The 124779-nt window shown below is 40.9% G+C and overlaps 3 protein-coding genes across 8 annotated transcripts; 1 reads left to right on the top strand and 2 right to left on the bottom strand.

The window, feature by feature from the left end:
* Positions 1–40547: 40547 nt before the first annotated feature.
* On the bottom strand, positions 40548–44926 carry SMIM20 (small integral membrane protein 20). The gene is made up of 3 exons (XM_062575421.1): positions 44674–44926; positions 42234–42290; positions 40548–40937 (listed from the first exon to the last, which is right to left on the bottom strand). The coding sequence occupies exons 1-3, from the start codon at positions 44780–44782 to the stop codon at positions 40900–40902; spliced, it is 204 nt and encodes a 67-aa protein (XP_062431405.1). The 5' UTR covers positions 44783–44926; the 3' UTR covers positions 40548–40899.
* A 1109-nt stretch (positions 44927–46035) lies between these two features.
* SEL1L3 (SEL1L family member 3) lies at positions 46036–85180 on the top strand. 6 transcript variants are annotated; one of them, XM_062575416.1, is made up of 26 exons: positions 46086–46119; positions 48508–48546; positions 48625–48697; positions 50431–50998; positions 52924–53050; positions 56015–56136; positions 57436–57551; positions 59906–59961; positions 63036–63168; positions 63794–63926; positions 64680–64826; positions 65255–65466; positions 66626–66805; positions 68400–68519; positions 69146–69286; positions 70443–70505; positions 71335–71511; positions 73291–73418; positions 74069–74152; positions 76299–76389; positions 76500–76584; positions 78989–79098; positions 80382–80509; positions 82253–82355; positions 82450–82522; positions 83803–85180. In XM_062575416.1, the coding sequence occupies exons 4-26, from the start codon at positions 50500–50502 to the stop codon at positions 83964–83966; spliced, it is 3192 nt and encodes a 1063-aa protein (XP_062431400.1). In that variant the 5' UTR covers positions 46086–46119; positions 48508–48546; positions 48625–48697; positions 50431–50499; the 3' UTR covers positions 83967–85180. The 6 variants fall into 6 exon arrangements, with proteins under 6 accessions (XP_062431398.1, XP_062431399.1, XP_062431401.1 ...); XM_062575417.1 differs by lacking the exon at positions 48508–48546 and having other exon boundaries at positions 46061–46119; XM_062575419.1 differs by lacking the exon at positions 46086–46119 and adding an exon at positions 49259–49357 and having other exon boundaries at positions 46379–48697.
* Positions 85181–105795: 20615 nt separating this feature from the next.
* Positions 105796–124546, bottom strand: SLC34A2 (solute carrier family 34 member 2). Its single transcript, XM_062574624.1, has 13 exons — positions 124499–124546; positions 118471–118585; positions 118236–118373; positions 117563–117691; positions 116497–116640; positions 115785–115896; positions 113963–114158; positions 113235–113330; positions 110713–110833; positions 109791–109958; positions 108305–108421; positions 108089–108213; positions 105796–106371 (listed from the first exon to the last, which is right to left on the bottom strand). Exons 2-13 carry the CDS (start codon positions 118574–118576, stop codon positions 105796–105798), a joined length of 2028 nt encoding a protein of 675 aa, XP_062430608.1. The 5' UTR covers positions 118577–118585; positions 124499–124546.
* Between the last annotated feature and the right edge of the window lie 233 nt (positions 124547–124779).

Genomic DNA, 124779 nt, shown 5'->3' with positions numbered 1-124779 from the left:
ACTCACCAGAGAGACACACGAGCCAAGAAGGAAGGAAAGGGAATCAGCTAATAAAAACAGGCAATTCCCCTCTTTAGTGTCTACACTTAGTCATTAAATAAAAAATAGAAGCAAAATTCAAACTTTTCTATTTTTCCAAATGGGTCACTGCCTCAGTGAGGATTGAATCAGGTTTATTTGTATCTTGGTTTTGATCAGAAGTTTTTGCAATTAGCTGCTTTGTCAAAAGAGTACTACTGCACTTCATATTGTAGCAGGGCTGTTGTGCCTATGAGATACTCTGAATCCTTCCAAAGAAATCCAGTCTCCTAAGTATATCTTTTTACACTTCTTCAAATGACTAATGAACTATATTACCCAATAAGCAAGGGGTTTGGGGGTATTTTTGCCAGATACTAATTTTACTTGGAAAAAATTAAGTCAAGGCCAAGGCACAAAGTTCAGACTGAAATCAAATTCACTTTCCCCTAAAGTCTGAGCAGGTTGCAGCCTGAGGTTTTCAACTGACGTTTCCTATTTCGCAAATTTTCAGTGTTCAACTTGCTTGGGGTTCCAGGCAATTCATCGATTGGGAGTTGTAAAATGAGATTTTACAAGCCATATGTAATGCAGGAACACAAGCATAGCTGATCATAATGTCCTTTCTAGCCTTAAGAACATAGCAGTCAAGTAGAAGTGGAATTTTTCAAAGGAAAATGTCGGTTGATACATGATGCAATGGTAATTTCTGTTTACTTCACACTAAAATGTATTCAAACCACAGGAGTGATAGTCAAATCTTACTTTCTACAAGGCAGTAGCATACTTAGCAATGCACTAAATAGTATGAATTGTAACTCAGGAATCCCCACTGCAAGTTTTCAAGAGGTGAAGTAAGAATATAGGAAGCAGCAAAAGCCAACCATCTAATTTTATTTTCTTCAGTTATTCTCTGAAATCTTTCTCCACAAGATCACTAGAAAGATTTTAGGGGGTACCTCCTAATATGCTTGCTACATCAAAGTGGCCACAACATGGACATCCATAAACTAATCAATGTTACATAGTCAAGGAAGCAATCTTTCCATGCATCCTGGCCAGAGAAAATTCTGAAAGGCTTTTTGGTGCCAAAGCAGTTGAATTAAATTATAAATTGGCTATATTTAGCCATTCCGCAAGATTTCAGTTTCTGAATGTCATTTGACTGCAGATGAAGATGCAAAATGACTCACACTCACAGGTCAAGTTAACATACATCAGCTGAGTCCCAGGAAATACCTGCTCGTACTCTTCCAATCTGGCCAAACACAGGGCAGTATGGCTTAGTTTAGCCATCTTTCCCCACAGGCAAAGCTATGTCAAATTGTCCTGCATTTTCCACGGGCTAAAAGCATTCATACCGGAATTACCACGTGTCAGCTGACAGATGGTAACTTATTAAACAAATCCAGTGTGTTGAATAAGAGTTCAACCCCTCAAGACCTCCGAGGCTTTGAAAAGAAAGAATTTATATTGTATGCCATACATCTTCCACCTACACTGCTAGGTATACATTTGCAAGTGCTCTTTGGATATAAGATGCCATATTTGCAAAGTAAAGTAGACGTGGCACTTCAGCTCCTCTCCTCCCTCCCTCCCTCCTGCTCTCAGGAATTATCATCCTATTGAAACAAGCAGCTATTTGGCACAGCTGTAAGTGTGGTTACATAACAAAGCCAAAGAAAGCAGCTCCCACAAATCCAAGCCACAGATTAAGACCAGTTTTAGAAGATAATATGTATGATAATGACAATGAGAATTATTCTATAAGAAGGAACAACTCTCTGGCTCCATATGCTCACAGTAATTATATGTTTAAAAGGCTTGTATGTGAATATTCCAAAATACAATAAAAAGCAAATATTGTAGTCAGGATGCCATTTTCCATTCATACTTGTTACCCGCACCTACAAGCCTGTGCTGGAGGTGAGCAAACTAGTCTGTGTGGGGCATTCCTTGACTAACCTAAGAGCTGTCTCTAGAAGCAATACTAACAGTATTCTGTACCTGTATACACAGGAAGGTGATGGAAGGAGAAAAGGAAGAAAGGAGGTAGACTTAAGAACTGAAGAGACTTGAACTTCTTCTGGAATTCTGAAATGCACCTAAAGATTCTTAAAAATTCTTCACTGACCTAGAATACGGTGTGACTCCTTCATAAGGCAAACATATTTTAGCAGCAGATGCACAGCCACGTTTTTCTGTTTGCAGGTACTCAGTATCAAGTCTCTGGAGATTCCTGGTACATGAAACATTATTTTTCTCACATCATTTGTGAAATATGTCTCATTGCCACCGTTTCTAGCAATTTAAAATGAGTCATAAAAGAACGAGTTGCTTGTCAGATATGCTACCTACATGTTCTGCGGTTCATGAAGCATGTGTTCTCCAGCAGAACTTGACAATCAGCTAGAGGTTCTTCAGTGTTTATATTCACTTTATGACTTTTTATTATTGTCATTAACGAGGACAAGAATGAAAATGAAAAGCTATATGCTTCATTAATAGGAACTAGAATACAAATGGCATGATTTTGGCTAAACTCAAGTAGAGCAGTAGCTGGGGGGCAATCAGTGAAAAGAACAAGAACTTTCAGATACTGCAGTTCACAATATTCACAAGTTTAAGTGTTACATGTGGCTTGGTGTTCTAGTCCTATTATTTGCATTTATCTTTCAGTCCCAAGAGCGATGTAGGAAAAAATGCTAGGCTACAATTTCATAAAATATTTCATAGAACTGCAGTTGTTTATGAATGACAAGAAACATAAGTGAATTTCAGACATCCCAGAACTAGAGTCACAGCTGTCATAAAGCAGGACAAAAAACAAATAAGCAAAAACCTCACCCCAGTCCTAAAGCTAAGTTGTAACATACAAAGCACAAGAACTGATTCATCATTATAGCATGAACAGTTTTCTCAGATATGTTGGCTTGTTGAGTGCTGAGAGAGGACCAGCCAGTTTGCCTAGGACAAAATTCCTCATGTTTCTTCAGTCCACAGATCTCCTTGTCTGTGTCTCCTTGTCACAAAATGGAGAAACAGAAAATAGAGGATAGCAGCATTGCCTCTGCTTAGCCATTTGAGACCAGAATCTTCTACTGGAGAGACGACCAATAGAGAAGAAAAAAAATGTAAGCTTTTCACTGAAAGTGGTCACAGTGAAAGCACACCGGCCGAACAAGGTACATGCTCTACAGGTCTTATGCATAGGACTGAACGCTTAGGAATGGCCGATGTAGTGAAACTAGTTTTCTGGTTTGATCAGGACATTATCAAGCCCAGCTTCCTTCTTTTACCACTGATTTTCCAAGTGCTCTGGAGCTTTCTCACCAAACAGGTCTGCTCCAAGAATTAACTGGCTCTCCAGAAAGTTTACTCCAGAAATATTCATTTATCAAGGCTTTAACCAGCAGCACAGTTACCTTATGTTAATTATCATCAAAATGTAAATTCCAAACTACAACCAACGATAGGAAATTCGGGGATAGCTCAAATCAATGACTCAGACAGACTGAAATCACTCTTAAAAAAAAAATGTAGCACAATAACCAGAATGCGTAGTTCATTATGTAAAACAGCTATCAAGCTAGATGACTTAATTGAAATGTTAGACTGAAGCACTGGGTTCTGTGAAGAATGTGGGACTGGTAAGATCAAGTGAACTTGCATAGGAAAAAATGTTCCACTCTTCAACAGATTCTATTACCTGTTTCACAACTGCTGGATGATCCCATCCCATATATGTACATCAAAGCTCAAGAAAAGTGGAGAAAAATTAGAAGCATAAGCTATGAAACAGTTTTGTGGCTTTCTTTTTTGGTAACAGTTAGAGAAGAACAAGTTTGCCTGCTAGAAAGATAGATATAGCCAGCACCTCATTCAGAGAGACTACCAAGCTCCTTGAAAAATAAAGTTTTTCCACTCTTCAGGAAGGAAACACTAAACCCTGAAGATTTCTGCAATTGTCATCTCATTCCTGGGCAAAACTATTAAAAAAGCAGTAACCATAAAGTGTCAACAGCCTGCAACTGCCAGCATCTGGAGGCCTCACAGTCGGGGTTCAGATCAGGACACAGAATAGAGACTATCTTTATTGACACTCAGATTACCACTAACAAAAGTAAAAGCCTGATACTCCCTTATATAGCCATAGGCAAGGATGCAATAAGCCATCAAAGAATGGATACAGAATGGTACCTGCAATGTCTTGTTTGAAGCAGAGCTCAAACTAACATTAATTACATCTTCTGTCCAGGCCTTCCCCTACAGGATCACACTACTACTCTTCTTCTTTAATAGAAGATAGAAATACACAAGATTGTTGGTGGATATTCTACGCTGGTAGACGCATAGTGGATAATTCTGGAAGACACACTTATTCTCAACAGAATTTGACAAAGCATGGCTTTGACAAAGTATGGCTAGCTTAAGCTGGACCTAGTCAATTTTGGTCAGACTGGGTAAAAAGCCTGAAAATACACCAGAAGCCTTCAGATCCTAAGTATCGCAGTTATGTGGTGCATCAGAACCTTGACTGACACCCTACTAGGTTGGGTAGCCAGATACTATCACTTCCCTTTTCTACTCTGAGAGAAAGCTTGTCACTTACTTCTTAATACAGATCAACCCATGCCGTGGTCAGCTCCAGCCTTAGGTAGCCTGATTTGCTGTAGCTAAGCATCTCTAAGCACTAATAAGATTTCATCCGTCCTCTTTCTCATAGACTCAGACCACAGTCTGTGTATGGCCATTCATAAGCTTTGGAAAGTAGTTTAAATATTCGTTCCTAATTTCTTAAGTACTTAATGGGCCAAACCCCAGAAACTAAAATGAAGCAAGCCTCTGCAGCTCCTTTATCCTCTGAGATAACGCAGTCACAATATAGCAAAGTGTGTTACAAAAACCTTCCATCACAAGGCTAACAGAACCACCACAGCTCTTGTCTCCAATAAACCCCAAACCACCTTCCTGCCCTGCAAAGCACTCTACCTGAAGCACGTTTTTAAATGAATAAGAGAAAAGTACCAGAAACAACATGAACTCTATTAAGGATTTAGCTAATTTTTGGAGAAAGCTTTTGCACACCACAGTGATACCAATCCCAAAAATAGATTAGTTCAGCACTGAGGAGGGAGAAATAAAAACAGGAATACAGACAGAAGAGAGTTATAGTAACCAGAAATGGAAAATAAACAAAAGGGAAAAAATAAAGGAAAAGGAATACTTCTTTTAATCTTGTGCGAAGAAGGTGGTGAAGGAAAGAAGGGCAGAAGCACAAGATGATGAGGTGGATTTCTCCGTTGAGTACCCAAGATACTACTCAGTTGTATGGTGGATATAATGAAATGTAAAGCTTCCCCGTTTTAGGTGATACCCTATCTTTCTCAGAAAAACATGAACCACCCTCAGTTCTGAATAAAAATACGTGACTAACGTATATCCGGGCAAGACTGAATGGGACATTTCTGTGCCATTCTGGTGATATTGAACAGCTGGGATGGACCTTCAATATGTTTCCATGTTTTGACAACAAAGAACTAGTTTCTCCCCTTTCCTCTTGTATTTTCTTTTAGACAATCCCCCCCTGGCAATTATGGAGAGGTACTCCTCTTGCATACTGTACAGTAATGTACATTTTCGTGCTCCTTGGAATTAAGCACTGACTTCATTGTGTGGAGAGTCTTAAAAAAATGTGGAGGTGTGTTGGGGGGAAATCATTTCCAAGTGACATTCCAAGCTCCTCCCTCTTGTTGGCTCCGAGGAGTAATTACTCAGCTGGAAAATGAAACAACGCTGCTATTTTAGTGTGGCTTAGGACCTTGGGCCTGGTTTCATGTTTCAGATTAATGCTTTCTGTGCCTTCTGGAAATTCAGAAGAGCAGAAAAGCCACTCTTCAGATAGAGTTGCATCCTGTAGTTGCAAAGCATTCTGAAGAAATGTATAACTTGCTGCCTCTTTTCTATTTTGCTATGTCCCACTGAGACAGAAATAGTTATTTTACCTCCCACTTGAATGAACTTCTAACCTGCATCTACAAAGTCACATCTGTTCTTCCTGACCCTCTATCCTGGGTCTCTGCTTGCTCTGTGATGAACACTTATTATACTTTGTTGCAACAAACCAATAAAGCCAAACAAACTAAAACAAACCATCTAAGTACGAACCAACATAAGCCACATATTGGCATCTGAAAAAATCTAATCTTCTGATCCCACATAATTCTAGTCCTAGCAGAAAGTGACTGGCTAGAATCCCAAAATCTTTAAATAAAGAGCTGAAATTATTTCTTCAGCATATTCTTTAATATTTCAGTAAACAAAGCAAAAATATTCCAGCTACAGTTCTACTATTTCTTTTATTCCAGCATGGTGGTTACTCCAAGAATACAGACACACCGGGACAGTGGTGAAATGCCACACAAGGGAACTTTGACATAACATACCAGTTTGAGGAACAAATAAAAGCAAGGTACCACTTTGCAGAGACAAGACAGACTAAGACCAAACTCTGGAAACAGAGAACTTTTTCCAGATTGTGAGAGTAAAGAATAAGAACTTCCAAAGGCAACACAATCAAGGGATAATCAACAGCTAAGGAAAAAATAACTAGAGCATTGACTTGGTAACTTGCCCTTACAATATAATCATAAATCAGAATGGAATAAACTATGGACTCTGTGAATATCTGTAGCTTCCTTGGATCCGCACTTTTAAAGGAGCATGGTAGGAAACACATTGTTTTAATAGCATTCAATAATCCACTTGTTCCATTATTTGTATAGTCTAGTAATGTCATAGCTTTTAACACAGGAGTTGCCATGCCTGCTCAGATACAAGGTCCATCTAGACCATGATACTTTCTTTTAAAATGGTCAGCAGCAAATGTTCCCAGAAAGGGCACCCACAAAAAAGCCAAATGTGGTATACTCTACAGTCTTACTTTTTACCCCAGCTCTCCATACACTATCTTCTTCATCATTTAATAAAAGAGCAGAGACCTTTTCAAAAGTCTGCATGTGCTTCAATGTACCTACAATAACAATCTATACTTCTATAAATTCTATCAAAAAGACAGTTTATGAGCAGAGCAGAACGAGAAGAATAAATTCTCAAAGCTGTATGAGATGCACCTATACATCCCACGTACAGAGTTGCCAGCAGTAACAGCTATTAGCAACTATACTGGGCAATGTCAGATGCCTTGGTCTGTCCTCCCCTGACAGGGTGATCCTCTGTGTTTGCAAAGCCTGGGAATGTTTTCACTAGACAGTGCAAAAGCAGACACACAGTCACACCTCAGATCTACCACACGTGTAAAGATGGAACTAATACCTGGATGATTCTGTAAAGTTTAGAGCTCTTAAAAATTCTGGCAACATGTACTTTGCTTAAGCTTTACCAAGATAAGCATACATTTAATGGAGTGAGTGCAAAAGTAAAATCTCACTACTTCAAACGATTTCTTCAGCCTTTGGGAAACCTGCTCTCTTAAAACGATTCACTGATTTCTAGCATGATGCCTAGAGATCATCAGACTCCTACAAAGCTTTGCATATTGTCACATTATTTCTCCTGGTGATAACATACACAAAGTTGGAAATTGCCATCCCTTAGCTCTAACACTGAACAGAAATCACTCACCAGAAAACAAACTTTAATTCTCTTTTCCGTAAGAAAATCCATAATTCACTCTGTCAAATCAGTAAAAGGACTAGTCTACCACATGCCTCACATCCAAGTTACTCTTTGAAATCCATAAAGTAATTCAGCCCTATTTGATAGCAGTCATAAGAGAAAGCAACAGAACTGTGCTCCATCAGGTGAGCTTTTCTTTTTTCTCTTCTCTGAAGTGCCCTCTGAGTACTCTTATTCTGCAAATGGGATAGGACATGCCACCAAAGCAGTGCCATCACTTCCTTCTGTGTGTTGCTGAGTCCCCACAAGCACAAAATGTCTTTTAATCACAGCTATCTTGCAAAAGTGTCAACAGGAACTGCTTTTGTCAGAACTGAACATGGGTTTTGGCCTTTATTTAGTGAAAAAAATTAGGAAATGTTATTGCACTCTGTCTCTCTCCAGAAAACTGTGGAACTTTGAACTTTAATCTGTTTTCTGAAGTTTTCCAGTATCTGCCATAAGCTGCTGCTTCAGGGAGCTGTTGCAAGAACTGTGAAGCAGGTTTGCAGGGGACAATGCAAACTAGTGGCGAAGTGTCTGGTGCAAGGACGCAAGGTGGTGACATATGAATAAAGACGACTGCTGTTCACTCTTGTACCAATATTATGAGTTCATTTCTCTAGGCAAAGCCACAATGGTCAAGATGTCTCTTTTTTCATCAAAGATAAATTGATTTCGAGAGAAAATCAATACATACACACACATACATATACATCTACATGTATGCTATCAAGCACAGAACTTTACTCCAGAAAAAAACTTCCTTTGTTGAAGCCCAAGAGATTTCGTGAGATATTCCAGTCCCATGCCCTCGGCTAGCAAGCTAGGAAACACACAGATCCTTAGAGCAAATAAAACAAGAGGCACCAAGTTGCCTAATTATTTAATAAAACACTTAAATAAAAGTTCAGAATCTTCAGGACAATTTCGTAATAACCCAATCAGTTAATACAGCTTTGGACTGAACATCTGTTACTTCATATTTTCCTGTTTTTCACATCATGCCAGTAAAGTGATTTTTATTCAAGATTACTGAAATTAGAGACAATTTATGATGCAATATATGGAAAAAAAACCAAAATAAATTCTGTCCTTCAGTTTCTGAATGACAAGGCAGCATTTTAAGAGTTCTTCTAGGGAACTGGAAGGGGTTCTGCAAGCCCAGTTGTTTCACTGGCATTATGGCTGACATACGTGAGCCAAACCTTCTGAAGAAACCAAGACTGAATTTCTCTAATACCAACCAAACATTATGGCCAACACAAGGTCTGGATTCTGAAAACTGAGCTTCATCTAAAATAAATTTAGAGATTAAACAAAACCTTTCCACAGAAAGTTTTGAAATAAAATCCAACAAAAGATTTCAAATTTAATTTTGCAGGTTCTTTTGCCCTCTTCTCCCTGCTATGGAATGTAACAAGTTCAGTGGAGTCTAGTGGATTTTCCTTCCTTTACTATTGTCATGTCTGTTGTTTCACTTACTCTACAAGCTTCCTTTGAATTGGGAAACTTAGGGAGCAACAAAGCGTCATGACTGTGGTGCCCTTACAAATTCTGAAATTACAGGGCAGGAAAAAAGCTTATTTTTGCATGTGGATACGGAATACAGCTGGACATTATAAAATTTGGCGGCACTCACTCTTAAAAGGAGGGGAAAATTAAGAATATAAAAATAACAATTTTCCCCTTGTTTTTAACTGAAAATTCATTTCACTTCAAACCCAGTGGTGAAATGCCAACAGCAACATTCTGACATTCATTGTAATTGATTTTTCATTTTTTCACTTGCTGTATCCACTGCTGTAATAGAGCTAGTGTGCAGGAACTGTAACCGTTTTTATTGATAATCACAGCACTTACAAGAACTTGGATATTGTGACAAAAGACATCTAAGAATCAGGACAGACTTTACCTTTTAGAAGTGAAATAGCAGAAGCTGGGAGGTAGTTATCTAAGCAGAGTAGAGCCCGTTCACGTGGGAAACCCTGACAGACTTTTAATGTTGGGGTTATCCCCAGATATGTTCTCTAACAATTGCTTTATCTGCTTTTCTCCCACATTTGCATCACTTCTCCTGTCATCTGTGTCTCGTTCCTCTTTCTGATCGTTCTTCTTTATCTCTCTTCACCATGTCCCAAGCCTACAGATGTGCACTGCTCCCTCTTTATTGGTGCGCTTACTTCAAAGTAAGGAGCTTTACTGGGGCCAGCATTAGTTATCTGCACTGAAAACACCTTACAGAAAAGGAGTTTCTCCTCCTCTGCTGACTGTGAAGCACAAAATATTCCTCCTGAGGAACGTAGCCCTGGGTCTCAGCACTACCGCTTTTTCATTTCTATTTCAATTTCTTGCTGCAGGAGTTCCACCTAGAAATTTATTAATCCCTTGCTTGTGTCTACTTATTTCTCTCCAAAAAAGGAAATAACCTATTTCTGGAGACCAAAGATTCCTCATCGCCCAGGAGTCATGACAAATTCAGCCCTGGGGAGCAGTGGTGGCTCCACATTAGCCAAAGTATACACTGAAATGCTGTTCTGGTGCTTACGGTCTCCAAAGAAGTGTCATGTGGCAAGGATGTCACTTGGTACTTGATAGTTTAATCAAACCCTCGGGGTTAGCAGACATTAATTATCTCGTAGTCCAAAAGCATTAATTCCTTCCCAAAGTGACATCATTTAAGTATGACAAATGCATGTCCTTTCACTTCCCTGACTGGAAAGTGAACACAAAATAATTCATCAACAGTATCGTTTTATCAGCATTGCCACTTGGGCAGAAAGCATTACATGAGCAGCAAATATTGCTGTGCCCCCGGGGGCAAAAGCCCGGCCTCCGAAGCAGACTGAATCCTCTCCCATCGTTCCATCTTCTCCCTAAGGCTTGTTAAGCCACAGGTTAGTCTTGGTGACTATCTATTTATAAGTAACCGGCTTGCAGGTGTTTGGCCCCCCGCGAGGTAAGTGAGGTTACTCAGGGCTTGGCTTTGCAGATGCCGAGGATTTGGAGGGCGCCTGGTGCACAGCGTCCCCTCTCCCCGATCCCCGGGACCAGCGTGGAGAGCCCCGGGGCCAGCTGGTCCCTCACCTTCAATCCCTATCCAGAGCTGCGGCCGTTGGCTCTTCCTGACGTCTCCTTAGCAAATACAATTTTCCATTTAAAAGCACTCTCCTGAGGCTTAAACTCATCCCAGTCTGCAAGGAGAATTTCACTCAAATGGATATAAACACTTTGATTTTAAAGCTAATTAAGCGCCAAGTGTCAAATCAAGTGCCAAGCTGGCGCTTATGTTTTGCACTCACCTTTAACAAATGGTTTTGTTTGCTGTCTGGCCAGAAGATAATTTTGTCTGACTACACCCAAGAGACATCGGCATTTCTAAAGCATCTTTAGCTATCAGGGAAAACAGCCAGGCCACAGCGATCACCATCTTCTGGCAGAAGCATCAAAACCTGGTGTTTGATCAAGCGTCAGGTTTACGCGTTAGAGGAAGCACGGGGGAACGCTTCAGCTCCGAGCGGACGGGCGCCGAGCGGACGGGCGCCCGGACAAGCCCGTCCGCAGCGTGGTGCCCCGCCGCGCAGCCCCCAGGATGGAGCGGAGTCCTCACCAGCACCCCGTGAGGCTGCGCGGCCGCCCCGGCGCCGCCCCGGCTGAGCGGAGCGGGGACCTCGCGGAGCTACGCCGACGCGGGGACGGCTGCCGGCGCCGCTTTCCTTTATTTCTGTGCGTGTCCGTAGCTGCAGCGGTCACTGCGCAAGTGGGACGCTTCAGGGCGCTCGGCTCGGGTTTTCCTTTCAGCCTGACGTTTGGTTGAAGGCGAGTGGCCGGCAAACCTCGTTTTGCCAGGTGGCCAGTCGGAAGCCCCGGCGCGAGGCGCCCGGGCCAGCACCCCGCGCACAGGCAGCGGGCGTCATCCCGCGGGGGACGACGCAGCGCGGACACGCAGCGAGACTGTGAGAGCCTGTCGGACTCCCAGGAGTAGCGCAAAATGGTCACGCAAGCTCCCCTGGAGAAGCAGGCCCTTAGCAAACGCGCAGGCGTTCCCGGCCGACGCGAGAGGGGAGTTAGATGGTATTTCCAGATGGCTGTTCGTAGAGCAGCCAGGCGAGAGAGGCACAGGAATCAGGGCTAGCTCCGAGCCGCTGCTTCCGACACCAGCCCCTCTCCACCCACAGCATCCACTCCCAGGGGATGCTGCCGTTGCTGATGCAAGTTTGGAAACTCTGTAAGATTCCCGAGCAATGCATTTGGGAATGAAGTACGAGACAGAGGAAGCAGGAGACAGAGCAGAGAGAAACTCTTAGACACAAAGTTAGCAAGGGGTGAATGAAAGCAGGGTGATTTTTGTCTTAACACAGGGATTTCCCCCTTTCCTCTGGGAGCGAGAGCTCAGCCATGCATGCACATTGGCATGTAGTTTTGCATCTCCCAGACTGACTTCCACATCAGAGCAGGCTTTGCACCACAGACCTCTGCTCCTCTCCAGTGTGCTGGCTTTTCTCCACGTGGCCAGCAGATAATGCGATATCATGGGCGCCGCTTCCTTTCACTGTACTGTAGTTCCCCTCCGCCTTTCTGAATCTGAGTGACGACACACAGCCACGGACAGAAGGGCAAATACCATGAACTGCAGCATCCTCCAGCAATTCTGCTTTTCCCATCAGCTCAGGAGCTTAGTGAGAGTATCTCCTCTCCCACACTGTGTCATTTTCTCCTCATCCATACCTGAAGGTTTGTCCCAACTTTCAATCCTACAGCCTCACAACATGCAGATTTACCTTCACTTACACCTTACTGTTCAGTATGTCAAACAAGATCCTGTTCACTTTGCCTGCATACACAACTTATTGACCTTATGTCATATAATTCTACAGGATTTCTAACTCCAGCCTCTACTATCCATGGCATAAACAGGCTATTTCCATGTGCTACTTAATTACATGCTAATAATCTTCCATCTAGGAAGCTACTACATTGACTCATGCAGAGTTTATTTACAAGGTACATTGCAGACAGATGTCCCAGCACTCCAGGCTGCCTGGAAGCTCTGTAGCCATGTTAAAGAAGCATTAAGCCACAGCTCCAGATTTATTAGTTGGGCTCTGCACCGTGCTCTGCACAGCTCAGAGCACAAGCAGAGGGAGCTCAGATCTGCTGGTGAGCTACCATGTAGCCATGCACGAAGCAATAGGGAAATAATAAAAGAAAAAGCCACATACACAAAAATTGCGGGAATTAAGATGTCCAATATGTTTTACTCTGTGGAATTGTATAAAGTTCAAAGATGGTAAGCATAACTTTACAAAATCCAGCAATGAGGAAGTTAAGATTTATCACCATAACAAGTTCATTAATCATAGCTGGATCAAAGGTCCTGTTAAAATGAATAAGCTAAGCTAATAAGGACTATCTGTGGAAACTGAAACATCACAAAGAAGCAAAGAAATGAGTTATCAAAATGAGTGATTTTGGGATGATGACTTGACTTGATCTGCAATCACAAAAAAAATCTTTTGATGGTAGAACCTAGCCAACACAGGCTGAAGTTTATCCTCAGTTTTATGAAAATGAGTCAAATTACATGTAACAAGCCTCAGCATGGAGGAAAATCTAGTGTCTGAGAATACCAGAGCAAGGTATCCTCTAAGTCCTCAGGCTCTCACTGGCTACTGCCATGATCAGAAGTTCTCAGAGCAACACCAGTGCTTCATCTCTCTCCATCCCTCTCCCTACTCATGCTTCCCCAAAGTCCCAGGAGGGTTATACCTTGCTTAGACACTTCGCTTCAGGATTTACCATCAAGCTTTGCCTCTGTCATTACTGATTATGGTATGTTTACTGTTCAAGTGACCTAACTTACCCCTCCAGGGCTGGTAGCCACCTCCTCCACACCTGCAGCTAAGATGCAATAGTTTACAACAGATATGTTGTTCAATATTTTAAACAAGATATTCACCTCACCTGCATACATGACTTATTGACATCATACACCATTTAGTTCTGATGGATTTCTAACACAAGCACAGTGTGCACAGAGTGTCATGAGTTATCTGGGCTATGAGGTTTAATCACACCTCTCCAAAGGTGTTTCAGAGTGAGCTATTTACCTTGCAGTCAGGAGCATGCATGTGTTTAGACACAGAGTTTTTCTATTCCTTCTCAGGGAAATGAAGAACAGAGGGATAGGATAACAGAAGACTAATGTGTGCTACATCTTATCTGTGCTGGACATTGCCTTAAGATTTAGCTAGTCCTAAACTTTTCCAAGCTTCTCATCACCTGGGAAAGGAGTGTGGTCTACCTTCTTCCATGTCCTGCCTCTGCATTGCAGCTTCAAGGCTGATGCTTTTAAATCTTAAAGTTTTTGGCACCTAGTTTTCTTCCCCAGGGTGTCCTTTCGCTTGCAGGCTCACCTGTAATGCACAGCAGGAAGTAGTGGTAAGCCCACAAGTCTTGATACCTGAATTACTTGCCAGGCATTATGAGTAGCTGCCCAAACAACTATACATCTGCAGGAAGGAAGAGGTAAAACCCTCTCAGACTGAAATCACCACCTGTCCAGCTGCAGCTCACAGTGGATAAATTAAAAGGCAAAACATAAAAGGCAAAAGGTAATTGTAACACTTAAAAAGAAAAAAAAATCTCTTACCACTTAGTTGTACATGGCAACTAAGAGAGTCCAAACATGATAAAAAGAAGCTCAGTGTAGGGAGTCTCTTATGTGAGTAGGGAGCTCTAAGGTAAAGCACTATCTTAAAATTTTCCTATGAATTCGAAGCACATGTGTCTAGAATGGTTCCATATTTTCAGGGTGTAAAAATTTCATTGCTTATCAACAGAAGCCAAATAACTCAGTGTCCTGGATCAACAACTTGAAAATCAAATCGTGTATGTAGTAGTGCACAGAATATGAGCTCTGACAGGTCCTGATCCAGTCTCCTGTGCAGTCCACAGCCTCATGCAGCTTTGGACCAGACTTCAGGAACTGCATACAGTGAAACGGTATCTGCAGAGAGAGGCAGGAGAGCTGCACCTATGTAAGGATTTTGCAGGCACACACTGAAATGCCCTGAAGGCGTTATAAAGTGATACTGCATTAAGTAAAGCTTCTAACTAGGTATCACCCAGTTTAACAGTCTCCTCCGTTCTCCATGGCTAGAGGGAGGGACACAAAGAATCATAGGCCTGGAAGAGAACTCTAGACACCATCTAGGCTATTCGACCACCTCATGTCAGGATTGTCTAGATTTACATCTTTTCTTCTAGACATTTCTCTAGCCTGTTCTTAGAGGCTTTCAGTGATGCACTCCACGTTCTCCATCTCTTTTCAGCCCTCTCTCTGTGTTCCATTTTCCTTATCATTAGACATCTCTTTATATTAAATATAATTCCTTGTTGCTATTAATTCCTTCTTGTTCTATCTAACACATGCTTGGAAACTTGATTGTTCCTCTCCTCTTTAGTGTATTTGAGGACTTATATCCCTCATCAGTCTGTTTACCTTTAAATATCTTCAATTTTGCCATCTGTCACAGGTATATTCTGGACTCTTATCTTCTTAAAAGCAAAACAAAACTACAAATCACATATCCTAAGCACGGTTCAGTCCCTTCTGAGGTCAAACAGTCTTGTAGAGCAAGCAATTGCACAGGGAGGACTACGTGATATGCAGACTCCATCTGCCCCTGAAGTGTGCAGCCCTGGGCCAGCAGCATGCTGGGCTACGGCTCTGGTCAACAGAGACGTTTTCCACATTTATTGTGCCTGATTAGAAAAACATTCCAAATTTTGGGACTGACATTTAAGACTGAATGAAGTTCTAATTTGGTCTGATCAAGGCAAACTTTAAAATAGATTGTCTATTGCCTGTGTTACCATATTTCTTTTATGAGTGTGAGTGGGAAGAGCATTAAGGAAGGCCATAAATCAGATGCAAACTTCTGGTGAGTGCAGGAAATCCTTTAGCATTTATGTTTCATAGAAATTGGAATAAATGCAGATTTATTCACATTGTCTACATTTTCCGAAACATCACCCAAGGAGGCTTTTACAGAAGCAAAATGATCAGAAGAGAAAAAACAACCAAAAATCCATTGGTGCCTAAAGCGCCAGTTACTAATCATTGCCTCTCACTCATTTAAGAGAGGAGGAGAGAAAAACCTTGCATATTTATCTTCATTTATTTATTATTGGGGGAGGGGAGAAAAAAGGAAAAATAAACCACACTGTAGTACTGAGACATGAGACATTTCTCTTAACAGCAATAGCGTGCAAGCATGTCCATTGGAAAATAATCTGCCTTTAGTGACTAACTCCCAGCAGAAAACTTGGCTACCTTCCAAAATGTAAATATCCCTGTGTGTATGCAGGAAATCATTTTCAGCAAACCCAGAGCTGCTCTAGCAGGATGGGAGATTCTGAGTAGCGCGCCATGCATATATTCTTATTGGAATGGGTTAAAAGGAGCTCACAGCAGCACGTTATGGATGACACCAGCGAGTATTTAAGCATGTAGCTTAATGGTAAAGCAATTAATAAGAGCAGTTGCTAGCAGTTGCACAACAGAGTGTTTTAAAATTCCTGCGCTCTTTAACAATAATGTGGAGAGACGCTGCGAAGGAGGAAAAAAAAAGCCTGGCATGGAAGGGACATTCCTTCAGTTCCTCTCAAAAGTTTGAAAAATCTCTGGATAGGAAAATACTATTGAGCAGCCAATTCTTTCCACATTTGGCTAAGCCCAATGCCCAAAATACACAGAACACTACTTCACTTTGAAAGGATTGCAATACTCCTATCTGAGTCATCTGAAAGCAAATAAAATGAGACCTAAACAAATAAACCTAATTGTGCATGGAAACAAATCCAACTCTCCAGCTTGGCCATGGCTTTGTTTTTGTTAGTTTAAAGCCTACATATGCAGTTTTAGTGGCATCAGGAGTTATACAAATATTGACAACAAATTGCCAAATGTTGTTTTTTTCCCTTCAGTGCACAGTGTGAAGAAGCGGGAGAATGCTTCTAGGAACCTTCCCCAGCACACTGAACCAAATCACAGCTTGATGGGACCTGCTCCAGCCTCCTCTCTAAAGGGCAGGCACTAACAAGGTTGAGCTTGTTGATTGTTATCCTCAAACACTTTTATTTTTCGCTCATGAACTTTGCTGAACACAAACGCAGGCTTTCGAAACGTAACTCAAATGTTTGCACCATAGCCAGAGCGTTGTCACATGCTCTGTCCTCCACCCCGTGATTTGTTGCTAGTCTGTGTCATCCTTAACCTGCTTCTGGTGGTTCGGCCAGGAGAGAAACAAATAACGATGACAAGTGAGAAAACCAAGCTGCGCTCTGACAATCGGACATCCTTCATTTAAAATGCTATTGCCAGTTGGTGGTTGTGGAAAAGGAGCACTCACCATGAAACAGAAATCATACTTATGACATTCTGGTGATATCTGTCAAAGAAAATCGTAGATTTTGATCGAGTTGGTCTGAATCTTTGGCAAATCCCACAGGGAAAGAAGAGTATGTCAAATCTTGATCTACTGTGAGCCAAAGTTAGCCAAAACACATTTTAGGTTTGATTTTTAAATCAAGCACACACTTTCCTCTCATACAGAGGTAATGAAACAACACATTTTCTTTCTCTTTGCCTCACGTTCACAGGATACCTACAATTCTTATTATTCTAGCTAGCTGCAAAAAGAGATTACCATTTTGAAAAACATAAACTTTAAATCACCGTGAAGAACTAAACAAAGACCGTTTTCACATGAAGAAACCACAGAAATCAGACACATGAACCTTCCTGAATAGTCAAAGCCTAACTTAAGACACTTACCTACAACACTGGAGAGATGAATTCGTATCTTTATGCCTTCTAATTCATCCTGAGAACTTAGAATTTGGCCTTACATATCTCAAAGAACATCCTAAATAGCAGATTATTGAATACCCTGCAGTGAACCGCTCTTTCAATCCCAGTCTTTTTTTTTTATCAGAAAATGCATATTACATGTAAGAATGAAAGTCCCATTAGAGTTTCATTGCAACTGCTGAATTTCCAAGAAAAGTTGAAATATATTAGTTCTAACATCTTTCAGCAAAAGTGTTCACATCTTAGCTTTCACTATTATAACATCTACTCTTCAGTTATTATATATTCAGTATATTAAGGCATTGATGAAGCAGCATATACTTAGGCCTTCTGTATTGCATTTCTTATCATGGTGTAAGTGCTCCTAAGCAATTGCACAGTAAAGGAGGAATCACTAAATCAGTAGAAAGCATATTGGAAAACCATGAGAACTTGTGAGTTTGTGAGAAAGTGGAGGGAAAAGAAATCCTCTCTATTTCACTAATTCTGAATCTTCATAAAAAACTCAGAATGCTTGGGAGTGTTCATGCTGTGAGCAAATACTGAAATACGACAAGGCATCAAGGCACGTTGTGTTACATGATATTCAGACAGCTGCTGTGATGGCAGTTTCAATCCACCAACTGGTGCAATGAAACAAATCTGAAATGCAAAAGCTAGATTTCCACCAAAATATTTCATTAATATTACATACACATAAGTCAGGGAACTCAGACTTCTAATCCCCACAGCTACTCTAAGTCAGTCCTGGAGGACAAAGCAATAGCGCAGCTGCACAGATAGGGACTCAGAAGGTATTCTAGGTTTCAGTTTGCTGACTGGAGCATGCAAAATTTCTGTAACAATGTTTTGTTATTGTATTTTCTTTGAAATTTCTTGAAGGAGGAAAATACCCATTGCTTTTCTGTGGAATGCAAGTATGAAATGACTGCACACCAACATATATGAAGATATAGACAAATTTGTATGAACACCTACTTAGTGGAAATTCCCACTCTGTGCAACAGAGCTCAGCAACATGCGCCAGGTCAGAGGAGTAGAAGAAAGCTGCATCGTCCTAGATTGTGAGCTGGGGACCAACTACAGCATGCAGAATCACACCAAATTTCAGAATGGTTGAGGTTGGAAGGGACCTCTGGAGATCATCTAGCCCAACCTACCTGCTCAAGCAGGGTCACCTAGAGCATGTTAGACAGCGTTGCATCCAGGCAGGCTTTGAATATGTCAAGAGAAGGAGACTCCACAACCTCTCTGGACAACCTGTTCCAGTGCTCTGCCACCCCCACAGCAAAGAAGTTCTTCCTCAAATTCAGGTGGAACTTCCTGTGTTTCAGTTTGTGCCCATTGCCTCTTGTCCTGTCACTGGGCACCACTGCAAAGAGTCTGACCCATCCTCTTGTCACCCTCCCTTAAGGTATTTGTAGACATTGACAAGATCCCCCCTCAGTCTTCTCTTCCCCAGGATAAACAGGCCCAGCTCTCGCAGCTGTTCCTCATAGGGCAGATGCTCCAGCCCTCTGATCATCTTCGTAGCCTCTCTCCAGTAGCTCCATGCCTCTCCTGTCCTGGGGAGCCCAGAACTGGACACAGTACTCCAGACGTGGCCTCAACAGGGCTGAGTAGAGGGGCAGGATCACCTCCCTCAACCTGCTGGCAACACTCTTCCTAATGCACCCCAGGATACCATCAGCCTTCTTGGCTACAATGTGCCATTGCATGTTGCTGGCTCATGGTTAACTTGTTGACCACCAGAGCTCCCGGGTCCTTCTCTGCAGAGCTGCTTTCCAGAGGTCAGTCCCCAGCCTGTACTGGTGCATGGGGTTATTCTTCCCTAGGTGCCTGCACTTGCCTGTGTTGAACTTCCTGAGGTTCCTCTCTGCCCAGCTCTCCAGCCTGTCTAGGTCTCTCTGAATGGCAGCACAGCCTTCAGGTGTATCAGCCCCCCCCCCCCCCCCCCCCCAGTTTGGTATCATCAGCAGTGCTGAAGAGGCACTCTGTCCCCTCATCCAGGTCACTGATGAAAAAGTTGAACAAGACCAGACCCAGCACTGACCCCTGCAGGATACCACTAGCCACAGACCTCCAACTAGACTCTGTGCCACTGAGGACAACCCTCTGAGCTCTGCCTTTCACCCAGTTCTCAATCCACCTCACTGTCCACTCATGTGACCTGCACTTCCTGAGGTTATCTAGGAGAATGTTATGGGAGACAGCGTCAAAAGCCTTGCTGAAGTCAAGGCACACAACGTCCACTGCTCTCCTCTGATGTACCCAGCCAGTCATTCCATCAGGGAAGGCTACCAGGTTGGTTAAGCAGGATTTCCCCTTGGTGAATCCAAGCTGACTACTGATCACCTTCTTTTCCTCCACATGCTTAGAGATGAGCCGTTTCATAACCTTTCCAGGGACACAGGTGAGTCTGACTGGCCTATAGTTGCCTGAGTCCTCCTTCTTGCCCTTTTTGAAGACTGGAGTGACACTGGCTTTCTTCCAGTCCTCAGGTACCTCTCCAATTCTCCATGACCTTTCAAAGATGATGGAGAGTGGCCTAGCAATAACATTTGCCAGCTCCCTCAGCACTCACGGGTGCATCCTATAAAGGCCCATGGATTTGTGGATGTCAAGTTTGCTTAGAATCATAGAATCAGTAAGGTTGGAAGGGACCTCTGGAGATCATCTAGTCCAACCTCCCTGCTCAGCACAGTCACCTAGAGCATAGTAGACAGGGTTACATCCAGGCGGGCCTTGAAGATCTCCAGAGAAGGAGACTCCACAGCCTCTCTGGGCAACCTGTTCCAGTGCTCTGCCACTCTCACAGTGAAGAGAGTGACAGTGCTTAAATGATCTTTAACTTGATCCTCCTCAATCAAGGGAAAGTCTTCCTTCCTCCAGACTTTCTTGTCTCCAGGCTCTGGGATTCCTGAGGGCTGCCCTTAGCAGTGAAAACTGACTCAAAGAAGGCATTCAGTAACTCTGCCTTCTCTGTGTCCTTCATCACCAGGGAATGCATACCATTCAGTAGCAGGCCCACATTTTCCCTAGTCTTCCTTTTGCTAGTGATGTATTTGAAGAGGCCCTTCTTGTTGTCCTTGACATCCCTTGCCAGCCTCAATTCTAAATGGGCCTTAGCCTTCCTCGTTGCATCCCTGCATACTCTAACAGTGCTCCTACGTTACTCCCAAGTGGCGTGTCCCATCTTGCACATTCTGTGTACTTCCTTCTTCTATTTGAGTTTTGCCAGGAGCTCCTTGTTCATCCACACGAGTTTCCTGTCTCTTTGGCTGGACTCTTACTCACTGGGATACACTGCTTTTGAGCTTGGAGAAAGTGATGCTTGAATACTAGCCAGCTCTCCTGGATACCCCCTTCCTTCTAGGGCCCTAACCCATGGGATTTCTCCAAGCAGGTCCCTGAAATGGCCAAAGTCTGCTCTCCTGAAGCCCAGGGTTGCAAACCTACATATTGCCTTGCTTCCTCCATGCAGGATCCTGAACTCCACCATCTCATGGTCACTGAAGCCACGCCTGCCCCCAACCTTCACATCTCCAACCAAACCTTCTTTGTTTATTAGCACAAGGTCCAGTTGCACACTTCTCCTTGTAGGCACCTCCACCCCTGTGTCAAAAAGTTATCACGAGTGCTCTGCAGGAGCCTCCTGGACTGTTTGGGCCTAGCTGTGTTGTCCTTCCAGCAGATACAGTGGTGGTTGAAGTCCCCCATGAGAACCAGGGCCTGTGATCCTGGGGCTATTTCCAGCTGCCTGTAGAAGGCCTCATCAACTTCCTCTTCCTGATCAGGTGGCCTGTAGTAGACATCTACAGCAGTGTCACCCATGTTAGTCTGCCCTTTAATCCTTACCCATAAGCTCTTGATTTGCTCTTCATCCACCCCCAGGCAGAGCTCAATACATTCCAGTTGCTCTCTCACATAAAGAGCATCTCCACCACCTTGCCACCCTTGAAATCTGGCCTGCTCTAAAAGCAGTCGCTTCCTTCTCTAATGCCCCAACACCCAGCCTGTCAGCACAGGATGTTGGTTGCCATAAGCCCTCCCAAGAAGTGCAGACCCTCTACACACAGAAGCAGAGCCTGCCTTGTCCCTTCTAAGCTGAAATAACCTGCAGTCTCAAACCACAAGGGAGGGAGAAAGACTTCTTACTAAGACCCACAACCAAGACTCAGGAATTACATACTCTTCTGCCTCCTTTCTTATTTCACTAAGAAGTCAAGTTTTGTCTGATTTAGCAAAGCACCTCTTCTTCATGGAGAGATCCATTAAATCCACTCTTAAACTTCCAAAGATTAAAATAATGGGGAGAGAGAAGTAGAAAAGAGCATTTAAAGTTGTCCATAAAATAGGGCACTATGTATGTGGATAATGGATTACTGACCACAGGGTACCTCACCAGCCTGCTTTATCCCCACTTCTCTTCTCTCTCTCTCATTCTTTTTCTCACACACACAGTCTTCCTTGGGCTGGACAGCTTCATGAGCTTTGAAGCAGGTCAATTAAAATGAAATAAAAATCAGTAAATATCACACATAGGAAGGAGACTACCCTCCCAATGTTAAGAGTGCTCCTGCCACACCCCTCTGCTAAGGGGCAGACAGTTGTCCCTCCTAACCCTTGGCAGCACTTCCTTCCTCAGCCCCCTCACCCCACGGCTCATGGGGCCGAGCTCAGCTTTCTGACGTTGTCAGTGTCCTACTGCAATGTGCAGGCTTGCTCCGAGTGTAACAAGGTGAACCGTCATTTTCTGCCCTTGCTGCCATGGTGGGTGGCCATATCAGTGTCTGCTCTCATCTGTGCAGCAGTGTACACTTTGGAGTGTACAAAATGTTCCATACAGCACATGGAGGAAAACACCCCATGCAGAGCTCTGTGCTCGCAATACGTTACAAAGCTGTATTTAGGAGCAATGTTACCATAAAGAGCAACTGGCCTGTATTTGACTTGGAACTTCTGAATTATTATAAGGATTAATGAGAAAATATATGCTTCTCAGTTCATGAAAATGCAGGAAGTGGACACTAGCAAATCTGTGTACTTCATCCAGGGAATTCTACCCATCATGTTTCTACTTGGTACGTACTACATGTTTAACTGTTTCTTATAATTTTCCTTGTGCTATGTATTTATTATCTATTTATATATTGAAATAGCTTTTATTTTTTTTTTCTTTTAACTTTCTAGGCCATCTAAGTCTATAATATCAGATCTTCCTGTGCTAATTCTTTGTGACTACTATTTCTGAGATACTTCACCAAGTTATTTACATTGCTAAAATGACAAAAGTTCTTTTTTCCCCCCACTCTCCCATCCGCCCCCTGTCTGTCTGGTTTCCCCCTTCTAGTCTGGCTGAAGTGACAAACTCTCTCCCCTAGCCAAACATTTGTTTTTACAAGGTATTTTTATACCATCACCTCTTCCCTGCATCTCCCCCGCCTACCCACCACAAACATATGCTGTGGTAGGACGACATTCTGGTTTCACATCATTTGCAATGTTGAGGTGACAAATTTCCCCTCCTTCAAGATATTTTTTTCAAGACCTGGTTTGTAAAATGCAAATGCCAAAGGGCTAGTTTGTCTTTTTTACCCTACACATGGAGATGTCTTTCTTTACTTGGAAGAATTCAATGGAAGAGAAAGCAAAACCTATTTGATTTATTATGTTATCTAAAACTTGTTTATGCTGTAGAAAGATTACAGAGAGAAAATTGTCCAGAACAGTAGAGTCCTTTTATTCCATCCTGAAGAAGATGGAGATGATGGAGATTTCCAAGAAAGCAGGCAAACACAGCCACCCTACTGATTTTGTTAGTTTATCACAGTCTATTTTTCCCCATACAAAAATGCACATGCTGTTACAGCCACACATAAAAAACAACCTCAAGTGCTCTAAGCATCAGGCTTGGAATCCTGAAAAACATGACTGTGGTCTTCATCATACCAAATTAGGGGTACGTGTACTCAGCAGTCATTTGGTGTGGGGGAGAAATGCCTAAGCCAGTTTTAAATTAGCAGGAACAATCTAGTTAAAACAGCACAGAGCCCAGTTTGGGCTTGGCCACTCTAAATATTTACCCTTCTCTGAGCTAGACGTTGCAGTGGCATGCATACTACCACAATTAGAGAACTTCCAGTACCTGAATTCACCACTGAAAAACTAGGTTGGATATGCTAAACATCCTGGTAATTCAACAGCATACACGTGTGGGGTGGGCCAAATTCAGATTATTTATAATGAGACTGAGTTTGGCCTTCTTAGCAGCATGGCAAGATGGCTGAAAAAGTGCTTTCCATGCAGGGACTGTATCTATTCAGCACGATCCATTAGACTTTCTGAAGTAGGATAAAATCTCATTCCCTGTCTAAGGACCAAATTTAATATTGTTTCAGGAGGGCCACTGCATTTTAATTCTCCTTTTATGCAGAATTTCAAATGCAACAGAAGACAACCAAAAAAGAATGCTCCAAAAATGCAACTTTGTGATTTTGTCATATAAGGAGGGCCAAGAAAAAAGTTTGAAAAACAAAACAGGGTGGGTTAACTCACTGCCAGCAGCTAAACAACAAAATGTGAAAGCACTGAACAGTGAAATGTATTTATACTGTGCTGCAACCAGCTCCAGAGAGCAAATTATTAGCAGAAGGAGTCAGTCATAGCACACGCAAGGCTTCCCTCAAATCAAAGAGATACGGCTGTCACTGTGGGCGGCCAGAGAGCACAGAGAATGAAAGAGACAGGAAAAAACCCTCTCCACAGGCTGAAAACATCTTGTAGTTAAGGGAGTCGGAGCAGAAAGTGGGTAGGGCGCTTTGTTTCACTTTGGTTCAAGCAAGGTCATTTTGGGGAAATGTCCGCAGAAAACGAGCAGGAATGAGCTGAGCAAAGAAGAAGGAGGGAACATGAGTTTCTCACTGAAAAAAATACACAACTTGGAAGCTTGTGAGCTATTTTTCCACCACAAGAGCTTTTCAAAAATTGATTTCTTTTGTATGCTGTGGAAAGATGTTACTAGAGGACCACCAGACCACTGCAAAGGAGCCATCCACCAGAAATACCTAGCAGTACATCAGAGAGAAAAAGCCATTCCCCATCATCTCAGAGCTATCAGTCTTCAGGACTCTGTTGGAAAACATTCAGGAAATCTCAGTTCTGCTGGCTCCTAACTCATCACCCAATCCTGGTACTATAGTCAGAACAAGGTGATATTATTTGGCAGCAAATTTACTAGGAAAAAACAATTTAAAATCTCTGCATTAACACTCAGCTGCTGGCTAAAGATACTGTTCTCTTCTGCATGACACTGAAGACTAACAAAACGACCTCTGAATCTCAGAGTAAGCATCCAAAGAAGCACCTGTTGGCCCATGAGGAAAATATGTGAGCAAGCCCAAAACTTCTAACATATGAAGAGATTACATCTCTCCCTGCTGGATCACTGGACATTTCCCTGCATTAGGCTTATTCTGAACATTTGTGCAGAAGGTAAACATGGCACAATGTAGCCTAAACCAATTTTTAATTGCTATAATCAACTCTGTATTTTGCTTTTTCTAACTTTTTACCCTCAGAAGAAGCAGTAAAAACAGAGATACTTCTCAGTGACTTGTGTTTTGTCTTCAATCCACATCTTAGATTTCTTTCTTCTAAAAGAGGGCAACTGTATATCTATGGTGGAATGACTGCAGTTCACATGCACCTACGTGAGCTAGCTAAGCAGTGGCCCACTCAGGTCCTGTTAGCAGCGTAGTTGTGTCAGCACGAGCCCAGCACCAGCTGCAGAAACCATCTACACAGCTAAGGAAAAACTCTGCCAAGTAGCAATAGCAGCACCAATATCAGTGAAGGCTATATGGATAGCAGTAACCAAAGTAGGCAGTAAAAAGTTGGCTCAGATACATCTACAAATACTGGTATTAGCCTACCTTTATTAACATTTTCAAGATGTTCTGAGATCTGGGGAGGAAGATGCAGTATCAGCACAAAAGCATTCCTGCCACAATAAACACACTTGGCTGGACCACTGCCTTTTCTTCAGTTCTGATTTGCTTCAAGTAAATACAGTCATTTATTGCATGTTTCACCTTATCACGGAACATCTGCTGTCTGTGATGAGCCAAATAACAGACAGACTCTAAATTCTCCTGAGATACCTCTGGCTGACTGTATACATAGCTTTCCTCAGAGGCCAGCATGTCACTAAGCAGTTGGCCTACTATAAACCACTTCATCCTCTAGATGTTCCCAGATGCCTCATGCTGCACTCATGTCACCACTCAAGTTCCTGAGGAGCCTATAGAACCTTAGCCATGCTTTATATCTACCATGGGAGCAGTGTGTTTCTTATAAAGCAGTTCTTTCAATCAACAAGACAGAAAATGAAGAGAGAATTTGCTGGCTCTTGAGGAAAGGTCAGGAGTGGAATGTGAAAGAAGCTGAGGGGTTCAGTAACAGTAACACTGTTTAACTTACGAGAAGGACGTTCCTCCAGGAATAGGGAATAACAAGAAGAAAACAAAGAGAAGACTACCATGAATAGAGTGGTGAAGCCAGAGGATACTGGGTACTCAAGGCAGACAAGAAACAAAATGCAAATGCTGGGTGAAAACATACTGAGGAATTGAAATTTTATCCAGAACATAGTGAGCCAATGAAAACGTGCAAAAGTAATGGTAGATATGGCAAGATTCAAAGAATTTTTGCTGTAGGATTTTCAATAGATTGAGTGAAGAGCAAAGAAAGCAGGACTGAGGGAGACCATAAGAATCTAGCTCTGAGAATCCTGGTCTGCATCAGGCTGTTCACCGTGGAAGAGGCACTGTTAGAAGCAAGGTCTGATAGCATCTCAAGGCTGAGTAAAAGGGAGAAGCTGAAGCAATCTTTGGGTGACATGAAGACAAGGTAACACAAATTGCTCCCCAAAAGCATGGAATGGGTTAGGGTAATACTTCAGATTCAATGCAATGTACTTTAGGAGAAGGTGAGCCAGAATCTACTAGTTTGGGTCTCTGTACAGTCGGCTTACTTTCACTGTCTGCAAAACAGCTGCTCTCAGTTCACACCAGCTTAAAACTTTGCCCACTCCACACTCGGTATTCCTCACCTCAATGTTAACCACAAAACGGCGTCAAACAAGAGCACAAAGTCATGCAAATCCAGCTAGAAATTCCTTGGTGCTCTTCCCCACCCAGAGAAAAGTTTTGCATATCACAAATGGATAAAAACAGATGGTGACATCTAGACCCTTGTGTTAAACTAGTCAGAAAGTCCAGCAGCTGAGGTTTCCTATATGCCTGAGAAGGCAGGCCCACATCACTATGCCTCCTAATACAGATTGTGAGGGTCTGAGAGAAAAGAGATTTTTATTATCTCTTTAGCCATGCTGCTCTATTTTATATTAACATGTGGTGTTTGTCTGGTGTATCCAATTTAGTATGGACACAGGTTTGTTCCCTCCTCCACCCAACCATCTCAAGAACTTTGTCTACTCTAATATAAAACAAGATACATACAGCATTACCTTTTCTTCAAAGCTGAACAGTGGAAGCTTCTTCCACAAGGACAAGATACCCCCAATCAGCTGAACAATGATATCTTGTCTACGCAACAGGCAGAAACTATCAGCCATCACTGGGTCCCTGCGCTTGTGGAACCTCCTACATTGCCCAGGGCCAGCTTCACTGAAGTTATTTGCCTCGGTGTAAGGCAGTAAATGATTCCTGCACCTGTACCACATCACCTGTAAGAACACAGGCAGCTCCAGGACTTGTACTACCAATCTGAGCATGCAGGAGTGGGGATGAAGCACAGCGCACTTACGGAGCTAACATGTAGGAGAACGTGCATGATCGTGGTTAGCGAAAACTGAGGTCTCTACATTACCTCATGTTCGGGAAAGCTTTTCCTGTTTAAGAAAGGCAATATTCAGGGACTGCCTTATTTTGAGAGTCAGTCTCTCTTTTAATAAGTATGTCATATGAACCACGAACAGGAAGCTGGAAACATGGTCAGAAAGACTGTCTGCGGCCAACAACTGTGGTCACTTATGTAAACAGCACAAATCTGGTCACCAAGGAATCTATAAAAGCGGTAAAAGCTTATGGGGGAGATAACAGGAAAAAGTGACCCGAAGTAGGCAGGTTAGGTGATCACGTTATTGGTACACTCTATGGGCACAGGGAAAACTATCAGGACTACAACTTGGGTCCTTCGCATCCCTGTGAGTATTGTAAACACCTAACTATTGGCTGGTTTTGGGGAGGGAACACTCTTACCCGTATTTTTTCCACAACAAACCTTCAAAAGATTTATTTTCATCTCCATGTAAAAAAAAAGGCATCATTTTATATCTCAGAATTTCAAGGAACAGAACAATTGTTTACGACACATGTTTGTAAAGAAAATAATCCAGTTGCGTCAAAGTACATAATTTACCTTTACAGTACAAAGGTAAAGAGCCTTCAAACCAGACTTTTGAACTAAGAGCCAACGAGGGCTACATTTTAACCTTGCATTCAGAAAAATCCCGATCATCACAGGCAAAAAACTATAAAGAGGCTCATTTGCCCCATCTAATGGTCAATGGGAAGATTGAATATATGCCACAATTAAATGCATCACCACCAAGGCCCTGATTCAGTGGAATTCTCAAGTTCTCATTTCTAACTTTAAGCAGATGTTTAAATGCCATTGACAATAGGACTTCAGAAAACACATAAGTGCTTTACTGAAGTGGCTGAATGTTTATCATGGCAGGAATAGAGAAATGATTTCTTTAAGGCAAAAGAAAAAAATGCATTACTTTCAAAGAAAATACTGTGACAACCTTTTCAGTAACATTAAGTTGTTTACCATGAAAAATTAAATAAATACATTTTCTTCTGTGCCGAAGTCTGCTAAGGTCACTTGATACTAGAAAATAGTAGCCTGTAGAAACTTTGCTACAAAGGAGTCCACATGGATTGTGGTTATTACAAAATTACCATGGCTTTTTAGGGAATATTTTTAAAAGTGTTTATCAAATAGCAAGTGAGGCTCCCCAGAGACCTTGTATCTACCACTGCTTCATGCAGCGTATTCATTCTTCTGAGGTGGGTCTGTCCTTTTAGAGGACAGGCCGAAACCTAGTGTGATAACCTGCAGTTTGGGTGGGTGAAGAGACTTTTTATCCTACCATGCCCTAGGATGGACATGTTTGGCATGAAGACCTGTCAGGCGTCTCGTTTGAGTACATGGCTCACTTATCTACTACATCTTTCAGGATAGTACTCACATTCATGCTGTAACATCCCTCTGTTCCACAACCGCTCATGCTGATTGCAGGTCTGATTAGATGTGCCTAGAGAGAAGCTGCAACTGGCAGAAAGGCCACCAGAAAGTCTGGCGACAAGCTTCCCACCAAGTAACCCAATATACCTGCAAGGTGTCTCATCATGAGATCCTACACCCCAGCATGCTTTCTCTATGTGATCCCTGAAAGCCTATGACACTCTGTATGACACTCTGCAGATACTCAGCATGCAAGTAACTCCATTTCCACTGCGTAACACACAAGTGTCCTACCCCAGGACTGAAGTATCTCAGAAAGTCTAAGCAGAGACAGGACTAAACTATCAGTAGGTCTGTTTCTCTAGACCTAGGCAGGAAAGTTCACAGAGGAGTTATTGTCACAACCGCAATGGACAAAGAGTGATGAACCACCAAACTCAGCCAGCAGAGTGCAACATGGTCTTCAGGAGCACAAGTGGGAAAGGAGAAGTGCAACAATCTATTTTAAAGAGCTATGACTCTAGTTTCCCTGTAAACTCTGAGAACAAACCAGCCAGAGCAGGGAAGGGACTGCAAAGGAGGAAGAGGAACAGCATCCCCTCTGAAGGTCACTCATCTCAGGTAATAAATCTGAGAAGTGATTATAACTGCTCTCAAATATATCAGTTCTACAGCAGACAAGGAAAGAAGTTATGGGCAGTAGAGCTAGACCCGCTGGTATACCAAGTGATGTGTTGTGCATAAGAGTTCATAAAGTACATGAACTACTCTGAAGATCATCATAAAAGGTTTGCTCAGCCTACTCCCAGAAATATATTTTGGGCTGAATTATTTGTCTTAAGGGTATGGTCAAATGTCTCTGAAATCTCTGTCTCTAGAGTTTAAGACTTTAGCACAAGGAAAACAATGGATGATAGTGTCTCAGAGCAAATGTTTGAGTAGCCCCACAACTGCAATGTAAGCCTGGATCCAACATTTCTAGCTGACATCCTAGTAGAGGACATAAAAATGATCAAGAAGTTTCTGAAGATGAAGTACATGATAGTACTTCAACAGCTCAGGAACTCTGGTTCACTGAAACACTGCCAAAGTCAAGAAGTATCTGTAAGAAAAGTCCACTGAAGACAGTACCTGAGAGCTATCTCGTTGAGTTCTCTGAACCTTCTAGGACTTTCCCTGCAAGCATGTAACTACCTCTCATGTTTACACTAGTCATCAGAGGAAGCAAACAGCAGACACCTAAGGTGTAAGCCAGGACTATATACAGTGAAAGATCTTACACATGGGCAGTGCCTAGAACCTCTTCCAGTATGAGCTGCCTTCCTCAAGGACAGTCACTTTGGGATTGCTGCATCTAAGCATACCTGACTACCTCAATAATTCCTTAACTGGGTGGCACCAGGAGAACAACTCACCCCAGGTAATGATTTTAAAGTAAGATTGGAAATAACTTCTAGAATTCAATTCTTTGGCTTATAAAACATTGAATGATGAAGGAGAAACCAGCATTTACACTTGAGAAAACAGGCCAAATGCATCTGGGCTTCTGTCAGCAGTGAATTCATTCACAATCTACTGTGCATGAAGACTTACCCAGGGAGAGGTATATTCCAGCAGCTCAGATTTCCTCACTCATATAATAAGGATGTGCTGCACTAAGTTCCCCAAGAACCGTTCACAGAGTGAAACCACCAACATCGCTGTGCTGGCATTTGAGCTGTGACAGTATGTTGGTCAGGTGGAAACTGCTAGAAAAGGAGCAATAACAAATAGGTGTGAAAGAGGCTACTGTGGGGGAAAAGATGCTGACAGGGTGATGGCCCAGGCTTGTTAGACACAGATTCATATTGCTGTCAAAAGCAGCATACGCAGACAAAGGCTGAGCTTCCTTAATTCTCAAACACCTTTGACAGTCTGTGTTCTGGTTAGGCTGGGAAAACCCAACCTTTTCCCTATGTGATGCCAGATATAAAAATCTGACTTACATCATGGACCCAAAGTTTATTATGTCAATCTGAACTGATAAATAACCCAGAAATAAGCAAAAGCAAATGTTTGGAGAGAGCTCTGGATATAAAACAGACTTTAACTGAAAGTTACAACCAACTACAGATAAACCTTTCAGTCTCTCTTTTTCTGTTGCCACCAATATAAGTGAGAAAATTCTCCCAATCCCTTGCTCCCCTAACCACTGTCCCATTATCCTTGTTTAGAAACCATATCCCACAGCTGCTTGCACTACACTTAACACACTGAGGACCCAATTATTTCGTAAAAGAAGTTGAATTAAACATGCATGTTCCTAGTTGTGAATAAGCTTATAATTAAGGAATATACAATACATTTGAGAGGAAAATCTAGCATTCCTCTTATCTAAAAGACTGTTTTGTTATGTCACAGAACTGAATAGAAATTCAATTTCCATTTCTTCCTTTTTACCTTTTCCTAGGAGCAAAATCTGCATTCTTCAGCTGTGATTACACAGGCTACTCTTTTTTCTTTTTTCAATAATAATGCACAAGAACACAAAGACAAGGTTCCCTAAAAATGGAACCCTATATTTTATAACAAAAAGCAGTTCACTTTCACTGAGAAATAAGCAGCACAGCAAATAATAAAACAGAAGTTTCATTTTACATTCAGACACTTACTGGATAATTAGCCAATTGACTAGTCTCTGTTTTGGGGTTCTATTAGGGGGAAGGAGCGACTATATCTTTGGTCACAGAGATTCTAAAATTCAAAACAAAGAAAAGCAAAGAAAAATAGGAAAATCAACCTGGCACTTCTTGCTGTTGCCACAAGTGTTAAGAATATTCTTATACAGACCACTCACTCACCAGGAAAGCAACATCTGAAGGAGCTAGAAATCGCAGCTTTATCACCACTCAGCTTTGCCACCGCCACCTTCCACCTCCTGCCAGGCACCCAGCAGCACCTTTTTAAGCACCACCTGCATCTGGGCAAAGGCACACTGATATATCCCAAGGGAGTAGCCAGCTCGCTCTGACATAAAACTAGGCTCACGTGCTGTAATCAGCCCAGGGGCTGAGTCCCAGCTGGCAAATCTAAAATGACTTCCAGCCCAAGGGAAATGAGAGAGGAGTGTCCAGAAAAAGCTTGTATAGAGGGCTTCCAAACCGTAGAATCACTCCCTCAAAGGAACGTGAATACTGCCTGGGCTGAAGGGTTAGAGGGTTTGAGCTGTTTGAGCAATCAAGGAGGGATGGTTTTGTTCCTGTCCTGGGCTGGGCTCAGCAGACCTGATTCTTCTGCTGTTAAGTGAAAGGAGTTTGCACAAATATGACTGCAGTTCCTGTTTTGCTGGGTAGAAGGAGTTAGGATTGATCACAGGTGCCTCACGGCATAACTGCCTTTCAGCATGGCCAAAACACTGCTGCCAATGATGCCTCTGAAAGGGAGTGTGGCCACCTCAGTCAGAATTAGCTCCTCAACTCTGGTAGCACTGCAAACACCTCCTCAAAAGCCCACTTCGTTCATACTGTCACTGTGAAGTAAATGCTGGAACTGCTGGTTACCACCACCTCATCCGTGGTGGTGAAACACAGTTCCCTAGCAGTTGTTTGGATAATGGACATATGGAGCAAGCCCAAACACGGACAAAGACTGAGTCCTCACCACACCCCTCTGCTTCCCTAAAAATACAGCAGGCTGCATTAAGCCATCTGGCAGGATAGACAAATTAAAGGACAAGAGGCAATGGGCACAAACTGAAACACAGGAAGTTCCACCTGAAAATGAGGAAGAACTTATTTACTGTGAGAGTGACAAAGCACTGGAACAGGTTGTCCAGAGAGGTTGTGGAGTCTCCTTCTCTGGACATATTCAAAGCTGCCTGGTGCCATCCTGTCCTACATGCTCTAGGTGACCCTGCTTGAGCAGGGTTGGACTAGATGATCTCCAGAGGTCCCTTCCAACCTCAACCATTCTGTGATCCTGTGAAATCTAAGCAATGGCCCGTAGCTTGGAGCTCCTAGTGTTGGTCCCCTTAAGAGAGTACGATAGTTTATTCTGGCATTCATGGATTATTCTATTTAATTAATATACATCAAAGACATACAGGTGAACTCTTTAAAGGCTTTAAAGATATAGTCTGTCCAGGACAGAGGAGATGGAAAGCCTTCACGACCTGATCTGACTCTGAAATTAGCTCTGCTCTGAGCAGGGATTGGACTAGATAACCTACAACAATCCTTTCCAGACTGAAGTATTCTACGACTCTGTGATCTCACTGTTTTTAAGACAGCCTGTGTGTGAAGGGAATAATTAAAATGGTTTGCGAATGGAAAGATGATCAGTGAAATGTAAACACAGAGGAAACACACTGGACATACAATTAGTGAAATGCAAACACAGAGGAAACACATTGGACAGATCCCTAGCAGATCTGTGGCATTCCTCTTTCAATCTGGTGCAAGAGTGTTCCCACTCAATGAGTATCTTTTGTCCTTTCCTACATATGATTCCTCTTCATAAACTCTCTAGCACTTCCGGCAACTGTAGTTATATGGAACAATATTGTACTAAATCTAACAATTCCCCTGATGCCCAACTTCTAAATATTTGAGTGTGGCACCTTTGTCAATCCTTTACATAGGAATCACTGTGATGTTTTCTATCATGATACAAAATGATAAATCCATTAGAGTTATAAGGAAGACTTTGAACACACAACATAAGGCCTTTAGCTTAGAAATACTCATGTGAAATTGTTTATACCGAATCCATAGACTTGAATATGAAGACAGTTTTAAGAGCTCTCCCCTGTGGTGTTTCTGAATCTCAACAGAAAGCAAACATTGTTTTATTTTGGAAGGCCAAAAATAACAGAAATGAAATACCTTTCTCTCTTCTGAGACTTAGAGGTGATCAGAACTTTCAATAGAGCACACCATCACAAGAAGATTCAAGGAAAAGGGTGGGGTGAACTGGGGTGAACTGAGTGGCTGTTCGTAGGACATGAAGCTGGATGAAGTAATGCATCTTCAGAATTTCTAAGATCCAACAGACTATATAGATCATATTGTAGGTCTCAAGGATATGACAGTTCACAAATAGATCACAAAGCATCATCAAAACATATTTCCACTTAAACAATAATCTCAACTGAAATATTACATTTGTACCATTGTGTGTACCTCTTCTGTAATTCCAAAGGATTGAAGCCAAGAAAAACTTACGTTCTTCAAGGTGATCATTATCTGGATGTCCTGTCTGCTTTGTCACGAGCCTTTCTAAGCAATACATATCTGCTTATCTGTGAAAATAAGAACCAGATTTAAATTCTTTTGCATTCCTCTGAACAATTTTGCCAATGAATTTGGAGATGTTGATTAACTTGAATACATCATGTTTTTTGTCAATAAGGTCTGTTAATTGCCCATCCCCTTCTGAGAGCTTGATGAGTGATAGTTTTTGTGACTAAATAAAACTAGCATTGTGTTCTTGAGCTATCTTTATAGCAATTTTCTATTAGCCAGGCCTAGTTCTTTTAGTCAATAATTAATGACACAGAGACAGGATGAATAAAAATTCTGAGCTTTTGGAAAGTAAGCAATAACAGCAAACATCTCCTTTCTGTTCAAGCTGGAAAGGCGGGTAACTCTCATGGTATTTAGTTAGCTCTAATAATTCTAATCCTTTGTTTTGTACGCATTATGATGCATCCAGACAAAAAGCATATGTGGGATGTCCAGGTTCTTCTATGACTTCTCTTGGAAAACGTCTACTTAGCCATTATTCTTACCAGAAGAGTATACAAGAGTTACAGTGAATTCAAAGTAATGAACAATGAAAAATGTTGGTGTATATATAGACATAAATAAAAATTACAAAAGTAGAACATATCAGAATATTAATCTGGCTACCTATTAAGGTAACTGGTTTGCCAGCATGACAGGAATTCAGGAGATACAGTCTATCTGGACTTAAGTAAAGCATTTGGAATGATACCATATTAGTTAAGATTAGCAGAAGAATTGTAAGCCAGGTGTTGAGTCAGCTAAAGGGGAAATGACAAAAGGGAATATTGCTCTAGAAGAATTTTAGTAGTGGTATTCCTCAAAAAACTGTCCTGGGAGAAATTTCATACAATTGGCACAAAAAGTAGTAGTATACCAATGAAAAGTTCTGACTGAACGACTTGGGAGGCAGTGTCAGGACCAAAGACTTGGAATAACTAGAACAATAGCTATGGAACAAAATTTAACCATACTAAGTGTAACAGCAAAAAATAACAAGAATTCTTACCATGAACTGAAAGCTTGTTAGTTGAAAACCACTAGGAGGAAGTCTGTGATAGGCTAATAGGATTACCAGACCTCACATATGGGGATGCCTTGCTTAGATCCTTCCCAGTTCCCTACAAGCTTTTTCTGCTAGTAGTGCTGCTGGCTTCATCGCTTTGAACGAAAAGCAGAGAGAGGTAGGCAGGGAGCAGGCGCAAAGGCCACAAAATCACATAACCCATAGGAAAAAAAAACAGAAAACACAGGGAAAAGTAACATCCCACATGCTTGTAATGGATTGTAATCCCTTGGATTTGGGATTGATCTGTAAGAAATTTCTTGTTATACAGGACATCCGACAAGCCTGTTAGCCGTCCACAGGATGGCTATAAGGAGGACCAGGGGAATGGAAAGCTAATTTTAGAGGAAGCTGCAAGCAGATGAAGATTTTCTTACTAAAATTACCTGCTTTCCAGGCTTCAGGAGACTCCTAATGGTACTGTTCAGTCAGTAATGGCACCAGTTAGAGCTCTTGTATGAACCTTTCTCTTACCTGTAGGTGGAGAGGAGATCTGGATCTAAAGATCTGCTATAATCACTGGGCATCCCAAAAGACTCAGATAACAGACTAGGGAGCAAATGCTAATGATTAATATCCACAGTGGCTTCTCTTCATCCAGGATGAAAAGAATAAATACATTCTTTAACTGTACCTGAGCCACTCAGTTCGCAGAGTGAATAGGTGGCTGAGAAGGACTCCTCCTACAGGAATTCCTGCTGAAGCAATGGGAGTACCTTCCTCCTCTACCCTGATTGGTATTGCTGATACTCACTGTACTGAATCACAGGAAAAAGTTCATAGTGAAGGAAGCACTTTTCCAGTGACCTGAAAGATACTTTTCAGTATGAGGTCCCTTCCAACCTGGATTATCCTATGATTTCTGACTTCTTAAGGTAGGATAAAATGAAGGATCGTAGTAATTTTTTTCTTCTCAGATGTTCTCCTCTCATGATAACGTCATTGTCTTTACTAGGAACTTTCTTTTGAAATGCTTACTTCTGATCTGCTGGGAAGGAAAAAGAAGAGGAAGAGGGTGTCCCAATTTGTTCTGTGAGCAGTAGAGTTAATGAAGGCTTGTCTCCCATGGACTATTGCCCACATCACTTGTGCCTCTGCCCGTTCAGCTGACCAGTATGCCTTGTCTCCTTTTCATATCCACCACTCTACCTCCAAAACTGGATGGTCCTCCAGAGCTTCAGGACAATCTTCTTCCCTGCAATACCTCCAGTTCTTCCTTACCTGCTTTAACCATGATCCAGTTTCCCCTGCTTGGTACTTGTAGCTCTCTTGCAAGGCTCATAGTTACTTTTCAGTAGGCAAACGACAGAAGGGAATGTCATTCTACTATTGCAGAAGACAAGGACAAAAATGTTTTCCAGAAAAAGAAAAAAAAACAAACAAAAAAAACCTTGCAGAGCGGTTCCATTAACCATGTCACTGCTGATTTGATTGGTATGATGGAAAGGCATGGAAGCAACAGAAGAAAGAGTAAGGGAGCATAAACGACAAAGAAATAGATGTAAAGTATGTCCGCTCCAGTCTTCTGTCAGACGCATCTGTATTTAGGCTGTGATAGCATTGCCATAGTAGCACAGAACTTGGCCTGAGAGAATCCAGAGAAGTAATTAGCTCCTCACTGAACACACTAGTGGCATACCAAGCTGAAAGCCAGAAGTCTGTCCAACCTGTACTCCCAGAAGATACACTCCAAGAGAAGAGTAAAACACACAGAAAACGGTGTCACAGAACAGAAGCAAAGGGCAGGAGCAGCTGTGATCCAAAGGAACACTCTCTGAAGGAAGTCATAAGCACTGAACAAGCAATACGAGTTTTACAAATAACAAAAGGTTATGGCTCTATTCTTTGATTTTTTGTGGCAGCAGGTTTCAAAGATCGGAATGTGGTCCACACCATCTGTGCAAGTAATACGACTGCCAGTTCCTTTTCAGAAAGGCCAACTAAGGAACAAAGCAGGTAAGCAATTACACTCATTGCTGTCGGGGTTTACAGTTTAAACTTTGTTCCCAATTCACGTAAGATCCTCCTCTAGCAGCCGTATTTATCCCCACCATGCCTTGCAAGGTAGGGGAATACTATTATTCCCATTTTACAGCCAGAGAACTAAAGCTCAAAGGCTAAATTACTTACCCACTGCCAGAAAAAGTGTAGTGAAACAGAGAACTGACCACAAGCGCCCTAATTTCCAAAACAGTCTCTTAACCACTACACCACTTTTCTTGCAAGACCCACACAATCTACACTATGCAGGAACACACCTAGGCTCATATGCTAAAATGCGAAATTAGAGTAATTTATGCTTTAACCTGCACTTTGTTTTTTGCCCTCCAGTCATACATTGTCCAAACATAAACAGTATAGCTTCTGCAGCAGTTTCTCAGAAGCTGGAAAATATTTTCCTTCCACTAGCAAACACACTGTTTGGGCTGTGTGGCCCAACAAAAAAGCCAACGTAGCTTTTCATTTACTGCTGCGTCTACATATTAACATAAAGAAGGTCAGTAGGAGTGTTCACAGTTCTGAGAAAATGAGTAGTTAATTATTGCTAGAGTGCAAGAAGGGAAAACACATGATTTATTTTGGTGTAGAAAACAGCCAAATCACAAGAACTGCTTCTTCTTCTGTGGCCTGTTTTTGTGGGAGGGTATACATATAGTAAAATTTGCAGTGATCAGTTACAGGTATTCAGTATGTTTGAGTATTAAAGAAAAAATATATCCCTTCTCAGCTTACCATTAGGAATAATCTCAATAAATCAAATGTAATATTCAACAAATATTTAAGAATCCCATTTTTCTTCCTCATTTGTATCACCTGGCAACTTGCTAGTAGCTTTTGCCATATTCACTCTTCCTGAAGAGTTTGTGTTTGTCAACTTTACTGTATCATCAGCAGTTCGTAATGCTTCAGTCATGCTGCATTTAAAACAAAAAGCCCTTGATCTTCATACACAAGTATTAAGAACTTCAAAACTAATCAGTTTAATCAGCAGACAGTACTTTAGTACTATCATTCTTTTTCCTGTTAGGATGTCAAAGCACTGTTTAAAATTGTTATTCAATCCTCAAATGCTGAAGTGATATTTTCTGTTCATATTTCATCTAGAACAAATAAGTGAAATGTATTTAAACCACAAAATACACCCAATTAAAACATCCTTAAAAATATTTCAATTAGATGCTTTATCCCAAACTTTCTATTAGGACAATCAGAGAAGGTAGACCAAAACTACCAAATCAGTTCTGCTGCAAAAGGCAGATTAGTCATACTGATATTTCTGAAGTATTAACAATTATTAATAATTATGTGAAATTATGAATACTTATGAAGTCATCTAACATCTTGATGTGCTTGTGTTGAGAAATAATCATTATTGCAGGCTACAAAAGTAACAAGAATTCTTACTTTCTGACTAAGATGAATAAGAGTTCTGTGGAGGACAATTTGCTGTCTACCCAACTTCACCTGTAACCGGGCATAGGATTTGAATCTCTGGCAAATCTCCAGGCAACTGGCAAAGGCCAAAGAAATAGCAGAAAACTTAGGTAAAACTTCAAGGGAGTTACCGCAATATATTCCTTGTTCACTTTTTATTTTTTATTCGTTTCCAAGAAGAATAATTGTTTTTAAACAGACAAAATATTAAACATTTGAAAAAGACTTTCACTATCCTAACACTTTTAACATGTTATGGATTAACATAACACTTAATTAGATGGATCACAGCAAACAAGAGGGTGATATTAAAAAAAAGACATTTTCTGTAGCGAATTGACATCATTCTGCAGTGAATAAACTGCAATAGTAAGCAACAGGTATGCACTGCTGCAAATTCTTTACAAGATATTACAAAACTTCTTAAGCTTATTTGCATATGTTGTCATTGCACTTTCATGAACTACAGATCATGACCAACAGGTATGTAAGATTTTTATAAACACATCCGAATAAAATGAAGGCAAAAGGGTAAGAACCTGCTAGCATGCTGCCACTGTGCTGAAACTATCTAATGTTTCCCTAGGCAAGAGCCAGACTCAGCAAATTATTCATCATCACAAAGTAGGTGAGTAGCAGAGATTCAGTCTTATCTCCTAAAATCTGATCAAATAATTTAATGACCTCTGTCAGATTATTTACCCTGCAGAAGTGATGGGTTAATAACTGCTCCATACTACATAATGTAAATTTTTTCAAAGTATTTATGCTACAAATTCACAGAAGCAGCAGCAACATTAAAAAAATTCAGTTTCTTCTGTAACACTCCTCTCTTTTGCAGCTAGTCAGTTATATATACTAAATACATAGTGCCATATTAGGCACTACTTTCATAGAAGAAACGTTTTAAGTGTTAGAAACCTCTTTGTTCTTTATTTTGTTAATTTATTCTTTTACTAGCAAAGACTGAACTAGCAGCATTGTGACAGTGCTATGCTATGCAATGCAGTGAAATTTCTGTCAACATCACTCAAGTGAATGCAGTAGACTCCTTCTGGCTTCAGCCATTAGGTACTGTATGAAAGCACCTGCGAACTCACAGGCATCAACTGTGGTCACATTTTCCTGGTAAGCAAACTGAAATTGTAATGCTTACTGTGATAACAGAATTCTCTTAAAAACCTCCTAAAACCAGAAGTGTTTCTCTGAGTGGAAAGGGAATGACAATGAAAGGTATAAAATGAATAAAGGATAACAGAATTATGGTTTGAAAAAATCACCATACATGTCAAGTCTTTTATCTGAATTATTATTAAAGTGTGTGATGCATATAAAAATAAACTAACACTTTCTAATATTTAATAAATAATACTCACTGTGCATACGCTCATGGAAATTACATAGATCTTGCAATGGTCTTTAACATGTTGCTGCCAATAATGAAGTGCTGAGAATAAAGTGAGAAGTGAGGAAAAAAAGGTAGTAAATTCCATTAAATGAACATGCTGTATTAGCACTTTGGCAATAGCAGATAGGTTATAGATCATAGTTATAGTTTATAGTCAGTTCTTCCGAAAACACTTGGTTTATTCATAACTTATTGTTCTGAAAGGCATCCAATTAAGTTAAAGCTTTTCAGCAGAGGCAATCCTTTACTATATTTTTCTAATGATCATTATTCTCAGAATAAAAAAAGTAATTTTTAAAACAGAACCTTTAAAGGGTCTATTTTTCCACTCCAACATTTAGTGATAACCTATTTGCAAAACAACCAATCAAATGAAAAAAAGCACACACTGGTTTAAAGGAAGAAATTTTAGTATACGAATTTATGCTCGTGTTATATTTTCTGCACCAGTCTCTCTCACTATATATTTCTATCATTCTATTACATTTTCATAATAAAACCACAAAAAGTAATTCTCATACCAGGAAGGAAGCTGTAATGGTCTGCATCATTTATTCTATTCATAATTTATTCTAGAAATGTTTACAGATTAACCACAAAAACAATTCCACTTCCCTCTTGTCAAGGAAATAAATATTTCAGTTCTACATTCAAGAATCATCCAGCTCAGTTTGTGCATTATGCCCCAGGATCCATTGTCAAAATAGTATGTTTTTTGCTCTTGGTATTTCAATCAGTAGTGTTTGTTTCTCCTCATGTGTCCACACAGCATTTTCAGCATTCTTCTCCAGCAACACTTGAAGACACACTTCAGCATAAGAAAAGGCAACCAAAGATGGACATCTTCAGTCCCGCCATGCAATGCACTCAGCCAGCAACATTACTTTCTTCCAAATGGATCAGACCAAACTTTCAGTCCTACAAATCAAATGTGAAATTCCAGCAGTTCAGAACATGGCTGTTGAAACAAGTTTTCTCTGCTGTTCCAACCTTGTATACAAAACAGCGAAAGAACCTCTGTAACAGTTCTGTACTCAGCTCACAACTCTGCTTAAGCTTTCTAAAATATTTTAGAAAGACAATTTCATCTTGATCTTAAGCTTCGAATAATGGAAAATCTATCACATCCATAAGCAAGGTGTTCCAATATTATTACCATGATTTAGAATAACATTTTGTATTTGAATTTGTCCAGATTTTGCTTTCAACTAGTGGATCTCAGCTTCTTCATCTAAATTTAGCTGATGATGAAAATTTATATTGAGGAGCCTTGGTCATCAAGAACATACATCTCATAAGTGAGACAGGTCCATTCTCTTTAATGTTTCATTAAAAAAAAAAAAAAAAAAAAAAGCATAACTCTTCCTATTTCACTTCAGTGTTTCAGCACTTGCTTGGACTGCGAGTCCTGCACTGATGACTTAACTGATAAGCATAGTAAGGACATGGCATTAATTCAATTTGATTCTCCATTGATGTTAGTTTTCTTTTTTTAACAGAAAAAAATTACCCTTTAATATACTTGGATACGAACTATTTCATCAAGACAAGCATTCTCATGCATATAAATGGGAAGCTTCAACCTTGAATACTTAATACCAGTTCCATGATCTATGAAAAAGCAAGCTATCAGGGAGGTCCATCATCTACCTTCCCCCCCACCCCCATATGCTTTTCTATCCCTTCGACCAGTAGCAGCAACTATCAAGCTCCTAGCATTACATTCAAAAATTTCCTGAATGTACTGGATTTCTGACTTACTCCTCCTCCTGTGAGGCTGGAAGGTACTGGTTTATGAGCTACAACTCATAAAATGTGCCTAAGCTGAATTGAAAAGCAGTATGCCACAACGCAAGAGCACAGAAAGTGTATTTTTTACAACTAGGCCTCAGACCACTTATGGTTGCTCCTCACCTTGAGCTGGTTTAGAAATTAATTTCTGATGTGGAATTTGGCATCTGTTTAATAAAGCATGGAAATACCAGAATCAGTAAAACTTATTTGGTTAAGTCAAGTTAAGTCAATTTAAAAACAAGCTTTGTTAAATTCAAAATTTTTAAGTGAAGAACTGGCCCAATGAAACTTTTTCTTGTTCAGTTTATTATAAAATTAAAATAAATTAACATATTACTTGAATCTATTCTATAAGTCCACAGAAATATTACTTCACAAGGCCTGGGAAACAATGACTACAAACGCATGAATCGAGCATACCTGGAGGCTGAATATTCTCTTGAACAATACCAACTCGGTTTATTGACTGCTCTTTCTCTAGAAAAGAGAACAGAAAGAATAATACTAATAAAAGGAAAATACCAGACATTCTGATAGCATCTAATAAAATGATATTGAAAATTATATTCATTCTGGAGGCTGTCCTGTAAATTCTGGTCTACATAATGAAGAGCAGGTCTATTTCAGAAGGTTATCAACAAACTATAGACTAACCATCTTGAAGTAATGACTACTACTTAAAAAAAGATGGAAAAATATCTGCCATGACACCATAATTTAAAGAATGGCTAGTATCTTTTGGAACTCTCACTCATATGCTCAACATAAAACTTTAAGAGTTTTATTCTTTCCAGAAATGGTGATTCCTAATTTCACGTCCTGAAAGATGTTACATTTGATCACAAACAGATTTCATGGCAGCATCTATAAAGTCATTGCTTGTAAATGTTATAAAATTAAATATTATGATCAGTATTTTCCATGCAATGGATCTGTCTCAGGTTTTTAAGTTTCAACCACTTCCAAGAGCAGAAATGGGCAAATCTATATCCTGTTAAGTGCTTTCCTATTGTAGTGCTTTGTAGCTCAAAACCAAAGCTTGGCTGGATTGGCCTTTTTCTCATCCCATTGAACTTTTAAGCTCCCCCTCACCCAAAAAAAAAAAAAAAAAAAAAAAAAAAAAAAAAAATTGTACATCCTCTGGGGAAACCTGGAACTAAGTCCACCTTAAAATCAAAATTTATGAGCATCCTACTCTCACTGAGAATGCACAAGTACTATGTGTTACCAGGCTGTCCTGATAACACTACTGCACTCCTGTGCCTCCTTTGCCAGAACTTGGAAGATGCACAATAAAGACAAGATGGAAGAAAGAAAATATATCATGTTTACACATTGAATGTTATTCCTCAGAATTAAAATCTATTCTTGTGTTTTGCAGCATTACTATGTGATACTACTTCAGATGTCTGACTTCAGAACCAGCTTCCCAATACAAAGAAATATTGGGTGTTCACCCATAGCTTGAGTCAATGGGAGCTTCAACAGGAGCTTCGCTGTCATACAGTTCACAAGACAGTTCTGAAAATTACAACACTTGTAAATCAAAGATTAAAACTAATGCTTCTCAAGCACAACAAGTATGAAATTCCATGTTCACATCAGACTGCTACGAAAATGAATGCTTATGCAGCACTCTCACATACCACAGTGATGTCAAGAAAAGCCCACAGGAAATTAATAAAGGTATCACCAAAGCAGATTTTGATCAACATGCAATAAATAAAGCCTAGAATCACATATTAAATAGCAAGTTTAAATACATACTAACTGCATACTGCCTACCCTGTGTGAAGATTAAAAATCCAACCTGCCAGGATTAATCATATAATTCACAAGTAGAAAGGAGAAAGCTTACCCATTATTTCTATTATTTGCCTAATCCTGAGTCACACTTGTACCGTTTTCAGAAAGCATATCACAAGCAAAAGTAAGAGTAAGTTTTTTTAAATGGGAACACAGAGCAAAAAATGTATCTTTGCAGGTAGTTTCCAAGTTCATAAACATAACTTGTTTAAACAATTTTGATTGCTTGCAAGTTAAGTTTTACTTCAGCATAGACGTGAGGCTGAAGTTCCTCTGAGAAGATCAATAAGTTGGTTAAGCTTTTTTTTTTTTCCTCCTAAAAATCCCTTTAGCCACCTGAAGAGCTTAACCATATGAATCTTGATTTTATTGTCATAAGTCTCTCAAACTTGTAAAAGTTCAAGTAATGGAATAAGATTTGTTATACCAAAACTTTTCCTCTTTTCCTTTTACAGCAGTTAATAGAGGTTTAGGAATAACATACACTCCCCCCACTGCTCCTGCAACACAGAGCACCAGACTGCACCGCTGATGTTTCACACAGCGCATCCCATATTGTCAAGTCCTCAAAAGCTCCCTGGTTACAAAGTAACTCACAGCTAGGGAAAAAATGGGCCAGTTGTGCCCCTTTGACAGGTTTGAGCAGGTTCCCTTTGCTGTGCTTCTAGCAGGAGAGTGTGTTTTCCTTTACCAGTCACATTCAAAGACAACTGCGGACAGACTACAGATCTAGCAAATCACTGCAATTACTAAAGCTACCAAGAACGTGCCTTACATCGAACATTTCAGTTGGGACTGAAAAACACAGCTTGGATAACTTCTTAAATTGTACCTATTAATTCGTAATTATTCGCAGTTACTCCAGAGAACAACTAAGTGTACTTTTAATCATCCTCCAATGATTAAATTTAGTTGTTCGTTATTGCTTGGGCGAACAACAGCCATTCACCCAGGGAGCCGGGACACGCGGGTGCCCCCGGCCGTGCCCAGAGCCCGGGCCCCGCCGCCCGCCCCCGCAGCCCCCAGCGCCCGCCGCCGCCGCGCCCCCGCTCACTGTACTCCTCCAGCTGCAGCAGCGGCCGGAAGTAGATGGGGTAAAATGCGGCGCCCACCACGGCCGCGAAGCCGCCGAAGATGAGCACAGCGCGCGAGAAGCCCGCCATGACCGGCCACCAGCCGGAAACCGCGCGCCCTCGGCTTCCGGCATAAACAGGAAGTGGGGCGTGTCACGTGGGGCGTGGCGGCGCGGGGCGGCCGTTAACGGCGGCGGGCAGCGCGCGAAGCGCCAAGAGGGCGCTTATGGCGTTCGGCAGGAACGTTCCCTGAAACCCGCGCCCGCCGCCGCCGCCCCGCGGGCGCCGCGCCCCGGGGCAGTGCCGGCGCCCGCCGCCGCCCCGCGGGCGCCGCGCCCCGGGGCAGTGCCGGCGCCCGCCGCCGCCCCGCGGGCGCCGCGCCCCGGGGCAGTGCCGGCGCCCGCCGCCGCCCCGCGGGCGCCGCGCCCCGGGGCAGTGCCGGCGCCCGCCGCCGCCCCGCGGGCGCCGCGCCCCGGGGCAGTGCCGGCGCCCGCCGCCGCCCCGCGGGCGCCGCGCCCCGGGGCAGTGCCGGCGCCCGCCGCCGCCCCGCGGGCGCCGCGCCCCGGGGCAGTGCCGGCGCCCGCCGCCGCCCCGCGGGCGCCGCGCCCCGGGGCAGTGCCGGCGCCCGCCGCCGCCCCGCGGGCGCCGCGCCCCGGGGCAGTGCCGGCGCCCGCCGCCGCCCCGCGGGCGCCGCGCCCCGGGGCAGTGCCGGCGCCCGCCGCCGCCCCGCGGGCGCCGCGCCCCGGGGCAGTGCCGGCGCCCGCCGCCGCCCCGCGGGCGCCGCGCCCCGGGGCAGTGCCGGCGCCCGCCGCCGCCCCGCGGGCGCCGCGCCCCGGGGCAGTGCCGGCGCCCGCCGCCGCCCCGCGGGCGCCGCGCCCCGGGGCAGTGCCGGCGCCCGCCGCCGCCCCGCGGGCGCCGCGCCCCGGGGCAGTGCCGGCGCCCGCCGCCGCCCCGCGGGCGCCGCGCCCCGGGGCAGTGCCGGCGCCCGCCGCCGCCCCGCGGGCGCCGCGCCCCGGCGTGCCCATGCGCAGCACAAACTGCCTGGCTCTGGAGCAGAGCGGAAAACGCTCTAGCGCCAACGGGAGCAGCGCGGGGTCTCGTGGCTGCGCGGTCGTTAGTGGCCGGCGAACGCGGAGAAGAGGCCCCGAGGGGGTCGGTCCCCGCCGGGGGGCGGCGCCGGCCGGAGCCCGGCCCGCGGGCCCTGCCCGCTCCGGCCCGGCCCGCGGCACCTGCGCGGCGCTGCCGGGCGGCGCGGCCCCTCCCCCAGGAAGCCGCCTCCGCCTGGCCGCGTCCCGTCGGCGGCGCCGGCAGCCCGCAGCCTCCTCGCCGCCGGGCGCAGCCGCCGCGGCAGCATGCGGCGCCCGGCGGAGCCCCCGGCCGCGCCGCGCCGCCTCCGCCTCCTGCTCCTGCTCCTGCTCCTGCTCACGGTGAGTGGCGGCCGCGCCGGGCCGCGCCGGGCCGGGCCGCGCTCGCCCCGCAGCGCGGCCCCCGCCGCCGCCGCCCATGGCGCCGCCGCGGCGCGCAGGGCGCGGGACGGCCGCAGACCCGCGCGCGGGGCCCCGCGCCGCTCCCCGCGGCACCGACGGGGCCACCGCGGAGGCGCGGAGCGTGTGGCGCTGCCCCGAGGCAGCCGCCTGGCCCGGGGGAGCCGCGGCGGCGGAGCGGCGCCCGGCGGGCCGAGCCTCCCGGTAGCGTGACAGCGCCTCGAGCGCGGCGTGGCGCGGCCGGTGCTCGCGGGTGGAAGGCCGCGGCCGTCTGCAGCCTTCGTGCGAGCAGGTGCGATTTCATCAGGTCATGCGGAGTTCCCGCAGGGGGGCGCCCCGCTGAGATCTTATTCCAGCTAATAAGGGGATAATTTGGGGTGATTTCTGTAATATTTCGCAGGTCAAAATTTTCGCTTTCTAGCCAATTGTTGTGAAAAGTGATTTACTCCTAGCACTCGGTGGGATGACTTGAGCAACCTTCTCCAGATCCAGAAGATTTCAAGGGAAAAAACACATAGTTTGTGTGATTATAAAAATAATCATGTGACTGTGATAAGCTCAGAGCTTCTGAAAAATTATGGAGCAGTTTTATGAAATCAGCTGGAGATGATTGCTCAACAGTGCGAGCGCCCGCCAAGCTGGCAAACTTGGTGTTACTTTACTGATGGTGCTGAGTAAAGTTCTGAGCAGATGCAGGTAGTAACGCTATCCATCACTGAGGGTGACTTTGAAATAGAGGCTCAGGGAGATGTGGCAACACTCCCTGCCTCAAGGAGAACGTGAAATGGAAATGGAGGAGTCGAACTCATTAAGACAATCTCCTCATGTTACCCAAGAGATCTGAGGGGAACAGAAAAGATGCGATCTCTCTTGTTTCCTGCATGGGCCTGGAAGTTGCTGAGAACAGTTTCAAAATTGACAAATTCCTCCTGAAGCAGAGCATACATGTGTTTGGGCAGTTAAGTTCAGAGATGGTCTGCATGCCGATGGGTTTCTCCATCAGTCAGGGTATCCATCACAAAGTTGCCCCACACAGTGAGGCCCCTGCACCTTCCTTGTTGATCTCTGGCTGTTGCTTTTATGGTAATGTTTTTAATCCAACGTAGCTGGCCTGAGTTAAGGGCTCCATTTACTACACTGGGGAACCTTTTTTATTTCAATCTCATAATAGCATGCATTGGGTAATCCTTTCATCCTAGCTTTCTATAATCAGGGATAATGTATATTCCTTATCTGAGGTAATGGGGAGGAAAAAGATAAGAGAGTAGAAACATTTAGATAATATGAATGTTATGTAGTATGCTGACGAGCACCATATAGAGGCAAGCAAGTGGTTAACAAACTCAACCACGGTCTAGAAGAATCTCCTGTCTCTAGTCTACTGTGAGTAGATCTGTGTGGAGCTACTTAGGGCTCTATGCACTCTGCTCCTTACTACGCAAGCCTCCAGAAGAATTTATTAGATATTGACCTAACACCAGACCCAAGCATGATTCATGTTTTCTTGCAACATGTGTCTCAATACATCCAGCACCAACAAGTACAAAGAAGCAATTTTATGTAGGTCCACCGAAGCTGTTTTGGCAGTAAGTCCAAGGCAGTCCAAGGCAGTACAACCAACACAACTGAAGTTGACTTTATGCAGTTGGCAGTCGCCGTGCATCACGCTTCGGTGCTCTAGGAACACGCAGCTTGTTCTCCCTGGAACTGACTTTGGGTTGCAGAGAGTACTACTTTGAGATCCTCAGCACAAAAAGCAGCTAAATTTCTCTCAGGCTCAGCCTGGAAGCAAAGAGCCACATGCACACACTGCTACATTTAAGCTAATAAACCCTGCAAGTCCCACGTTGTCTTAGCTGGGAGCCAGCTGCTGTATTTCAGCACTGGATAAATCATTCAGATAACTGAGAGCTGGCTGTATGTATTTTGACTTTCATAATCTGGGAGCTATGTCATGAGAAAGATGATGATACATCACACAGATCACATCGTTTAGAAATGCTCTTTATTATAAGGTCGGAAGATGTTTAATAAATACAAGTGATTTCCACCAAGTAAAAAAGGTTTGAAACAATCTGTGGTGGTTGTGATGTGCCTTTAATGGTTTTAGAAATACCTATAACCAAAGAAGACTTATATAAGAATCTTAAAATAATAGTATATTTGTCAAGGCAAGACCTGAAAAATGTTAGAATTAGTATTAAAATTAAGGTTGTCTGATGACTTTTATGTTGTTTTTTTTGTGTATATATGTTACTACATGATGAGGTAACTTTTCCAATGGGCAGCAGCTTCCTAAGGCTAACTATTCCTTTTTATCACCCTCATTAGGCCCTACTTAACAGATATCATTTAAACTCTTGCCTGCAGGTAAATCTGTCAGATTTGAATGGATGTTTCTACTGTGCTTTCCCATTAGGGACAGAAAAGTTAATTTAGTTTTTACAGTATCCCTTTACAGAATGAGAAATGAGGCAGAGATGGAGGAAGGCTATTACTGTGAAGAGTCTACTTTTTGCAGGTACTCAGCCTAAATCCTGACATTGCAGTGTTTTGCATTTTTATTTGTTTAAAGTGTGCATCTTAGTGATTACACATATAATTATCAACATTCAGCATCCCTGCGTATCTGGCCTCCTGTGTCTCTTTTTAGACACCAAGAAAACAAAAACAGTTGATTGTTCTTGTGGAAACTGGTTTAAGTGACAAGTTTGGAAAGACCTAGGGATACGAACTAGGGATATTATCTGAATTTATTCAACCACCCGCAATGATATTTTGCTTTCTCTTCCAAAAGTTCCTTCCTCAGTTACAGCTTTCAGCTTCTGCCTTAAATAAAGCCAAAGTTTTAGGGAAAAAATTCTCCTCTGTTCTCCTATACTGCTGTGTTCCACTTGCAACATAAAGGTCTCCTGTATGTTTAAGGATGTAGAAATTCCAGGGGAAAAAGTAGCACTCAATCGTATCATTAAATGCAAGAGCATCATCTGTAGGAACAAGGAGGTTGTATAGGCAGTCTTATTTCTGGCTTTTCATAATATTTACAGCTTTGGAACTTTCACCACCTTAACGTTTTTTTCAGTGTAGCTCTCAAGCAGTGTCTTGAAATTTTTACACAGAAAAAAGCAGAAGAGGTTATCATAAGGGACTTTACTGATCCCCATCTTGGCTCATTAGCAAGGTTTGTCCTCCGGTCATATTATCATACTTCTGGTAGAAATCTGCAGACTGTTTGGCTGACACTTTTAAACGTTTCAAGAATTGCAATGAAAAACCCAAAGCAATTCAAGATAGATATCCAAGATGAATTTTAGTCCAGTTTGTTAAAGTTTGTTGTTAACATTACTTAAACACTTAACACACTTAAAAGCAGTGACTTTTAAGTGACAGTTCTGGGTATTTTAGATCAAGGAAGCTGACAGAAGCACGGGGTCAGTGGCTGGCCTTCCAGACTGAGTAATCCCCAGCAACCTTGGCGGTGTCTCAAGCCAGCTGCTGACCGCACAGTGGGAACAAAAGAGTGGTTTGAAGCTTTAGAGAAAACATCACATCGGATAATCCCGGTGTATGGCCCAGCCAAGGCACTCACTCCCAAAGCACTTTCTAACATATGTGGCTATAGAGAGCAAAAGCTGAGCAAGTGCTGTCTGCTGGTTTGCTGCTTGGATTTGTAAGTGCACCTTCAGGATAAGAGCATTTCTGTACTAAGCTCCTAGAGCTTTATAAACCTGAATTTATTCTCAGGAAACTGGTGCTAAATGCCTTAGCTGTTATTCCTGCTTTTCAGGTAATTGCATGAAATTAGGAATTAGCAAAATTCCTAAATTTTCAAAATGTGTAGAAACTTGAGGATGCAGCAGTACAACTAAGGAACAGTACGAAGAACAAACGCTAATAAATTTTAGTAGTTGTTCTTTAGCTTGATTGTGGGAACATGTGTAAATAGCATGACGTCTAAGTCAGTATCTTAGTAAACCGGATTCTGCTTGTGAAAAGGCAGGATACACCCTGTAAATACAGTTTGTGTGTAGAAGCCTATATAACTTTTAACTTGATGTAGGCCACTTGTTACCATGAAAACTTTGACAGCATCTCTTCTGTAATCCATTGCTACCTGCCATGTGAAAGAATCCTTGTATTTTGGAGTCTGAGCACTGTATATAAACTTTTTGCTTGTGCTGTTTTCTGTTGTTACTGTGAATATATTAGTAACGACATAAACTTAGTTCTGTGTTTTGGGGTTTTTTTTTTCAGAATTGCGTGCCATCCTTTGGAAAGGAGACGTTACGGACAACAGCAGTCACTCCGCAATTTGAGCAAAACATGGATCATGTGGACTTTATTCATTTAAACGTTTTGGAAAAGAAAGTTTTTAACAACTCTGAGGTTTCAGTTCAGTATTTATGTTCTAAGCCTTGTATTGTCAGCCTGGAAGCCATAGCTTCCTCAGAGTTCAGGACTGGGGTGTCCGTATATAGAAGGAGATGGAAGGACGAGAAGAACTTTTATGTTAGTAGAACACGACAAGTACATTTGAAATTTCCAAGCATCATGGTTTACAGAGATGATTATATCATCAGAAACTCAATAATAGTGCACAGCGTGATACTGTACGCATGGATTAGTCATGCATTGGATAGCAGCTATGATGTTAAGCAGAACGAAAGCTATCAGCGGGCAGTTGCTAGGAATTACACTTTTTTAGAAGCAGTTCCACCTTTTAAACGCCCGTATAAAGACCACAAAGTTTGTCTTCAGTGGGGCACTGACTATTTGTGGACACTCCAGGCGAACAGGATACCTCAGTGCCCTCATGAAAGTGGTATGTGCCATGTCACTTCATTTTTTTTCAAGAGAACTATTGGTGCCCAATAACATCATCTTTGAGTTGTTAAAGAGCGCATACCTGTAATAAATAATAAATGTTATGTAGAATGACTTACTTCTGTGGCAGAAATGTTGTGGCCTATATTGTTGAATACGTAAGCTTAATAACAACAGGGTTAGAGTTGCAAATGACCGTGAACCTGTACACCCTCGGAGCTGGCTTGCTCTGTCACGGGCAGCTGGGAGATTTCTAGCAGCACTGCCATGTGGTTTCTATGTGTGTTCACAGAACTTTATTTAAAGCTCACTGATGTCAGTGGGCATCACGCAGAGAGATTTTCTTCGGAAAGATTTATTCAGTCCCTTATTTCAGGGCCGGTTCTGCAGTTCCTACACACGTAATTCTCATACAGGAAGTCTACTTGACTTCTGCTTAAGATTGTGAACATGTTTTCAGAAACAGATGTATTTCATTTTCCATTCCACTTTTATAGTGGTTTTTTGCCTGAACTCAAGTGGGATAAATAATTTTTACTTTAAGAATAAACTAGTTTTAAATACAAAAATGTTTTTAATAAATTTACTTTTTCATCTATCTAGTATGTTTAGACTAGTGTTAATTAAATAGATGCATTACGTTTGAGAATTTTAGTCAATTCTGAGTTCTGTTCAAATACGGCTTCACGCAAATCATAAGGAAAAATAACTATCATCAGGTAAACAAGAAATAAGTCACTTAAAATCTGCTAACACAAACATAAAATTTTAGCATTCCTATAAAAATAAGTTTTTATATCGTAGGGGTATCTTACTAGCTAGCAAGAGAAATACTTTATTTGCTGCATATTTTTATATTTAAGTATTTGTATTTGTTTATCTAAATATAAAGCCTATATTCTATATTGTCCAACCTTATAAATTACTGAAACCCACAATTCTACTTTCCAGGTTTTCTCAGAGTTCTGCTGATCTTTGTCTCTCTGCCTATCTCTAGTTTTACATCTACTGATAACTCTTTTTCTTCTCACTATATATTCAGAGCAGAACCTAGAAGCAAAACAGTTATTTGTTTTCAAAGATTTATCTCCTAGAAAATCCAATAAAAGTATTTGTATCATTTGATTTCACTACATTGGCGTGCAAGTACACTGAGGACGAACAGGGGAACAAGGAAGTTACTACCTTCAGAGGCTTTCTAAAATACCTGCTGAAGACATGTAATAAGAGCATATGAATGCTGTGAAACATTATCATACGCATTATTTAAATAAATGTATTTAAGTACCTTATAGATAAAAATATCTAATGTAACAAGAAATAGGAAGCAATAATATTTTGAATTCTTTTTTTTTCAACTTGTATCTAATTGCTTAATTTTTGTAGGAAAGCTGATCGTATATAATGCTCTTGGAGATACTTTTCCTGTTTGTTAGCAGAGGCAGCATTATCAGTTAGATTTAGTATAGCATTATGCATGGCAATATCTATCCATATGGCTGGTATAAAACGGAGGGCAAGCCCAAGAGCTGTGGAGCATTCCCATGTAGGTATAACCAAAAGTAGAATGATATTTAAATGAATAATATAAATCAAGTTTTCCTCCTCACTAATTTAAGCAGACATTATAACTGGTGCTTTAAGTATCTTAGATTTAAATCAGTCCATGCTGTCCCTGCTTCTAAATAGCTGCTGGGGATGGACTCCATGTCACTTTATTTTCTGTGGGTTACTACTACCAAGACTGTTATGTACTTAGAAACAAAGAGTTAACTTGTGCTTAAGGACTTTCTGAGGTTTGCATTAATTTTTAATCTGTTTTGTGATTCATATGTTTGACGTTGTACAAGTATGAGCTGTTAATGGGAGGGGCAGTTGTCAATGCTTGTTTTCTGGCAGATTAAGAAAGGTTGTATTTTGCAGATGGTGTCCAGATTCTCAGCTTCATATATGCATCCAGTGGGGAGAAAACAGGAATTGTGAAGAAATTTGAACGATTTGAAAACAGAGAACTTGAGACAGTCAGACAACATCAGATTGATTATCCAATGTAAGTACAAGGAAATTACTGAAATGCAATTGCAATTAATTATTAGTTGCAATTAATTATTAAAGACTATAGTCAGAGCTTAGGCTTTTAGGCTATATATCACCAATAAAAAGAATATTACCTACTGATAAGAGAAATGTCTCAAAAGGAAACTATTTAGGCATTTGTTCTGTTCTCTTTCAGTTTTGGAAGAAATTAAGCTCAATTTCAGAAGAATCCTTATTTTAGTGCAGTGCTGCAAAAGAGAGAGCAGGGGTAGGTGTAACTTAGCTAGGTAGGTGCTGTGGGTGGATAAATTAGTTTATATGTGCTGTCATGATCAGACTGCTTCCGGTACCAATGCTGTCTCATGACTACCTAGCCTGAGTTTTTCTGCGCTGCAGGGAGCTCTGCATTTCAAACACTCTTTGCAGACTTAAGTGCGGAAGAGGGTTTCCTGCAAGGGCAGCCAGTGTGGAACAGCTTTCTCTTTTTACATTCACACTCTAGTTTATTTTGCAGCAGCAGGCCCTTGGTGATAGAGTCCCCTGCCTAGACAAATTGTCCAGCTTGAGCTTAGACTGTTTCTTTCCACCATTCCCGTGTAGAGGGTCCTAGTTTCACACAAGTGAAGCACCTGGGCCCTGCACGCTGTTCAGTCACAGAGGAATCACACCGGGAAGGTCGCCTTTCTCTACTCATCTCCCCCTTCCCAAAACTGTCATAACTCTTCAGTCATGTTTTGTACTTCAGAGGAACAAATAGACATACCTCTCCCTTGCACCAGAGGCTGTTACCCTTGGCAACATTATTAGAGACAGGAAGTGATCACAGGAACTTGCACTTGCCTGCTGGTTTGCATTTGGCTTGTAGTCACAAGAAGAGTGCCAAAAAAGCCTTGCCAGCTAGAACAGATTCCCTAGGAACTAACAGCATCAAAATATGCACTGAAGTCATAAGTACAGAGCAATTTTTAGCTCCTAGCCTCTTCAGGATGGGTTTACACCCTCTGCTGCCCTTGGCCCACCAGTGCAGTTGTGTTCTGGTTTTGGCATGGAGGCACCAAGGGTTTGGATGAGAATATATAGCATGGATATATATGGCTCTTCCTCTGCTCTGCACAGTTTCCCCCTCCCCACAATGTTCAAGTTGTCTCTCCAGTCTTAACATGAAGCATTGCCTGTGCATGGTGGCTGTGTGACGGCCTCAGATAGCTAGGTTGTGGAATAGAAGAGGGAGAGGTCCTCACAGTTCTTCAGGTGTCTCTAAGTGAATGGAGGCTGCCCATTGCACCAAAAAACAGAAGCAGATGGATCAAACTGAAGTTAACTCGTTTGACTTCAGTCAGGGCTTTAGATTACTAAAGAACTCAAGCTTTCCAATACAGGTTTGCTTCTGTCATTTAACAGGGCAGATGAGCTTAAGTATAATAAAAGCAGACTGCAGATAGACAGCTGTCATTTTAGGAAGCTGCCAGTGGACAGTCTGCAGCGATGTTAGAGTATGGCTGTAAGGGACTACGCAGTCTTTACAGCCTTCTGCAGCAATGGAAAATGTGAAATGAGTCAGCATTGTCCCAAACTCTTCGTCCCAAGAAATACATCCAGAACAGTCATGTGCTCAGACTGACAGTCAAGGAGTGAAAGGAGACTGCAGCATTTAAGCTTGCTGCATTGCCAGAGATGGAAGATGGCAGGAGTGATATACAAGCCTAAGTAGTATTTCTGGAAGCACAGTGTTTGACTGTAGGTTATAATCTATTTACAAGCGATCATGATTTATAAACCATTCTACCTCACCTGCATACTACCTGTGGAGGATATGGCACTATGAGCTACGGAAGGTGTAGACTCTGTTAGGGAAAACACCATGCTTGCATTTTTTTTTTTGAAGTAGAAATCAGCTGTTAGGCTTTCAGAGCTACATTGGTTTCATTTAGGTAAAGATGCAAGATACTGTATGTTTTGTAGCTTTTCTGAAGGGAAACAAGGCAAGCTGACCCAACTCTATCATAAATAAAGAAATACTGACATTTTTCTTAATTGTAGAAATGCAAAATACAAGTGATATCTCCTCCTAAAAGTCAGTAAGAAAAGAGAACTTCTGTAATAATAATTGTAATACTTTGTTTCATTATAACCACTGGAGTTAGAATTTTCAAAAGCATTCAGCATCGTCCGAACTTTGCTGTTACAGAAATAAGTGGTCACATTCCTGTTAATAGCACTGTAAGCAGTTCAAGTCAGGCACAGAGGAGCTCCTAAAAATCAAGTACTGTAGTATAAATTCTGTTTTTAGTGCCTCAGCAAATCTGCTTTGTAATGTCTTCAAAGACGGTGAAATCACTTCAGCTTTGTACAGAATTTGATCAATAGATAGGATTGTTGGGTCTTTGGTTTGCTTTTTATTCGCTACAACTCCGTAGTTTGCACAGGTTCCACCTTTATATATCCTGTGATAACTCTGCGACAGCTGTTCATACCTGTGCTATCCAGAGGCTGGATTCGTTTTTAACTACCTTTCCCAAGCACGTTTCCACAGTTGGCATTTAGCACAGAAGAGATATCTTAGTTTTTACTGATTTCCACAATCAAGATTACAAGAAGATCCATTTGAGGATTTTGTCCAGGGGTCTGATTGCATGAGGTTGACTCGCAGTTGTCTCAGTGTGTTTTTCAGTTCCCTGTTGGTGCAGGATCTGGCCAGAGCTCAGATCCACCATTCTGGAACTGATTCAGGTTACACTCCCTTCCTCTCGTACCACAAAAGTGCAGAGGTAAAAGGAAGTCACAGATCCAGAAATCTTAAGTACTTTTGTTCTCAGATTTTTACTGTATCGGATGTGTCCTGTCTTGAAGGTTACATGTGCATAAAAGGTTTGCTGAGTTAAAGTGGGATGCATGCTTTTCAAATGACAGAGATTTTAAAAACCAAAGGGAGATTTCTCATCAGCAGTGGACTGATTGTTTCTTTTTGTTCATGCAGGTTCACCATTTCAATCTGGCTCTATTTACTGCATTACTGTGAAATGGATCTCTGTGGCATACTCTATTTTATTGATCCAAAAGAAATGTATAGTACTCCTGCTGTATTTCTACATGAGGAAGGTAAGTAATAGTGTAAAAGGCCTTCTGAAGGGTACTAATGTAATCTTTATAGATCTGTGTCTAAGAACAACATTTCTAAATACATTATCAGACCTATTTTGTGAAACTGATCACTTGTGAAATGCTGCTTCTTGTCCATTATGTCTGAAAAGGAAAGTAGCTACTTGATTTTAATGGAGTAAAACTGAAAAATAGTTGCATAGCATCTAATCTTGGCTAATTTCAAGAAATCTCTCTTCCTGTTTTTTTCTTCAAGAGCAGTGTGTACTGTCAGGAGGATGGACTGAATCTTGTAGGTCAGGAAAAATATACTGGGATTAAACAGTCTGATCTTGATAGACAGCCTTCATAAATATTGTAATATTGTACCCAATTCTTATATCCTAAAGAAAACTTAGAATAGCCTCAGAGGAAGTACGAATGGTTCAAGTTCTCTCCTGTACTGTGTCGTTCAAGAAGCTTGTTCTAATTTCTTGATCCAAAAACAGGTTGAGAGGCAGATGGTTCCTTCATAAGACATTACTTTTTGTTCCTCTCTGTAAAGTTTCACAACTAATCTCTTCCTTTCTGTAATTTTGGCTGTTTCTATTTTCTTTGTCATGTTACCAACCAATAGAATAGTTGACTTAGGGCTGTGGTACCTTTTCCATTGTTCATATTATTTCCTTTAAAAACTTTTCTGTAAAGAATAAACAAAAATGACAATTCAACTAGAAGTTATTGGCTTGATACGAGATTTGGCTGAAGAGGTTCTAGAGCCTGTTCTATTCACAGCAGTAGACTAGATTAACGTAATAGATTATTCTGCTTTTAAGAACTCAGATCATGAGTCTGACTTCTGCAATTTCAAGTAATAGGGCCTAGGGTCGTCTTGTACTTGTTCATCGCGCTTTTTGTTGTATGCCAACAGTAGTGCATTGGGTAGATACTAATGCTCCTTGTTCCCCTCTGCTCTTTGCTGCAAGTCAGATCTGCTTCCTGGTGGTTGAGATCAACTGTAGTGCTCTTCTTGTTTGTCTTAACTTTAGCATGGGTTTATCCTTCAGGAAAAAATGGTTTGACACAATGAATTCATGTGGGAGTCTATGCATTAGCATCTGATATGTGTACCTGAAATATGGAGTGTGATTCTGTTAGAATGGATGTGTTGCTTGGTGAGTCCCTGCATCTTTGTTGGCAATAAAGAAAATGGAATCATTCTGAATAATGCTATAGGAAATCCATTCCTAATATCAATATTTTTGTGAAAACTCTTTTCTTTTTTTCTGTTTTTATTTTACTGTGTTGTTCCTCTGTCAGGTTATGTCCATATTCAGATGCACCTCATTAGAGGAGATGATCTTGCAGTAAAAACTAGCTTCAGCCTTCCTCTGAGGCAGTGGTTTCGACTGGATCTCTCCTTTAAGGGTGGACAGGTATGTGTGCTACTGAACTACGGGAACAAGACTGAGATTTGTCTAATTTGATTATGCCTCTGACAACCATTTTAACAGCTAAGGCTGAGAGAAATAGTTTAGTTTGCACGTGTTCACAGAGCAAAAGAATGAAAACTCAAAAATTAGGAATTGGCTGGATATGTTCAGACCATCCAACTTTGGGAAATCAGCTTAGATGCTTAAGATAAGAACCTAGAATTACTGTGTATTCAGTGGGTATCCTGGTGCACAGTTGCTGTCTGGAGACTTCTGACTATGTAGACAACCAGTGTTTCTAGCTAGATACCTTACTTAGGTACTTAAAGTTATGTGGAGTGAGTAGCCCCTGGGGACTGGGGCTTGAAAGCTCAAATGCTACCAGCATTTTCCAATAAAACTAACATTTTTTTGGTAATTTAAAATCTACTGTTATATAAACATACCTCTATATTCCAGTCGCTTTTACTTAGCATAGGAAAAAGAGCAGATGGCATGTGCAGTTTCCTAAGTTTTGCATATTTGACAAAACAGCATAGAATTGCTTGCTATTAAAAGACAGAAACTATTGTACCATCCCTCTGTAGTAAATCAAACACATAATTCACATTTTAATAAATCGCAGTTTCAAAAAACTTTCCAAAAGCAGCTGTGGAAACAAGTCTGTCTCCCTGCCCAAGTTCTTGTTTCTGACTCCTGCTATTAAGACATTAGAGTGTGAAAATCATCAATTTTTTTTCCAGTCTTCTCTCTCTCAATTTCTCTCTGTGTGAAAATGATTGAATTGATTTCATTTTGCATCGTAAAAATAGTTGGTAATTAATCAGCAGAACAACTGAAACAAATTTGAAGTATGAGGTAAAAGACTGATAAAGTTGAAATAGAGAGCAATGTAGTCTGAATTACTGCCATTCCTTTTGTACCCCACCTATATTTAAACATGTAAATGGTTAAACAGAGCCAAAGTTCCATAGAGCAGGCTTGTCTTGCAAGAAAATCAGGTAGGAATGTACAGTCATTTTAAATATAATTAATATATTTTAATATAATATATTTTTAATATAATTAATCCTTTTAAAGGATTTTGTTAAAAGGAAAAGTAAAATAAGTGTTTTCTTTTGTGCAATCAAAACTGTCTTTCTCTGCTTGTTTAAACTGTAGCTATAATTTAAGCTCATGGAAAAGGAAGAGCGTGTGGATTAAAACTCAGCTTCAGGTGCAAATGTAATTGTTGCTGTCAATGTTGACATAAGGTGTATTAGTGCCTTCTTGTTGGGAATTTGATGATTGCTTGTAAGATTAAATCAAAGAAAAATAATTCTTCAGTCAGGGCAGAATGAATTTATTCAGGCATGAGGTAAAACCAATAGTCAAATAATTTGCACTTCTGGATGAAATAAGGTGGCCACAATAAGTTTAATTAGCACTGTTGTGGAAAGAAGAGGAAGTAGAGCCAAAGTAAAAAATATTCCAGTACTTAGAGCCATTCTCTGGAACAGATGACACTGTGGTTCAGTTCCATCTTACTGTCATTTCTTTCTGGAGCAAGTTTTTAAATCCTCAAAAGGTGCACAAGCATCTCCTTATTTAGGCACTAATTTCACTGTCCTCCATTAGATGCATTTAATCCAATGTGATTTTAGGCAAAACACATGAATTAGGGAAGGCCAGGGAAGTGGAAGAAGAAGTGGAGAGTCAGATTTTATGAGCATTTAAAGATGCAGATGAATCCGTAAAGGTTCCCAGGCACTTCAGATAATTTTGCAGGGTGCTTATGTGAGTTCTCAGACAGTTTTTGAAAACACCAACACGTCTGAAAATCCCATCTTAGCTTCTTTTTCCTGCTGTGCAAATCCCTTTAACCATTCTGGCATTGGAAGTCTACCTAATATATCTCTCGTAGAAACAGAAGTTCAACCCAGACTTTTTAAAACCATAGTGTATTATTTTAACCTTAAGGCCATTCTTCACCTGTAGGCTACAGCTTTTTGAGGGGATCAATATTCTCTTAATTTAGCGTCTCTCCAGTGCATAAGCAAAATTATCTTTCACACTTTGGAAGAGTGAAAGCTTCAGCAAAATACTAATGTCTTGTAACTGAACGCAGGAATGAAAGAGCTGAAGCAGGCAACATCTGTGTTATGTTGTTTTTCTTCTCTCATTATTGGCCAGCACAGACCAGTGCCAATGCTTTCCATTAAGTTCTTCTAACAAATCAGATAGTGACATTGTCCCTTTTAACACAGAGGAGATACAACAAGCTGCACCTGTGATTTTAAAAATTAGGAGTTATGTGGCTTAAACAACATACCTTGTAATATTTAGTCTATTAAAACTAATATTTTATATTCTTTTAGATAGAAGTAAGCAGTGTTGGGAAGAACTTGAAAATACATCATCATCAGTCTTTTACGTAAGCAGTATTTTTCCCTGTGCCAAGTAATATGTGTACGTGTTTAGATGCAGAGAATGGGATTGGGGGCGGTACAAGTTTTTAACTGTGATTGTAGGTGACTGTCAAAATGTCAGGGCTTTCTTTCTGCTCTTACACACTCAAAACCAGTATATAGTACTGTGTTTACATTGGACAAGATCTGAATATTTCCGTTGATAATACGAGTTATCTGATGTTGTGCAATCCAGTACTGGAGCCTGACCCAAAGCCCCACTAAAACTGAGATCAGGAGCTTTGAGATCAGTCTTTAGATGAAATCCTGGCCTCACTGAAGTCAAGGGAAGTTTTGCTATTGCTGTGAGGGAGCTAGAATTTTACCACTGAAACTATCTGTTTTCCTTAGGTAGAGAGCGAAATCTCCTCTGATTTTCGCTGGCATGATCATCATACATAGAATCAGTAAGGTTAGAAGGGACCTCTGGAGATCATCTAGTCCAACCTCCCTGCTCAGCAGAGCTACCTAGAGCATGTTAGACAGGGTTGCATCCAGAGGCGGGCCTTGAAGATCTCCAGAGAAGGAGACTCCACAACCTCTCTGGGCAACCTGTTCCAGTGCTCCGTCACTCTCACAGGGAAGAAATTCCCCCTCACGGTCAGGCAGAACTTCCTGTGGTTCAGTTTCTGCCCATTGCCTCTTGTCCTGTCACACGGGACAACTGAAAAGAGTTTGTTCCCGTCCCCCTGACACCCTCCCTTCAGGTACTTGTACACACTGGTAAGATCCCCCCTCAGTCTTCTCTTCCCCAGGCTGAGGAGGCCCAGCTCTCGCAGCCGTTCCTCACAGGGCAGGTGCTCCAGCCCTCTGATCATCTTTGTAGCCCTACACTGGACTCTCTTCAGTAGCTCCATGTCTCTCTTGTACTGGGGAGCCCAGAACTGGACACAGTGCTCAAGATGAGGCCTCAGCAGGGCTGAGTAGAGGGGCAGGATCACCTCCCTCCACCTGCTGGCAACACTCTTCCTAATGCACCTGAGGAGACCATTGGCCTTCTTGGCCACAAGGGCACATTGCTGGCTCATGGTCATCTTATCATCCACCAGCACTCCCAGGTCCTTCTCTGCAGAGCTGCTTTCCAGGAGGTCAACCCCCAGTTTGTAGTGGTGCCTAGGGTTATATTTCCCTAGGTGCAGGACGCTGCACTTGCCCTGGTTGAACCTCCTGAGGTTCCTCTCCGCCCAGCTCTCCAGCCTGTCCAGGTCTCTCTGAATGGCAGCACAGCCCTCAGGTATATCAGCTACTCCTCCCAGCTTGGTGTCATCAGCAAACTTGCTAAGGAGGCACTCCATCCCCTCATCCAGGTCATTGATGAAAAAGTTTAACAGGATGGGACCCAGTACTGAGCCCTGGGGGACGCCAGTAGCCACAGACCTCCAACTAGACTCTGTGCCACTGAGGACAACCCTCTGAGCTCTGCCTTTCACCCAGTTCTCAATCCACCTCACTGTCCACTTGTCTAACCCACGCTTTCTGAGTTTACCTAGGAGGATGTTACGGGAGACAGTGTCAAAAGCCTTGCTGAAGTCAAGGTACACAACGTCCACTGCTCTGCCCTCATCGACCCAGCCAGTCATTCCACCACAGAGGGCTGTCATATTGGTTAAGCAGGATTTCCCCTTGGTGAATCCATGCTGGCTACTCCTGATCACCTTCTTTGCCTCCACATGCTTAGAGATGACATTCAGAATGAGCTGTTCCATCACCTTACCAGGGATGGAGGTGAGGCTGACTGGCCTATAGTTGCCTGGGTCGTCCTCCTTGCCCTTTTTGAAGACTGGAGTGACACTGGCTTTCTTCCAGTCTTCAGGCACCTCTCCAGTTCTCCAGGACCTTTCAAAGATGATGGAGAGCAGCCTGGCAACAACATCTGCCAGATCCCTCAGTCCCCATCGGTGCATCCCATCAGGGCCCATGGATTTGTGGATGTCTAGCCTGCCCAGAAGGTCTCTAATCCTATCCTCCTCAACCAAAGGAAAGTCTTCCCTTCCCCAAACTTTCTCCCTCATGTCCAGGCTACAGGATTGATGAGGGCTGCCCTTAGCAGTGAAGACTGAAGCAGAGAAGGCAGAATTATTGAATACCTTCTTTGTATCCCTTTTCACCAGGGCCCCCGCCCCATTCAGTAACGGGCCCGCATTTTCCCTAGTCCTCCTTTGCTGCTGATGTATCTGAAGAAGCCCTTCCTGTTGTCCTTGACATCCCAGACTCAATTCCAACTGGGCCTTAGCCTTCCTCGCTGCATCTCTACATACTCTGGCTGCATTCCTATAATTCTCCCAAGTAGCCTGTCCCCTCTTCCACATTCTGTGTATTTTCTTCTTCTGTTTGAATTTGGCTAAGAGCTCCTTGCTCACCCATGCAGGTCTCCTGCCCCTTTTGCTGCACTTCTTATTCGTACTTCTTACTTCTTACTGGACTTCTTACTCACACCTCTCTTGTCAAGAGGTCTTGGTTTCATTCTTTTTGCTCTGATTCTAAGCAACTGAATCATATGCCTTTTTTAAAAAAGCCAGATCTTATATAATCCCCTTTCACTCAAACTTAAAACTGAATCTCTCTTGTATAAATAGTTAAAAAAACTTTTCTTATGGAAACTAGATAATAATAAATTGCATGGCAGATTTCAGTGTTGTTCTTTCTCTTCCTTGTGGTTTACAGACTAAAAACTGTAAAACGTTAGATAGTAACTACAAGAGACAGAGAACTTAAATTTTCATGCCATTTTAAGGTGCAGGGGAGAGGTGAAGTTGAAATCTTTGAGGTTGTTTAATGATACATAAAACTTCACCTGCAATGTCAGCAAAAGAAAAAACTCTGATGTTTTAATGTTTGTAATCAAGTTATTTTTTAAATCTACTGCAGAACTTACCATACTGGATTGCAGAATAGATTTTGAGAGTAAACAGATGGGAAGAACAAATAGATGCTGGCAATGAACCTCAGGCTGTCAGTTACCAAAGTTATGAGATATAAATTTCTTTTTCTTTCATAGTACCTCCTAATAGCCATTTTATTTCTCGCATACGTTCTCAAGTTTTAGGGAAGATTTCTATTATGATGACACTGCTGGATATTTTGTTCTCGGAGGCAGTGGATATGCAAATGGTATTGAAGCATTCTTTGGACCTGTGAAATACTATCGTCTTAATGTGCTGGAAACAGAACAGGTAAACAAAAGCAGTATTTGACAATGTTTTAAGCATTAGCAGCCAGTTATGGTTTTCTTTACCTAGAGAAATTTCACTAGGCTCATAAGAGGGTGCAATGCAGACAGACATGGGACCTTCTTGTTTATTGAAGCTCTTACCAAGTGAATAAACTTGCTATCAAACATAGTAGAACTTGGGAATATATAACCAATGTATGAGCATTTTCCGCTGAAATCTGGGAAAGTTAGATACTGCTTCAAATGCTAAAAGACAACCTTTCTAGAAGTGAATGTGAAAGCAGTGTTCCTAACTCTACATATAAATAAGGACTTACTTTCAGTGGTGCTCAGTTTCTCAGAGTTTTTGATGATGCAGTACTGAACACATTTGTTTAATTTTTGGTTTTGTTGAAACCAGTGGTAAAAGTCCCATTGGCTTGATTGAGATTGGAAATTCATCCACTGTATATTGGACTATGCTAACTCGTTAAGGCCATAGTCTGTTGTGGTCAGCATCAGGTTATCTGGCACATGAACATAATACAGCTTTGTTGTGAACAGTATCTTTCCTGTGAGACAGCAAGGTTGTCAGCAACAGCAACAACAGAGCAGTTGTCATTTATCCGTTATTTGCCTTTGTCTAGATTTCTAACCCTCTTTACGACAAAGAAACAACGGAACAAATTGAGCTGTACTATGAAAGATGCATGGACGTTCAAGAAATAGTTTCTGAGTACAGACACATCGTAAGGCAAGGCCAAGCTGTGCAAAAAGTCTGTAAGTATTGATCTATGAGATACGTATTTTAAACAGTCATCTTCGGAAACCTCTTTTCTTTTACCATGACTGGATAGTGATTATCAAAAGTAAACTTAAATTTGGTTATACACATAAAAAGGGGGGGGGGCGAGGGGAAGCAATTTGAACATGTTTAGCCTCATTACTGTTGGCTAAACCTGTTTTTTTGTTCCTGCAAAAGCTTTTGTGCCATGGGCTACAAATTTAAATCACGTTCTTGATTTTTTTCCTGTAAAAAGACAGGCACATAAAGGGAAAAAGAAATGTTTTCAAGCTTAAATGTAAAGCTCTTAAACTTCCTCTCCTCTGTTTAATTCCCAAATGACAAAAAAGGCACATGTATTTTAAATCCTTTCCCAAAACTGTGCGTTGTAGAGTATCTCTTCTGCAGTTGCCTGATGGGAAGTAGTTGACAGATTTATACCAAGGCAACTGCTTTATTTAATAAAAGAAGGGTAACACAACTTAAATGTGTGCTGAACACAAGTTTATGTTTCCAGTTAGAATTTGATTGTCTGCATTGTGACAAGATTATGAAATAGACTGTATCTTCTGTACTTCTGAGTGACCTGTGCTAGCTGTATCAGTTTTTAACACTGCTTTGTGTTAAATACATTCCTATTTTGTCTATGATTTTTAATTTATCCTAAAAATATCTTTTTTTCTACTAGAAGTTTGTTTTAAAGACCAGCTAAGACATTATTCAAGTCTTAAATGCCTCATTTTCTCTAGGTGACTATGAAAACTATTATTCAGAGCAGATTCACAAATACGGAGAAAAGTCCAAATGCGAGGCCTTCATGTGGGGAACAGAACTCAGGGAAAAATACCACAGTTTGTTCAAACTGTTGCGAGAGATGGATTTCAGTTCGCCAGATGGTAATCAAATTTTATCTTATTATTCCGAAATAACTCTACAATACATGTCATACAGGGTGGCATACTTTGACTTTAGTTCATGTTTTATAGATTTTTTTTTTCCATATCACTTAATTCAGCAAAGGAATGTCATGTAGCTTACATATTGTATTGCAAATGAGGATGGCTTGTTAAGTAAAACGCATAAATACAGATATACTTACGTTTTTGATGGTTAGTTACTTTGAGATAGCATTTTTGATTTTGATTCACCATTCCTGTTCAATAATTCCTTGCATCTCTAGGAATTTCAGCAGTCTGCATTGAAGATGATGTTTGGCTTGAGAGGGAATAGCAAATTCCAACTCAGTAAAGTTGAATTAAGAAGGGGAAATAAATTCCTAATTTAAACTCTTGTAATAACTGTGCATTCTATGTTGTATTTCTAGTGTTAGAAGATGAAAATGATGCAGTTCTAGAAGTTGGCTGGAGGATATTTGAGAAGGTTGCAAAGGGTCTATCCAGTGCAGATGGCTTAAGCAGTACAGGCTCCTCTATCCCTCTCTTGGTGGACTCCAGTTGCTGTGGATACCATAAGGCTTCCTATTTCCTTGCAGTTATCTTTGAAACGGGGCTAGGTGTGCCTGTGGATCATACAAAGGTAGTATACTTAATACATTTGGTTGTCTGTGAAATTAATTACCCTTTAATGGCAGTTTATAAAATGGGATAAATTTAGGCTCATTAGAAGAAAAAAAAGTGAAGTGGAAGTGGCTTTTCTTGCCTCATCTGATCGCCATTTGATCCTCCAAAGCGGGAGTCTTTATCCTGTTGATTCAGAACAAGCAAACGAATGCTTTAGTAAGACCTAGAGAAGGTAGTAAAGTGAACAGCAGGAAACATACAGCTTTTCCCAGTCACTGGGGAGATAGGATGAGGGAATAGCCCTTCAGTCACCCACAGTCAATCACAGGTGAAAAGGTATGGAAAGGTCTCACTTTAAGAGAGTCTCCTAAAGTGAAACAGTTGCGTAGTGCAGTAGGGAAAGAAGTCCTGTGGTATACTGCACTAAATGTGGCATTAATTACATATGAATATGGTCACGTAATCAGAAGTGCCCAAATTTACTGTTTCCTGAGTGGAGACCTGACAGTTGGCCATGTGAGTGCTGCTAGTCCACTGTAGTCCAAAATCTTAGTACTTAAATCATTGCTTTTAAAAAGCTTAATTAAATTACTAAATCTAGTGACTTCTGAAACCACCTAGATTGCTTGTAGTTGTCTAAAATTGGGCAGACCCAGGGAGCACCTTTATATTTTTTGAAAAAAAATATATTTTAGGAGAAAGTTGGCTGTGGTTCAGATGAGGAACTACACAGCATGTGAACTCCAGAATATTTAGGTAGCAACAAATATCTGAAACATCTGTGTGTGTTCCATTTCAAGGTCAAATAAAGGGGAGGTGTGTTTATATATCACTGGAAAAGGGCTTCTGTACGAGCAGATATTCTTTTATCAAAGAATATACTTAATGCTATGATATAGTGGCACAAAAAATTGCTGCACGCTCGGTGGCAGAGTAAGGGCAGTACCTGAAAAGTAGTTAAGAGTCTAGTTTTTCTTTCAGAGCTTTCTCTATGTGTAACAGACATCAGGACTATGCTGCATTCTGTTTCAGTGTGTAGCTGATATAGCTAGTGTATCGACTGCTATTAGGAGCACTCTCTTCTTTGTATACTGCCTTTAAATCTCCACCAAAATGATAAACTTGTGAGATGTGCAGTGAGTTCACTCTTATTTATGTCTGTTGATTTTTGCCAGGGGCTGCTGTATAGTTTGGTTGGCGCTCAGGGAAATGAGAGACTTTCTGTGATGAATCTTGGCTATAAACATTACCAAGGCATTAATAATTATCCACTTGACTTGGAGCTGTCATATGCTTATTACAGTAATATTGCAATAAAGACATCCTTGGATCAACACACCATAACAGGGGAACAGGTAAAAAGAGTTTTAAGTGTACTTGAATTTCTCTGTGCAAATGACTTTTCATATGTTAATGTTAATCAGGTAGACAAAACATTTTCTTCTTCATGATGATTTACAAACATTAACTTATCTAATCCTTACAAAATCCCCCAAACTAGGTGTAAGTATCATTAATTCATTTTGTAGGAAGGAGGAATCCAAATCAAAGCTAGGCTTAAATCCTCAGAATTATCCACATGCCTATCTTTCAGTAAAATCTAAGTCTTATTCTTGGGCCCTAATTCCTCACCCAGTTTCTTATTCATTAATTTAAATGGACATGGTTGTTGTCTGGTCTGCTATTTCAATAGCCAAACTTCAAGAAGTTTGAGTGAAAGGTGAATTGTCCTCTCCCTACATATATCTTTTCTGTAGTCAAATATAAAAGATTTAACTGTTTAATATCTATCTAAGGAGATAAAGTTAACAGCAAAATCATTTCAGAACTAGCTGCTGAAAACAAGACAACATGACTTTATCACTAAAAGTACTTAACAGGTTAGACCACTACTAGAGTCCAGGTCTATCAGAAAGAATTGTTGTTGATTATTGTAGTAGAAAAAACAGATTTTAATTGAAAACCAGCAGAGAGCCACCTAAATGCTGTGTCTTACGGCAGGGCTTCATTAAGCTTTCCACTGGCTTATTAGTTGCCTGTTTTTGATTTTTTTAAAAGATACAAACTAAAAAGCCTCCTTCTGGCTTTTACCATTGTTTTTGCTGCAAGTTTAGGAAACAGAAGCACTTCTTTACCATTATTAAGTGCATGTAAACCCAAGAAGTTTTGTTCTGTTGCTGGTATCTTGGCATGTCTTTCTGGTGTGGAGTAGATTTACATTTTTGTACTGCTGCCCCCAGCATTGATCCTGAGCCTGCCATACCTTAGTTATAGGGGTATAGCCGAATCATGTTATGAACTGGCATTTCACCATGACTTTTCACTCTATAGCATCACAGAAAGTTTGCCTTGGTTAGATTTCTCACAGCTTTTCTGTTACTTGAGGGATGGTGGTGCTTTTGCAGTCTCTGTTACCAATAGGAAGTTTGGAAACTGCAAGTCTCCAAATATTCCATGGGTTCAGTTCTCAGAGTTTTCTGTCTTCTTTATTTTCTTTTTCTAAAGCAAACTCGATGTTTCTGGAGAAAATAATTCCTTGTGGTGCTTTAGAGGAAGAGTCCTGAATAAGTCAAAGATTCTTCGCTGCCATAGTTCTCATTCCCAGGAGCAGTTCAGGTTATCCTGGGAGTCTCTGAGCGATTGCATTGAGAAAGCAGGCTGACCGAAAAGTGGGTTTTGTTTAGGAAGGGCTTGGCTGTATGCCGGTCTGCTACACAAACTCGTGAAAGATTGAAAGGGGCAGTGTAAATGATCTGTCTGAAAAAAACAGCAAATGGTTTTACACTGAGTGTAAGGATGTTCCCAAATGCACTGGCCAGCAAAGGAACAGTAAGTATTTTAAAACCCAGAATTGAGCACAAGCCTTTAAGGATAAGGCAACATTTTCGTTTGGTGATAAGTGTATTAATTTGTTGTGTAATGGTTTCCTTCTCTTCACCTACTTCTCAGGCATTTGTTGAAACTGTGAGGCTGATGGATGATGAACTGCTAAAAGCTCAAACGAAAGAAAATGGTGATGTCTTTATGTGGTTAAAACATGAAGCAACAAGAGGAAATGCTGCTGCACAGGTACAAAGTAATACATTTCCCCTTTCTTGGTTTTATATGCACATTGCGTACGTACTTCCGCAGAGTCCATACGAACATTACTACGGAGGACCGAGTTGCTCTCTTCCCGCTCAGAATTACTTCTTACTTGTGAGCTTGAGCTGTTTCTCTTGTTTCTGTCTCACCTTATTCAGTGACCATGCAAACAACCATAACAATGATTCAAGGCAAAAGGAAAGGGTGATCAAGACTTATTATTGCAACCTCCTTCTCTGATCTCTGGTGTATATTTGACACTGTGCAGTTGCTGCTGATCGTCTCAGATTGGTGTCATATGTCATGCCTCAATACTGAGGCATTTGCATGCATTTACCAGTGCCTTTACCTTTTACTTCTGCACTTAAATCAAGCCAGACTTTCATGGTACTGACACCTGCTAAAGCCAAACCTGCTGTAGGTCTATTATCAGTACATTTCAGCCTTGGAAACCCTCTCTGAATTTTCCTGATAACCAGCTATTTTCAAACTGTCTAAAAAATAAACTTTCTTCACATATCTAAAATCCATTTAAGTCTGCGAAAGTTTTCTCCTTTGGTTCCAGGTTCAATGCTAACGTTTATTGCACTGATGTTTACCTTTTCTTTTAGCAAAGATTGGCTCAGATGCTGTTTTGGGGCCAACAGGGAGTCGCAAAAAATCCTGAAGCAGCAATAGAATGGTATGAAAAGGGTGCAATAGAAACAGAAGATCCAGTGTTAATATATGATTATGCAATTGTGTTATTTAAGGTAAGTCATGTTTTATGTTTTCACTTCAAAAATCATTCCTTTGAGTGAAAAAGTGTCACTGCAGATAAATTATGAATGTTCACGTATGTGAAACATTCATAATTTATCTGCAGTGAAACGTTGTGAGAGCATACACAGTGCTTTTAGATTATCTCTGAAAATCACTCAGTAGTTATGAATCTAATATTATTTTTTACCGGATATGCACAACAATATAAAAAAGAGTAAGTTAAGTTTAGTCACTTTATTCCTAGCCTGATTCAGGATCAAAATCCCACCAAAATCATAGATGCTAATTTTTCCTAGTGACTTGGCACCCCTGAAGATTTAACCAGCTAGTAGGCATAGGCCTAGGTGTAGAGATGTAGGTGGAAGTTAAAATTGTTTCTCAGAATGTTCTTTCTCAGATCTCTAAGCACAGATTTTGTCTGAGTAGGAATTAACAGTCTCCCCATGCAGTTGGGCCTTCTGAACTAGAAGCAGCAGATTACACAGGCTAAACTTTCAGGCATAACCCTCCCTGAGTCCAAGCTGTATCAGCTAAGCAGTGTGGGCCATAAAGCAATCTAGCATACCACAGATTAGAGATGTTAGTCATCTTAGATGTTCACCTCATTCTGTGCCAGTGGAGGGCTATTCTGTACAAAATGCTTGCTCAGGTTTTTCTTCTGTTAATTTTAAGCATCCCTGACAAAGGCATGAGCCTTCCTAGTCTGTTTGATCTCTCTGCATTTTTTTTATGAATATCATCAGCATTACATCTATGTATGTCCTCTAGAGGCAACCCAACAGCCTTTTTCAGGAAAGCTGAGAGCTCTTATCCACTGCCAAATTCTGGATATTCTGTGAACCGGTTGATGCTACTCATTCTTCTTTATTTACTGAAACTTAAAGAAATAAGATGTTATTTACCCATAAAAATCACTTCGGTCAATTAGTGAAATTGTTTTTCCTAAACTGGATCACTGAGCTTGTGTAAAGCTATGAAGGAATGATTGGGACAAAGCCACTTTTTTACTGTAACTCTTCAGAGCTGGATAAGCCCTAGTAAATAATAGACTCAATGTAAAAATGCATTTGGAATTTATAAGTGAATTTTCATTAGCTTGTATTCAGTATTTGTAAACAGTGATTGTTTCACCTATCCATTTTTTAGGGTCAAGGTGTGAAAAAGAACACAAAACGTGCTTTAGAATTGATGAAGAAAGCAGCAGCCAAGGTAAAATATGATAAATATTTGATCATAATCATCTATAGCAGGTGCTAATAATAACGAACCCTGATACATATAAAAATCAGACTATCATAATTGTGTGTAAACAGTTGGTTCGCCCCCTATCTTCACTGGAACTATTGGTAGTTGACTCTACTTAGAATTATTGTCTTTTTAGAAGCTGAACTCTACCAGGTGGATGCTGGGGACCAGCAGAAGACTTTACTCTCTCTCCCCTCATCATCTATACTTCAAGGAGAAGACACGGACATCCCAAAATCTTTTACTTTCTCCAGAGTTGGGGATAACACTGAGGGGCACAACAGAGGAAAGGAGCCTCACTCCATTTAATGATCTAGTACAGACAGATAAGCCAAGACATGTTCTTAGTGAGCTTGCTTTGTATAAAAACATAACCATACCTGGACCTTGGACGCATTTCTAGCTCGAAACCCAGAACTAGTTAAATTACTGACAATGTCCGTAGGGCTTTGCTAATAACAAGATGCAAATCTGAATACAGACAGGGCCGAGACTGTATAGAATAAGATGATGCTAGAGTTGCATTTCAGGGTGAAACCATTCCTTTCTGAACAGCCGGACAGACTCTGAGGGAATGTCTTTGTTGTCCCTTGCCTGGAGAGAGTTTGCTCTCGGCATGAGGCCTTAAGGAAGAAAAGCAGAAAAAAAGCCAGCAAACTTTTGTATCTCTTAGTCCTGGATGAGTGGAACTGTGGCTGGACAGGCAAGCTCACCAAATGCTCGCAGTCTGAACCACAGGGTGATCCATAGCAGCACCAAGTGTGACCCCAGCCTCCTCTTTTCTTTCCTCAAGGGCTTGCCCCAAGCGGTGAACGGATTGGGATGGTATTACCACAATTTTAAAAGAGACTACAGAAATGCAGCCAAGCATTGGCTAATTGCTGAAGGACTGGGAAATCCAGATGCATCATATAACCTCGGAGTCCTTTATTTAGATGGGATTTTCCCTGGAGTGCCTGGTAGAAATCAGGTGAGTGAATATTTAATGGTACTTTTTTATGGCAAAATTTTGACTTCTTGAGACTGCTGTGTTCACTCTGAGTCAGATTTTGATACTTTTTATCACAGAGAACAGTATTACAGGGAAATTCAGATTGTTTATAGAAATGTTACTCAGATATCTCTGTCATGCATGTCTTTGTGTTCCTTTAATTTAGAAACAGAACAGGTACAGATTTAGCTACTGGGACCAACTCACCTTCCATTAACTCCAACCAGGGTACTGTGTGCTCTTGCATCATCTGATTCATTCAGTTTCTCTCACATTCTCATGCCTTCAAAGGGGACCATTGCAGAGTATACAACAAATCCCATTAAAAATAGCTACCAAATTGATTTTGAGATAGAAATGGAAAGGTCTTGGATTTTAAACCTTCTTAAAGACTTTAATTTTTGCCACCATGACTCAGGCAGAGTAGCTGCTCAGGTCAGCAGAAGTCCCAGTGAATTCTCTGGTATTTTATGGGGAAAGGATGCTTCCTACAAAAAATAAAAGCAGCAGAAGCTTGTCCCTAAACAGTTAGGTCTTCTAAACAGTTATGCTACATCACATAGCTTCTGTGAACCTCAACACCATATTAAAAGCTCTTCAAGCTGCAAAATGTAATTCTCTAATATAATCCTGGTAGATTGCAGTATTTTATTTTGCCCTTCTGTGACATGGCCTATTTATTTATTTAATTTTGAATGTGTCAATGAGAAAAGTTATTTTCCCTAACGGGAAAGATTTACTTTGGTTATACTTCCTGTAAGTAACTTTGTCAAAAATGCCTTATGTTGGTAATTTATGACCAAACAGCAAAGACAACACAACAGTACAGCAATGCAGGCTATAATAAATGCAAGCAGGCCTTGTACTTGGAGCTAAAAGATGTTTTCAGTGTGGCCTGTGAGTTCTGAGGTTGGATGTACTCCAGGCAGCGAGCATTTTTACAGCCAACAGCAGCAAGTGCTCAGCAACATGCATTTGACAAAACACGTTTTCCTTTCCTAGGAACCAAAATACACAGTTCAAAATGAACTGCTCATAAGAGTACCCAGATTTCTTTATTCACCAAACCCACAGGAAAAGAAACACTTTGTTTTGGCTGTTGTCAATATTCTGAAGCCCGTGCTCACCCATATAAAACAGATGCTGATGGTTAAAAAGTTCCTGAAATAACGAATCTCAGGGTATATGCTACTTTGTTTTGCACTGCATGTTACTTTTTCTGAGGATTAGACGTGGAGAGTCACACCACTCTCCCACTTGTGCAGCCCCGGTCCTGCCTACTCAGCCTGTGTTACATTTGTCAGTGAGTTTCACAGGCTTTGGAGCTGTGGTTGTGCACTGCAAGACACACTGAGAAGTGCCATTGCTCCTCAGCATCCCAGTGTTCCCTTAGACATCTCCAGGGGAAAAGTCCTGTTCTGTCTCTCTACTCCAGAGTCCATTATTAACTTCTCTACTAGTGAATCACTGACCTACTTTTGTCAGCACACAGAAACTCGTATGCTGCCAGGTGTCAGTTACTCAGGTCTGAAATTCAATATATTAGCAGAATTACAGTTTTTATTTTTTTTTCCAGCCTGAACTACTAGAAAGTTAGAACAGAGGAAATCATTTCATCTAACTATACAAAAAGTAGTTAAACTGACCTGATCTCTTTAGCCACGTGCCTTTTTTTATTTAATGAAATGAGTCCTTAAAAAGAAAGCTTAATAAGCATAAATAATGCAACATTGTCAACTGTGCGTTGTTTCTTCACAGACAGTAGCTGCTCAATATTTCTATAAAGCTGCCCAAGGGGGACATATAGAAGGGACTTTACGATGCTCTCTGTACTACATCACAGGAAATATGGAAGACTTCCCAAGAGATCCAGAAAAAGCCGTAATGTAAGCAGTGAAGCCGTTTGTTAAAGGACAATGTTTTCCTGGTTGCTTTGATTATTGGTGATTTTTAAGTCTATGATGTAAATATCTTTTACTGCATGGTACTTTCCTCCCTGAGAAGAGATTCCCCTGCAGTAAGTTTGATCCACATGAATACGTGTATTATCTAAATATCCAGCACATTTTCAGAGATGCTGAGTACTTTTACTGAACCTCCATATTTGCAGGCACACAGTCTCTGAGTTGTTCCATGAAAAAAAAAAAAAAAAATCAGGTACTGACTGACAAATCAAGGCATATTTGCTCAGCAAAAGATATCAAGCTTCTGCTGTGGTAGAATTGATATTTTCCATTAACAAAAATGATGATGAGTAGCTACAGCACTTTGTTTTCTTCAAAGAAAAAGAAAGTAATTTTGCCTAGAAAAAGCGTATCTCTGATACGCTTGTGGAGATGTATGAACAGATATGTTCTCATTCAGTCAACAGTTAAAATGTTGATGCAACAATTACTGTGAAATTGCATAGTTGTCTTATGGGAGAAGTCAGGGCTAAATGATCTCACATCCTTTCCTGTCCATAGAGTCAACGTGAATGGGGATAAAATTACAGGGGGTTAGCTATTCATTTATTATTGTTTGTTCTTTTCAACAGCTGGGCAAAACACGTTGCAGAGAAGAATGGCTACTTAGGTCATGTCATCAGAAAAGCTCTCAACGCTTATCTGGAACTTTCATGGTATGTTTGTTCTGTTCTCTTCAATTTCATTTTCTATTTTTTCTAGCAAGATAAAATAACATCAGGCCATCACCTCAAAAAATACAACTTGTAGCACCTTAAAATCAGTGGCAAATACTGACATAAAGGAACATAGGAACTGATCAAAGGCATACTTCAATGAGTCTAACAAACAAGTGGAAAAGAGTTTATAGAGTACAACGTTGACCAGGTATAGCTGTCAAGACCCACACCATGCTGAAATTTGGGAGAGTTCCTGAAAGTACGTTGTTGAGAACTTCATGCTGCATCAGCCCAATGCAAACAAATGATGCTTTTGCCCTGAGGCTGTTGTGGACTTGATAAGAAATAGTCTGAGTAAAAGCCAAAACAATTAAACTAATGTCTCATTTCATTTTTTTTTAATTCTTCACTATTTTTTTTAACCAGTTCCAGGGGATATAAGCTTCTGGGTAGCTAAAAGTACACTGCAAAGAATCCTGACACACAATGCTGAGATAAGACACATCTTACCATGCACAGTATTGCTGACCTTAGTCATTCCCAGTCTCAAGTAGTAGGCAAGACGTTTTACAAGTGAATTCAGTGTACTGACCAATAATCCAAACTGACATTGACAGCAGAACTTCTGCCACGTCATGAAAACTCAAGCTGTTAGGTTAGATCTGTTCTTTTTTTTGTAAATAGTTAATATTTTCTGTTCCCTAAAGCATAGTAGGCCACAATATCCAATAGCCAAAAGGATTTAAAATAGCCTCCAAGTTGATGCTCCATTTTTGCCTGTAGGCATAAACATCAGATTCTGTATGGGCAGGCATCAGACCATAGAAACTGTCATATCTGATTAACACAGTGGTTCATGTATCACACGGCCTGACCCTGCTTGCAGTCAGTTGATACTTCAGACTTGGAAGAACTCACTACAAGAATTGCTCAGTGGATCATTTTGGAACAACCTATTTCTAGGAGAAATTTCTTTTTAGCTTGGAACTAACGTCCCAGCAGGTATCATGAATTAGTCTAGTGGTGCCAAGTCTCCATTATTCCAGACATTTTTACAAGACAAATACAAGGAAGAATTTGGAATCTTGCAGAGGCATCTGGGAAACAGGAGACTAAGGCTGCTTATTCTGTAAGGGGCAACTGTTTGCACCAACTTTATTTCAAGTTTCTTGGCTTAAACCTCTGCTCCTGATGTCAAATGTATGTGTAACTGTATTTGTTTCCTGTTAAACATGCCAACACACCAAAAAGCTGCCATGGTTTTAGCTTTATGTTGTGGAGACAGTCCTTGAAAGCATGACCCTTAGAAGCTTTGACAGGAAAAACTACGCACAGACTGACCTTTTTTATATCTCAGACTTTTAAAATGAAACATATGATATTTTAAAAGTCTACCTTTTAACTTTTGAATAAATTAAACTTAATCTTCATAATATTGAGTAGATCAGTGACAGAGAACATGAGAGAGAAACTATCCTCTGGAATCAGAGGCAGTGCTGTACCACTGTACTGCAGTACTGAAATACTACGCTGCAAATGAAAAAATAGCTTTTATTACTTGTTTTATTAGCGTAAATTAGCTTTTATTACTTACAGTAGTGCCTAGAGTCCATAGAGTGACTGAGACTGTTCCAGGGCTTGTTCACTTGCACATTTGTTTTTCCACAGAGCTTATAATCTAAACATACAGGACAAATAGTAGAACTAAAAGGCTAAAACATACCAAAGAAGTACTCAGATTCTTGTTTGATTGATACTAACACAGCTGTGTGAATTAGAGAGTTTAAGTGGAGGATTTTTTAAGTAAGTTTTATGTGAAACATTTGAATAGATAATTGGGCTTAATATCAATTCAGTTTTATCATCTGTCTTGCACTCTGAAAGAGCAAATGCTCACTGGAGCTGCTCTGGCCTTAGTACAAGAGAGAAAACTGAAGATTCTTGAGCTCCCGCACAGTTTGTTACACTAAGTGTTGCCAGTAGATGTAGCTGTTGCATGGTTTTCCCAGCCTCTTGCTTTTAAACCTTGTACCTAAATTTTGCGAAGTGATTGTATCCATTTATTAGTACTTTTTAGCTATAACTAAAACACTTGTGATTTTTGCTAGTTTTTTCACTGTTTTTTTTTTTAATCTAATACTAGGCATGAAGCTCTGCTGCATTATGTTTTAGCAGCTGAAACTGGGATTGAAGTGTCACAGTCAAATTTAGCACACATCTGTGAAGAAAGACCAGTAAGTGAATGTATACACAATACATTTTCCTGAAAGGAATACTCATTAATTATAATGTGATCGTAATATCTTACCTGTGATGTAAATGAATGAATTTATTTTCTCTCCAGGACCTAGCAACGAGATACCTAGCAACTGATTGTGTTTGGAGATACTATAATTTCTCTGTTTCTCAAATCAATGCGCCTTCATTTGGTATGTATAAAGAGCTCTTTCTGACTTCAGCTCTCCAAAGGAGTGCAGTTTTAATTTTTCAATACTACATTTTATATGGAAAATAGTACTTTTATTTGAAAAATAGTACTTTTATATGGATGAGAAAGTTGAAGGAAGAATAAAGGCCAACGTGGAGTTTCATATTTTCTGTCTTCTCCATACTCAAGTTGCACCATGTGCTAAAAGCTAATCTATCTCTTTCTTTCAGCTCTTTCTTCTTTCTGCAATAACAAGAGACAGGATTGATCTTCTAGAAAAATGCCGCACGTTTTTTTTTTTATAAGTGTCATCTTTAAAAGAGAAATCTCTGCTTTTCCTGGACTTCCTATTTAGAGTGTTCTGACAAAAATATCACAGAAAGTGTATTTAAGGAATGTATTTCAGAGCAGGTTTTCTGAGAACTTCCCTTTTATAGGATAAAATGGATAAAACCTTTTTTAATAAAAGTGGAGCTCTGGGAGAGGGCAAGACATTTAGAAGCCTGAGAAGTTGACTCAAGGGTTAAAAAAAGAAAAAAAAAGAAAAAGAAAGAAAAAAAAAAGAAGGTGGAATACTTTAGGAGTTTATGTTGTTTAGTTTACCAAAGAGAAAATCTAAAAGCCAATATACTTCTATATCATAATTGATTCATGAGAAACTAATGAAAGCTAAAGAATTCCTTATCTAATTTATTGAGTTTTTCTGCTAGGGTACAGAGTTTACTAACATTGGCACAGATTACCTGGGGGAGTTTAAGGATTCTCTGTCTCTCTGAAACAAAATGTATGCCTTTCTGGAATAGAAGGTTTGTTCAAATATTAGTTATTTTTTCTCTGGCCTTAAATTTTAATACATCTGTGACCTTCCGTGACTAATTAATTTTGGTGCTTTTGAAAGAGCTACTCAGTATTTGAAAACATTGATCTAATTGTCTCACAAGAAAGTTTAAATGCTTTGTAGTAAGCACGTGAACAAGTGCTGTGTAAAAATAATTCAAGCTATTCATTGAAATACACAGCAGCATTGAAACTAAATAGCACACTGAAAGAGCCTGAAGCCACAGGAACTCACAACCCTGATAGCTTTTGTGAAGAGTTTGTAACCAGCTTAGCAAGGTGCAGTTTGGCTGGAATCCTGCCGATCCAATGGTGCAATCTGACATTAGAGAAGCTTTTGAAGTTCAGAGCTGCAGGAGTAAGACTCTGGTTCCATTGAGGTAAATGACAGAAGACTCCTTGGCCTCAGCAACAGAAGGATTTTATTTCTTTGTCTTTTTGTCACATAAGTCACATATGAGGAGTTTTTTCTCAGGCTCCTGTCTGCAATAGTGGAAGAGGATCAAGTCCCCTGTGCGGGTTTGGGGTCTGAAGGAGCCGAACCGCGGCAGTGGAGGCTCCCAGGCTCCACCATCAGCACAGCACAGGGTGACTTCAAGGCCGCTCTGTATTGGTGGCACGCTCCCAGGGCCAGGGCTGGAATGACTCAGTTGATAGGCCTGAGGGGAACCCTCTTCCTTCTTCACCACACACGCGGGTGCCATGCACTCAGCTTTGGTGCCCACCACACCACGTAGCCTGTCTGCAGCCTTTGCTGTTCAGCCAGTGACTGACAGCAGGCGGGCAAGACGCCACACATGCTCCCTAGAACAGCTCTGCTGTAGTCCACTCTAGAAACAAACAGGATTTTTAGGTAGCTGATGTTGTCAACAGACAAGGCAAGGCTTTGAGGTATTTCAGACCATTCTGGGAAAGCCTAGCATAGGCGCTCATGGAATTTTATGAGTTCTTTAGCATAGCTTAATGCACTGACAGGCCTGCTCCTGTCTGAGTCGGTGCCTGCTCTGGTGGAGCATTTTTTTTACTGTGCAGTATCAGAGAAAGATGTTTATAAAAGATTTGCCGATCATCACTTCCTTTTAGATCAAGAGAAGTCTTCTCCTACAGTTGTCCTGGAATTGTGTGGTTTTGAAACTAATGAAATAAACTTCAGCAAAGCATTCTGTATTTTGGGGATAGTGACAAGTGCAGAACAAGCGCCTAAATAGCATATTTTTAAGTGTGATAAGTTAGTAAGGCTAACCTAAATAGTAGGACTACAGTTTCCCCAAAGACACACTCAGTAAGTGAAGAAATACAATATAAAATCTCTAAATCTCAATTTTTGTAAAAGTAGCAGTGTTACTCACTAAATTCCTCTATAAAAGAGCAACAGGAAAAATTTCAGCCAGGAGAAACATTTTCATTAGGCAATCTGATGTAAAGTAGTCAGAGATGCAGTCACAGAAAAGGAGTATCTCTATTTTTAATACACTGCTTTAAATAGAATTATTATTCTTCATCACACATAGTTTAATTCTGTCTCTACAAATACTTTTTAAATGATCTGTTGCTGTTTTCTTCCACAGCTTATTTGAAAATGGGAGATTTCTACTACTATGGTTACCAGAACCAGTCTAAAGACCTTGAGCTCTCAGTGCGGATGTATGCACAAGCTGCGTTAGAGGGAGACTCACAGGTGGGTCTGCATTCATAACATGTTAGTAAAACACCAGTTTTTAGGATAACCTGAAACTAGTTATTCTACTTGGCTACATGTGTACTGAACCTAGAAAAAGTTACAATTATTTCAAAATACCTTATGAGTCAGTATTTGCTGTTTCATGATAATAGAAAATAGACCTAGAATAGACAGACAGCCTAGAATTAGACTGTCTTCAGAGCTAAAGCTGAATGGGCTAATTTTAGTGCTACTCTGGTTTCACACAGTTGATTCTGTTGTGATCTTTGCATTTTCACTAATGCAAGTTAATAGACTGCCCGAGCTTTATTCCAGTACTGTTCACTGTTGTTTTAGGAAATAAAGAAGACTGGTCCATTTCCCTTCATTTATAGAGTGAATCCTATAGTGTATTTTTTTTTCAGTACATTCACTTCACCAGCAAAATCTTCATCTTAAAATATTTTATAATGAAAAGCTATACCAAGCCATGTTACTGAAGACCTAAAGTGTTCTGCCTGCAGTCTCCTGGAGTATCCCTGATGCTTTATTCTGCTCTCCTTATCCCTATTACCCAGACAATATCTCATGTGGGAGGGAGCTTAGTCAAATTCAAATAGCAGAGCTGATTTCTGTTCTGAGGATGTTAGGACAGAACATTACTGATCAGCTAGCAAAGGAAGAGCCACATGAACAGTTATTTTAAAGAGTGAAAGCCAAACCAAAGGTAAATCCTGTAGTAGCTTTCCTACATACTCATCTTTATGCCTCAAAGTCTGATGCCTAAAACTTGTTCAAATAGGAAAAATTGCAAGATTAGGATTTAAATTGCTTGGAGCTAATTTCTGGTCTCAGAAGCACTGTTGCAATTGCTGGTGGTGTATATCGAGCTAGGTGTAAGGAAATTAAATGGTAATAGAACAGCATATGAATCCATTTCTTCTTTCAGTCTGTATTTCTCCAGTAGCTAAAACCTGACAGTTTGCTATTGTGGCTCTGTTTAAAATGCAACTAAAAATGAGAAAGCTAAGAACCTCTTTCAGCTAGTTTCTAAGAAAATGATGATCAGTGTCACAACAAATGAATGCTAGTTCTTTTGCAGTTTCAGTATTCACCTGAGTATATGGTTGGGAAAGGAGGCTGTCTAGTTATTCAGTGATGATCACATGGCTCACATTGTAATAAATTTTTAGAAGATGGTTATAATTATTTAGCTATATGATGCTTGCATTAGACTTTAAATATACATGTGAAAACTTTTACTTAATGATTCAAAGTGTGTATACTTTGGTTTTTGTTAGGGATTCTTTAATTTGGCCCTTCTCATAGAAGAGGGTAACTCCATACCTTCCTACATACTGGATCACTTGGAAATCGATCAAACTGTGCATTCTAGCAATACTTCACTTCTTCAGGAACTTTATTACAGGTGAGTCTTTTTCTGCTTCATAATCAAAGTTCTCAATATCTTCTGTTTTTCCATGTGAGTAACATTTACTTCTGAGAGCAACAACTCCTAGAATCATTAACTTTGTTCCCTTGTAAGATTTAAGGGTATTACACAGAGGTAAGATCAACGTGCTTGTAATGCATGTTAATCTTAAACTGCCTAAATACATTTCAGTTACAGCAAATTATAAGAGACTTGATTATACATGGTTACCTGAAATGGCAGGGAATGGATTTAATGATCCAGGAGATCTTTTCCAATTCTGTACTTAAGTTCCTGATATAGGCACTGACAATTTGTATGTTGTCCAAAATAATCTTTTAATGATAAACAAAGCATAATTTAATAAGGAATTGTTAAAAGTATGTGACTGGAATAATAGCAGTCCTTCCTATTTACTCTGCGAAGACATTCTGATTTTTCAAGATACTTCAGTGTATTCCTGCTCTCACACTGTGCTTCAAGACATCCTGGCACAGAATATCAGATCTGGGAGATGGTTACAGATCTGCTTTCTGAACTGCCAATACCGACAGTCCATGCACAAACCACTTACTTACTTAAAGAACTCTGGTTCCAGTGCAGAACTTAGATTTCATTTCCTTAGATAAAGCAACGTATGTTGGAAAAGTACATGGGAATGGAAAGCTTGCACAGTTATTTGGTGGTTCTGCAAAACTGTCTTTCAGATGTTTAAGGAAGGAGGAGCTAGTGGTTAATAGATTGAACAAAGAATGAATGCTTTACTTTTTATTTTGACAGTGTTGTGTGACCCTAAAAAGTGAAGATGATATCAACATTAAAAGCCTATTTGTCAGTTCATGAATAATCGGTTGAAATTGTTCATCACTTTAGTTAGCCTGAATTTATGCTTGTGCCCTAAATTATCTCCAGTCTGCACAAAACCACCTGTGAGATAAATAGGGCTTCCTGGTCCAGTTGGTCCAACCGGGATTGTCAATTTTAGCCTGAATTCTGCTTTCGCTTGGGCTGAATCTGTCCACTTTGCTGTGAGGTTAACTCCAGAGCAGACAGCCCTGCAGTGATTTCACATTGTCCTGCACTTCTGTTTGCAGGGGCAAATATTTCCTCCCACCAGCACCCACACCCACACCCCTCAACCTCCTCAACTTGGTAGGAAAGAATCAGTTGCGACTTAAAATAAGAACCTGTCTAAATCTTAGCTGTCTAAACTCCTCTAGTCACTGAACTTCTCATTAATGGACCCTGGAAAGCAGCTCTACTCACCCCACAACAGATGTGCCCAGTAACTACTCAGCTAAAGCACTTAGTACTCACTACATTACTCAGCCTTCCACTGTTTGATGCGTGTTTCACAATCTGCTGCATGAACAGCTAAATTTTGTAGCTCTAAACTTAATGTGAATCCTACTACTATTGGCTGACAATAGTTAGAACAAAGTAACTTGGATACAACCTTGTACATAGCTGCTTGGCAAGGATAGCTTGGATGCTTAGCCCGGTTACTGACTAATCAAAAAATAAAAGTGTCCTCCTAGGATAAGATATTCTTTGCGGAATGAGGTTAATCTGTTATTTTTATGAATTTTTACTTCACCATCTGTGGGATGATGATAATAATATCTACCTATTTCTCTGGGATATTGAGGGTTGTTGCAGACCCATTTGAGATTCCCAGATGATCGATGTTACAAAATTGCAGAGTAGGACTAATTATTTGTTTTAATCTTTTTGTTATAGGTGCTGGAATTACAGCAACCAAGAATCAATTAGTCCATGCTCATTAGCGTTGCTTTATTTTCATCTAAGAGTTTTCTGGAACAATATTTTACAATCTACTCTGGTATGTATTGCTCCTTTGGTACAAGCACTAGTTTATCTGGAGCAGTATCTGGACTTTGCATTGATCTAACATGTTTTTAAACTTATCCTCACAGATATACTTCATGGGAACCTTTCTTTTATCAATTCTGGTTGCATTTACAATGCAGTATTTTCAGTCTCTATCTGGTAAGTATTTGTCATAGTAAAACTGAAGAAAAGACAGAAGAGTGATCTTTTTATTTCAGTATGGATCTTTAAAAATAAATCAAAGAATTCTAGCTTTGATAGACCTACCAAAAGCAAATTCGTTGATATGCAACTCATTGGTTATCGAAAAAGGCAGGATAAAATCAGGCACAAATGACTGGTTTAAACCTGTTAGTTCCTGAAGAATTTCCCTTGATGAGAGAGTTGCTCAGAGTTACTTAACATTGACATTATGGGCAGGAGATTGAGTGGAAATAAGAGGCTATTTCCTGTCCCTCAACATACAGTATTGTTGGAATAATTGTATGACTTTATGATTTCATATGTTGTTTCTGCAACATGTGATAAGCCCATGTTCCCTGGTATGACTGGATTCTGTTCAGATACAAAGTGGGAGTAAAGGGGAGGTTCAGAGAGCTGGTACACTGAAGTGGCTTGGAAGCAGACAGCTCATGCCTCTTCAGACTAGTAACAGAATCAGCAATTACACAAAATCAGCAGTTTCAGACTCTTCCTTCTCTCTGGCACTAGAGAATTTTTCTATATGTTCTCTTTCTGACAGGATAGAGGTGAATAAGAGACAGAAAACTAAACATCAGACTTCTGTCTCTCAAAACTATTCTTTTTTCCTCCCCAACTTGAAAGAGATACAAAGACAAAACTGAATTGCTCGGGAAAGGGAAAAAAAAATGTCATATGCAAAATTAAGGCGTCATTCAAAATGCATTGAGCAGTATTTCACTTTAAATCACAAGACAGGATCTTGATCAGGAAGCTGTGAAATAAATATTAGCAGTTAGAGGAAATTTTCTTCTACTAAATGCATTTTCTTTCAAAAATACTGTTTTTCTGACAAAATATTTTCTGAAATAAAATACAGGAAAAAAATAAGTTAAATTCATACCCTACACCAATAGGGAATACTATTTTTAAAAAAGATCCTCCCCAAAAACATAAAATTCAAATAATGCTTTTATAGTTAATAAGATTAAAATTAAGCAGAATTTAAGACATGTAACTATAAGTATGTCCAGTATGGAAATAATTTTGAAATCCTGCTTTCCTTCTTACTAGCTGAAAATGGATGTAACTTGAGAATCATATGAGTATATACAAAGGGCATAGTGAAAGTTACAGGAATTCTTATTTTAATGTTTCCTGGCCTTTGAGTCTTATCTATCTTCTTAATATTGCTTATTATTATTTTAATTCCACATAATATTGTAAGTATTTTAATTTTTTTTGTTATTTTTCTGAAGCCAGTAATTCTCTTGAAACAAGATCAGAACCATCTTTAGATGAACCTTCTTCCATGAGGAATAATGAGGATGCTTCCAGACCAGAACAGCAAGATGAATCTTCTTTTTCAAGTGGAATAGCACAGCAGGAGTTAAACCCTCAAAATCATCTTGTTACCAGCTGAGGGGAAGGTTTCTTAAGGCTGATGATATCCCTGGTGATGATATCATATATAAGTGATCACCCTATATCAAGGTGATATCCCACCATGAAAGTGGGATATGAACAGTTACAGATCTAAAAACTGGCAGCCCTATTTGTTCATTAGCATTAACGATGCACTCCACCAGCCAAAATCATAGGGAAATCAACTGATCTAATTTATCCATGATAGAGGAGGAAAAAAACTAAACAACTTCTTTAACAATGCAAATAAATAAAGAATACTGATTTTCTCACTAGACTCAACATATGATCATACAGTTTTTCTTTAATGGACTAGAAGAAAAGACACAAAATCTTTGCCTAACTAACTGAAGCATGAGTAAAACTCCCACCGGTTTCAATGAAGAATAAATTTTTATTCACCTAACTAAAATCTTATCAAATTGCCTTTACCACCTTTGAGCTTCTTGTACTGATGTCCTCAACTAAGTTGGTAGCGTGGACACGAGAAGAATGAGAGCCAGCCACCTACACTGCCCACGTCCCACAGCACAGCAGCCAGAGCTTTGGCTGGTGCACACGGTGGTAACAGCGACTTTTTTTGGCATCTCGTAGTCCATCCTGGAAAATCTTTCATACAAAAAGTGTTTTCCTTTAAAAGAAAAATGCATACTGGGAAGATTTGCAACATGATCATGACATGGTAGTTCTGCTGGCTAACCCTTGAAAGTCAAAGCTTCAAAGTATCAGCAATTCCTTGTGGAACAGAGCAATTACTGCCCCTCCTCCCACCCACCCCCCCACCCAAAAGAAAGCAGCTTCCTTTAAAAAAAAACAATAAATGAATATTAAAATCAGGACAAGTAACAAAATGAATGAACAATTTATTTTCAGATTCTTATATAGCTAATATTGGGAAGGGTTTATTTCTGGTCCTAGAGTAAATTTTAAAGACATCTGTTTGTTTAAATTGCAATTTGTTTGATAAATACTAGATGGGATTATATAGATAATATATAGAGAGTGGAGGTAATGTCTGTCTGATTTTAAGCTGTGAGGTAAGTGGCTGAAGGAAAGGTCTCACCTTAAAAAGCAGTCACACTTACACCTCTGCAAAATTATTTAAATCACATAGATTATAAATTGCATCAATCTATGCATTATTGAGGGTTAAATCCACTCTCTTTGCACTACATTATTTACTCTTGTAAATAAAAATATTTTTCTATTTCAGACTTTATGTGAAGGATTTTTTTTTAAAGGTTGGGACAATCAGTCATTGCTTTGAGGAATAGAGAGTTCTCACAGAGCAGACCTGGAAACGTTTGTTTTTCCATCAAGAGGTGGAAGTTTTCATTAGGAAAGGAATAATGAAGAAATAATTCGAGTGTGAAATAAATGCATGCATACATACCCTCCCAAATATATGTTTCTCCTGCAGAAGACAAAAACAAAAAAAAATCAAAAATTTTCTGCAAAATGTTAATGCTTCTAGCCAACAATTCCATTCATTAAGGAAAGGGAAAATGAGATGTTGAAACTTTTTTTTTTCCCCTATTCTCTCTTCAGCAGTACAATCACCAAGTAGGTTAGATATGCCACATTACTGAAGTTTCCATTTATTTTTGAGCAAGAACAACAGTGCAAATGACTTTTTTTTTTGTTCTTGGTATAAGTATAGAACAGGTAAAAGCACTGCAAAAGGTGCTAGTCTCTGTGTGGAGCCTGGTATTCCTTTCTACAAAGAATTTTCAAGCAGGGTAAAGAGCTTCACTCTTACATTATAAACAATTGCTGACTTGCACAAGTTATATATCCTGTGGTTTGTTATCCACTGCAAATAGATCATTAGCATTTTTGAGCCTGTTCAGACTTCTAAAAACCTTGTGCTGCTGAATTTGATAAAACCAGATTCCTTAACAAAAATGTATAGATATCATAGGAGTTCTCCCAAGTTTACATTTCTCACCTAATAAATGAAAACAAATGGTCCGACATAATTTTAAAATGTGCATTTGTATTGAGGTCAGGGCATGGTGGGATGGTGAACCAGAATGAAATGTATTGCAGAAAATCAAGTGCTGCCTTTGAAACCAAGTAGGTCAATTGTCACTGCAGAGGCATGATGTTGTGCACCAAACTGTACATTCTGTTAGAGCAGTCACGAAAAAAATACCTGTTTGATCATACGTGTGGCAAATCTTGAATTTAGTAAGCCACATGTAAAACTTATTTACTATGCCATATTCCATACATGTGACAGGATCTATAAAAGAAAGGCAATTTTTGTATTAAAAAAAAAAAAAAAAAAAAAACCACTAGTGAGGTATTAATCGCATGAAAGTTTGTGGTGGTGTGATTGGCCATCATACTGATGTGTTGAAATTATGGACTACTTGGAGCAGCTGTATTTTAAGAGTTTGTACACATAGGTCAGAATTTAGCATTAGCAGTCAGTGTGACTGCAGTTTCCTATCCAAAAGGGGGTTCACGTTCTCAGCTTTAGTACTGGGCAAATTGGACGAGGTTGGCCAGAAATGCAATTTCACATCTGTATCTCAAAAGAGAATTGCCAAAGCTGCAATATATTCTTGACGCCAACAGTTAATAATTAGGTCTTTGTTTATTGTTAGCTATTACGTCAGAATTCCCACCAAGAATAATTAACATCAAAACATGTAAAAGATAAGCAATGCTCCACAATAAGTTGGCAGTACTTAAGGCTGAAATAACAATTATTTAATTATTCATCATTTACGATAAGATCTGATTTCTAGGAGGCTATTTGAAAACCTAGAGAATCATGTACAATTCCCAGAGAGGATGGTTAGTTAAGCTAAGCAGCTACATGGTTCTACTGCCTCTGAAAGAAATATATATAAAAGGAAGTTGCAATAATCAAACATTATCATTCCTAAGTTAAAAGAAAACCTTTGAAGATCATATATCTGCAGCCCACAATGAGTATTTAGGAGGGGAGTGTGGAAGTATTAACACAATTCAAAAATATAGAGCCAAAACACTGCTTATTTATATTTCATAGAAGTCTAGCCATCCAAGTGGCGCAGGCTGGAAAATAAAGCTTTTGCAAAACTCAAATAGGCTTGAGGCAGTTCAAGTGGTGTCCATTTTCCTCTTTCCCTCCCCTCCCTTCTCCTCTTGGTTCAGCTCAATCATCCTTAGCAAATGAATTATAGCACTTCATCAGCAAAGAATGCGAGAGTGGTTATTTCCGAAAGAGATGCCCTGTTGTTTGTCTAACGTTGGTGCACAGTTTACAGCAACCAAATAAACAAATGTGTGTCACTGCAAGGGAACAGGGAGAGAAGCATTACACACAGTGTATCAAACTGCTAGGGAAAGGGGAGGTTTACATACCCGTTACAGATAGAGAAAATAAGGTGCTGTGACGATGAGCTTCAAAACTAAAGTCAGTGGTGAGTAGTTCTCTGAACGCTCAACGTCTTCGAAGATTATGCAGTAGGTGTTTCAAACTGGTGATCCGAAGTTTGCAGATGTTGTGAGGATTTTGACCTCTGCAGCAAGGCAGGCCTTTACGGAGGCAGCCTCATTGGGGCTGATACGCAGACCACGGCACGGCGCCGCTTCCAGCGCAGTGCTGGACGCTACCTGCCAACGTGCAAGCATGAACGTACGCTTTAAGTTACACATTCACATTTATTAAAAAGCTATGCTTTAAAATAGAAATCTGTTCAGTGACCAAAATGGGGCTGTTCCCAGGAATTTGTCCAGGTACTTTTGCAATTACGTACTACAAATACATTTCATACTGGGAAAGCGTTGTAGATGCTCTTTACAAGCACATGGGAAACGTGGATTATCCCTGGAGAGACTTGTTTTATAGCAAGTTCTCAGTCTACGCAAGCTGTCCCCATTGACCTTAACGGACTATGACATTTAAGACTGGCTGACTGTTGACCTTAACCCTGGATGAAGTGCAGCACAAAGATATGAAAACAGTTCGAGTAAACTCTGGTTGAGGACTTCTCCTACACCCTTCTCCCCCAAAAAAGCACCAACAAAAAGCCTACACACAAACATACAAGCTAGATTAAAAGACTGGGATGTAGAAAGAGCAGAGGCTAAAGAAACAGCTGGAATTTTTAGCAGGACAGGCCCAAGGATGCTAAAGGATGATAAGGAGAATCCCGGCATGAAGCCATCTCCCACGCAAACTGCCATCTAGGCAAGGGGAACAATTCCTGAAGAGAGTAAGTGACAAAAGCAGAGGTGCGAGTACAAACACACTGGAAACACATCACGGCTTGGACTTTTATGAAAAGGCCTAATTACTATGCCAGAAGGCCACATTATCATTTACAGTACAAAATGTAAGGTTCAGCATGAGCCTAAATACATCTGTGTTGAAAGCGGTTACATGCAGGTTAATGGAAATAAGAATCAGAACCAAAGAGATAAGGAGTAATAAGCAACTGAAATGGATAGGAAAAGATAACTGGCATAATTGCAGCAGGTCCAGGTCATGCTTAAATTACAGTAAGCGTTAGAAGAGTTTGCAAAAAATTTCCTGTAGATTAGATGCTCTGAAGCATTGAGGCTCCAATCCATATAGCACTGGCACGACTTCAGTTAAGGTATCCGTTGACTTAAGGGGGTTGGGCTGCTTGGTCAATGCTATTAGATGCCTGGAGGTGGTATCTTAATATCCCCTTCAGAGAAAACAGGCTGCAATAAGCTTTTATCACTTTGTTTTCAGTGATCTTTCCTCTCATTTAATTTATCCCTGGACCTTGCTTCCCTGCCCCCATCTCCATTTTCTGGTTCCTGTTTTTTCCCCAATTTGGCCTTGTTGACCTGCTCTTTACCACCCTTCAACTTTCCAGATAGCCCCTGATATTCAGCATTGCTATTTCTTCTTATCAGTTCTACGTGGTGAACTGGAGAAAGTGCAAATCTGCTGGCAGATCCTAGCACTATTCAATGATAACTTGACAGAGTAGAAACCAAGATGTATCCATTAAGGCATGGCCTTAATTGTTTGCCCAGCAAGTATCTTTAATTTGCCTCCAGCTTGCACAATCTTTCTCACTCAATCTGTATTAATGAACTAACATGAACCAGGGTCCATCATGGGCAAAAGTGGTACAGCACGACTGGAGTTAAACCCTCAGGACAGAGTTGCCTCATCCACACTGCCTTTTGGGAACAGCCCCTGGTCCATACAACCCCCTCAACTATGCCCAGACGCTGTCCCAGAGGGACACCTGAACGTGCCAAAGTCGTGCCAGGGAGCACTCCACCAAGCAGTGCGGACAATCACGAGCCAGCATCCAAGCGTATCTTTTCAGCCTTGCCTAGATTAATTATGCAGATGAACTCCAAGACTGCTGGCTTCTTCGTAGTAGGCTTTAGGACTCCACAAGCTTTTATACACCCTGCAACTACTGTAAAATTAGCCCCTCTGCTCTCATAGACTTACCTGTCAGCATGGGCCTTCCAGCAGTCCAGATGTTCACAGTCATTTTGGAGACTTACTCTCTTGGGAGCAATGTGCTTAGCAGGCATTTGTAAACCACAGGACAGCCTTTCCAGCACAAACCAGTACTGACTGCTTGCAGGGGGGAAATAAATAAATAAATAAAATCAAAGTTTCCACTCATGCTTTATCTTCTTCTGGAGTTGTTCCTGGTGAGAGAGGAAGAAGAAATCATTAACATGAACATCATATTCCACCCTGTGAAAGACTCCAGATGCTGACAGCTCACCATAACATCCCCACTGCTAACACCAGAATGAAACCACCAACCTCAGGGTCCAGAGGAGCAGGGGAAGGGTAAGCACAACACCAGGAGAACGAGTAGAAACTCAGTGCACAGTGCATATCGCAACTGTAATATTACTATGATTGCAATGTTTAAGTACTGTTTCTCACCAGCATCCACTCAAGGTTGTCATTATGTTTGCTAACTTGCTTTTACACCTTTTTCTTTCTTCTCTGGTCTGTTGCTCCAGGTTACATCCAAGTTTACTATATATGGTGCCATTTACTTATGTTAGATACTGTGTTTCCCCTAAAACTAGGGGCAACAGGTCCCCTCCTCTTTTTTAAGTGACCATGGGCAAGATGTTTACAGCCCTGCAGTCTGCAGAACCAGCCTGTGCCCCATATCCTATCATCCCAAGCCTGTGCTCCTCCATGCCATATCCTGTGTCTCCACTTCAAGGCCTCCACCGTTGTACCAGCCCTGTATTTCTCTACACTGCACCGTCATTTTAAAGTCAAATATCTCATTCTGCGTAGAATAATGGCTTGTTACTGCTGCCTATGTAAAACTCCAATTGTACCACACAAAGATAAACACAAATAAAGCAAATTAGCCACAGACACCTGGTCTGTCAGAAATTGCTGTCACAGCAGAGGCAAGCAAAGCAAAGCAAAGCAGCAGGCAGGTCAAGAAAGTTTCAAACAGAGCAAGTATGACAAGCTTCAGTCCTGAGGCCTTGCAAACTCAGTACAAAGTTTACAGTCTGCTTCTGGCAATGGCAGTACTGTATTACAGGGCTACGTGGTTATACCCTTCCAAGGCAACTCCAGCTGCATACAGACAGTTCTTATGAGTTCATTTTCAAGCCCACCACTTCATGCTAGTCTGAGAAAGCAAGTTGTCCATTTGCATTCAGTCAGTAACAATACCAGTCGGGGAAACCCAGACAGACCATCTCTGGTGGAAATGACCCATAATTTTTCATATTCTCCACATTTCTCATTTATTTAATCAGAAAACATTCTTCTAGATATTTTCAAATCTTGGCTTAAGATCAGACATACTTGAGCAGTAAAAGTTTTATATTAAAATCACTCACAGCCTCTAGAGGGACCAATAGGCCAGTATTTAGGAGTTAATTTACTGAACTGAAAAGAATGCTGCAATTAGAACAGAGATGTGAATCCCAGTAAGCCAGGGCCTAGAGCAATTGTGGCCAAGTTCTTGAGGCACTTAACTCAGTCTGATAGAGTTAAAAGTGGTCACCTATATACTGCTCTAAGCATGTAGATATCTCTGGAGGGACTGAAATCCACAGCAGAAGTGATGGCCACGCAGAGGTAAGAGGGGCAATCCCAGGCACCAGTACTGCTGCACCACCTGCTCTGCACACTCCTCCAGGGCAAGCCTTGCTACTGCCCATGGGCAAACAGACCCTCTGGGCCTTTCTCAACAGCAAGAAGGAGGGGAAAAAAAACATCACTCTTGTGTCTGACATGTCCAGTGAGAAAAAAATGCACAGGAGCACCTTAGTGCTTGGATGCACCACACTGGTACACACGGAGAAACAGCCTTACAACAGACTATCACATTGATGCTGATATTGGAGATAGAAAAGCCCTTATACAGCATTCCGAGTAATAAAGTTATTATCCTGTGTGCAAATTCAGTTAGCAAGCAGAAAGAAAGAAAAAGAAAACTACATTCAGCTTAATAGCTAACACAACCCCCTGAGCACCCGCACTTGTACCTTGTGCTCCAACACCACTGAACTGGGAATACTTAGGTTCTCATGCAACACCCTGCATACTTATTAAGGGTTTGTTCATTAAAAAAAAAATTCTCTTCCACTTGGAATTATAGTTTTAGTCACAAGCGCGCTTATAAAAATCATGACAGGTGACTTTCCCAGGCACCCCCTAGCTGGGCTTGTGTGAAAGTAGAAATTTAGATACCTACATGTTTTATGTACCTGCTTTGTGTAATTCCTGAAGGGCTGAAGATGGGAGGCCAGATTCAAGAGTCCCTATTGCAGAGGTGTAAAGTCATACACTAGTCACCCTTTCAAAGAATCCACTAAGAGAATTATTTTCAAAATATTTCAAAGACTGTGTTAATGTTAACTACTACACTCCTAGGGCATTTGAAGAACTTTAGTTTTTAAGTGTAATATCAGTGCTACTTTACTGATGAGTTCATCCAAAACTTCAGTGTGCATCTCCCTCTGCCTCTCTTCCACACCCAAAACTGCCTTGCCAGAGTTTGATGCTTTAAATTGAGGCTGGCTGTAGAAAAGAAGGAAGAAACAAACAAAAAGAAATACGACATTTGTGTTTGGCTGTACATAAACTAACTTTCCAGTAAGGAAGCAAGGAAGGGGACAACAGAAGGGTAGAGGGAAAAAAAAGTATATATCTGCTGCTGGAGTCCTGAATCTTCCAAAGCCTTTCACAGTCCCCCTCACTCTCCCATCCAGAAAAAGCCATTTCTCTAGCATATTACCACAATGCACCATGAAGTACAGTGACCTTGTTCATGGCAGCACTGAGGTGCTCAGATTATAGCACCAGTCAAGACAAAGTAGTTCAAGGACAGCTTATCAAGGTAGTTGCTGGCCCAGGCACCGTCACCAAGTTACCTCTGCAACCAAAGCTAGCAGAGGTTGACTGTCCTTCTCCTTAGCAGCCCACAGTCTTAGGCAGCAGTAGTACATGAACTCAGCTTGCGTTCAAGTACGTTAGATCTTTGACATTGGGTGGTAATCCCACAGAGAGCAGCACAGATTTTGAAGACATATTTCTGTCTATAATTGGCCCAGATAACAGTTGGCATGTCATCTGGGGACTTGTACACTGCAGATTTTCACCTGCTGCTATCCTAGCCACAGCTCCTGTTCCACCGCTCCCAACCCATATCTCACCTGCTCTAGGCTAGTCTGTGCTGACACACATTTGCTGGCATACATAGAATTCACAAGGTGCATAGTCTACATTACAAGACAATTTTATTTATCTGAATAAAGTTAAGAACACTGTTTCTTTTAGCAAGTAAAATCCCTGGGAAGGAGGATGCTGCAAGAACAATGCAAACGTGTGAATATGTCCTCAAGATTTATGACTTGCCAGCAACAAAAAAAAAAGTAATGAGTCAGACTGTGTACAATATCAGTTGGAAGTCAAATGTCCAAAGGAGCATTCAGAAGGGTAGTTTCTGATAGAAATGTGTTACTATTGCAGAAAGACTGGACTTTATACTTTATGTAAATCAAGGAGAAGGCTCCAGTGTGACTCTGCACCATTGAAGAGCATCAGCTGACTGTACTTGCGTTTTGTGAGAGAAATATTAAGTTCATCTATTAGATCTGTGAACATGAGTATTTAGAGAAATCCTTTCCTATTCACACTCCATAGGAGAAAGGGCCACAATTCTTGTCAAATTTTAGTATTCAGGAGTTAGAAGGCAAATTTGGGAGCTGAACATCCAGCTTCATTAAAAATTAATATTTCTAACAAGTTTTTTTCCTCCACGCTCAGGTAGTTATTTTAACAATTCATAGTTGTACAATTTTCACTCCAGCTTTTTCCCATCTTACAAATTGGAATTTAGACACCAATTTTTTGTCAGTGTGTGCAGTTCTAAGCCCCTAAATACATTTTGGAAAGCAAACAAAAAAACCACCTTGAATTAATCACATTTTATACCATTAAGCACAGTTTATAACTCCAATCCAGTATATTGCATATATTAAGTGAGAACATGTGCAGGTAATAAATAACGTGCTATGATCTCCCGGCATATCAAGACCTTTGTTACCATCACCTTTTCTGCATGATCATCTTTTTATGATGTTTAGGACAGTAGCATTGTTTAATGAGCATCAGATTTTCCAGTGGCTCAGCTGGAACCTAATCTATCACTTACTCTTATCACTGTTATCCAGCAGTTTTCCTTATCTGACTGCAAGCTGCTGCAACCGCCTCTATCCTTAGGTAACCCTGCCAGCAGAGAGTCCTGTGTGCCACAAGGAACCAGAGCTCTTGAGCTCCACCCAAGTAGAGAAATTATAACCTGGATTTTAAAAACTGCTTTGCGACATCCATTAAGGACTCTCATATCCATCTGAGATCATTGGAAGAGCAAGCGCTCCCTATTAACCATCAATAAAAAGTAATAATGCTTTGATGCTAAATAAGCCCGTTTGTATTCCCACAGGCTATAACCATCTTCTTATGCTCTCCTACCACTTTGTGCCACAAAAGGCTGAGAAAACCACAAGCAGCTAAGGAATGGACATTGCTCTGCTTCTGGGCAGCTATTTGGGTAGAATTTCTTCACAGCATTCCTCATGGACTTTTCATTCCTACACTGCCTCGTTCCACAACGGCAAGGGCTGTTGCCAGATGGATATTAATTTAACTGGCACAAGCCTGCAAGGCCAAACAGGATTTCTGCTTGGAACTTCAGTGAGCTTCTCTGCAGGATACTGACCAGGTGGGCAGGAGTTGTATCCCAAGCCTGTCTTCTTAACCAGCTCCCCTTTCCTCACGAGGAAGCCACCCAGCTCAGGGGCTGCCATGGAGAGTGGTACCCTTTGCACCCAGGCACCCTGACTCTTGGGGGCAGGCAGGATCTCCAGCAATGGTACTCAGTAGAGGTACTCAGGCAGCAAGGCCTTCTTCAAAGTTTGATATTTAACAGACAAGCCACCCTGAGCACACAAGGCCTTAGGTAATCTCCTGCTTTACTTATTATCAAGCACAATTTTGACACAAAGTGTTGTTCTTGCTGTAGAAACAAGCCTTAATAAGCCCTAACAGCTACAACTTTTCTCTTGGGTCTGCCATATAACTTCTTGTTCTTAGATCTTAATAGGTGGAGAAGTTCAGAGAAATTAATTAAAAAAAAAAAAATCCAAAGAATAAACCACCAAAACCTTTCCGACCAGGAGGTAATCCTGCCATTCTCATATGTTATCACTCATATGGTATTCAAGTTCTAGGGTAGCCCTCTTTCCTCCAGACCTTTTCCTCAGATTGAAGTCAGAAGCTGCCGCTGTTAAATTCCCATGTATCCAGGTCCCAAAACAAAGTTTCTGGCCACAGTCTTCTACTGCCAGATGCTTTCAGGATGAGCAGCCACGCTCTGCTTGAGCATCCCCTTCCTCTGCTCCAGTAGCTCTTCTCTCAGTGATCATCTCCCACTCCTTACCCTTCCTACTCCTGCTTTCAGAGGGAAGGCATGACAAGGATCTGGTCTTGTACTAACTTACCCTCTTCCTTCCCTCTTTCCTGAGGGAATAAGCACCTCAGCAAACAAAATGAGCTACTCCCTCTGAGTCACAGCTCAAACTCAGCCCCAGACCTGTCTCCTTGAATCCCAGCAAGGTCTCTCGAGTTCACTTCCTTGTGGCTGACTAGCTATGAGCTCAGGCTGCCATAACCACAGCTCACTCCTTGCTGCTTCTTTTCCTGGCCATTCTGCCTTGTCTTGCTCATCACCAAGGCACTGCATTCAGCTTATATCTCTTTGCTCAGGTCCTCCACATATATTTTCTATTTTCTCTCTAAAAATATGGTTCTTCTATCCACTCCCAAATAAAGCTCTCAGCATCTCAGTTACTGCAATATTATTTTCATTAAGCATATACCAGCTGACGGCTATCCATATTTCATAGATCTTTTCCACATCAAGTGTAGGCTTTCTTCACAAAGACAACCACTCTGCTCTGTGTTCAGACACACCTGAAGCAGAAAGATCTGATCCATCACTCCCAAGCACTATAGCAATAACAAGTAATAAGTACGTGTAACTATCTTCTGCCCCTACTTTAAAAAAAAAAAAAAAAAAAAGAGAGAGAGAGAGAGAGAAAAGGAAGAGAGGAGGGTGTTCAGGGACAGAATACAGTCTTCCTCAGTGCTTAATCATCATATCTACTACAGAATTATCTGCTGGCACAAGACTTGATCGTACATCACTCCTTAGCAGGAATTAGTTTATGAGCTCGGGAAGGAAGACAGGGACAAATAACCATCCTGCAGTAAAACCATGGAGAAGATATGAATGGACGCTACCTTCAGAATGCTGCTGATACACCCAAGCAAAAGCACGCTCCCTTCCCCGAAAGCTCGCCTGTCTCAAGGCGAGGAAGTACTCACTTTAGATAGAAGCCTCATCCCCTACTGCTCTAGTACAATAGACTCAGACTAACTAATTGGTATCAAAAGTTTTGTTTTGTTTTAAAAATACCATTTACCTCTACGTTAAACATCCACAGTCTTGAACACATATCTCTAAAACTGCCTCTGCCTACCATCAGCTAATCTCCAGGAGTTTAAATACATAATAGTTTCTGGCTCATACCCTTAAAGCAGAAGCTAGCCCACCATGACAAGCTTTTCTTCTTTTTCAGCTGCTTCCAATCACTCATTTTTGCTATTAAAGCATCACTAACTGTGCCTCAGGTGTTTAATAGTTCAGCTGTTTGAGATTTTCTGTCTTGCTAGGGCAGTGTTTCTCATCCTTTAAATCTGAAGGACTACTTAAAACTTCTGGGGAAAAAAAATTTCTTAGCCCATCTTGAGCAGTATTAATTTGTCTAATAAATGATAGGTAAAATTTTGAGTATTTTTTTCATTTCTACCTGATTTGCTTACTTGCATGTATGTAAATACATGTGAATGTTCAAAAAAAGATTTGCAGTTGTTTATGTCTTACAGAGCACCTTACTAGTCACTTGCAGACCTAAGACTAAGACATGCAACACACAAATACAGGCATAGGCACACTTTCAAAAATGTGTCCTATAAAGCTTTTTAAAGCAATACACCTGGCCCAGGTGAGGCAGTTTTAAATACCTCTGGGATTTGCATCTGGGAGAAGTGCCATGACATTGGCAATGGCAGATGGTGCTGAAATGGATAGGAAATTCATTGGAAGCACTGTGATATTTTCCATTAATCACAGCAGGCACCTTATTGAAGATGCTGTGGGATATGGTGAAGGAATTTTACTGTCCAGTCTTCCTAGTCATTGCTAAGCTATTTTACACTGATAATACATGGGACCAGAATGTGAACTGCCGTTTCTGCTTTGGTGTTGAAACCCATGCTGCTAATGAAAGCAAATCAAGGCATGCCACATGAATGGCAATCCAGACTAAACAGATTAAACCTCCTCCCTGGGACGCAGATCAAGCCCTGCTCCCTGCACCTCTTTCAGACACAGTGCCAATAGGAAGACAAGGTCCCATGTAAGACCAAGTATTAAAAATGTGTGGAAGCCACAGCCGTTTTAGTGGTTCAATGAGTGAAAATCTGGGGAGAGGAAAACACAGGATACTGGGCGGCTTTCCTTCTTGAGCAGGCAAAGGAGGAGAGCACGTTTTGCCCCCTGCGCGGCGAGGAGCCCTGGCTGAGCTTGGGGTGCTCATCGCTGTCGGGTGCACGCCGAGCGCAAAGGGGCGTTCTGCCTGTTTTATGTGCAGTAGCGCTCACCACGTTTATTTGTTGCAGGCATGAGAAGTCAATAGTATCTTTTAATCATGTGTAACTTTATTTTAATTCTACTTGGGGGTATTCAAGGATGTAAAGCCATATTCTAACTAGCAAGATTTTGCTTTGCTTTAGCAATAAAGAACCGGCCATGCGAGGTGAGCTGAATGGGGGAAGAGCCCAGAAGAGGGTGTCTGGCTGGCACATTCGGCCATATCTCCCAATTCCTTATGCTTAGAAATGCCCTCGGGCATACTGGGAATTATGGTTTGACTTTGTGGATGCTCCAGCCAGGTCATCCTTCCATCTCTTCTCAGCCGAGCTTTTTTCCCAGACTGGCTTTTATGAAGTTATCTACAGAGTCCTCACAGTAAATTTTTTTCACTGGTTGAACTTCTCATTAATTACCTTTATTCAAAAATTTACCCTGTGGTATAGTCTGAAACATATTATTAATTAACAGTGCCACTGGCTGAATACAAGTAGCTTCAACCTTTCCTCCAGGTACAGGCTCTTCCCCTACAAGGTACTGTCGTGTGATAAGCTGGTTTCTCCAAAGTTTTGCACGAAACCAGTGTAAGCTATAATTCATTTCTGTCACCTGTTACACATGCCTGAACCATCTTAACAGCTTTAAAAGTTACCTCTCAGGGCTAATACATCTCTGACTCATATCTAGAAGAGGTAGGTGAATATCGCTCAGGAAAAAAAACTAGTTTTACTAACAGAACAGGAGTGTTGGAACTGCTCTCATACAACATCCTTATCCATCACAGGATGACTAGCAGACAGCTAGATTTGTAATCTCTTCCATAAGAATATCCAGTATGCTTCTCATCCTCAGAAGCATATTAAGATGCTGTTAAAGGGCCTTTCAGTGAGAACACAAGCCCTGTGGGCTCCCAGGGCAGCCTCAGCTGAATCCCACAGCACACAGTTTTGCTGCCCAGGTTGAGTCAATAACATGAGTGGCACTTTACCAATGTGCACTGCACTAGCACCAGCAACACCACTCTGCGCATCTATACCTGAGGAGAGAGGCCCAGCTGTCACCCTGCAGAAGGAGAAGAGCCCCTCCATCACTCCTGAAGCAGCACCCCAGATCAAGCCCTGTACTGGAAGGGGGGGGGCCCACACACCAAGTTGCTTCCTCTCCTCACCAACCTCATCAAATGCTTTGGGCTTGGCTGTTGAGACCGTAACTGCACTGCTGGCAGTCTCCTGTCTGAGCAGGTGGTGTGGACTGGAAGTGCTCCATCACACCTGTGACCATGAGGTATCTGGAGAAGGCTTACCAGCTTCGTACACCTGGGCTTACAATGCCTCATTGTGCTCACTAGTTGCTCTTTTTTTCTTTAACCTCAAATGAATTTAAATAGATTCCCTTCCTGTATGTCAAGCTAGTGTTGAAATTGCTGGTGAGGAATCCAAAGTGATCCCTGCCTGCTATGTGGAGTCATTTAATCATGAGGTCAGACCTTTGGGTCAAATCCTTGTGAGAAAAGAGGAGGAAGAGCTGTCCCAAGTAGACAGGACTGAAGGTGCAGATGGGCGCCTACCTGAGTTATAATGTATGACTTGATCTTTTTTGCTCTTCCTGTCCTCTTTCCCCTTTCTGTAAGGAAGGTGTTAGCTCCAAGGGCAGTGAGAACATGGCCAGTATGGCAGAAGGAGGCAAACAGGATAAGCAGACTTCCACAGGACACTTAGACCTCTTGAGTTTCTTCCATCTGCTAGTACGAGACCCCGACAACCTGGCCTGAGCTAGGGTCCAGGTTGCTTTGCCAGGTTGTGGAGTTTGGAGAGGGCTGAGAATGTGTCTCCATGAGCAACCTCTTTGGCTGCCAAGCCCCACACTGGTGGGTCATGGGCTGAGCCACCTAGCTGTGTCTGACACCTTAGATGGCTCAGCTGGAGACAAGCACAATGTAACTCTAAAACCACTTCAGAGTGGGGCCAGCAGGAGAGCATGTGGTGAGAACCACCCCATGAGATTCCACTCAGTGAGGAGAGAGTGTGGCAGGTCTGGACGTAAAGCCAGCTGACGTCTGGGAGATTTCCTTTCTGTCTGTGGCCTTCTGTGGCGGGCATTCAATTGCTGCTGTTTTCATCAGAAATACTCCTTGCACCAAACCTGTCCCCCCCAGCAAGACCCAAAGGATGCTTTATGCTTAGATGGTAGGAGTCATTTTCTGCTTAATGCTCCACTGGCAAGTGTTTGAGATTGTGCTCTAGTATTGGCTCGAGATAACAGCCATCTTTGAGGAAGATAGGGAAAGAAATCATTCATGATATTGATAGGTATGTTTAAAAATGTCTTTTCAGGCAATATAACAGCTCGAAGCAACAAGCAAGAGTCAGTACTGTATTTTTGTATTATATGTCAATACCAAGGCTACTGGTAGTCATTTAAGATCCAGTACCTGAGGCCATAGCATTAGTCAGTTAAAACAGGGCCTCATGCTATCCTAGTTTACACGTGCACAAATTTTCCTAATGTTAATTATGGTTGCATGTTGCCTAACCAAGGAGAACATTTGGTGCATAAATTGTTTGCACATCCTGTAATTTATGCTTTTTGCATTGTGTAAAAAAGCCAGCCAACTATGTTGTTAGTTGCAAACTATCTTCTCAGGTAATTACGCTGACTGTTTATGCCACAATAATGTTTACTTAGACATTGAGCAGTGTAAAAAGATTGATACGCCCAAAAAGTGTAAATGGCAATTAGGAAATTTCATCAGGTGCTGAGTAAGATGGAATGTTTGTGACATTTTAATATTAGCCCTCGTTCTATTTCTCTGTCTGTTGAAATACTTAGATGTCATTTGTTATGGGAAATCTGTTTAAGGACAGCTCAATAAAATCCGTTTAATTACTGTCCAATATATAAAGTGAACACTCAGCTCTCTCAAATGAATGATACATTTCCTTTGTACAAAAATGTGTTAAAAAGGAATAAGATCTACAGAATATTCACTCTAAAAATATTATAAGTGGATTGACACATACAGTGCTATGCCGTCAGCACGTGGCAACACCGGGAATTGGCTAGAGAAAACCTGTTTGAACGCAGACAAAACACTATGGAAATAGCACAGCTGAAGTGTGGCCTGGCATTCTCTGCTGCCTGTGTAGTGTATATTTTTTTGTGCAGCTTTTGAAGCAGTGGATTTTTGCTCAATACTGTTCACTATTTATTTTTAGTTGATAGGACCAGATTCTTTGCCACTGTGCATTGGTTAAGCTGTTACCAGCAGTACCACACCAGCCTGCAGCACAGATAATTTCATGGTATATTTGCATGATGTTGCCTATAATAGTTGTCCAGAAAGTTGTTCCACAATTGGATCCTTTTTCTTGATAACATTTGTCCTAGGATCTCTGATCTACTTTACCAAAGTAGCTCTGCAGAGCTAGATCCCTAGAACAGCATATATTAATCAGCCTGAAAACAGAACCAAAGCCTTGAACTGGTATGGATAACTAAGACGAGACCTATACATGGGGGATATGTGCTCATGGTGTCTCAAGCCAGAATTCTTTTTGTTGTCATGTTTAGGTGCAGGTATGGTAAGCTATAGTACTCCCATTTGGAAAAGACAAATATGCTGCCTGTGGAAGAGGAGAGGCTTCTTAAAAAGCTAGAGAGGGAAAGAAGTTCTTTTATTTAGTGTCATTGACTCTCCGTGTTTATTTACATCACTACAAATAACATGGAGCTCATGGAAGGGACTGGGGAAGATGGGGACTGTAATGTCCTCTTCAGTGTATTTTTCTTTCTGTCATTCTCACTTCTTTTCCTGATGGATTGTGTTTGAACAAGCTGCTTTTCTTCAAGGAGTGGTCTCCAACCCACCACATGCTGCTCTGACAGGCTTCAGTGTGCCACAGAGATGCCCCACCACTAATGAGAGCTGCAGCATCTCACTGTGCACTTGGTGGGTCTCACAGCCTTGCTGGGGCAGGTGGAAAAGGCTGTGGCCCTGGGTGATTCCTTGGGGCTTTCACAGCTCCAGCTGTTGGAGCCACTAACACATGCTGTCTTCAGCCATCTAGTGATGGTGTCTATCTCAGCTGCACTGAGCACTAAAAGCTAAAAACAGTTTGGTCCAATTTGGCACTTTTGCCTTGTCATTTCTATTCATGGTTGCATTTTTCAGGGAAGCATGATGAGCACTTCCCCCAGCCACTAGTGCCTAGGTCCAACACCTGAACCACCTGCTTTGGACTCAGGAGTCGCAACACAAAACGAGTATATCCTGATAATTTGCTGTGGAGAGAGTGGAGGAGATTCAACCTGTAAATCAGAGCCTTTCTCAACAGCATGGCCAGTGGCTGTCTTGGGAACCTGAGTGGGTGCCCCCTCTCCCCCCATGTGTAGCTGAAGAAAGAAACAATGAAGTATTTAACCAGTATTTCAGATTAATAAGAGTTCTTGATAGTGATAGGACCAATAATATAAAAGGAGTATTATCAAAGGAGTTTGGAACTGAGGGAAGCAAACATGAAACTTCAAGGGAGGACAAAAAAAGGAGAAGCTCCGAAAGAAGCTGTGAACAGCATGGTTAAACTGCAAGCCTAGATGAAGGAAAAAAAAAAGTTAAAAAAAAAAAAAGTTTTAAAGGCTTCCGATCAGTACAGCACTTTGCACATACCTGTTGCTAAACGCACATAGGCATTGCTGAACTTTGCCCTAGGTAGCCTCTCGAAGGGTTTGGAAATTGTGGAACACACAGCACAACTTGTACGTGTTTTCCTGGATGAGCTTTGATTCATGAGGGACAGTGAGTCACGGAGGGTGATGGCACACAGAATTGACATATTTCCATATGAGTGTAAGGATCTGTAAGTTTTAAATCACAGGTCTAAAGTGCTTTCTGCTTACATTTTTGGGAAGAACAGAGTTTATACTGTATTGCATAAATATTTATGTTATAAGAAATATTTCTGTTATCTTCATCTCGCTAAAGGAAGGTGTAGTTTGGAATGGCAGTTGCATCAGGAGTTAGGTTCCTCAGCTACTGTTCATCTTACGGTTAGGTAGTCCAACAATAGCTTTTGATAATCTTAAATGCATTTAAAAACTACTTTTCTACTTTATATTTCTCTCAGGCTCTTTTATCTTGAGCCCCATGGATCAGATTCAATCAAACAAGAGCAAAATGGCTATTTCTGCCCAGTTATAAGCCAGACATGACTTGCATCATGAGATACAAGAAGCACTTTGGAAACATTCTGGCCTTTGCCATCTTTCCCATGGAGAGGAGAATTGGAGCCCGGCTCAGTGAAACAGCATTTGGTGTGAGAGCATGCATCCAGCTGTTACAGCAACTTTTGCTTAGCTCCGCCGTGCTTACCTTCCCTGAGGACAGGCTGCAAAACCCTGCCAGAAAATGTGCTGACCCACGCAACTGCACTGAGCCCTAACAGCTAATTCTTTTTTCTTTTTTTTTTTCTTCTACAAAAATTTCTGTTGAACACACAGGTTTCAGATGGTTTTCTTTAGTGGTTAATGCTATCCTTATTTTCTTTACACTGTATTGTCTCAGAATAAAAGTTGTCTGTGCACTTATTTTTCCATAAGCTTCCATGTTACATAAATAAATACTGTGAAAAACGTTAATTTTTTAAAACTTCTGTTTATTTTTACATTCAATGCACGAGGATGGACAAAATGAGTGTTCGTGATAAAGTATAAAGCCATATACTGTCCTCAAAACAGTTAAAAGATATACTGTTTAAGAGTTTTAAAAAGCATTTTTAGAAACTTTATATTTTCAAAATTCCTCATTACAGAAAATTCAACTCGTGTTAGAAAAGTGGAGTTCAATGTCCTTGTGCATTAAGCCATATTATGAAAGTATGTAGGTGTTTTTCATCTTTATTTTAAGGAATCTGTTCCTGCATTGCTAACAAATCTTTATGTAACCTATCCATGGATCCAATATGCTCTATAATACGCAGTATACACAGTTACAAACAATTTTAAAAGTTATGTTACAAAATATACAGTACTTCCTTTTTACATTTTTATAGATAAACATTGCATAGTTTTCAAATATGTAATATATAACAATCACATGAGCCTTTTTCTGTATAGCTTATGAAAAAAATCTGTACACTCAAATAATTATAAATAAAGTGTAACTATTTTAAGAGCATGGGGGAAAATACACCAGGACCTGTTGTGCTGTCGAGAGTTAAACAGAAGCCAATGTTGGAATCTGCCTAAAACGATAGCAGAATATGGCCTGAAGTTCATCGGCAGGCAGAGAGGAGAGTGAAAACTGAATGTAGCGTCGGGAAATGCTTCAGTGAGGAATCACAAAGTACTGGTATTTCTGAATATAATTATTGCCCTGATTCTTCTTAAGACTTGCTTTTTCTCTGATGTTTTGCTGAAAGTTATTATCACTGTGCTTGATGGCTTTACCTCAAGATGGAAAATAAAGGACAGGTTGTTTAAGAAATGATTAAAAGTCGATGAAAATGTTCCCTATTTCAATGGATGGCTAATGAGATAACTTGGAAAGAATTCTGGATATTTTTTCATGTCTGAAGAAACAGAGCATAGAAAATACAAGCTGACATTTAAAGAAACACAGATTGTGAAATCATCCAGAATTGTAAGAATAAAACTAAGAACAATCATTGAAGATAATAAAATTCCACTTAAAAAAAAAAATCAGATACTGACAAAATTCTGTTTGAACTATATGAAGGAAAAGGAAATAATTTTGAAAAGAATGGGTTGGCATAACTCTGCTCTCTGCTACTAAACCCAAGGAGAGCAGAACTACACCAAAACTAAGTGCTTGGGGAAATTCACTCTGGTTATAAAGCATTTTGTCACTGACTTGCAACTATAGAAAAGGTCAGAATCTCAGTATGAATACAATTTACAAACAGATTTTAGGCAACTTAGCTTGCCAGTTTAAACATCAGCTTAAAAAAGGTAAACGAAAATTTTCACTTCTAAAATGTATGTATTTACCTGACAGCTGAATTCTGCCTATTGAATTCTAGAGCTTTGCAGAAAACAACTACTCAGAGGTTACTATATTCTAACAGCACTGAGTGGCTATACTAAACTAAGGGTCTTGTCAGCATTTCCGTTCTGAATTTCATCTACAACTCAGCCACACAAACATTCTCTAAATGAACCTTGGCTTACATCCAACCACCTGATTTTTTTCCTGGAGTGGTTGGACCCCAGATATTATCCCATTCTTACTCATGTTTAAGCTATTGAAGGCCAGCAGAAGTACTAATGCTTCTTTGAAATGCTCTTTTGCTGATGTTGAAATGACACATTTTGTCTTTCTGCGATTCAGAGCAGTCTCACAAGCAATTACTAAAACACCAGTAAGATTTGAGCACAGGTGGCTTCCCAGCAAGCTGTATATGATTACACTACCTACAGATTTTCATTCGGGATTTGGATTGCTACATAAAATTGCTAGTAAAATTCACATTATCCCTGAAGAGGGTGGTTCAGAGCATACAGTGAAGGTGCAGAGTGAACACTCCTTTCTCCAGCAAATGTTACCTCGTAGGTCCCCTGCTTGCTGTAATGCTACTCTCCAGGTTCCCTCTTTTGCAGCTCCAAGGCCAGACTCCATCACTACTCTCAAAGGCCATTTTGTGGCTCAGTGAAGCAGAGCCAGAGCTGCACACGCATCTCTCAGCTTCAGCCCTGGTTTGGTGGCTTTCTCTACCCTCACTCCAGCCACTGCTCCCCATTCCTGCACTGTTCCTCTACCTGTGCTAGGACAGGTCCTTTGGAGTTACACAGGGAACAGATCAAGGAGGACTATCTAGAGAGAGGAACAGCCACAGAACCACATCCCAAATCCGCCAAGCCCTTCAGTGGCAACCTGGTGTCCGCAAACCTCATGTGTAACCTTCAGCAGGCAAAGGGATCAGCAACTACATTTTGGCTTCAATCTAAGACAAAAGATGACTACTCCTGTCCCCAGTGATAAAGGAAACGGAGAGGGCTCAAAATGGGCTTGTGCATACCTTCATGCCACAGCAGGACTCCCAGAGCTTCTGAAGAATGTCCCACCATTTCTTTTTCCTTCACACATAGAGAACAGATTCTGTCCAAACTGAGACTACAGCTGTCCATTTTGACTACTACAAACAGGCAAATGAAAATATTTGGATTCTTTTTGTTCGGTTGGTTGGGTTTTTTTGCTTTTCACAGAGCCTTATGGGTAACAAAGTGACTGTTGCTGAATAATCCAACAGCTCAGGGAGGCTATTGTTTCATTTTTTTTAATTAAGTTTGAATTGTTCACCACTCCTTTCATCCCTCTGTTCATGGGACTACAAAGGGTTTCTTTAGTTTTCTACTGATAGAACTGGATGAATGTACTACACAGTAGATCCTCCATAAACAAATCTGTCCCTAGCTTTTCACCTAATCACAGATTTTCTGGGGACTCTGTCAAGTTTGTTTGACTCCATTCCTTGACGAGTGATATACCGCTGGCTGCTGAAACCTAACAAAATGTTCACTCTGTCCTCAGTGCATTGTCCAAGCTGGTTTTCAAGAGCCTTACTGTCCTACGTTATATCCCTGCTATTATGGGTTGATCCACTACTATAAGGCTGTGTTATTTGTGCCTGTTTTTTCAACACAAGCTGCAGGTGACACCCTTCTTACACCTCTTTCTTCATCAGCCATCGCAATGGTGTTTTCATAAACCTCCATAGTTTTTAGCTGCTTGTCTTTGGCACCCTCCTGTTCTGTGTTGACTTTGCAGCACTTGCAGAAGCCGCAACAGTGTTTCCCACAAAAGGAGAGTGTAGACATAATCATATTGTCCCAGGGCTCGAGGGAGTGCATCCATACAGGTAGGAAATCCCAGTTTTGGAGCTTCTCAGGCAGTGAGTGTGGCTTCCTTGACTGCATAACGTTAATTACAACCACAGCAATACAAAGAGCAAGTATGGGAAGGCAAACACCTAAAAGGACTGGCCAGCCTGCAAGGGATAGACCAAATACAAACAAAGGCAAAAGAAAGAAGCAGATGAGAAGATAAAATATAGCAAACCATCTGTACTTGGCCGTTATGTTTCCCAAGCTCTTGCTCATGTGAATTGGCAGCCGAGTATAAGGCAGTGGGTAAAACAGAATAATCCCAGAGACATTGAAGAAGAAGTGGCACAGGGCAATCTGGAACAAAAACATTTGAGGAGTTCAGTAGCTAGAATGCCTTTAAAAACTCTTACCCACATAATAATAACTGCCAGTGCTACTAAGACTCCATAGTTTTCCTTCCCTTGTTCCTCTCTTTGTTTGTTCCCATCATCACAGAACAGTTGAGGTTGGAAGGGACCCCTGGAGATCATCTAGTCCAATGCTATTTCACTCAATGCTATTTCACTGCAAAGCCATTCCGAGTGTGGAGCAAAGAGTCAGTAATACATCTTCCACAGTACTGATCTACTGCCTGCAAATAGGACACTGCATTTGGACACAAGGCAAGCCCAGAGAAGACAACATATCTCCTAGGACAGGAGAAGTTTTAAAATGCAGTTTTCAACTGCATGAGAAGGAGTTCATCAGAAATAAAGCTGACAAACCAAACAACTATGAGGATACATGCCTGTTGTTAGTAAGGCAGGAGAACTACATGAGAACTGTTTGTTATTGAGTGCTGCATCCGTAAGTTTTCTACCACCAAAAGGTGGGAAGTGTAATGAGATACTGCATTCAGGCTATTGAGAAATTGCTAATGGTAAAACCCAGGATTTTCCAACAATTAGCTAAAAGTTTATATGGCACTGAAGGATATTCTTGGAATGTGGGCTTTTCTGAGGTTTTTAATAAACACCTAATTAATATTCTTCAAATTTCTTTATAAAAAAAAAAAGTGTAAGAAATACCTACTTCCTCAAGCTTTCAGAAGTCATTCAGGAAAAATAAACATATGTGGACAAAACAGTAAGTTTCCTGCTCCAATTATCTTATTTTCCTTCTATAATTGTTATCAAACTAAAGCAAATATGGAAGTATGCAGTTTTGATTTTTTTAGTACGTTATAAAAATAGCTACTGATCACAAAACCTGAGCTTGATCAAGATAATATCTTCTCATGATTACCTCTGTTTTATCTAGCCTGAGGACAATAAAATCACTAGTATAATCTTCTTTCTGTTTTTCATGTATGCCATTAGCTTTCATTGTGGCAGGTAAAAAAAAAAATGCTTTCTATTCATAGAGAACACTAATTATCTTTACTCTTTGATGTAGAGGGTTCATTCATTCAAACATTGCCTTCTGCCTGGAATGTTCTTTAGAGAAGGTAAATGGGTGCCCAAGGCCAACCTGCCCGCTTTTCTGAGCCAACAAAGAATTCAAAGAAACCTACTCAGATTAGAATTACAGTGAGAAAGTAGATGTCCCCATTCTCACTGCCACATCTTGCCATCTTGTAGGTTTATAGTCTTCACCTAAATGAAGAGAGTCCCTGTACCCACCACAAACAGAGTTAGGATACTGAGAAGGGAACTTACAGAAATGAGCAATTCAAATAGGGGATTTACCAAGAGAATTGTCAGAGATGTGGGCCCTAAATTCCAGGTTGCAAAGACCGCATGCTCAAGGGTCAAGTGGCCAACCTTGTCTGATTTCTGAAAGAATTCATTCAAATCAAGCCAAATTTATGAAAGTAAGATTTCACCATACATCAACATTCTGGGAAGGTTTAATACAACCTTTTTGCTCTAGCTGATTGACTAATGAGGTGTCATTAATAGTACACACAATATTAAGCAGAATATTCGTGTTCCAATATGGGATATTTGCACCTGAGCTAATTTTACCAGGTTTTTATTCAGAAAGGTCACAGTTTATAAATGAAGACAAACAAGCATTGGTTTATACTGACCTGTAATGAATATTTTAATGTACTTCCTGGGCTTGCTAAAGCTGCAAGTATAGCTGTTGTGGTTGTACCAATGTTAGCTCCTAAGGTAAGGGGATAAGAACGCTCAATGCTTATAACACCAATGCCTAGGAGAAAAGAAACAGGTTTGAGTGGTTCTGGAATGATGAAAAAGATAAAACACAGGAATAAAGAATACAATGTTGACAGACAACTTACCAACAAGAGGTGTAATAGCAGATGTGAAAACAGAACTACTTTGGACAATGAAGGTCATACCAGCCCCTGCAAGCATAGCCAGGTATCCAGCTAACCAAGTAAATGGAAATGGGAAATCTAAAAAACAGAGGGAAGACATTATCTTTAGAAGATATTTAGAAGATATAACATAGCAGTGAAAACAATATCAAATATTTAAAATAAATGTATTGTTTGTATATTTTCCTCATATACCAAGCTTTGGGGGTCAGAGTTGGTTCTACTGCTCTAAATATACTCTGCTCTTTGTAGTGTCTTCCCAGACTCCCACCACTGGGCACGCTTTGACATGCGTACTAGATTTGGCACACCTTTGTCCTCACCCAGCGCAGCATTTATGTTCTAATGCAATTATAAACCAGAAATGTTTCCATCCATGGAGCTCAACACAATGGCTTCTAAGTGTCTAGACTGTCTTGGTTTTGGCAACCAGGCATCTGCCACGTAAATCTGATCTTCAGAAAACACTGAAGACCCATCTGCAAAAATCAGGTTATTTGTCCTAACGAGTTTCAGCTTGATCACTCTTGCAACCCCCAAAAAAAAAGCACACTGCTTAGAGATCTTTGAGATGATGATCTGCAGATTTATGAGTGAGCTAAGAAGTCAGAATTTCATCTGGGAAGACAAAGAGGAACACTGAGTAGATCAAAATGTTTGCAAATGAACAGTAGCTAGCAACTGAGTACTTTCTAGCCCTCTTTTTTGATTCAGTCAGTGGCCTTTGCCCAGGACAAGAGAAGACAGAATGGGGACTACTTTGTTGCCTTCCCCATTTCTAGGCCCTCTCTTTTACCACAATCAGATACATGCCAGGACTGCTTTTCCCCGCTACAGGTTCTAACCTCTCCCTTCATGCAAGGAAAAATGAAGAAAAAAAGGTGTTTGCACAAAATGATTCCAGCAAGGAGAATCACCTGAATAACACAGATACACATAGGAAGTACCACTATTTGGTCAAAAAGAAGGGCTCTTGTGGCTGCCCTATTTTACTGAAGAGAGCGTTAAAGAATGAAACAGAGCGAGTAAAGGAAATTAGACTATTAATCACTAAAAGCTTTTTTTTCAGCTTACTCTAGAAGAAACACGTAGGCCTTGTGCCAGAGCAGGCAATCACAATCTCAGCACTTCAGCGCTATCTTTTGAGGACGTGAACATTACATTTCTAACAGCTAATGATTATACATAAGGAAACAGAGCCTGGACTTTGGTCTCTGTTGTTGATAATCTGCTCCCGTTCAGAAGCAAGCTGTTAACTAATAGATATTAAAAGAAAAAAAATAACGTGCTGAGGAGAAGAAATGTTTGGAGGGGAGGAGTATATTTTGGTTTAATATTACTTTCCTCAAACTATGCTACAATATCCGCCAGCACGCGTGATGCCAATAAATGTGCTCAGGGTCCTTGTTGTTGCTGAGCACAATCTTCAGGGAAAGCCGATAGTTACCAGTGTTGATGGTCTTCTTGATGATGCTCGCCACCTGTCCTTTAAGCACGGAGTTTAACAGCTTAACGATCATCACCAAACAGGAGCACAGAACAAGCAGGGACAAAGCCAGAAGGATGAGACCGATGGCAAGATCAGGCAGGTTTGCATCTGCAAAGAGATGCCGGCCTGGGAAAAAAAAAAAAAAAAAAAAAAGGAAAAGGAATCAGCCTAGCCACAGTCCTGCTTCTGACCCCAAGCCCAGCTATGATTTTTACATGCTCCCCTAAAAAAATGGGTCCCAAGCGCACACAGCTTGAGGGGATGATGAAAGGAGTGAAAATGCTGCCTCCCCGGCTGCAAAAGGCTGTGCCTGAGAGGGGCAACAGGGGCTCTTGTATTCATTTAAACTTATAAAATACGCTTATGGAATACACAGCGAGCATATGCATAGGACAGGCAGAAGCTGGGTGACCTTGCACAAAGCTGTGCAAGGAGGGGAATATAAAGGCGCAAGGAAATCTTGGTGCGCTCCCAGCTGGGTTGGTGAATCAGCTCTTCCCCAAAGACAGCTGTGCACCTGCAGATGGCTGCTGAAAGTCCTCAACAGCGCACATGAGGATAGAGATATCCAAGAAACCACTACGGCAAAGTAACCATAGCGCCAAGTCACCTGAACAGCAAGGGCAACACGATACTGAAGACCTCATTTACTGACATCAGGGAGCATGGAAAGAGATCCGCGTGCAGCCAGATACAGTGATGGTCCCAGTAACTCCAGCTGTATAACTGTAACAGAGCACAGGCTGCTCTGACTGCACCAAGTTTCCCACATATAAATATACAAGCACTCATATACCTGTGAAATGGGCTGTTAATGCCATTAAAAAGTTACCTAACTCAGTAAAGACACTACCAAAGGAGAAGTAGTTCTAATACTTACATTTACTAATATATTCTGTTTCAGATACATTTTTGATGGTCCATGTCAAGTTTCCTTCAGACCAGCAAAACTCAGGAGACGTGCAGTTTTCTGAAGGTGGAATTGTGACATTCTGCAGAGTCTAGAGATTGCCAGACAAAGCAGATAGTTCAGTCAGCTACATCCCTTCACTGGAAAACTCATGCAAAGTTCTCCTATTTTTTTCCTGCAATCAAGCATTCATCAACTGAAGACAGATTTGTAAGCAGGAGTGTAACTCAATGGCATCACTTTAAAAACAAGGCAGAATTTTTTGTGTTCTTAAAAAAAATTGGGGGTTCTGTTATTCAAGGCCAAGAAACATTTAAATACCAAAATACCCTCCCCCAAACCTGCTACATCATAACAGCCACAGAACTAAGCCTTCAGTAGCTGAGAACCTCCATTAATGACGTCGAGGTTCATGGAAAGAGATTCACGTCAGGCTGCAGCTAGGGGACATTCCTGCACCAGCCACTGCAACTGCTTTCTGAGGTGGAAGAGACTTCTACCTCTTCACTGCGTTCTTTGCAGTTAACAGTCCAACGAGCATCGCACAGGACAGGGATTGCAAAGACTACAATTCTAGTCCAACCTCTGTTACAAGCTGGTCACAATGCCTTTCTGTGCCTCAGTTTTCCTGCCTAGAGAAATGGGGGTGCTGCTACTGCTTTCCTTTCTAAAGCTCAAATGATATTTAAGAGCTAGTTACAATTATTACGATACTCTAATTGCATGCATATGATAATTGCATTAGTATAACTGAGTCAAACCTGAGTTTGACTTCATACCACAAAACACTCTTGCTAAAGAGCCCTAGTGCACAGCCCAGACGCACCATGTTACAACACTGGGCCCATAAGTCCTTACACAGATTAAGAAACTAGGGGACAGTTTGCTGAACTGCACTCCCCTACAGCAATGGTTACCAGCCAAATCTACTGTGAACCACACTGCTGAACAAGAGGTATCTTTAAGATGCATTTCACTGGGTCTCTTTTTCAGAAATGGGGTAAAGGAAATCGTATTCTGTCGCTGGACACTGCCTGTGGAAAGCCACATGTGCATTCCTCCTCTAGCTGATGCAGAATGACCCAAAATGGGCAAAGCCAGAAATGGAACCAGTCTCCCCCACATCTTCAGTGACAGGTCAAGTCACTGGCCTACTCGAGCACATGAGCCTTTACAAATAAAGAACAATATTGCTTCTTGCTGTCTTGAAATTCTTCCAGATACTTTATTTTCAAAGCAGGTCAAAATGTTTATTCCTGTACTAATAAAAAATGGGGGGAGGGCACAAATTTCTCCCTGTCATAAGTCTGTTCAATCACCCCACCAAGTTCAGTTCAAAAGTGTAGGAGTTTCATGTGTTCTTGTAATTTGACTGTGTGCATGAGCAGCAGCTACATAGCCACAATAGAAACACATACAGAAAACTGTATTGCACCTACACTTCCTGTGCAGTCACTTTTCTTCTAAGAGTGGGGTGACTATAGGAAGGAGCGAGGCTCAGACCTCACCGAGAGTTAGGCTGCTCCTGCCCAGGCAGCACAGCGTAGAGGCAGCCGAAGTGCTAGCTGGGCAGCTGTGCGCAGTACACCTGCTAAGCAAGCTGCTTCACCTGAGATGAAGTACTCGGCTCCTCAGCTGGGTAACCTGAGCAGAGCTCCGCATTAGTGCGGCTCCGCTCCTGGCACCATCACCCAAGCTAGGATTTCACTGGCTGTCCAGATCATCATTCAATAGCAGCTGGGCTCCTCTAAGAACTTAATTTAAGCTCTCAGCTGCGCATCCCGAAGTATCTTCTGCTTTGGGACTTCAGGAATTTCTTTTATATGCGTAATAACAAGTGGAACAGACCCGTTAGAGATCCAAGAGCTATTCAGTGCTCTATTTGTTAGTTAGTGGAAGAACACAAACCAAGCACTTAGCTCCACAGTCTACCAAAATACGCATTAATGTCAAACTGAGCAACAGATGCCTTCAAGCTGCAGTATTGCTTGGGTGAAGAACAACAGGATTTAGCTCCTCAGAGGCTTTGCCTGAAGGCAGTTTTCCAAGAAAGCTGAAACAACCAAGTGCCAGCAGATCAACCTAACATGCATAAGCCTAAAGCTGGTTAGATCAGATAGATAAGTAGTGGGTGAAAAAGATTTTATTGTGGCCATTTGCAGAATTTTTCCACTTCCAAGGAGTCAGCAGGAGTATCAGAGTTTAAAGGCATTTGGATTTGAAAGGAGTGAAAGGCTTGGTTCCAAACTACCAGTTCCGATAAGCAAGAGGCTGCATGGTACTAAAAGCAACCAGGTCATGCTCACCGTTGGCATGACACGCTTGATTTAAGCGGAGCATAAACTACATTAAATTGTTTTCATTCTTTTTCTGCTGCAAAAAAAACACTCATTTAAAAATCTAATTTCACAATCCTATAATAAGGAGTATCAACTACAGATCAGTAATATATTTCCTGAGGAGCCTAACAACTAATTTAACATAATACTCACCATATTGGTTTCTGTTACACACCAAATCTTTACCAGGCTTTTGTTTTTTGCAGATTCATCATTCGTAGCAATTGCATTTATTACTGATTTATCAAGCTAAAGAGGAAAAAAAAATCATTATTCTAACTTGCATCATATTTCTGTTCACCTCTACTCAAGTAAGATGCCTGCTCAACTGTGCAAGGTCTACATAACCATCTCTGTTGCTGGGCCTGCTGCCCAACAGGGAGGGGATTTACTCACAGAGAAAGGTACAGCTCTGCACACACAAACACTCATACCATGCTCAGTCTCCTCACATCACTTGCCCCCTCATCTTACCCATCCTATTGAAACAACTACACTGACACATCTGCCTAACTATAAGTGTTTACCTGTCGTTTTAGGAGCTGTGAGCTCTCCCCTGCTCTCCAGCTACCCCCTAGACTAGGTGAGAGTTTCCAAAGATTTGTGTCATCTCTCTGAGGCCTGTGCAGATCTTCTTAATGTGCTAGGGGTGTCTCATATCTGCCAATGTCTAGGCAACAGGTTGCCGTTCCATGCATCTGCCTTCAATCTGCCTTCTCAGTCCTCCTAGTTGGCTTATCATTATTAAGGTGAAATTGGGGGAAATAGAAACAGGAAATATGGAGCTGTGGCTTTATGAAATGTGAATAAAAGAAAGAATCCAGTTTGACTAGTTGTAACAACCAAATAAGCTGCTTCAGCTGAAGTGAGAGAGAGCCTACCTCAATGATGAGCTTTGTAAAAGGGTCTGTGATAACTTTTAGTAACTCAGGGGCATCATCACCACTTTCAAGATGAAAAGACTCAACTATAACACTGGTGAGATGGTAAAGATAACCAGAAACAACTTCAATGGGCAGCAACGCAAACACAGCAAGCCAGTTAAAGAAATCATGGATTGTAGCTCCAGCAAAGGCCCTGCAAGAGGAAATTAAAAAACAGAGCTGACAGAGCTGTTTTTAATTAAACAACATATGCACAACATCAATTAGGTATGAAACCACAGGGATGAGAAAGAAAACCATTTCAAGAGGGGAATTATTTCATTTCCAGGGTCACAGAAGATGGCTGCTTTTTTATAGAGCATTGATTTTTCTTCACATGGTGCCCAAGTGAAAGAACCAGCCAAGGAACTGAAACAAGACAAACTAGAAAAACAAAACAAAGTAATCCATAACAGAAGACTGCCAGGACTACTTAACTGAAGAAAGAAGTCATTGTATGGCCTCCACCTGTTTTGTCTCTCACCCCTTCTTGATGCATATTTAATGCTTAACCAGGAGTTGCCGCAGGAGCCGTTCTCCCTGGCTCATGCAGGAAGATGCTCTTCGTAGCCCTCTCACATGTTCCTAAACCGTTACGGCACACCTCCCTCCCACCTTCCTCTCCAGAGCCTGAACAGGCACAGCTCTTTCCTCAGGGGCAATCTTTCCCCTGTTCTTAATAGCTTCTCAGGGTCCTCTTAGTTCTGTGCAGTCTGCCTGTATTTGTTTTACAATGCAACTCTTGAAATCAAGTGCTGTGAAGGAAGAGAAAACATTCCTTGAAATGCTAATCCTGTAACTCTGTCTTCCCATGACAAACTGCTTGAAGGGGAATTGCATTCAGAGCAGGCCATACGAATAGGCTACTTGGACACTGCAGTTTCACTGACAAAGACTAGTAAAATGAAAGATTCAAGATTGTAAAGCTCAGAGAAATGCACTTTTGGCTAGGTGTATTTCCTACGTCTGGTTGTGTTATGAATAACAAGGTACCAAAGTCTCCCATTCCTCCCAAGTTTGCTGCCCGTCTCCAGTAAGCTATAAGCTCTCTCAGTACTAATGCGAAGCAACAGCCTAAAAGTTGTCACTGTATATATTTGATAGTGGAAATATTAATTTCCCTACACTTATCAGATCTGGCTTACTGTGAACTTCAAAAACCTTGAAAATTCAAGGTCTCTCTTGAGGACAGTAGATAAGTCAAAATTAGTGTAATATTTCTGCACTTTCTGCACAACCCTTTCATAATAAAGGGATAATGAAAGGTAGGTGGAATGGTGGGAACAGTTTGACAATTTATCTTTCTGTGAGATTGTATTAAAAATGGCAGACTCTTACAAAAACATAAACCTTTCAAAGGAGCCCAGCATGCCTTTCTTCAATTATATGAAGCCATAGATCTACACAGCATTACACTTTGACTATAGTGACACATATGTGAGGAATGATGACAACCTAGAACCTGCTGTCCTTTCAAAGCTGACAGTTTATGAAGCAGAATAGTACAGAATTGCCATCATTATTTCTGATGGCAAAGCAAAATAGGACCTGTTTTTTACCTTCATTGAGATAAGTGGTGAAATGCTAAATGACTTAAATTTGCTGTATTAATAGGTCATTAAAGCAGCTTTAGAAGTTTGCTTGCAACTTTTCTAATCGAACAATCAAATTTTGGACAAGAGAATGGCTGAATGGCTGTAACAGTGACAGAGAATATAGAAGAAAAGCTGTTAAGAAGGAAGAAAATAAACTTTTCAGAGCTAGAGTTTAAGCACGGTACCTTCTAAATTCATTCCTGTCCCCAGCTTGCATAAGTGCCACAATTGTGTTTGTGACCGAAGTGCCAATGTTCGCCCCCATTATGATAGGAATAGCCGATCGAACTGTCAGCACTAGAAAGCAGAAAACGAAGCACTCAACGAAATAATCATAGCATCAGCAAACCATTTGGTCCAGTGAAAATTAACATCTATTAATGTCATAGGGATCTTGATTTCCCTTGACACCGGTGGGATCTGGCACTCCGATCTAGATATGTTTGCTTTAATCAAGCTCCTTGGGAGCGTAAGACCAGCCTGGTGACCCTCACTGAATCCGCAGCACATGGTTATCTCCTTTCACTACATGGTAAGAGGCCAGATTAAGAGAAAGTCTCTTCTTTCCCAAGCATTATTCTACTTACTGCAGAATTTTGAAATGTTGCCACAAAAACAAATGACGTTCGGTAACTGGTTAACAAGAGGAACATACGTAGCTGTTTAAAAGCTAACGCACTCAGTGCCAAAGGATCCAGTGCTTTTCATTACAGTTATGGACACCTTTTTCTGTAGATTTTTTTTTTCTAATTTGATATCAGACCAACATCTGTGAAAATCTTTTCCTGAGGTCCTGACTCTTATACCCAAAGTTTCTACAATTATAAGAAAGATGGAAGCGCACCCTGCACTGAGATTTATGGGTGATCTCTAGTACAATAATGTAACCAGACTTACACGTGGAGGACACCATGCTGACCACAATAGATGAAGAAGTGCTGGAGCTCTGGACCATAACGGTCACCAGAACCCCAATCACCAATCCTGCAACTGGATTAGACAACACAGAATCATCTTGAAAGATGTCCCCTGCTGCTTTACCTATGAAAACATATTCTTAGAGTCAGAGAAGTGCCAAGTAAAGCTATGAGGAATTAGCAGAGCATTTGATTAAAGAATACCAAATGATTTAAAATGATAAGTATGTGGCCATGTTTACCAGCTGAAAATGGGACAAGGTGAGATAGTCCAGGGATCCTAATTCAGATCCTGAACTCTCAGCCTCTCAGGTATCAGAGAATATTTTATATTCTTTCATTTCATCAACTGAAAAAGCTCTAGTGAGTTCTGCAGAGAACTGTATACAACCACCTCCATCAAAGAAAAGACTATAGAATGAAAAAACACAGATTCAAATGCCATTAGTGCCTTAATGTTTTTGGTTGCTACCAAAAACTATTTTATTAATTCTGAGTAATTCAGTGCCCAGTTTTGTTTCTGTAGTTATTTTTAGTGCTAAAAATCCAGAATAACTACATACCCAGAAGCCTACATGTTTCTCTCACCACCGCCTCTGAATCCATGAGCAGAATTACACTCTTGGCTGTAGCTAAAAAATATATTTCAGTAGTTTTCATTTTCAAATGATTTCTGAGGCATTTCAGTGCTGAATGCTTTGATCAAGAATGCAATTTTCTCATTTCTTTTTGTTGGAATGATTTTCACATGAGACAGATTTATGCACAGGTGCACTTGCATGAACTGTCGCTAAAGTATCAGAAACTTCCTAAGAAGTTCAGGCCAATAATCCCTAATGTCAACAGCACTTTGGAATTTGAGAAACAATGGGTTTTTTCAAGGAAGGTCAATCTTCAGTCATAAATGCTTCCTTCTGAACCTATATCTGCACGTACAAATCTATCAAGTATGTTCTTGAAGACGCGTGCTTCTAATCTGGTCACTCAGCTGAGAGGTACTGTCTTTTTCATAGCTTACTCTTGATATTTCAGAAATATTTTCATACCTCCTACCAGTTGAAAAGCAGAGCTCAGCACATCCAGGGAACACACGAATAAGTAGAGTAATCCAAGTAAGATAATAAACTTCCCTATGCCGTACAATACACGAATGATTTTCCCTTTTCTATCCAGTTCTGCAAAACAAATAAGTTATACATAAAAAAGTGTTCAATGTATCCGTTGTTCTCTTTGGAACAGTTTAGCGCTCAAGCAGAGACTATGGAGTCAAGGACAGCATTGTGACCCTAGTGTGTGATTAAACCTAAAAGAATGTTGTTCTTAATCAAATTTTAACTAACGAACAATTACAGTTAAAAGCTTTTGATATAATACAAAGGCTTCATGAAATCTGAGATTGATCCTTGGTTTTACACATCTCTCCAAACTTAGAAAGAAACAACTAACCTGAAAATAAGATCATATTGCTTTTGGATTATTTTCCATATATTTCCTCATGCTTTAAGCACAATAAGCATGACTTTCAGATTCTTCTTATCTGAGCAAATATTTTACCAGTGGGGGAATTAACATAGAGAACATAAAGCCTACATCTGAAAACCTGAGTGCTTAAGTCTGCAATTCAGTTCACCAGAGTCTATCACCCCAGAAAAATAATTTAGACAAACAGAGCAGAAGTGACGAAAAAAGGAAGTAACTTGTATATTGAGAAATGGCTACCTGACCACTTGACCCCAGTGTCCTGCAGCTCTGGCAGAGCCCATGGGTCCTCTTCTTCTGGTCTTGTCTCATCTATCAGGGCTATTGTGGAAAATGCAGGTTGAATTTCCCCTTTATTTCCAAGTGAAGTTACATTGCCTGATGAAATAGAACATTAAAAAAAGAATTAATTATCTTCAGTCTTTTCCAAGCCCCAAACTGGTATATCTCTAACTCACAGGTGAGTACACATTACCTTTATGATTTTCTCCTTCTTTTCCAGACATGTTCTGGTTTTGTTTGGAAGAATCTCCTATGTAGTTATTGGTTTCAGGCTTTTCCACCTCAGGCCAAGGAGCCATGACCTGCGACTAACAAAGTAGTGCTCATTAAAATGTGTATGCAGTTAAAATATTCAACTCACAACGAGGTATGTAAGAAACAAGACTGTCTCTAAGAGAAAAAGAGATGGAATGGAGTGAAAACAATTTGTCCTTGAACACAGTTTTTTTTATTACTCTTTACCAATTATTCCTTTATTTGTGAAATTGCTATCTCTGTTATTTATGGAATCACACAGCTGATTTATTTATGCAGTTTAAACAATTTTTAGTAATTATTTCCATCTCATGCTTCTATTTTTGTTTATTTTTTTTAACTGTCTTGAAAGCAAAGATTCCACTGCCTTCCAAACCCTAAGTGTTTCATTAATTAATTTTATCTCCTTTCAACAAAAACTCAGAGGACTCTCTTACTTTTTCCATTCCCTGGTTTTAACTGACCTCTTGTACCAAACTAGGAATTCAATATACAGACCATAGCAAAGAAAGCTAGAAAATTCTTCCCTAAACCCTTACTTGATCTGGGCAATGCATGCTAAAAATAATCTTCTTTCTGCTTTTACTGGTTCATTTTCATGATGACATAAAGGGCAATGTGACCCTAGACAAGTTGAAGGAAATCCCCAGAATTTCAACTACCTGTTACCGTGGATCCCTGCTGAGCAGCTGGACAAGAGTGTGATTCAAAGGGCAAAGGCCATTTGCCACTCTGTCAAAAACTCGCACAGCTGATGCTGTAAGTGAAGCTGAAATAGCAGCAGCACCAATGGGAAACTTCCAGCTCACCTGCTCAGTGCAGGTTCTCTGCCTGAACTTCTTTCTTCCTGAGGCTTTTTAAGCACATTTGGCAGGTTGGGCACTACATGCATCATAATGTTATTCAATAATAATACAAAAATTGTTGGCCAAATCTTGCTGGTCTAATAAAAGTACAGGTAAAAGCACACATAACAAATCTAGCCCAGGCAGGAGCAGAGGAGGTAGCTATTTCTTGAACCAAAACCTGAAAGAGCCATAGTACTTACTTGGCTAATGTTGGGAGCTAGAGTGAGAAATGTGAAAGGGGAGCAAGGAGACCACGGGAAAAAATGGCAATGTTGTATTTCCACTCTGGACTCTTAACCTTTAGGGGAAGCCTGCAAGGTGGTTCCCTCAGCCAACAAGACTGAAAATTCAGGGGAAAGGATTGGAGAAGGGAACAACCCTACCCAGAAGGGCATCACCCTCAGGTCTGCCTGGCACTACACGTGTTGGCCTGTGCTGTTGGCAAAGCTTTGGCCTCCCCTGTGGCCACCACATCGAGCACTGGCGAGGCCGAACCAAAGAGAGAATTTGTGCCCAGCCTCCAAGAGTCAGGATTACAGTGGGTATCATGCTCCTGTAAACAAGGTTCAACTGTGTTTAGCAGACATTGTAGGGAAGCATAATTAATCATTCATCTAGTCATGATCCTTTACGTGGCTGACGTTGAAAATATTTTGTCCCTGCCCACATCAATAGCCACACGTCCTACTCTTGCGTTCAACTATAGCTGGGAGACATGTCACAGACAAACACTCATGTCTTACTGTAAGAAGCATGGTATTGATTTATTTCTCCCTTTCCACACTAGTAGGAAAAATGATTCTGGAATTATATTAACAAAATCTATACTTTTTACACACTCATTATCAGTGGCACAAGGTCTATAGCAACTCCTAAGACACACAGAGGAAGATCTCAAAATAGGTGGAAGAAAAATCACTCTTACTTGTTTCAACAAGATTTTGCATTTGCTTTGAGCAAATTCTTATATTTTCATCTGTGCCAGAACAACCTCCAAGCCCCACCCGTACCAGAACACCACAGTCTTGTTAAACAAGTTCATTTACATATGTTCAGCATTTTAAGAGCTACAGACAAAAATAACTGCTCAGCATAAGTGCTTAAGTGAAAGGCAACCATGATAATGCATTGGAAATTTAGATGTGAAATTATATTGGCAACACATTCCCACCACAGAGAGATGTAGAAGATACCAAACAATACCAGCCTCAGAGATGCCAAAAGCTACTTTAACAGCTCTTCTGTTACATTTACATTCAGCGTGGAAAAAAAAGGATTCAGCCTCCATGATTACAGAACGGAAACTGAACTGATGCATTTGCAAGAAAAACTGGAGCTTGAAAACTTCAGCAAAGGAACTACCTCTATTTCTCCAAAATAAACTCTCCTCATTCGAGAATTTAGCAATGCATATTTTCATAATAAGCGTCTCATATCCCACAGGTATGTCATATGTATTATAATATGCTATTATTGCTTTTGTTTTATATACTAAATACACTAAAATGAGAATGGAACATCTCTATGAGGGAAGCAGATGTTCTTCATAAGCACATATATAAAACTATTCATGTGAGTCCTAATGAACCTCTATTTTGGCAAGGTAGACAGACTTGAACACCAGAGGTCCTATCTGTATTTGCTTTGTGTATATGGGCTTGCAGTGGTATTACAATTCTGTGTGATTGGTATCAAAGACTGATGAAAATGGAATCACATAAATCCTTGAAGCATTACCAAAATGGTCAACTTTCTTCAGATCCCAATTCCTGTTAAATGAAACAGCTGAGGAGATCATTTACAGCCACCTGATACTCTGGCTGTTAAGAGTCCAGTTACTTGCTGTTAATTAATCTCCACGCTACAAAGATCATGTACGTTCTTCAGTTTTCCCTCAGAGAATTTTTTCTTGTCCCAAAGACAAACATTGATATCTTGAGAAAAATATTCAGAAGAAAATTGGGATGTTGCAGCTGAGCAGAACAGTGCTAACTGCATCAATTCCTGGCCCCTCGTACTAGCTGCAGCTTTGGAAAGGCTGATGTCAGACACAGTATAAAAGACCAACATGACTTCATGCAAGATATAAGTGACTAGAACTTAGTCTAAAACTAGAACAGTGCCCAGAGAGGCTGTGGAGTCTCCTCCTCTGGAGATACTCTAAATCCACCTGGACGCGATCCTGTCCGGGTGACCCTGTAGCAGGGGTTCTATGCTGTGAAGGAACATGTTAGAGAACGGGCACAGGATGGGCTGGTGACCACCCACACTGCAGCGAGGAACTGGCTTCAGCAGGACACACCAATCCAGGTCCAAACAGCACATGGCCACAGCTGTTGGATGAGGTGCCCAGAGCGACGAGCCCTGCCTATTCCCGTGCCAACTTGGGTGCCTGTGCACCGCCCTTCCCGCGCCCGCGATCGCTGGCGAGGAGCCACGCGGGATGCCTGCACCAGGGCGTAGTTGGGTAGCTGGAGTCCGGCTAGTCACTGGCATTTGAGTATCCGCCTCTTCAGACATGTGCTGAAACAGGAGCTACTTCCTTCTGAAAGCAGCAGGTCAAAATACTCTATGCATATTGCAAGGGGCTGAAAGCTAACGCCTGTGCAAACTGTAATCCAGCCTGTTTGAACGACTCTCACAGCAAAGTGTCTCGCACCATCCTGCGTCGTGTGCTCCTTTCCTTGCGAGTATTGTCTTTCCTTTCCCTCGGAAAATGCTAACTACCTGTGACATCCTTTCTAGCCAGAAAAGAAACTGAAGCCTCCTGCTCCTAAGGGGGAGATAAAAAGAAATCAATGGAATTCAAGCTGTGGAATAAAATGTGAGGTACAAAGTCAAAGCAAAGTGTGCTCCCATGATTTTTATAGCCATGTTTATTCTCTCACTGCAACATTCTCGAGTTGAACTCCCTGGTGAATTATCTGAGCAACACTAGGTGTCATCCAGTTATCCTGCACTGCCTTCCTGCATGATTCATTGAACTGTTACAACATTTTCTCTGCTGTAGGGCTAGACTTCCAGTGCTTTTCAATTTTATATCAGAAACAATTGTAAATCTACTGATTTTGCTGGGCTTAACACAAAGAATATAAGCCACCATTTGCATGTGTCCGCATGGTATTGTTTGTACCTCTCCACCCGTGACAGCTCACTGAAAGGGCGAGTTGTGCCTGAAATATGCAGTATGAAGCAGTAAGCCTTAAAGAAATCTAATTTCTAGGGGAACAGAAAAAGTGAAATCGAGATGAAATGAAATTTCTGGAGTAAATAGCAGTATTTTCAAATACAACTGGCAATAGCTGCAACAAGCACCAGCATGACCATATATGCAGCTGGAATTTTTTTCCAGGTTGCTCAAGCAGCCCTGAATCAAGTTTTGATTTCAGCCAGACTTCTCTCTCTCTCTTCCTCTTCCTCTCTCTCTCTCTCCCTCCCCTCTTTCGCAGCATTTCTACACATACATATCTCTTTCTTATCATTCACCACTGTGCTACAGACTTTGTGTTAAAAAGGCATTTATCATCCAGTCTGACAGCCAGCTGCACAAATTGGTAAATAAACATGTTTATCATGCATACTTTATAGGAATAAATACACAGCTACATAGCATTCTTTCTTACACAAACCTTGAAGGATTTTTTTTTCCTCAAAAGGTACCACTTCAAACATAGAAGCAAACTATGTAGAGATGAGAAGGAAGAGTTTCCCAGCCAGTACAAATTCATTTAGATACTTTACATCAGTGATAATTTTGCCCAAGAATCTATTCCTTTGCAGCACAAAGCCCCAAGTGCAACCAAACAGGTAACAAGCTAAGTAAATGCCAGCAGTGATTCAGTCTTGCTAGGAGCAAGTCTTGTCTTTACTCTGGCACCAGCCACTTCCTTGGGGCTCTTTTTCTGAATAAGTTAGCATGCTGAGCCACGATGTAAACGTCCAACTGACGCTGCAGTAAAGGAAGATATAGCTGTGTGAAAGCTAAAAAAATAAGCATTGTACTCACTGTTTATGCCTTCTGACCCCTGAGACTTCTTTCTCACAAGCATGAATCTAATACATGGCAAAACTAAAAACATAGATAAAACAAACAAAGAAAACACATTTCTAAGCTAGTACAGATAAAAAACAAATCCCAAACATTAATTCTTGCTTTCACAAATAAGCAAAGCACCAGCACTGTCTCTTAAGACTCAAAACCAAAACTGTGTCAATAAACTACTTGAAATGTCTAATAGGTGTTTAAATAAAACAAGAATTACGATTTTTAGAAGAAAACAAAAAAGTTCCCACCAACAAAGAAATAAAATAAATCAGACATCTACCTCATCCCTAACATGAAACACATAGTAAAGAATCTGGAGAGGAAAAAGTAATGGCATTAAAAAGACTTACTGATCAAGTGGAAGAGCTGCTAATAAAAGTTACTGAGATACCAGTTGATTCCTGTCTACTGTCACATTAGTTGAGCTAACCTCATTAGACTAACGTATTCCTTTTACTGTAGTGTATCAAACTGAATTAGCATAAGAAAATGTTTCCATCACGAATAGCCTGATGCTGCAGTAGCACTGCACATAGACATTACACACTATCTATGCTAACACAAGAACTGTCAGTATTTCCTTCCAATAATGTTTCATTAATCATATCCTAGACATTTTCCAGTATTCATTACCACTGAATACTATGACTTAAAATCTCACTGATTTCTAATCCAAACAGTAGTTAAAACAATAGTTTCTTATGTTATAGGCAGTTATTTTACCTCTGGCTACCCATACATTTATTTATTTTTATAGCTAACTACAGAGGAAATCTGGTTATTGTAATCTAGTTTTTGTAAATCTAGTCTCTTTTTTTAAAAAAAGAGAAAAAAATAGTTGAGTATGTTTTTTATAAAATCCTTAACATGTAAATGCAGTTGAAAGAACACAAGCTGAAAATGCTGACAGCTGGATGACATTTCAGGTGCCACTCCATCTCCCAACATTAGCTCTCTCTGCTGCCATTTCTAGAGCTACAAAAGCTGAGCTCTTGATAAGCTAATCAAACTAAATAGTAATAACAATAGTAACAAGCAGACAAACAAACTTTGTCTTAGTTGCTTTTACTTACCACTTCTTTCTTCCCGGGCAACAGAGTGAATGGATCAGCTGGGCAGCCACTGAAACCTGCAATATATATAGACAGGTGTTGAGCAAAGTTTGCTTTCATCACTGCCTACCAACATTCCTATTTTACAGTCCAGAGGCACTGCCTACCTGCAGCTTAATGATCACAATCAACCTTTTTTTAGCAGGAGTGGGCAGCAACCAAGAGTGATAAAACTATGGGCTGTTTCACACTTATCATATTCTAGGAAATGTCCCATCAGCATTAAACAAGAGTTACTAACG

Source organism: Rhea pennata, chromosome 4, assembly GCF_028389875.1.
Source record: "Rhea pennata isolate bPtePen1 chromosome 4, bPtePen1.pri, whole genome shotgun sequence".
Lineage (NCBI taxonomy): Eukaryota > Metazoa > Chordata > Aves > Rheiformes > Rheidae > Rhea > Rhea pennata.
The sequence above is the reverse complement of the archived record's forward strand: the minus strand, read 5'-3'. Positions and strand labels throughout refer to the sequence as shown.

Coding starts and splice junctions, on each gene's coding strand:
- SLC34A2 (XM_062574624.1), bottom strand. CDS start 118,576: ATGGCTCCTTGGCCTGAGGTGGAAAAGCCTGAAACCAATAACTACATA. Junction 113,331..113,962: donor TTACAAAGCTCATCATTGAG/GTAGGCTCTCTC, acceptor TTTCCTCTTTAG/CTTGATAAATCAGTAATAAA. Junction 106,372..108,088: donor CATTAAAATATTCATTACAG/GTCAGTATAAAC, acceptor TTTTTGTTCCAG/ATTGCCCTGTGCCACTTCTT.
- SMIM20 (XM_062575421.1), bottom strand. CDS start 44,782: ATGGCGGGCTTCTCGCGCGCTGTGCTCATCTTCGGCGGCTTCGCGGCC. Junction 42,291..44,673: donor GCTGCAGCTGGAGGAGTACA/GTGAGCGGGGGC, acceptor TCTCTTTTCTAG/AGAAAGAGCAGTCAATAAAC. Junction 40,938..42,233: donor AGAGAATATTCAGCCTCCAG/GTATGCTCGATT, acceptor TTTGATTTGTAG/GACTGAAAGTTTGGTCTGAT.
- SEL1L3 (XM_062575414.1), top strand. CDS start 46,045: ATGCGGCGCCCGGCGGAGCCCCCGGCCGCGCCGCGCCGCCTCCGCCTC. Junction 56,137..57,435: donor TGTATTTCTACATGAGGAAG/GTAAGTAATAGT, acceptor TTCCTCTGTCAG/GTTATGTCCATATTCAGATG. Junction 80,510..82,252: donor CTTCAGGAACTTTATTACAG/GTGAGTCTTTTT, acceptor TTTTTGTTATAG/GTGCTGGAATTACAGCAACC.